The sequence below is a fragment of the Anabrus simplex genome, chromosome 1, assembly GCF_040414725.1.
Source record: "Anabrus simplex isolate iqAnaSimp1 chromosome 1, ASM4041472v1, whole genome shotgun sequence".
NCBI classification, from domain to species: Eukaryota; Metazoa; Arthropoda; class Insecta; order Orthoptera; family Tettigoniidae; genus Anabrus; species Anabrus simplex.
Genome location: NC_090265.1, coordinates 142312171 through 142434066, shown reverse-complemented (window position 1 = coordinate 142434066; position 121896 = coordinate 142312171). Strand labels below are relative to the sequence as shown.

Below are 121896 nucleotides of genomic sequence, written 5' to 3'. Positions count from 1 at the left end.
GCAGGCTTTCCACCAAGATTCCAGGAAGGCGAATGAATGTGGCTATAACAACCTGTATGGGTGAAGGGAACTTGCTGAAACTCCAGTCACCATCTGAAAGACCCTACACCCTTATCACCACTATTAACAGCGCAGTCTATAGGATTCAACGGCCTCCCCAAAGGAAACTGATGGTCGTCCACATAGATCAGCCTGCATCTGATCGTAAAGCTTCTTGGGATGAACAGCTTCATGGAGGGAAGCATTGTGACAACGAAAGGCAGGTGTGGGGAAGCCAGCAATAATGCCAACGAGAGACAATTGCACTGCAGCAGCAACAATGTAGATGGGGCCAATAGCGAGAAAGACAGATGCCAGGTATTTGAGACTTGCAATAAGAAAGCTCCTAGCAGAAGAAGAAGGTAGTAGTAGTATTGGCTTTATGACCCACAAACTAATTTTGCAGTTTTCACAGACACCAAGGTGCTGAAATTTTGTCCCGCAGTAGTTCTTTAACGCCGGCCCCACGGTGTAGGGGTAGTGTGCCTGCCTCTTACCCGGGTTCAATTCCCAGCCTGTCCAGGGATTTTTACCTGCATCTGAGGGCTGGTTCGAGGTCCACTCAGCCTACGTGATTAAAATTGAGTAGCTATCTGACGGTGAGATAGTGGCCCCGGTCTAGAAAGCCAAGAATAACGGCCGAGAGGATTCATCATGCTGACCAAACGACACCTTGTAATCTGTAGGCCTTCCGGCTGAGCAGCGGTCGCTTGGTAAGCCAAGATTCTTCGGGGCTATTGCGCCATGGGGTTTGGTTTTAGTAGTTCTTTAATGTGCCAGTAAATCTACCAACATGACATATTTGAGCACCTTCAAGTACCAACGGACTGAGCCAGGATCAAACCCGCCAACTTCAGCTCAGAAGGCCAGTGCTCTACGGCCCAAGCTCCTTGGTCTGGAAAAGCTCCTAGAAGAACCTGGAAGCTGATTAATAAGGAGCGGTTGTTGTTAAAATGTCATCTTTTTTCCCTATGCATTAGGACGTTGCTCAGTAATATAGATATCCATTTTACAATATAACAAACGATAATAACACTTTTTGCATTCTTTTGCATTTTTTTGCTGTTTGGGGATGTTTAGTCATTATTTCAACTTTGAAGAATATTTTAGGTCAATATATAGCACTGTGAAGAATTTTTAGGTCATTTAAAAATATTTCTAAAAAATTAATGCATGTATTCCTATTGCCAGACTGATAAAAGTCCACAAGTAACAACATAAACATTATACATTTTTCTTGCATATGGTTAAAATTGGTAAATACCTGTGAGGGTTGTGTTTAAGATATGAACAGGAACAAAATACAGAACTCTGATATTTAGGAGAAAGTATTTCCTAACATGTCTCAAGTACAACGAATGCAGCAGCCTTCAGCACCCATTCGTACAGCCAGTCATTCAACCCTGCGTACCTCAAGGCCAAGAGCAAATGGAAATGAGAAGGGATTGGAAACAACAGTTGCGTAATTTTTGGCTTCAATACAGAATTATCCTTTGCAAGAAAAATGCCAAAAGAGGAACTATCACAAAGTGTATTTTTAATTCAGCTAGTGAATGAATTTGGGAAAGAAGTGTTTACAACAAAAGTGCGTGTTTTATTTTGTAACTGTGCCGTGTTTAAGTGACCACAGAAAGGTTTGTTGTACAACAGCACATTCATCATTTTCATTTCCCCTTGTCTAGCTCCTACCAGGTCAGTGTGTTGATGATATACCATCTCATTTTTAGGCTATTGATACTCCCAAAGACATCAGCACATTAAAGGAGAAAAACATCTGAAAGCTGTAATGTGTGCTAAGAACAAGTGTTCCCAGGTTCTTTGAGGGGCAAATCATTATGTAATTATCTAAGTAACTAAGGATAGCAATAACAGATATATAACATTACTTAAATGTTTTTCATGAAAATAATCAGTGTAAATAATAAAACGTTTCACCATTTAACATGCTTTTTCCATTGAAAATTCAAATGATCCATTAATTTTGCCAGTCAGTATGTACATACACTGCCAAATAAATTAGGAAATAATTATTTCTGTGAAAACAAGAGCTATGCCGTGAATAGAACAGGGATACGTTACTTGTAAAATAATTCTTACAGAGTCACCAGAATTCAGTTTGGTCAAATATTTTATAAAAGTCATTTTTTACTTATTTTCTAGCATTTTTCATAAATTCAAGGGCATTTTATTGATCATTTTCAGTAACTTTTTAGGTCATCTTCGTACTGATTAGCAGTGGATCAGATACCCAGAATGAACTGGATGTGGGAACTACTAGAATGTTCTACATGCCTTTTATAAAGAATGCAACTGTTGCACGCCAATCAGTCTTGAATGCAAGTGAAAGCAAGTAGACAGTCGCAAGTCCATGAGAAGTTGTTCATCGGGAGTGAGTGCATCAGATGGCTACGCAGACTTCAACAGGCTTGCTTGTTGCAAACTGTTTTGGAATAACACAGCACTTATAGAAGCTGTGTGGGGAATGGAAGTTTTGACATGCCAGTGTGCAGTGTGATCACCTGAGAGTGCATGTATGCAAGAGTAAAGAAAAATTGTGTAAAGGCAAAAACTCAAATGTAAGTGAACTGGTAATTAACTGCAAATAGTAGGTCAAGTTTAGTAGATAGTAAAACACGTTACCTCTCTGTACAGTAATTTTACTTTTAAGAATCCTGTAAACCCAGCACAATAGTTTTGATTTACACATCGTATGATACCCTGATCGAGAGGCTTGTGCAATTTTGGTGAGGACGACACAACTTTCACGTTCTGAAGATATTGATGGTGTTAAATAATTGAAATAGAGAGCACACATTCAGACAAAATGTCTAGTTATTTTAATAAATGTTTATTTTCAATTATAACATCACAGTCCTATAAGCCCCCAAACCAATCTGGGAATTAGAACTGAAGACGATCCTGGTTGCAGGATCAAAACGCGTCAGCTGATAGTTAATATTACATGACCTAATATCCCCAATTAATTATTATTATTATGTAATTTAGTGGTTGTGAAAGTCTACATATTAAGATTATGGTAACAGAGTTTATTGAACGGTACAGTTCCTGGTCCGAAGTGGTGCGTAATTCTCCCTACTTCTCGATTACATATTGTTCATCTGAAACCAGGAGTGGCGCTGTGGCTGAAGACTCGTGAAACCAATCGTTGACAATAACCTCTCTTATTATCTGTTCTGACAAAAAAAGTAAAATAACTCTTTAGTTAGACCCTTTAACCCACCTTGAAATGACATGACAGCATGTAAAACAGACTGTTAATGACATGTCCCTTATTATCCTCCTATCGGAAATGTGCATATGACAAAAACAAGGTTTTAGAAATTAATTTTTATTAAGGCTGGTAGTTTTCCATTAAGGTTGGTCATTTATACTTTGTGGGAAGGTAAAATCACTGTTTCAACTTCCTATAAGCCCCCAGACCAATCTGGGAATTAGAAATAATATTGGCGATAATCTACCCAAAGACGGTGGATTCTAAATATAAAGTTTGTTAGAAATATATACAGCAGAGTAAAATGGCTCTTTAGTTAAACCCTTCAACCACCTTGAAATGACATGACAGCTTGTAAAATAGTCTGTTAATGATATCTCCCTTATTAATCCTTGTATTGAAATTATGCAAATGAGAAAAAAGTTCTAGAAATTAATTTCCATTAAGACAGGTAGATTTCCATTAAGTTTGGTTGTGAACATTTTGTGGGAGTGCAAATTCATGGTTTTGGTTTCATATAAACACTGTCCTTTCAGCAATTTAGAAACAATATTGGCCCCAAAACCTACCCAAGGACAGGTGGATTCTAAGTATGAAGTTTGGTAGAAAAATATCCAGTAGCTTTCAAGTCATAAGAACTCAAGACAGTCACCAAAGCTAAAAAATATGCAAATGGTCATTATTACACCTGAAATGGATAACTGAACGAAAATTTTACCAAAATAGTCAATGAACAGACACACGGTCGTTATGATTTTATTTACATAGCTAAGGAGTCTGCTCCATGTACAACGCCTTTTGGGCTATGTCGACTGGATTTAGTCTGTAAGAGCATCCATTAATGATATCTCCCTAATTAATAATCCTATCGAGAAAGTGCACGTGAGAAGAAAGTTTTCGAAATGGATTTCCGTCAAGGTTGGTCGATTCCCATTCACGTTAGTCTGGTATTTTTTGTGGGAGAATAAAATCACTGTTTCAGTTTCCTATAAACCCCCAGTCCACTCCAGGAATTTGAAATGCTTTGGACTTAAAACTTACCAATGGACAGGGCGATGCTAAATATGAAGTTTGCTTAAAATATTTCCGGTAGTTTTGCAGTTATAAGAAATATGCTTTACATGCACCCGCTTTTAGGCTAATTCCATTCAACGTTAGACTGAAAAACGGTCTGTTAATGATATCTCCCGTATTAATACTCGTATCGAAATGATGCATATGTAAAAAAGGTTGTAAAAATTTATTTCCATTAAGGCAGGTAGATTTCCATTAAGTTTGGTTGTAAATATTTTGTGAGAGTGCAAAGTCACGGTTTTGATTTCAAATAAACTCTCAGTTAATTTGGGGATTTAGAAACAATATTGGTCTTATAACACACCCAAGGACAGATGGATTCTAAATGTTTGGTAGAAATATATTTAAGTTAGTAGTTTTCAAGTTATAAGAAATCAGACACCAAAGCTAAAAAATATACAGTTAGCCATTATTACACCTGAAACGGATAACTGAATGAAAATTTGGCCAAAATATTCAATGTACAGACACACGGTCATTACGATTTTATTTATAGCGATAAGGAATCTGCTCCACGTACAACACCTTTTGAGCTATGTTCACTAAATTTAGCCTGTAAGAGCATACGTTAATGATATCTCCCTGGATTTCCGTCAAGGTTGGTCGATTCCCATCGACATTGGCCTTGTATATTTTGTGGGCAAGTAAAATCACTGTTTTGGTTTCCTATAAATCCACAGTCCACTCTGGGAATTTGAAATACTATGGACCTTAAAACCTACCTTTGGACCAGGGAATGCTAAATGTGAAGTTTGGTTAAAATATTTCCAGTAGTTTTGCAGTTATAAGAAATATGCTTTACACACACCTGTTTTAGGCTAAGTCCATTCGAAGTTAGACTGAAAAACGGTCCGTTAATGATATCTCCCTTATTAAATCATGCACATGAGAAAAGAGTTTTAGAAAATGATTTCCATTAAGACAGGTAGATTTCCATTAAGTTCAGTTGTGAATGTTTTGTGGGAGCGCAAAATCAAGGTTTCAGTTTCGTATAAACCCTCAGTCAGTTCATGGATTTAGAAACAATATTGGCCCTAAAACCTACCCAAGGACAGGTGGATTCTAAATATGAAGTTTGGCAGAAATATATCCATGAGTTTTCAAGTTTTAAGAACTCGGACAAACAAACAGACACCAAAGCTAAAATATATGCAGATGGTCATTATTACACCTGAAACAGATAACTGAATGAAAATTTCGCGAGATTAGTCTATGTACAAACGGTCATTATGATTTTATTTATATAGATTAGGCTTATTACAAATTTAATTAAAATTTTGCTGTGTTGTTAACTCTGTTCTTTCCCATTCTCAAAATAGCAGAATTAATTATGTATTAAACAGTTGTCGTGGGTTACAGCCTTTTTGCTCGTTACCAGTCCGTGTGACGTTCCTTTTCAAGTAAGCGTATTCCACAAGGTAACGGGTTACGACATTTTGCCAGTTACAAGTACGTGTGAGGTTACGACCTTTTGCCTGTTTCAAACCTGACCACTCATTGGATATGACTTAATTTTTTAACATTAATAAAAGATATTTCTGGTTACTTGTGGCATATTATATTTTACCAGTACATGCAGAAGACAGAAATCAACTGAAATAAGTGAAAAAAAAAAAATTCAGAAAAATGTGGGTTATAACCTTTTACCAGAACACCATCAAGAAATGATAACAAGATATTTCTGGTTACTTGTGGCATACGATCTTTGCCAGTACATGCAGAGGACAGAAATCAACTGAAATAAGTAAAAAAGCAAATTTTGAGAAAAATGTGGGTTACGACCTTTTGCCAGAACACCATCGAGAAATGATGGTAAGATGTGCCACACACTGGTCAACAAACTAAAGAATTTTCTGGTTTTTTTTTCTTCTTTTTTTTTTTTTTTTTCATCTGGGTATCCATGCATGTAAATACAGTAGATTCTCTGTAATTTGAGGTGGACGGGGCTAAGACTACCTCAAGCTAGAAAAACTCAGACTTAAGAAATTACACGCAAAGGCCTTTGTACACAAAAAAACTCACATTAATTTATTTAAATTTCTTTTTGCCAATGCAGATTGCCATAGGACAAAGAATACCACTTTTTTTTAAAAACTTATAATGCAGGTTATATGCTAAAATGTTTGCTAAATTATGTTTCTACCTCTACTCCTAGTTATTAATCATTAACAATATAAATGATTCCACAGAATTTGTACTGAACTTTTCAGTGTGAGAACTGCCACTTCTTGGCTTAATAGCTTAGAAATTGAAAATAACATGCAGAAATTTAGAAATGTCCTTGGAATATGCTGCTGTCGATTAATATATTTTTTCTCTCACGGTCAACTTTTTGTGGTTGTTCAGTCTGTTTCAAATTGTATGGTTGGATTGATATGGAACCTGGCCTGGTTTTCTTATACTTACTAAAACAAAAACATACAGGTTATCTTACACTAAAAGTGTCTTTCGGAAATAAAAAGCTACTTTAGTTACACGTTGTAGAGCCTATTTCAGTAGTGATGGAAACAAAACCACACATTTAAAAAAAAAAATTGTCAAGTGTCTTCTGTTTTTAAAAACTGCACCATTTCCAAGCAGCAATATCATGCCACCATCTAATCAGCCGGTTGTCCATTGGGGTCACCTCGGGCTGCTGTTTAACATTGCAGTGCGAGGCGTAGGGGAACTGCCAGACTGTGTTCACTTAATAAAGGTGAAAAAATGAGTGTATCCTCCTAATTCAATGCATCATATACACTGTGTTCAAGGTCAATCTTCCGTATGATGTTTTGTTCATTATTCACCTCGTATAAGGTACTAGCGATGATATAGATGTTGATTCCCATAGGGAACATGAAATATTTGCCCTGAATCTTTATATATTGTATCATTTTTCACATTTTTATGTCCCAAATTTTAATAACTGGCTAAACGTTTAGCTTCCACTTTTAATATTAGTCGTACTCTTGATGATTGTTTTTAGGCTGAAGATGCCCTTAATTGAGGGCGAAACATGTCCCATTTAACTGTGAGTCTATTTATATAACCACTATAAGTGAAAATAAAAGTATTGAATAGGTGGATTAAATTAAAACACCTTTATTGTTGTTGAACTGTAAATTTTCAACACGGACCAAAAATGAGATTTATAACATATAACATACCACTTAGTCGAGCAGCTCGTCTCCTTTCTCCCAAGTCTTCCCAGCCCAAACTTTGCGACATTTTTGTAACGCTACTGTTTTTTCGGAAATCACCCAGAACAAATCCAGCTGCCTTTCTCTGGATTTTTTCCAGTTCTTGAATCAAGTAATCCTGGTGAGGGTCCCATACACTGGAACCATACTCTAGTTAGGGTCTTACCAGAGACTTATATGCCCTCTCCTTTACTTCCTTACTACAACCCTTAAATATCCTCATAACCATGTGCAGAGATCTGTACCCTTTATTTACAATCATATTTATGTGATTAACACATAGGTACTTACAATGATCTCCAAAAGGAACTTTCACCCTATCAACGCAGTAATTAAAACTGACAGGACTTTTCCTATTTGTGAAACTCGCAAGCTGACTTTTAACCCCGTTTATCATCAAACCATTCCCTACTGTCCATCTCACAACATTATCGAGGTCATTTTACAGTTGCTCACAATCTTGTAACTTACCGCATTTATTACTCTGTACAGAATAACATCATCTGCAAAAAGCCTTATCTCTGATTACACTTCTTTATTCATATCACATATATATGTAAATCAGAAAACATAAAAGTCCAATAATGCTGTCTAGAGGAATTCCCCTCATAAGTATTACAGGGTCAGATAAAGATTTGCCTACTCTAATTGTCCGAGTTCTATTTTCTAGATATATAGCCAACCATTCAGTCACTCTTTTTTCTAGTCCAATTGCACTAATTCTTACCAGTCGTTTCCCATGATCTACCCTATCAAATGCCTTATACAGGTCAATCACGATACAGTCCATTTGACCTCCTGAATCCAAGACATCTGCTACACCTGCTGGAATCCTACAAGTTCAGCTTCAGTGGAATAACCTTTCCTAAATCCGAACTGCCTTCTATCGAATCAGTTATTAATTTCGCAAACATGTCTAATATAATTAGAATGAATGCTTTCCCAAAGCTTACATGCATGTCAAACTGACTGGCCTGTAATTTTCAGCTTTATGTCTATCACCCTTTCCTTTATACACAGGGGCTACTAAAGCAACTCTCCATTTGGTATATTTCCTTCATGCAAACATCAAGTGTATGATGAAAAGATAGCCCCGTTGTGTCCATATTGGAAACATTATTTGGACTGGTAATTCTCAAGAAGTTATTGCAGTGTAGTCTCTCTCCATATTTCTGTAGTCTGGATCTAAGCTAGCAGCCTCGCTTCACACATATTTATAGACTAGATTATACCTGTTCTTAAATTTCTATCCAAACATTGAAAGTCTGAGAGTCCCAGCTGCTGTGCTTAATGAATCACCTGGGCTCAAACCACGTGGGATATTAAATGCTCAGGCTTCTTTAATCTACTTTGTAGAAACTCACTCCAGCTTAGGAAACTGGCCCTCATGCATTAGTTTTCTTATGATGTACTCCTTCACAAGCACATTCAATTTCTTTCCTCTTGCTTAGCATAATGTTCAGTATGGATGGCGGAATGTTCAGTTTCTGTACACCCTATCCACACACTTCATGTGAGAATTGCAGTCCACTTATTGAGTGAGCATTAGCCTTTTATAATTGGTTGTTATAGTTTCTTTTTCTCCATAAATAAAAATACTTCATAAATTTTGTTACTAAGACAATGAATGAACTTTTCAACACAATGTCAGTCAACTGAAACTATTGCAACTGTACTCTATAGGTGTGTTAACAAGTGAGGGAGAGCAATAAAAAGATAAGGCATTACTTTCACTTATTGTTATTATTTATTTTCCACTAATTGTAGTTACAATTTAGGGATGGTGAATGGAGAAAGGGCATAGCCCCGCATAAACAAAAGTGCCTCCAAGTGCCTCAGTCAAGGTCAGAGTCTATATGCTTTTAAAATCTCTGGAAGAATTATACAATGTACAGCATGCGAGTAACTGAATTTTGAACTTAGACGTCTATAATGGGGAAAATAAAGTCTAGTCAAACAGCAATGTAAAAATGTTATGGTCTTAAACAGGAAGGGATGTTGAAGAATATTATCTTGTGATCTGTTTTATTCACAAAATATAATGTGGGGATCTACAGAAGGCAGCAGTTTGTAAAGATTGTTGGTTACAAGAATAATGTCCAGATAGAGAAGGTGACGAATACTAGCAAAGTACTGAAATTTACCTACCATAGCAAAAAACATTTACAATAAGATACAAAAGTTGAAAAGTAGAAAAGCAGCTGGAATTGATAAGATTTCTGGGAATATACTAAAGATGATAGATTGGTACATAATATCATATCTGAAGTACTTATCTGATTACTGTTTGAATGAAAGAGCTATACCAAATGAATGAACAGTTGCTATAGTTGACCCTGTGTATGAAGGAGAGGGTGATAAACTTATAGCCAGTCAGTTTGACATGTGTTGCATTTAAACTTTGGGAAACCATTCATTCTGATTATATTAGATATGTTTGCAAAATTAATAATTGGTTCGATAGAAGGCAGCTTGGGTTTAGAAAAGGTTATTTCACTGAAGCTGTACTTAGATTCAGGTCAAATAGACTATATCACGATTGACCTGTCTAAGGCAAAAATGAGTGCAATTGGACTAGACAAAAGAGTGACTGAATAGGTGGCTATATTTCTAGAAAATAGAACTCAGAGAATCAGAGTAGGTGAAGCATTATCTGATCGTGTATGAGAAGGAAGTAACCATGGCATTAAGATACAGCCCCAGCATTTGCCTGGGGTAAAAATGGGAAACCATGGAAAACATCTTCAGTGGGGTTCAAACAAGGGAAAATGTGTTAATGGGGGAATGTAAACATGTACTTAATACTATTAGGACTGTGACTGACAAAAATCATCGTGTTATACTAATGAATTTCACTACACAGGAAAAAATATGAAAAGAAATTCCAAGATTCTAATAAAATTCAATTGTAGGTCACAAATAATTTTATTTAATTTTAAACAAGATTTCTTTCCTGTAGCATGTTTCTTTATTAGGAATATAATACAACAGGGTGTAACAAAGATATGTCTAATACAGTTGAAGAATATTATCTTTTGATCTGTTTTATTCCCCAAATATAATACTTTGCTCTCTCAGAAGTCTGAATAAGGTGGTATGTGCAAGTTTCTCATTAATGTTACCTGTTTGAAATACTTTTAGGGTGCACACAAAGTGGCAGAAATTTTGTTTTAAGGTTTGTTTCTTCAGGTACATCTTTTTTTTAATGCTAAATTCAATCACTTACTTACATTTCACATGTGGGCATATTTTACCTCTTAGTGTTACAAGATTTACTCCTTACAGTACATATTTACAACAAAATAATCATGCCATGATAGTTGAATTTAAACAATATATAAAATAGAAGAAATTCTCATTTACCGGGAAGGATTTCTTGTTCATGTTGCTAAGCTGCTACTCTTTGCCACCACATTTAAAATCTCACTTCAATATTAATTGACAAACGACATAAGAAAAATGCAAGATATTAAAGCAACACATTTTAATTGTTGCTGCATAGCCAGATTTATGAAATTTGGTCTTTCATTTCTTTCTTCCAGTTCATAAAAATTATTGTATAAATATAATACTCTCAGCACCATTTAGTGAGACTAGTCACAAACTTACTCTACAAAAACAAAAACAAAATACTACTAATATGGAATGTATTTATATTTATCAAGTTATCTGTAAGTTGAGATTTCTTAAAAATAATAAAAATCTGCTCCTATTGTCATATTGTAAATGTACTGGTAAGTTGGGAAAACAAATTCAAAGAAAAATATCAAAATTAAAACGTACTCTTTCATGACCACAAAATGACAATATTTTAGGGATAGTAGTTTGTGTTTTAATTGTATGAGCTAATGTGTTTTTATTTTTTCAACCAAGATAGTCTTCCGAATTAAGAACAGACAAATAACAAACCTATAATTTAGAACTAAGCATGTTGGCCGTGCGATTAGGGGCGTGCAGCTGTCAGTTTGCATTCAGGAGATAGTGCGTTTGAACCCCACCGTGGCAACCCTGAAGGTGGTTGGTTTTCCGTGGGGTTTTTTTTCCATTTTCACACCAGGGAAATGCCGGAACTGTACTTTAGTTAAAACCACACCGAGCTCGATAGCTGCAGTCACTTAAGTGCGGCCAGTATCCAGTATTCAGGAGATAGTAGGTTCGAACTCCACTGTCGGCAGCCCTGAAGATGGTTTTCCATGGTTTCCCATTTTCACACCAGGCAAATGCTGGAGCTGTACCTTAAGTAACGCCACAGCTGCTTCCTTCCCACTCCTAGCCCTTCCCTGTCCCATTGTCACCATAAGACCTATCTGTTTCGGTGCGAAGTAAAGCAACTAGCAAAAAAAAAAAGTTAAAACCATGGTCACTTCCAACTACTAGCCCTTTCCTATCCCATCGTCGCCGCAAGACCTATTTGTATCTGTACGAAATAAAGCCAATTGTCTAATTTATACTCAAGATACAAAGACTCTTCTGACAGGGTAACAGGTTAGATTGTTTATTTGTATGTTCTTAGCTCACATGGTCAAAACACATGTCAACTCATACCGGTACAATTAAAAATGACCTAATATCCATCCACAATGTGTTATGTAAAAATCTTTAATAGTAAGATCAGGAGGAAGAAAATTTAATCTAACCATGCTAAGGTGACTCAACTGTATGGTAGTGGATAAAGCTCTGCTCACAGAGAATGTTGAACAAGACAAATAATGAGTCATGATCTCTCTGCTATTCTTTCTATAAAGCTCCTTCCTTTTAGTGATTTATAAGTTCTGCATAAGTGTGCTCCACTGAATTATTAAATAAAATATGTTATCATGATCTTGTAAATATCTCTTCATTTTATAAAAAATAATAAATATGAAAATACTACTCAAATAAAACATAGCTGCATGGAGTAGATATTTACCAAATATCATAACAGATGTACAGATCAATGCTTTACATTATTTATTTTTTTGTACAAGTTTGCAAGCATATCATGTTTCTAAACTTTATACAGTAATACTATCAACACACTTTTTAAGTACAATGGAATTGTGCAAGGTCTTTAGCAATAATGGAATGGTCACAAGTGTAAGGATCATATACTACCCGTAACTTTGAGGAAGATAATTATCACACAGTTAGGAGAAAACTTGCTACTTTGTTTCTTTGTTTGATTTATGTTTGTCTGGTAGTGGTAATTGGTCAGGTATTCACAGAGATACCAGTTGCATATTAAAGTTTGCTAGCCTCTTCATCAGGAATGTTGTTGAAGTCTTCAGAATCCCAATAATAAGTTGGAGGTCCCATACTAAAGCAGTATTTTTTCTTCAATGGTTGGTCATTCTTTACCCAGTACATGAGGTAGAAGTTACACATTTCATCTGCATTTGTAGGGCTGGAAATGAAAACAAATATATTAAATCAAAGGTAAACAACATTCCTTAAATTCAGCATAATAGATATTGGTAATATTTCATAAATCATAATAAAACTTGTTAAATGATCTACACTACCTGATCAAAAGTAACTGGACTCCCCTTTGTACACACAAATTAGAGCCTAGACTTCACTACAATCACCACTTCTGCTATAAAAGGCAGTTAAGTGCTTGATGGTGTTCAGGGCAATGAGATACCTCCAGAATAGGTAGAGCAAGGGAGTGGTTTTGAATATGGAATGGTTATTGGTTGCTACATCAATAGGCAATCAGTCAGGGCCATTTACACTCTTCTCAAGTTGCGTAAGTTGACTGTCAGAGTTGTGATTAGTATCAAAGGGAAGAGAAAGGTCCACCTATTCAATACCATTGGATTAATATTCATCATCGGCTGCTACTTTCTGAGAATACATTTTTCTTCTTTTGCAATTCTTAAAGTCTGTTAGCTCTGTGGAGATGTCGCTGATGAGGGCATTATATTAATATTATATCTTATATTATTGGTACTAGTTTCAACCGTGCTACATTAGGTAATCCCCCTGTGGGTGGGTGACGCACACGAAGAATACACCCACGGTATCCCCTGCCTGTCTTCAGAAGTGACTAAAAGGGGCAACCAAGGGATGATCAAATTAAAACCATGAGACTACTTGTGATTAGTACCACCATGCGGGGAAACACCATGGGTCGCATTTACTTGCACGGAGTACCAGTATGTTAGGTACCAAATAGGTTTGTGATTAGTAGCAATAGTGTGTGTTGCCGGCTTCTACAGTACCTGTGATTCATACCCACTATATGAGCAATACCATGGGATGAGCGACACCACGGATCTGCCTTGCCTATCACGGGATACTGCAGGTCCCTGTGGTTAGTCCACTTATGTGAGGAATACCATAGGTTTGCGTTGCCTGTAAAAAGCACCGCAGTGTGCGAAACACCATAGGTTGAAACTAGTATATATATGTATTTCCAATTTGATTATGGCTGAAGGTGACCTAATGTAGCAAGGTCGAAACTAGTACCAATAATATAAAATATTAATCCATTGGTACTGAATAAGTGGCCCTTTCTCTACCCTTTGATAGTGATCAATTGTCAATATGGACCATAATGAAATTCATAACTTATGAGTTATTAAGAGTTGTGATTGTCAAGAGAGGATGAGAAAAGACAACCAGAACAAAACCACAGCTGGGTAGGCTCTCTGTGTATTGACCAACAGGAAGTTAAGAGGAGTGAGGTTCAATGTTTAAGCACCCATAAACTGTACATTTTTCCAGTTCCCTGGTTTAGTGGTGGTTTGTGGATGACTGGAGTTGCATAACTTGAGCGATGAATCACGCTATACCATGTGGCAGTCAGGCGAGAGGTTTTGTGTGTGGTGAATGCCAAGCAAACGATATATAGCTGTCTGTGCAGTGCCCATAGCAAATACAGTAGAGACAATACGCGACACTCAGCGAGATATCGAGGGACAGTTATTAGAGCTCTCTCTAGCGGATTGACTTGAGAACGACTGATTCGGTCATAAGAGCACGTGTATTTGTGGGTGAAGTTTTTGATGTTATTTATGCGTTTTCAGTGAGTTGACATAATTAAATAGTAGCGTGTGTCATTCCTTGATATCTCCTCTCAACATGAGGGGAAAGGTATGTGCTGTGTTTGGCTGCAGTAACTATGAAGTAGAGAAGAAAACGCGGTCGTTCTTCAGGTTCCCTCGTGACAAGAAAATATAAGTAATATTGTGTTTGCATATATATTCTTCCAGTGACAGAGACGTTTATAGTACTTCATAATCTTCTGACCTGCTCGACCCATATTTTAACTGGCTTAAAATGTAATACGCATATTTTATTGTATAGTGCAGCAGTTAACCTTCAATACCGATGTGTTGTTGTAGGTGTGATCTGTGGGTTTTGAAATGTCACATAAGTGATTTGGATAAGGTGTACAAGAAAAGGGACGTTACGCTTATATAAGAATTATAAGATCTGTTCAGATCATTTCCAGGCCAGCGACTTTAAAAATCCTCGTCTATACAGCCAAGGGTATGTTACATTTTTACTCTAATTGTACGTAAATATTCCTCAAAGCATCACCATCGACAACATTTTCATACTTTTCTTTCTTTTATCCCTCTTCTCAGATTAAAGCCGGGATTTTATAGATTTTCTTTCTGTTAGTAGGCTTCATGTTAAGAGGAAAATTGTCCAGCTATTAAATGTTAATTCATTGCATCATATGTGTAAGGAATGTGCCGATATTTTTATTGACAAGTGTCTTAATGTGATGATACAATGTTAATATGAGAAGAAATACAAATTCAACCGTAAGAGTCCAGGCAGGAATGCTAAAGCTAAAAAAGTAATGCATAAATGAAAGATCAAGCCATTTCACAGCAGTCCATTTCACATCTTGTTTATATGTCTAATTTCAGTCTTTGAATAATAACCTTTTCATAATTCTTCATTCATTTATCCAGAATTGCTTTAGCAACTTCGAAGTTAATATCTCAATAACACTTTCTTTCTAGACGTAATTTATTTATCCATTTCCGTATATACATTTCCATTGATATTTGAATTTAGCGCGAATTTTCAGGTCAATCCACTAGGAGCGCCACTTGCGACTTGTCTCCCATTTCAACAAGGCTAAATCCAGAAGTGTCACGTATTGTCTCTACTGTATTTGTCCATAGTGAAATTTAGCAGAGGTTGGGTGACAGTGCGGAAACATTTTTCAAGGAAGGACTTGGTCCTCTCATGATACTGAAGAGCATGTTAAAGGTGGAAGGATATAAGAACATTTTGGCCAGCTGCATGTTTTCTATGGTAGGAACCATGACATTATCAGTGTGTTCAAGCACGCTAATGCTCCCTGCTATAAAGCAGTCTGTTTGCAAATGGTTTGTGGACAACTAGTTCTGAAAATGGACTGGCCAGCCCAGAGCCCTAATCTCAATCCTATCGTGTTCAAAATCGCTGGAATGAACTAGAACGGCAACTTCGCTTCAGACCTTAACAACCCACATAATTAACTACAATGGCTAGAATGCTTCAGGAAGAATAGTCTGCAATATTCTTCTTGAAGACATTCCATTTTCAAGTGCGTGTTCAGATATTTTTGATCAGATATATATATTTATTGAAGGAATCAATGACTTCCCGCAATTACGGGTTGCCGCAGTGGACAAAGTAAAGCACATCAGGATACAGAATGTTTTATCATATAGAAATATACCAGTTATATGTATTTTTTTCAATTATGGAGGTCCAAACAGATGAGATTTCAGGATGTGTACAGATCGACGTGTGGTGGTGGTAACTATTCTTTCAATGCTGTTCATAGGCAGGTCGAACTTCTTCCAGAATTCTATGAACAAGGCAGGTATCATGCCACGAGCACCAACCATTAGGCCGATAACCTCTACTTCATTCAGCTGGTATTTATTTTTGTAGAACGGGATGGTGGGTACATAAATATTCTGCTTTTCAAGGTGACCTTCAGTAGACTGGCCGACATGGTGCTCAAATTGGATGGTCGGTTCGATAATGAAGCCTTTCTTGTTGGTATCTTTAAAGGCAATTATGTTAATTCGTCTTGTACTCCCCTTCATACACAAACCGTGGACTTCTTCATATACACGGAAGATTTTGCTACGGAGTTCTTCTGTAATCAGTGACCTTATTTTGTGGTGACGTGAGTTTCTCAGTAATTCACCGTCGGAGCAAGAACCCAGAACATGAGTCAGTGTTTCTTTCTCTCTGACGCATTATTATATTGAATCGTATTATAAGTATGTATATATAGGTACATTTTCGTGAACTAAGCAAATACTTGATCATTAATCTACCCTTCAATCTCCGTCAGCGTATGAAACTACAGCACTTGACGTTGTAAACACCGCACCGATCTTCTGGAGCTTGCAATTTACTTCGGTTGAGCTGCTCGTCTTCGGCTTCTTCATGACTTTAGATCTTTTTATTTGGATTGTGTTGTGACTTTGTGCCTGATGGTGTATGCAGTCTGGCTCATTTAACTGTTCTCTGCTTTTCGTGAACATTGTGAGACAGTGCCAAACATTGCGTGTGCTGTGCTAATGCTCGGAAGATTACACATTACTTCTTTTAAGCGACTTACATTCCACTTTGTCTGAATTTTACAGTGCCGACCCCTGTCATTTTTATATCACCTCTTCAACTGATACTGTGTGGACTTGACCTTTAACTTCTTTCTTACTTACTTATGCATTGTTTTTCGAGTTATAATCGGCTGATGATGACCCAGACTGGGGTCGAAACCGGCACCATTTCCACTTTTAATTAAATAAGAATGTAATCTCTACATCTCTTATTTACTTGTATTGAATAGGTTGAACTACCATATTTATTATTTCAATTTAACTGTGATACTTTTCAATACAGAACAATGAAATTTTTATCTTTAAATCTGGCTGTGATCAAACGTACTGAGTTATTGTGTCTTACCCATCCTGTGGTCATCTGTTACAAGGCCTGATTACTTTATAGTCATGTATCATGCCGAACTATTACATTCGCCAGGCCTACCATAGCTCTATCTCCAATTCAGTTGCTCATCAGAGTATGTGAAACAGTAGGAGCACAAAAAGGAACACATAATAAGATAAATAAAAATACAGCTTGAGCAATGGAAGGAAGAAATATGAGTAAACATGAACGTACAAAAAGGAAAAGACAATTTTCACATCATCTAACACTGCCATCCTCAAACAGATTGGCTGTCTCCTTATCTATTCCCTTTCTTCTCAGCTCTGTATGTTTCTGGGTCCTCACTTCATCAGCAGAACAGGCATCAGCACTCACTGTGGGGTTTATCTTCATAGATCTTTGATTTTTATGTGGGAGGTGTAAGATAAGAGAAAAACTGGGGACAAAAAGGTTGAATAGAGGTACAGAAGTTAATTTCAAACTATTTTCTTTCAATTTAATTAGTTGAATCATAAAACTAGTAAGTGCTATGTAATTTAATTAACAAATTTTGCCATGTGCAGTATTTACCAAATCAGCGTATAAGTGTATGAAGATGAGGAGATTGTCCTTATCCTTTTGTATTTTCATGCTTGTCGCTATCTCTTCTTTATGTTGCTCTGTCTTCCTAGGCTGACCTGTCATTGTCTTTATTGTGTGTTCCTTCTCAAATTTCTATCATATTACCACCTGATTTGTTCCTTTCCATTCCTTATACAGCAGTCATTGAGGCATTGAAATTCAAATCTAAACATTTCCACTTTAAACACATTAACGGAATCTCTTCCTTTATATACATCAGTAACGAGTATACACAGACAATTACCGAGCTCGATAGCTGCAGTTGCTTAAGTGCGGCCAGTATCCAGTAATCGGGAGATAGTGCGTTCGAGCCCCACTGTCAGCCGCCCTGAAGATGGTTTTCCGTGGTTTCCCATTTTTACACCAGGCAAATGCCGGGGCTGTAGCTTAATTAAGGCCACGGCTGCTTCCTTCCACTTCCTAGGCCTTTCCTCTCCCATCATCGCCATAAGACATATCGGTGCCGGTGCGACGTAAAACAAAATAACAAATAAAAAAAAACACAGACAATTCTTTAGATTTGGGTGTTTAGATCACAGAAGTTAATTTCAAACCATTTTCTTTCAATTTAATTAGTTGAATCATGAAACTAGTATGTGCTATGTAATTTAATTAACAAATTTTGCCATGTGCAGTATGTACCAAATCAGTGTATAAGTGTGTTTATAGGGTCTTTCATCTACTGCTGTGAGCCTGATCTGGTTCAAAAGCAAATACTTACATTTCCAGAATTTAAATCCATTTATTTAGTAAGTGCTATATTCTTCTTGCTTAACAAGCATGAAATCACAAAATGTATTACACTGAAATAACATGAAAAGAACATAACTGACATAGGTAATGAATTTTTAGAAAGAACAGTTTTCTGTCTCCTGAAAAACTGCAGAAGTGTAAATGTCCAGGTTTGAATTTGAACACCTCAATGAAAAATATCAAAACACAAATGTGTATTCTGTAGGAAGGAGGAAGGAATATACTGTATATTTACTTGTACTTGATACATAGCAACCAATTTAGAAGTAACATCCTGCTGACGAGGCTATGTTTATTTACTGGTACCCTCCAGTTAATTAGATAATGCAGTAACCAAAGATAACCATTACAGTTCAATTAGTGAGTTGATGGTGAAGTAATTGTGATTGTCCTGAATGGGTATTTTTTATTATTCAATTCAGGAAAATATTAGGGTCAGACCTCAAGACCTTCTCATTTTAATTTTCTGCAGGGCATTACATTCAGAGAAAAGCATAGGCTAGTTTTCTTGTTTCCTTGACAGTACTCTTCTAATACTTTAATTTATACTCACCCAACTTCAGTCCACCTGTCTCTTGTACTCAGCATTGTGCAACGTGCAGCCTGAATAATAACAGAAATAAGAGCCTGTTAATATTCCAAATAAACTCAAAGTTCAATGTTTAAGATATATCAATGGGTTTCAGGCCTGAGTACTGGAGAAAGGAACGTACTGACAGCATCCCTTTCTTTCACTTCATTCTTTTCAGACAAATGAAACAATTGTACATATTTCATGCACCAGGGCAACTAAATCAGTACAGGTTATCAAATATCACCTACATAAACTAATACACTGGTACTGATGACCAAATATATTCAAAACCCCTAATATCTACATCTATTGGAATAAAATAATATTTTCAACTTTGGAATATATGGTAAATTTAAGAGATGCTCTTTCCAAAATCCACTCATATTTTAACTTGTCAACAGTAAAGGTCGACCAGTCATCTGTAAGCTATGGTTAAAGTTGCCAGAAATGGACCTAAAAGAATCAGATAGTGGTGCTTCAAGGAGAAGAAGGCCGACGTTGTTACAAAAATTACAGTGCCACCAATCACCACAGTTGAAGAGAGCTGGACTAAACTGAAAGACGTCATTCATGAAGCGCTCTATTCTTGGAATAACTAACCCAGGACGACAAAGGATTGACAAAGACATGTGGATTTGGAATGATGATGTTAAAGATGCAGTGCGGAAGTAGAAACAGCTGTACCGCGAGTTTCTTCCAGATAAAACACCATCTCGTTGGAATGCCTACAAAACAGCCCGTAGTGAGGCGAAGAAGGGCACTGCTGTAACAAAAGGAAGCCAATATGCCAATATGCAGACCTATGTGCAAAACTTGACACGCGCGAAGGTGAGTGGCACATTTACTGGCTACTCAAATCGAGACACCGCGAAACGGAAGACATCCAGCGGTTTTACGGCATCAATGACGAAACAGGTGACCTGCTGGTTGACTGGAAGAAAGCGCAAGAATGCTGGCGGAGCTATTTTGAGAAACTTTCAATCAAAGAATTTCCCCACCCACCAATTCCAACCACCTCTGCTATTGAAGGCCCAGTGAAGGAAATTCATGTCACCAAAGTCCAGGCTGTTCTGAAGGGGTTGAAACCTGGGAAAGCCACCAGCCCCGATGATCTTCCGGCAGAGTTCTGGTTATATAGATGGTGATTCCCATAGGGAACCTGAAATATTTGTCCTGAATGAGTGAATTTATAATACCAATATAAATGGTCCGTTATTGGACATTATAAATTTTCCAGCTGGTTCTCTCAACGGTGAGATGCAGTAATGTGACTAACACAGCTTTTTAACCAGATCATCAAAGAAGGTCAAATACCATCAGATTGGCGGCGTAGCATTACAATACCAATCTTCAAAAAGAAGGGAAGTCCTGCCGATTGTTCTAATTATTGCCTGATCAGACTTCTGAGCCACGCGATGAAGGTCTTCGAACGTATTCTCAACAAAAGGATTCATAAGATAGCCAAACTTACAACAAACCAAGCTGGATTTGTGAAAAATTGTGGCACAACAGATGCAATTCACTCTGCACGACTGTTAGTCGAGAAACACCATGAAAAGAATAAGCCACTTCATCTCGCTTTTCTGGATCTTTAGGCCATTGATCAGATACCACATGACCTAATCTGGTTAGCGCTATAAGAACATAGCATTCCAGAGCACCTTGTTAAGTGGGTACAGATGCTCTACACAGAACCAAGGAATTTTGTTCAAGCTGCTGCAGGAGCGTCTGATGATTTGCGCATCACTTTAGGAGTCCATCAAGGCTCTGCCTTACCACCACTCCTGTTCATTCTGTGATGAACACTGTTACATCAGACCTGCACAAGCCAATACCATGGACACTTCTCTATGCTAATGATGTCATGTTGGCTGCTGAGAATAAGCTTGATCTCCAGCGCCAAACAGAAGAGTGGAACAACCGACTAGCGCAATACAACCAGCGCCTCAACAAAAAGAAGACAGAATACATGACATTAGATACTCGAGAAATTGGAAACATCCACGCTGACGATGCCATTAGTAGTGAAATTTAAATATCTTGGCTCCATAATCTCTGACCATGCCCAAATTACTGACGAGGTCAACACAAGGATATACACAGCCTGGCTGAAGTGGCGAATAACAATGGGCGTCACCTGCGACCGTTGGATGAAGGACCATCTGAAATCTAAGATCTATTGGACTGTTATCCACCCTGTCGCTCTCTACGGCACCGAGTGTTGGCTAGCTACAAAGGAGGCAGAACATCGACTCAGCGTCATGGAGACGAAGATGCTTAGGTGGACAGCTGGCATCACTAGACTGGATCATATTTCAAACAACGATATTAGGAAACGTTTTGGCATTGCACCGATCCAGAAGAAAATGCAGGAAAACCGTCTGCACTGGTTTGAGCATGTGTTGCGTGCAGAAGACAATACATTGGAAGTCGCTGGAAAGAGGCCCAAGGGACGACCCAGACAACGATGGACCAATACAGTGCACAATGACCTGAAAACTGTAAAACTACACCCAGACGTGGCCCGAGACCGAATTAAATGGAGACAATGAATCCACACAGCGGACCCTGCCACTAGGTGGAACAAACGCTAAAGAAGAAGAGGAAGAAGTAAAGGTTGTTTCACACATTAACGGTGTTGTCAAGGATCGATTCATGTTCTTGTAGGTTCCTTCCTATAACTACCTAGTCAGGAAAGGTAACTGGGAACAGCACATAATACATGTTAAGGGAACAAGAATTATTAAAACCAGAGTGAACAAAAGTGATTATAAATAAATAATCATAGCAACAGAACCAGCCTATAGAGTATAAAGCCATGCTCACTCATGCATGCAGTATTTTGTCCACAGCGTGCCATTGGGCTCACCAATTGGACTGGCACACCTTTCTGAGACACTGCATCACAAGGGCAAACTGCCTTCGTTTTTTTGTTTTTTTATTTCATACCCTGATGGGGTATGGCGGGTCTTTTAGAGGTTGACGTCCTCTCTTAGGCTGAATGCTTTTGAATTTGAATACCTCAATTCTAAGTATCAAGCAAACTATTAGAGATGCTGCAGTTGTGTTAAGATGCAAGTAGACAAAACAAGACAGTTTGAAATTAAAACTAGACAGGCAGGGAAGTTTATTGCCAGCTTTACAATCTATAATGTGATTAATGATATCATGAGAACAACAAAATAGTAGGAGCAAGAATGACTACAAGGGTATTTGCTGATTATATTGTGGTTTGGAGAGAGGTTGAGATAAGAACACCTTGATGCAATAAATGACAAGACTGAAGAATAGGAAAAGCAAGATGACAAAAGAAAGAGAGAGAAGGAACAATTAAACAAACAGTGTAAATAATGCCAAAGTTGTGAAGAATCAAGTCCTTAAGAAGTGCAATGATGGAGAACTCAAAACTGAATACTGAAGTCAACAGGAGGATAAAACTTGGGAGTGTTTTCAACCACACGGCACAAAAATAGAAATGTAATTGTACATTCATGGAACATACAAGAAAGTGAGAAATAAAGACAAACAAGTGAGGTGGGAGATAATAAAATGAAAAATAGATGTTTGGAAATATTAAATGTGTGCAGAGAAAAGAATGTGAAAATAAGCTACACATTTGCAAATGAAAGGAAATAGGAAGACTCACATTACAATATTGACAAACATGGTTAAGACCAGCATAAGGCCGTAGTACAAAGACTGGAACCTTGTGATGGGTGAGAAGTGGTAGAGATATAGAGTGAAACAGGGAAGAACTAGTTTTCCCAGCCCAGTTGTACTGGCTAAGAGGATGTGGTGGTGGTAGTGATGTAACCGATCTCAACAGTTCAAACAACTTACCAGTCTATCGCCATATCTGATGGGATCCGAGTTAAGTACTGGGTAGAACATCTGCGGTGTAAGTGGGTCTCTTTTACCCAATAGAACCCAGTTATCTCTGCCGTCATCTCCTCTTCGAATTCGATAACCTGAAACCACCTTTCCTGAAAGATGGAAGGTCATTAAAAATAAATGCTTATTGCTTGGATAGAGCAAACATATTAATGTTTTATTTCACGATTCTGATATTACTGAGGATTCCTAATCACCTAAAACTTGAAGCTATTGACAAATTTCTTTGGAGTGTTATCCCTAAAAAAGGAATATTGAACACCTCTTGGGTTCATTACATGCATAAAATAAAATTACATTTCAAATTTTCATTTCATTCTGAATGGATTTATTGTTCACAGACAAATATCTTCCTTGAGATAAAAAGCTACGGCTTCCCACCTCAAACCTCCTGGGGTCTTTAAAGACAGATCATATTTAAAAAACCTAGTATCAACATTGAAAATAAACAATTCAGTCTTATCTTTACACCATTTTGAAAGTAAACTCAAAATATAGAATGTCAGCCTTCACCGAAAACCTATCATCAAAAATGAGTTTCTAACACCATTAGAATTAATGTCTCTAGTCATATATACTGTAGAGAGACAGGAATAAGAAAAGAAACACAATGGCAGGTAAGTGTTAAGTGTTTCATCCAGTGACCTGCCATTATGGTTGTTCTATAATGTGTTCCTTTTCTTGCGCCCATCTCTCTACAGCAAAATCTTGTTAATTTGAACTGTTCATTCAAAATAATGTCTAATTTAAGTCCCCAGGATGCAAGATAAGTTTCTACATTGAATTTTTATTGCTTAATTCAAAATACAGATAAATAATAATAAATAATAAATGTAATTTTATTTTATAAACTATTACTTTCTTACATAATAACCATCACAATAATGACCTCTCATCTTTTATTGTTGATGCAAATAGATTGTCTGCTACACAAGGGAGGGTTTCCTTTGTGTCAGTCAATACCATACTGTAATCAGCTGCTTCAGACAAGATTGTGTTTTTACTGAGCTCAAACTGTTTCCAAAGTGTGAGTAAAAGTAACCTATAAGTGAAGTTCTAGTACACCTGTTCTATACGGTACATTACAAAAATTAAAGCTGTGTGAAGCGAGTGCACACAGATTCATCGTTCTATTCAAACTTAAGAGGAAATAAACTTTTGAGTGAAGATGCTCGTAAGATTCATGTTCTGTGTTGGCTTATTTTTTAAATTTTTACTGTATAAATTTGTGTTAAAAATGCCAAAAGACAGACTTTTTCCAAGATACACAGTAAAAAAACTAAATATTGTAAGAGAAGTAGATAAGGAACAAAAGAGAAAAAAAGAATCGCAAAGGTTTGGCATGTAACTTAAAAGCTCTTCAGTCTGTCAAACACGCAGGTTAAATATACATATTATATTACAACATACCTGTAAAAAAAAACACATTATTAAACAAGGGATAAAAATGCACACTATTAAACAAAGAATGATATGTTTTGTTCTTAAAAGAACATCATCAAATTCTATCAAGTCATACTCATATATCTAGAAATAATATTTATGCTACTCTGATGGGAGCGCACTGGCCTCTCACCGCTGGGTTCCGTGGTTCAAATCCTGGTCACTCCATGTGAGATTTGTGCTGGACGAAGCAGAGGCGGGACAGGTTTTTCTCCAGGTACTCTGGTTTTCCCGGTCATATTTCATTCTAGCAACACTCTCCAATATCATTTCATTTCATCTCTCATCCATCAATCATTGCCCCAGGGGAGTGCGACAGGCTTCGGCAGCCAGCACAATTCTTATCCTTGCCGCTAGATGGAGGCTTCATTCATTCCATCCCTGACCCGGTCGAATGACTGGAAACAGGCTGTGGATTTTCAATATTTATGCTGCTCCTTTTTTAAATCTCCTTCCATCTTCCCTCTCAATGTCCATTTTATTATACTTTCCATTATTTTTGCAACTTGTGATACAAGTGCAATTCCTTGACAGTTATTGCATACTTCCTTGTCTCCCTTCTTAAACATCAGTATTCTTCTGGCACATATTTTTGTAACCGTATACATTTCACCAATCTACATAACCAACAGGTCCAGCTGCCAGTATCATCTACCCAGCCACTTTTCCCATTTTAATTCTTCTGACAGCTAGTTTCATCTCTAACATTGTAATGCTTCTTCTTCTTCTTCTTCTTCTTCTTCTTCTTATTCTTATTCTTCTTCTTCTTCTTCTTCTTCTTCTTCTTCTTGTTGTGTTAAAACTCTCCACCTCTCTCTTCCACCAGCTTGGTGTACACCGGTCATCTTTCTACCCCCATTAACATTCCCTTCCTTCTCTCATGTTAGTACCCTCTCCCAACTTTTCTTCGGCTACCTTTTTTTTTTTCATTTTGTTTTACCTTCCTGATATTTCCTTTTACTTTCTCGTGTTTTGCCTCTGTTCCACTATTGCCATGCTTTCTTCTTTTCTCCCTCTGCTTCCTTCACCTTCCACCATGGTGTCTCCTTTTCTTTCAAACTTACAAAAGCCCTTTTAAACTCGGACCATTCCTCTTCCACACTTCCTAATTTTGTTTCTGGAATGAAATATTTCAGGATCACCGAAAAATGCTCCTGTACTTTTTTATCTCTTAATTTTCTTAGTTTTATATTCTTCTTTCTTGTCTCATTTATCCTTCCCATTTTCCGCCACATTCATAACAGTTTAAAACAGTTTAAATTTCACTTTTTTAATCAAAAAACAATAAATTATGTTTTTGTCTTTCTCTCACCTTAACCATATCTTGCAATCTTTCTACTACAATATTTTACTTTCTAAATCACATATTGTCCACAATAAAACAATTTCTTTCACAAAAATTTAACAGTTTTTCTCCTTCATAATAACAATAGCTAGTGGTATTGAAACATGAACAGTCTATCAGTTAGATTTTTCTTTTAAATATTAACAAACAGTAGCTCATTGACACATCTACAGGCCATAGGTTACACTACACTATTAACTACCTAACAACTACACTAGTGGACATAATTCTGGACACTTTTTGTTAGAAGTTTGATTCAACATTCAACCATATTTCACTTACTGAGAGTATATAGCTGATTTTCTTCCACTGTTTATGACACCATACAACACTGTTAATTGTTTATGACAACTTAATAATGTGCATTGTTTGTTTTATTGCAATTTTACTCTCACTGTTACGTACCAATGTTGATGAGAAAAGAGTGGAAAAAACTTATTCATTTCTTGAGCTCAGGTTTCCTTCCCGTTCCCATTAATGTCATATGGTATACTGTAGCTGATGTCATTGTTAGTAACATTCACGAATTATTGAATGACTGGTGTGCGTTAGTGTGCTTCTTGTTGTGATCTGAAGAAGTCTTTCATTTTGGTGTGTGAGTGAACATTTCTTCAACTTGTTAGCAGTTCTTTCAGTGAAGAATGACTCCTACACCCAAGAAAGGGATTGATTGGTCACCATCTCAACGTAGTAGAGCTGTAACTTCGCGTGAGGAAGGGTATACGTTTGAAGAGATTGCAGCAAGACTGGGTGGTGGTGCTACTAAGTCAGGTGTAAGGAAGGTGTGGGAACGTTATAAGATAACCAACATTACTAAAACTGCTTCTAGAACTGGACAAAAACCTGTGCTTTCTCCTCAAGATGAAAGAAGAATTTGCCGCCTTGCGTTACAAGACCGTTGGCGTACTTCAAAACAGATTAAGGAAGTGCTGGAGTCACCATTACTGACAGAACTGTCCGAAGAAAATTGTATGCAAATGGTTTGCCAGTCAGGAGGCCAAGAAAAAAATCTTATCTTAATGCAAAAGAAAGGCAGAAACGCGTGAAGTGGGCTCTGGAACACAGAACATGGACTGATGTGGACTGGAGCAAGGTAATTTGGAGTGATGAGACATGTGTTTCAATATTTGGAAGTGATAGTATCAAATACGTGCGTTGTCGGCCTGGCAAAGATTTGTTACCAGAATGCTCAATCGCTCCTATGAAACATCCAGTAGTGTGATGACAAGTCATGTTGTTTGTCGACTACATGTGAAAGATGGTACACTACATGCCCAAAGATACCAGACTAAGATCTTGGAACAAAATATGTTACCTTCAATCAATGATTTGTTTCCTTATCATCAGAGACAGTGCTTCTTTCAAAAAGATGGTGCACCATGCCACACTGCAAAACTGAGCATGAAATGGCTGAAAGATCATCGCATTAATGTTTTGCCATGGTCAGGAAACAGTCTCGACCTAAACCCAATCGAAAACTTGTGGGCCAGACTGAAAGTACTCGTTTCATGCCAGAATCCAAGGAATAAAATGGAACTTGTTGAAACCATCATCCAGGCTTGGTCCAAGGACATAACTACAGACGATCTTCAAAGGTTGGTTGGCTCCATGCCTCGCAGAATCGAAGCAGTAATAAAAGGCAAGGGATTCCCCACAAAATATTAACTGTTACGTTGCAGAGACTGTTTTATACTGTGGAATTAGCTGTCCTCACATAATGCCCGTGATGTTGTGTATTTCAAATTTCAACCTTAAATACAATTACATGCCACAATATTACTTATGCATTACATTAATTTGCTTATAACCCCATCACCCATCAAGAAAATAGGTCATTAACATACAAATGCATTACATTATGAAAAGTGTCCAGAATTATATCCACTAGTGTAGACTACACACACATCAAGATTAAGAATGTCTTATGATAAAGTGGAGTCTACACTCCAGAGGAAGTCATAAAAGTGGCAAAATAGGCAAGATACAATCTGTATTGATACAAAATGGCAACCCAGACAGTGTATCTCTTCCTCTTTCTCCCTTTTAAGACCTGTAATAAAATCTGTGATGTGATTACAAAAACTGTACAATATTTAGCATGATCTCGGAGAAATAATTCAATTATTTAGACATTTCTTAAGAATTTTTTTGGTTCACCACATATATTTTCAACAATGCCATCCATCAAAGATGAAGCTCCTGCTCTGTATACTATTTGTCATTAATGAAAGCAGAAACAATTCATCTACAAGAATTAAAACAAATGATTCAAGATGAATCTCTTACATTTTATGAAAGATTGACGTGGATTCCAGGAATTAATTATAGTTATTTTGTCACAAAGCATGTTGTAAACAATCTCAAGGTATTTTAACCCTTATATTATGATTATATAGATTTACTTTCTCAGTGATCTTGTAGATTTTGATTTGACTTACCTCAAAGACACCATGATAATGCACTTTTTAATGAATTTCTTAAGTCATCTTTACAGTCTGGAATTTTAATTTCTCAACTTAGTAAGTAGACTACTGCCACATAATTTTGTAAACATTAGTACCTGCTGAGGTTAAGGCATCAATTTCACATTCTAATTATATCAAAATTTTGCTAAGAATATTACTTACCTAAACTGTGTGTATGTGTGCGATAAGCAAACGGGTGTATCACTTTCTTTTCTGTAATTGAACAAGACGATTCCATATGTTCTATTCTTCTGGGTGGTATACTTCCAGAAGTTCCAAGCAGTAAAACACCTGCTAATTTATTTAAGCTGAAAAGGGAAATTATATACTGTATATATAAAGGTTAAGAAATAATGTAGTGATCATGAGTTATAATACCACAGTTTCAAATATTTGGTTCTCTTAGTATAACATATTTTTAAATTCCTTGTTCTCATTACATACCAGTACCTATCTAATTACTTTAGATCATGTTCTTTGCAATTGCAAATGAATCTCCTTTTTTTTTTTTTTATTTACATTGTGACCCACTGTAGTTTAAAATACAGAAATCTGCCCTACTGAAACAACTATCACCACTTTCATCTTAATCTGCAGTATAACAATTACAAAATTACTTACGGGCGCTCTGTATAATGTAGGAATATACCAGAATTGTCCGTGCTGCCATCTGGAATGATAAAACAATATTGAGAATAAATAAAATACAATAAAATAAAAGAATATAAAAATGCAAACATGTATAATTTCCTTTATAATAAACCTTCCTATAAGGGAAGGAAGAAGCCCAATTATCCTGATCTAAACACATCACTGATGATGATTTATATAAGAACAATTGGACTTTAAGACCTCACTCAACAGAAAAAAAAATTTGAAATAATTTTATAATTAGCTAAAGGAATTTACCTCCAAAATATTTCTCACGGTAATACTGTACTATATCTGGTAACCAAAACAACACAATTCGTGTAAACATGTCAATAATTGGATATACCGTCAACCTTGGTTAATTCAAACTTCAATTCATCACATAGATTTTCAACAATACCATCCATCACAGATGAAGCTCCTGCTCTGTATACTATACTCTGTTATTAATTAAAACAAGAACAAAAATCAAGTTATTCAATGTTTCAAATTAGATCAGTTTTGAAAGTTCTTTTTTGAATTTTAATTAAAACTGGCATAAAGATTTTATCCTTATTTTTCAGTTGAGTAGAAAACACATTCTGAGGGACTCCGAAGTATCTTGTTATTTTACACATTCAAAAAACCTTTTTCCACCTCATGAATGGCTGCTGCCTTCTCCACAAAAGTTAATATTTTGTATTGCACTCTAGTAGGTTTGCACTGTCGACACAGCTCGGTAATAAACAAACTTTTTGCTAGTGGCTTTACGTCGCACCGACACAGATAGGTCTTATGGCGAAATAAACACTGATGCCCTCAATTTACTGTATACACTGTAATGCCCTACGGCATTGTATAAAAATGTACTCGTTCAAAAGAAAATCTGCTGTGGTAATTTTATCTTTGACTGTGGGACTGTAGTACAGTATACAATGAAAACAAATGCCCGGGGCAGGAAGAGGAATAAGAATCAATATCAATCAATCAATACTGATCTGCATTTAGGGCAGTCGCCCAGGTGGCAGATTCCCTATCTGTTGTTTTCCAGTTAATAGTTAATCGCATCCAATAGAGGAATGGGGTAGAACTATTTCCTGGAATTTATCAAACAAGCTTGACTAACCCATGTTCTATACTAAACCTTTCTAATCTCAGCACTCTAGCTCACAATGTACTGGTATTGTGGGCTGAATTTCATAATATTGCCATTCAGTTTAGTTGAATATTACTTCGAATTATCCAAAAAATCAAAGAAGATATTAACATTGCATTGTCTGAGAATGTCAACGTATCATGCAAAAAGCTTGAATTATTTACGATTTAGAATTAAAGACATTTGAACTGACTAAATTTAACTGCATCAAGTAGTTTTATAACTGCCATTTACCTGGACTAGATGTTTCTTAATGATCAGTATTCTGTCAGGCACACATTCTTGGAACTGTTAATAGTTTTAATGCACAGTATATGCAGTATATCCCTTGCATAACTAAGCCAATGTTTTTACAGTTATAGCCTTTAAATCGTTACCTTTGAACTTATCGATGTGTGCATAGTGTACTTGCAGCACAAGATACTGGATAGATGAGTTGCCACCTACCCTGAAGCCCACTCCTTCTGGAAGTTCCAGTTTTGGAGCATCTCTAGCCCATGCATATAAAATCTGGAAAGAATATAAAAGTATTCTTGAGTAAAAATCATCATGCTAGATAAAAATTGAAAGGAAGGTTAAAATACTATGGAAATAAAAATGAGAAAATAGCACACAGTAGTGAGGAAAGCAATGGCAAACTACCTCACTCCTTGTCTTGCCTAGTATGCCTCATTTGGGCTCTGCCATTGGTTTTTGTGGTTTCCTATAACTGCATAGCCTTTGGTGGTGCTATTTGAGGATCCAACCAGCCTCTGGCCTGATGACCTAACAGCACACAGTAGTAAGTCCCTTCATAAAAATCAAACACTACAGTTGTTTGAGAGTTGAAAGCAGCATCAGCTGTGCTTTTCAAACAACTGCAGCATTTGATTTTTATAAAGGGACCAACTTGAAAATCCTATCTTGCAGAAATAAGTGGTTGAGAATTGTATAAGGAATTCTGCTATTTTTACGTAAACAGGAAGGATCTAACCCAAAATTCCTTGTGTCCTATTTCTCAAAATTGTTCTGTGGCATTCAAGTCACACTGAAAGGCATAACAATCTATAATGATGAGGTATGTGTATGATGTAAGCTCCTCTCCTTACTCCCAAGCCTTCCCAACTAGTCCCAACATTTTTATAACACTACTATCCTGTCGTAAGGCATCCAGAATAAATTGTGCTGCTATCCTTTCAATCTTTCCCAGGTCTTGAATCAAGTAATCCATACTCTAATTTGAGTCTTACCAGTGACTTATATGCCCTCTCCTTTACATCCTTACTACAATCCCTAAATACCACAATCATATGAAAAGATCTATAACCTTAATTTACAACCTTGTTAATGTGATTACCCCAATGAAGAAGGTACTCACAGCAATCTCCATGAGGTACTTTCACTCTGACACAGTAATTAAAACTGATAGGACCTTTCCTCTTGGTGAAATTTACAACCTGATTTTTCTTTCCATTTCAATCAATCAATACTGATCTGCATTTAAGGCAGTCGCCCAGGTGGCAGATTCCCTATCTGTTGTTTTCCTAGCCTTTTCTTAAATGATTTCAAAGAAATTGGAAATTTATTGAACATCTCCCTTGGTAAGTTATTCTAATCCCTAACTCCCCTTCCTATAAATAAATATTTGCCCCAATTTGTCCTCTTGAATTCCAACTTTATCTTCATATTGTGATCTTTCCTACTTTTAAAGACACCACTCAAACTTATTTGTCTACTAATGTCATTCCACGCCATCTCTCCCATCATACCATTGTCTGCTGTCCATCCCACAATATTGTCAAGGTCTTTCTGCAGTCATTCACAATCCTGTAACTTATTTGCTGCTCCTCATTAAGACTAAACAGAATTCTTTATAAGACCTTCTTCATACCAATAACAACCTACTATATAGTCTTGAAAAGTGTATCGTTAACAGCAGAGATAATGGCAGACTCCAAGCTGCAGAAATAAAGTTTCTTCGGTCAATAATGCCCCAGAAAACAAGAAGAGATGAGATCCAAAATGAAGTGATCCATCAAGAGATTCAAGTGAAACAATTTATCTGTGAAAACATAGGCATATCAAGGTTGAAACCGTTTGGACACAAGATAGAGTTGTAAAAGAATGATTTGGAAGGCAAGAGAACTAGAGGCTGACCAAGAAAAAGCTGGATCTCCCAAATAAAGCAGGACCTGGAGAGAAGAGGCACGGAATGGTATGAAGTCCAAGGGGGAGAAATGTACCTGGATGGACAGAGATGGAGAGTGCTCTTAAACTGCACCCAGGCAATTGGAGACAGATGATGATGGTAATGATCCTTGTGGTTCAGATTCCATATAAAACTGGTGAGTCCATGGCTATGATCACAACATCAACCGTTGCACAAGACTTCACACTTCTTTTGCAGTATATATCCCACATATTCTCTGTTACTTCAGCAACTCACTTTGGTTCAAATGAGATAAATAAACTTACTTCTCCCAGTCATTGATCATTTTTGTGGCATTTATTTTATCTCTCTCATTTACTAGTTTTTGGTTAGTTACTTCAACACCTTTGTTATTTTATGGTCTATTTCTATCTAACAAATGTGTTTACGTGGTTTAATTTTATCACCTATTCAATTACTGCAATTGGAACTTTTATAACATGTTCACTGAACATTGCTTAACTTCAAGAAAGAAGGAAAGTAATGAAGAGCAAGAGAAACAGAACTCACCTGAGAGCCAGATTCACATGGATTAGAGGTTTCCAAATAATCATCATGTTTTGCCATTTCACCACAATTCCTGAAATGACCAATAAAGTTTATAATTAAAAAATTATGGAAAAAAATCAGATTCTACATAAATTGCATCAATGGTCAAACAGTCTCAGTATTAATAAATTTTGTTCTATAACAATTTTAATTCAGTGACTGTTTTAGTCAGTGTTTCAGTTGGTCATTAAACAACAACAACAACTACAACTACTAGTCTTTCTTTACATACTAAATAGAGATTGTGTTTGTTTATATTAATATCAGAGAGGAATATTCTTACCAACTTTTATTTGTTGAGGCAAATATATTAATGACTGTATAAATTGGATTAAGTAACTGGGAATGATCTTTAAAGACAACTAAAACATTCTACATTCACTGATCTCAAACTGTAGCTATGTCCCGATGACAAGATAATCTAAGAAATATATAGGTTAGTTTTTTTTTTTTTTTTTAGTTTTTAGTAGGTCTTATGGCAACGATGGGATAGGAAAGGCCTAGGAGTTGGAAGGAAGCTGCCATGGCCTTAATTGAGGTACAGCCCCAGCATTTGCCTGGTGTGAAAAGGGGAAACCACGGAAAACCATCTTCAGGGCTGCCGACAGTGGGATTCAAACCCACTATCTCCCAGATGGAAGCTCACAGCCATGCGCCCCTAACCGCACGGCCAACTCGTTTTTTTTTTTTTAAGTGGCAACTATTTGTTTTCTAGACACATAGTATACTTACAAGGTTTTAGATTTTACAGGCACCAGCATGTTCCCCATGATGCAAAAACCTTTGGGTACTGCTGGCATAGTCTGATCTCTAGATAGTGCTAAAAGAGCAATCAATTGCCTGCAGAACTATTCAGAAGCAAATTCAACGCAGTGGTTCCTTATCATTAGGGATCAAGTCAAAGTTGCGGGAACTTAAATCCAGAGGGTATGGGAGTGTTAGAGCACTTCTCAGCACCAGCGATTGAACACATCAGACAACGCTCCTGCTGCATGCGCCCTTGCATTGTCGTGCATAATGATGGGCAATTTGTGCATGAAGTGATTTAGTTTTTTTCTCAGCGCTGCTCGGAGATCGTTTTTAGGAACAAAGAGTAGTACTTTGCATTAACGGTCTGCCTTGGGCGAACAGTACGCTTTACGTTTTTTTTGACGTTCACTCTAGTGTTTGTCAGACAGTCTCCACCAATCAATCAATCAATCAATCAATCAATCAATCAATCAATCAATCAATCAATCAATCAATCAATCACCACTGATATGCATTTAGGGCAGTCGCCTAAGTGGCAGATTCCCTATCAGTTGTTTACCTCTTCTTTTTTAAATAATTTCAAAGAAGTTGAGAATTTCTCAAACATTTCTCTTGGTAAATTATTCCAATCCCTAACTCGTCTTCCTATAAACTAATATTTGCCCCACCAACCAAGTTGGCCAAGTGGTGAGCTTGCATTCAAGAGATGGTGGGTTCAAATCCCACCGTCAGCAGCCCTGAAGATGGTTTTTTCGTGGTTTCCCATTTTCACGCCAGGCAAATGTTGGAACTGTACCTTAATTAAGGCCATGGCCACTACCATCCCAACACTAGCCCACTGACCCTTTCCCATCCTTCCGTCGCCGAAAACCTTTATTGTGTTAATGCAATGTTAAACAAGTAGCAAAAGTAAAAAATTGCCCCAATATGTCCTCTTCAATTCCAACCGTCCTAATCATAGACACGAATCATCATAACTTTCACACTGGTGGGGTTCTGCCAAACTGTTGTTCTTTGCGGTACAGATGCACAACAAGCACCTTGTACATTAAATTTTTATCCATCTCCTTTGCTGCAGCTTTGAAAACATTGTATTCCTTGACTGTTTATTCACAACTGCTCTGTTCCTGTTAAATGCATGAGCACATGGATGGGTGAGGGCATGTTCATTTTCTTAGAGGGAGGGCAGGCATTTAACCTACCTGTGGAAACAACACCGGCTAACTCTGTTTCACGGTGGCACTACAGCATTGTTGCCACTCTTTAAAAAATCAACCTATGTTTTTAAGAAAATACATAAACTGGGCCAAAGGAGTTAATTGATAGTTCTCAACATTCAAATACAAGAATGGCAGTAGATACTAACACAACCAGTTTAGAAGAGAAAATGACAATCTCAAAACAAAATGTTGGCTAAATTCCCTGCATTTTAAGACAAAGGAGCAAGTCTTGATAGATTTCTATATACTTCACTGAATTTTCAGGAGATTTCACATTTATCTTCAATATAAATAAGTTGATCTCAATTATTTTTTTTTAATGATTATGTTATGTCACACCAACTTTGTTCTTTCCATTTACATTTTCATTTGCTTTCATATGTGCTAATTTATTAACAATTCCCCCTCCCCCCTCCTCTACACAAACACACATCTGTTTATTTTCTTTATAGGCCAAATACTATTCACAATACATTGCTTAATATTTTGATATGAACTTATGCCTACATTACAGACATCTAAGATGCTGACAGTGCTTGATTTTAAATTTGTGATAATTTAATCCTCTATTGCATGAATTACTTTTTGCTTGTGTTGGGAAGTGCATATGTCCAGCGTGCATTTTCTTCAGAACTCCAGTAACCAAACCTTACTGGATGGTGCTGCCATCTCTACAGATTTTGTGCCAACTCACACTTCTTTGAAAAGCAAGAGACTTTGTTTTAAACTTCAGTATCCTCATTCATATCCCATGGTCTTTAAACAGGTGAAGACTAGTTTGAGTTTCTGTTATTGTGTAGTATGTCATTGTGCATGTACTGGCTTCAGAACGGTACAGAGTAATCGTGTCTGTCAATCGAGTTTTCACATACAGTAGATTTATTTTGTTCAGGCAAGGCAATCATGAATTCAATACATTCAGTATTAAAAAATGATACCTTTGCACGCCAACAGCGCAGTTAGGCAAATGACAAACATTTTGCTTAATCTATATATTAAAAGACATCTAAGGAATCTGCCACCTGGGCGACTGCCCTAAATGCAGATCAGGACTGATTGATTGATTGATTGATTGATTGATTGATTGATTGATTGATTGATTGATTGATTGATTGATTGATTGATTGATTGATTGAGTTTACTAAAAACAGGGCTGATTTGCTTCATTTTTATTCTATTCTCTCCGGAATTACCTGCTGGTGAATCATGAGATATGGATAGGTCTCTCAGTTCAGCCAACTTTGAGTAATCATAAAATCAAGTCATTAAGTGATCATTCCAATGACTGCAGGTAAAGGCTTAACCTAACCCGAAATACATTCTGTACTTAGCGGGTTGCTAAACGACTAACACTTTCATTAACATTCTGATATATTTTATTTTCATCCTTAGTAATGTTATTGCATGCAGACATGTTTGATTACCACCTGTCAAGCCAGAGAGTATACACTTCCTCTGATCATGGATGAATACTATTCCCTGCTAGATACTCTTTGATTCTCTAACCTTTCCTAGCTTCCAAATATATTCAATTTACATGCTGCTAAGAGAAAAAAATTACGTACAGCTCAGACATTATCTTGGAAAACCTACTGAAGAATAACCTAGCTACACGAGAAAGTAAAGGTCACGTATATCTTTAAAAAGTTCTCTGCCTGGCAAAAGAAAAAAAACAAACGGTCCTTCGAGACTAACCCATGAGCTCACAAGACAACCTTTATATATAGAAGAACTGTGATTAAAAATACCATTGCTTTCTACGACACAATACCAAGCTTAACATCAAGAACTGCAGGATAAAAAAGCAAATATATGGATAGATTTTTACCAAAGAGATGGCATGACGACATCAGAATGGATGAATTCTGACTATGAACTGCAGCATACCATAACACGCTTCTTATTAAATGTTCCTAAAGCCATTGAAGAGTGCAGGAAAAGCAATAGGACTACGACAGGCATATCAAGACGAGTTATCTGACCTAACAAATGCTGCAGAGCAGCTAAATTTTGTGATGAGCCACCACGGCTTCCCAAATGGTTTACCTCACTGAAGTAGTTCTTTTCGATTTACATGGAGTGGACTTTTGTGGTCAATACAATCATTCATTTTTAATCCACTGTTTATGGAGCAAGTAAAAGTTTCCTTCAATCAGTTTTTGAACTCTGAAATTACCATTTTGTGAAATGTAAATAAGGTCTCCTACAGGTCATCTTTCTTTTTCACTATCGAAAGATAAACTTTCCATCATTCAACTGCAGCAGACAAGGTTTTCTTTTAACATGCAAACTAGATGTTGTATGGCACTGTCATTGTCCAGCTCCATGGTTGAACACTCAGCAATCTAGCTTTTGGTCCTCGGGACCCTGGGTTTGATTCGTGGCCAGGAAGAGAGATTACTATCTTGAACTTATTATTTTTAAGATTAAGACAGTTAATTCGCTTGGCTGAGGGACTGGGCATTTTTGCCATCTTTATTCCTATAACTCACACACTACACCTACACACAACACTACTCTCCACCTCACTAAAAGACAGTTTTCCATACATGCAGTCACCACCCACCTTCACTGGAGGGTCTGTCTTACAAGGGCTGCACCAGGCTAGAATCAGCCACATGAAATAATTATAAAAATATCAATAACATTGTGCTTTCCTAACTTTGAAGTGAAGTGGATTCCTTGAAAGTGGTAGGAATCCTTATTGTATTCAAATAATGATAATTTACCCTTGAATGATCTCTCATATCTAGTAGTAGCCTACTGGGTTACCAGTATACATGAAAACTATGAATCTTAAGGACTGATAAAAAATAATGAACCCAGCTAATATTGTCAATACTACACCAAAAGTGTCAAAAACTAAACCACTGAACTATTTAACTTGATAAGATTTCCTACAGGTATAGGTCTCACAATCCACTGAGATATACTTTTATAAACACTCTGACTTACCAAACTGCCTTCTGACTTCCTGGTGTAGTACACCCATACAGTAGCATGTGATGAGCTGTAGACATTGTGGCATTGGGTTCAAAACCAACTGAAATGAAAATGTGAATTCATGACAAGAAAGAGGTGCAATGCATTACTCAGTTTATGAAAAACGAAAATGTCTTTTAAGACAGAAAAAGTTTATTCACCTATATAATAGCCCTTGCTGGGATCAACTTTAATGGGTGTGCATAAGTAGAGCTCCGGCTGGAAAGAGAAAGAAGAAAAATATTAAATAAAAGAATAACTTTCAGCATACATACATTACATACATATAGTGACAACATTTGAAATAAGAACCAGCTACACCACGTTTTTCCTATCGGCGATACGACAGCCACCTCCCGAATTCAATGCACAGGAGGTTCGTGTGTTTCTCTCCTTGTTAGTGAATGAGCGAGCTATCGCCTAACGAAAGACGTGTTTGTAAGTTATGTGCTGTTCTGTCTTGGGTAGTATATCTCGAAGTGTATTATGAGTTATGACCCTATATACCTGTAATGGGTTTTTTTTTCTGTTGCACCAACACAGATATTTCTTATGGCAATGATAGAATAGGGAAAGGGCCAGGAGTGGGAAGGAAGCTGCGGCGGCCTTAACTGAGGTACAGTCCCAGCCCTAGCATTTCCCTGGTGTGAAAATGGGAAACCACCATGTTCGGGACTGCCAACAGTGGGGTTCGAACGCACTATCTCCCGAATGCAACCTCACATCTACGTGACACTAACTGCATGGCCACCTTGCTTGTAAGTATGCTGTACTACAAAACAACATGTGTTTATTTATGATTCATACATGCTAACTTAGTCAGTCTATCAAGTCCAAACAAGATGTCAAGAAAGATTCCTGGGTGTAAAAGTTCCAGCTCACACAACAATCCATGTTCATTACAATAAATTTCAGTCTTTGGGAATTGTTCAGCTTCAGAAACCAAATGAACAGCATAGTGTCTCCCTGAAGAATAAGCAGATGACATTATGACGCGTATACAAGTAAAATTCCCCACACCCTGGAAGAAATAGGGGGCGGTGATACGGATACAGGAAACTGGAAGTGAAGTAGGGATGAAATAAAAAAGTTAGTGCTCAACTGTAGAAGTATTGCAAAGAAAGGAATAGAATTGAGTAATTTAATAGATATACACTTACCAGATATTGTAATAGGAGTTGAATCTTGGCTGAGAAATGATATAATGGATGCAGAACTACACTGGAGTGTGTACTGTAGAGATAGGATAGGAATGGTAGGAGGGGGAGTATTCATTCTGGTAATAATAATAATAATTTTGTGTGGCTATTTCTAGCTGGGTGCAGCCCTTTCAAGGCAGACCCTCCGATGAGGGTGGGTGGCATCTGCCATGTGTAGGTAACTGCGAGTTATTATGATGGAGTATAGTGTTATGTGTGGTGTGTGAGTTGCAGGGATGTTGGGGACAGCACAAACACCCATCCCCCGAGCCATTGGAATTAACCAATGAAGGTTAAAATACCTGGCCTGACCGGGAATCGAACCCGGGACCCTCTGAACCGAAGACCACTATGCTGACCATTCAGCCAACGACTCGGACATTCATTCTGGTGAAAGAAGAATCTGTAAGCTACAAAAAAGTTAAAGATGACAAACACGAAATTCTACGGGTAAGGCTCATCTCTAAAATAATAGGCAACTTGATGTCTTTGGAGTGTACAGACCAGGAAAGGGTAGTGCTCACGCTGATTCGGAATTACTTTATAAGATAATCAGCTATGTGGGAAACGATATTGAAAGGAACGTGACAGTAGCAGGTGATCTTTTTTTTTTTTTTTTTTTTTTTGCTAGTTGCTTTACGTCGCATCGACACAGATAGGTCTTATGGCGACGATGGGACAGGGAAGGGCTAGGAGTGGGAAGGAAGCGGCCGTGGCCTTAATTAAGGTACAGCCCCAGCATTTGCCTGGTGTGAAAATGGGAAACCACGGAAAACCATTTTCAGGGCTGCCGACAGTTGGGTTCGAACCTACTATCTCCCGAATACTGGATACTGGCCGCACTTAAGCGACTGCAGCTATCAAGCTCGGTGCAGGTGATCTCAATTTACCAAATGTCAATTGGGAAGGTAATGCGAACAACAGGAAGCATGACCAAAAACTGGCAAATTAATATGGGAAGGGCAGCTGATTCAGAAAGTGATGGAACCAACTAGAGGGAAGATTATTCTGGATGTGGTGCTGGTAAAACCAGTTGAGCTCTATAGAGAAATTGAAGTAATAGATGGTATTTAGTGATCACAAAGCTGTTTTTGTCATAGTTAAAAATAAATGTGAATGAAAGGAATGTATTAAAATTAGGACTATTAGGCAGTACCATATGGCTGATAAAAACAGGCATGAGGGAGTTTGAAAAAAAAAAAAAAAAAAGAACTATGACCAGTGGAAAATGGTAAATAAAAATGTAAATAGACTATGGGATGGGTTTAAAGCAATAGATAAGGTATGTGAAAATAGGTTTGTACCTTTAAAGGTGTGGTAAAGGAATGGTATGGTAAAGGAATGGTAAAGATCCACCATATTATAACAGAGAAGTAAAGAGACTAAGAAGGAGGTGCAGACTGGAAAGAAAGAGAGAATTGGCTGTGGAAGTAAGGAGAAATTGAATGAATTTACTAGGAAATTGAATCTAGCAAAGAAGTCAGCTAAGGATAAGATGATTGCAAGCAGAATTGGCAGTCATACACATTTTAGTGGAAAATGGAAGAGTATGTATAGGTACTTTAAGGCAGAAACAGGTTTCAAGAAGGACATTCCAGGAATCATTAATGAACAAGGGGAGTGTGTATGCAAGGATCATCAAAAGGCAGAAGTATTGAGTCAGCAGTATGTAAAGATTGTTGGTTACAAGAATAATGTCCAGATAGAGGAGCTGACAAATACTAAAGAAGTATTAAAGTTTACCTGTGATAACAGTGACATGTACAGTAGAATACAAAAGTTGAAAACTAGAAAAGCAGCCGGAATTGATAAGGTTTCGGGGGATATACTAAAGACAATAGGTTGGGATATATAGTAGTACCATATCTGAAGTACCTTGATTATTGTTTACATGAAGGAGCTGTACCAAATGAAGGGAGAGTTGCTATAGTAGACCCTGTGTATAAAGGAAAGGGTGATAGACATAAAGCTGAAAATTACAGGCCAGTAAGGTTGACATGCACTGTATGTAAGCTATGGGAAAGCATTCTTTCTGATTATATTAGACATGTTTGCAAAATTAATAACTGGTTTGATAGAAGGCAGTTTGGGTTTAAGAAAGGTTATTCCATTGAAGCTCAACTTGTAGGATTCCAGCAAGATATAGCAGATACCTTGGATTCAGGAAGTCAAATGAACTGTATCGCAATTGACCTGTCTAAGGCATTTGATAGGGTAGATCAAGGGAGATTGCTGGCAAAAATGAGTGCAATTGGACTAGACAAAAGAGTGACTGAATGGGTGGCTATATTTCTAGAAAATAGATGATGATGATGCTTGTTGTTTTAAGGGGCCTAACATCGAAGGTCATCGGCCCCTAGAAAATAGAACTCAGTGAATTAGAGTAGGCAAAGCTTTATCTGATGCTGTAATTATTAATACAAGATGGCGTCAGCGAAGGATGTAAGTGAAGATAGCTCCCGGTTCTCTTGCGAAATAATCGGGAATAAATGTGGTGTAAACAAGAAGCGAGTGAAGAATGGTATCCAGTGTGAAAAGTGTTTAATTTGGTACCATTTTGAGTGTATATGTAGTGCTGGTTTTGCTGAAAATAAAGCTGTGGCGAGAGCAATTTGAATAGCGGTAACAAACCTAGGCCTACAACGGTCAACGAATCGCTGGCGTCTCATTACTTGGAGGATAGAGGTAATGATAATGTACTTGTAATTCTCTCTTTATTGCAACAGGATTTACAAGCATTAAAAGCGGAGAATGAGATTTTAAAGGAAAAGGTACGTTTACTGGAATCGAAAGTACCGGTTCCAGTAAACACTCAGAACACAGGTGGCTCCGAGAATTCTAGCGCGTGGTGTCAAGTTGCTTCAGATTCTAGGAGGAAAAGTGTACAGTTTAATAAGGACAACTTTGTAATTGACACAAAAAATAGATTTTCATCCCTGAGGGAAGTAAGCGATACGCAAGGTATCCGTATAGGAAGCAGTCAAACGTATAGCGCAAAATCCGTTACGAGAAGCGGCAAGGTTAGGCCTAAAATCCCACACAGTGCACCGGCGAAAGTATCGAACGTTCTTATATTTGGTGATAGCCAGGCGAGGGGAATTGCGGAGAAAATGGTCAATGAAGATATTGCAGCATCGGCAGTCATCTATCCTGGGGCCCAATTAAGAAGGTATTGGAAAACACGGAGCAGGCGGCAAGAAATCTCGGAAGTCGTGATGCAGTAGTGATCATCGGCGGGACGAACGACGTAGCTCACAACGACGCTAAGAATGTTATTTCGGAACTTAAATGTACACTAGGTAAGCTGACTCACGCTAACATTTTTGTAGTGAACGTGCCCCACAGGCATGATTTGATTAGAGACTCGTGTGTGAACACTGAAGTGGACAAAGTTAATACAGATATGGTTAAAATTTGTAAACATTTTCGTAATACACAGGTAATTGATAGCAGCAGTTTCGAGAGACACTGTTACACAAAGTATGGCCTTCATCTAAACAATTCAGGTAAACGAAAGATAGGAAATATTGTTCTAGATTTTATTAATCATAAGATATGTACTGTAAAAAAGGCAACTCCCTTGAGTTATAATACTGACCAGGAAAACTAGTAGAAAGAGCCAGCTGTACTTCAAGCTGGCTCAGCCAACTAGTAAATGAAACTCAGGAAAGTAAGGAATTTCAAGTTACCCAATTGCAACAGTCAATTTTTAGGGAGGAAGGGGGTCTGAGATTGCTCTTGGTAAACTGTCAGAGTGTAGTAAATAAACAATTAAAATTCAGTACATTGATGGAATCTTATGAGACTGATGTGGTGATAGGAGTGGAATCGTGGTTGAGAGAAGGGGTGGGTAATAGAGAAGTATTTCCAGAAGGGTACACAGTCTATCGTAGAGACCGAGGAGATAAAAAGGGAGGGGGGCTGTTTATTCTGGTGAAGGAAACATATTGTTCACACGAATGGTTTACCGATGAAAGGGATGAAATATTAGGGATAAAATTAATTTGTGATAATATGAAGGAGGTGGGAATTATAGGAACATACAGGCCAGGAAGAGAGGAAAGAGACATGGAAATATTTGAGAAAATAATAGATTATACTCATAAAAACAATAATAATGATGTGGTAATAATTGGGGGAGATCTAAACTTGCCTGAGGTTGAATGGAATGGAGCTGCAAGTGAAGCCCATGAACAGAAACTGGTAAATAAGTTAATTTGGGAGGGAGGATTTACACAAGTAGTACAAGAACCAACTCGTCTCAATAACTTACTAGATGTATTCTTGGTTAAACCACGGGAAATTGTTGATAAAACTGAGGTAATTGAAGGAATAGGTGACCATAAGGCTGTAATAATGGATGTAGGACTGGTACCAAAAAGGCTTAATAAGAGGGTCACACAAGACAAGAAATTGTACAGAAAAACTAAAGTTGATGAATTTGGGACTTACCTTAAATCACAAATCAGTTGTTGGATAAGTGAAGGGAGTAATGTGGATACACTTTGGGCTAAATTCAAAGGAATCGTTTGGGAAGGAGAGAACAGATTTGTACCTGTTAAGAAGGGTAAAATGACCTCAGACCCTGTTTATTATACAAGGGAAATAAGAAAATTAAAAAGAAAATGTAGAATAGTAAACAGGAAAATCAAAGAAGGTAGGGAGAGTAGAGAAAGTAGAAAACAGCTAATGAGGGAACTGAATAGAGTGAAAAAGGAAGCAAAAGAGAATTATATGAATGGCATTCTTCAAGAGCGTAATGACCACAAAGGGAAATGGAAAAAAGCTGTATTCATATATCAGGAATCAAAAAGGAAATGGAATCCAAATACCTATAATGGTGGGAGAAGGGGGTGAACACTATTTAACAGATACTGAGAAAGCAAACCTCTTTAGTAGGGAATTTAGAGATTCAGTAGATGATTGTCAGGAGTTGGATACCGAAACAGAAGTTACAGAGGGACAGACACAGAGGGAAACAAGAAGCTTCTCGTTCACAAATGTATTTTCAGAGAAATCCAACTGCTTCAGCAAGGAAAAGCAGCAGGAAGTGATCAAATTACTGGGGAGGTGATAAAGACAATGGGGTGGTACATAGTGCCTTATTTAAAATTTCTCTTTGACTATGTCATAAATAATAGTGTAATACCAAAGGAATGGAAAGAATCTATAATAATACCAATTTATAAAGGAAAGGGTGATAAAAGGAAACCAGAGAACTACAGACCAATCAGCCTGACCAGTATAGTTTGTAAAATACTGGAGAGTTTAATATCAAAGTACATCAGAGGGATATGTGGTGATAAAAATTGGTTCATGAGGAGCCAGTATGGATTTAGAAAGAAATATTCTTGTGAGGCATAACTGGTGGGATTTCAGCAGGACATATCAGATCAATTGGATTCAGGAGGCCAGTTAGATTGCATAGCCATAGATCTTTCCAAAGCCTTTGATAGAGTGGAACATGGAATATTATTAAAGAAATTGGAGGGAATAGGATTGGACGTAAGGGTTACACGTTGGGTAAAAACATTTCTAAATTCAAGGGTTCAGAAAGTCAAAGTAGGAATTAACGTATCGCAGGAAGAGAAATTTTGGAAGGGAATTGCACAGGGTAGTATAATCGGTCCGTTACTTTTCTTAATATACGTAAATGATTTAGGGAACAATATAACATCAAAAATAAGATTGTATGCAGATGACATAATTGTTTACAGGGAAATAAATACCATTGAGGATTGTTCAGAATTACAAAGGGACCTTGAGAGTATCCAACAATGGGTTAAAGAGAATAACATGAAAGTTAATGGAGGCAAATCAACTGTTACAACATTTACAAACAGGAGTTTTAAAACTGAATTTGAATATACTTTGGATGGGGTAGTTATCCCAAAAGGTGGCAAGTGCAAATACTTAGGTGTAAGATTTGAAAGTAATTTGCATTGGAGGGGTCATGTGGATGACATTGTTGGGAAAGCATACAGATTGTTACATGTCATAATGAGGCTACTTAAAGGATGCAACAAAGAATTAAAAGAGAAAAGTTACTTAAGTATGGTTCGTCCATTATTGGAATATGCAAACAGTGTTTGGGATCCTCATCAAGAATACCTAATAAAAGAAATAGATAGTGTGCAGAGGAAAGCAGCAAGATTTGTAACCGGGGATTTCAGGAGAAAGAGTAGTGTATCAGAAATGTTAAAGAAACTAGGGTGGGAAACTTTAAGTAAGAGAAGGGAGAAAACTAGACTTATAGGTTTATATAGAGCCTATACAGGAGAAGCAGCATGGGGAGATATCCGTGAGAGGCTTCAGTTGGAAAATAATTATATCGGCAGGACTGACCACAAATATAAAATTAGAAGGAATTTTAGCAGAAGCGATAGGGGTAAATTTTCATTCATTGGGAAGGGTGTGAAGGAGTGGAACAGTTTACCAGGGGTAGTGTTTGATCCTTTTCCAAAATCTGTACAGGTATTCAAAAAGAGAATAAACAGCAACAGAGAAAATAAATGAAGTGTTAGAGGGTATTCGACCAGTGCAGGTTATTGTAAATTAAAAATGTGTGTAAATAAATTAATTCCATCCCCTGGTCTAAGGAGTTTGGACAGCCAAAGTAGGGGACTGCCTGTAGGGGTGAAGTACAGTGGGGACTTCGAGGGCCCTGGGACCGCTACGGTAGCTGTGAAGGCCCTTCAAGAACTCTGAAAAGTGGTGGTAAAAGGGGCTCTGGTTAAGACGCAGCAGGTCGTTATGCTACATAGGTTCCAGAATGGGTAATGAAAAGAAAAAGTAAATAAATGCAATGTAAATTTTAATCTTATACCAGTTGTACAGTATCATTTGAAGTAATTCCACATACTGTATATGAGATGACTATATTTGTATGTAGTACAGGAGATATTATAAGTAGAATTTTGTAAACAATGTAAATTTATTAAGGATGAGCTATGTGTTTAATAGAAAAAATCGTTAGCGTAAATTATATAATATTGTATTATAGGAAATTTTTATTCTCTTGTTAATTTAATATTTAGTGCTTGACAATAATGTATATTAGTGTACCATTTGCCACCGAGGTAAACACCTCATTTGCAAATAAAGAGATTTTAATTTTTGATTTGAGAAATCCTTCAAGACAGTATTATTGGACCTTATGTTTCCTTATATATATCAATGATATGTGTAAAGAAGTGATATCAGAGATAAGGCTTTTTGCAGATGATGTTATTCTGTACAGGGTAAAAAATAAGTTACACGTTTGTAAGCAACTGCAAAATGACCTTGATAATGTTGTAAGATGGACAGTAGGCAATGGTTTGATGATAAACAGGCTTAATATTCAGGTTGTGAGTTTCACAAATAGGAAAAGTCCACTGAGTTTTACCTAATTACTGCTTTGATGGGGTGAAAGTTCCTTTTGGGGATGTTTAAAGAAGGAAAGATCTTCATGGGGATAATCACATAAATGGGACTGTAAATGAAGCAAACAGATCTCTGCACATGGTTATGAGGGTATTTAGGGGTTGTAGTAAGGATGTAAAGGAGAGGGCAGATAAGTCTCTGATAAGACCCCAACTAGAGTATGGTTCCAGTGTATGGGAGCATCACCAGGATTATTTGATGAAGAATTGGAAAAAATCCAAGGAAAAGCACCTCGATTTGTTCTGGGTGATTTCTGACAAAAGACTTGGGAGAAAGAAGACTAGCTGCTCGACTAAGTGGTATGTTACATGTAAAAACTCTCAAATGAATAGTCTACTGAATAGGAGGAAAGCAAATCAATATCTGTATTATTTTATAAGTGGTATGTTCCGACCTGTCAGTGGAGAGATGGCGTGGAATGACATCAGTAGATTTTTTTTTTTTGCTAGGGGCTTTACGTCGCACCGACACAGATAGGTCTTACGGCGACGATACATCAGTAGATGAATAAGTTTGAGTGGTGTCTTTAAAGTAGAAAAGATCACAATATGAAGAAAAAGCTGGAATTCATGAGAACAAATTGGGGCAAATATTCGTTTATAGGAAGGGTAGTTAGGGATTGGAATAACTTACGAACGGAGATATTCAATAAATTTCCAATTTCTTTGCAATCGTTTAAGAAAAGGCTAGGAAAACAACAGACAAGGAATCTGCCACCTGGGTGACTGCCCTAAATGCAAATCAGGATTGATTGATTGATTGAAAATATTCACCAGGAAGTTGATAACATTACGCTCCTAGCGAGTGATGTAGTTTCTTAAAGAGGTGTCAAAAATGTGCATACAATAAAGGTGGTCAGTCTCAGCATCTCCTTGCACAAAGTAGGTAAGAACAAACTTCTTACAACAGGTAGTTAAAAGATACTGTTGAATGGTTGCATCGCTGCACTGTGCCGACACACAGCATCGACTGTCTCGTTCGTCGATAGGAAAAATATTGTTTAGCTGGTTCTCAGTTCGAATGTTCTCACTGTACATTCATACCTACATTTCTGCATACTAGGTACAAATTTATATACCTTGCTTCAACATTTGTTGGCGAAAAGTGAAACCGTCTGACGAACAAAACTAAAATAGATAAAAATTCTTTGTGCGGTGATTATTTCTGGGTTTAACGGTATACAGCTGGCCTTCTGAGCCCAACTTGGCAGATTCGGTCCTGACTCAGTCCGGTGGTACCGTATATGAAATGCTCAGATAGCCTCATGTCGGTTAGATTTGCTGGTATGTGAAAGAACTCCTGCGGGACAAAATTCCGGCACATCGGCTTCTCCAAAAATCATATGAATGTAGTTAGTGGGACGTAAAATGAATAGCATTATTAGGATCCCAGTAGTGTTGCTGTAAATACATTTTGGCATAAATATCGGTATCTTATGGCTGAGGGTCATCTGAAAATTTGCGTTACGAAATTACCGTCACAAAATGTGTGACTGAAGTGTAACCTAGCAACCTGGATGGATGGCCAGACTTGGACCAGACAATGTTACCTAGCAACCGTGCAGGCTATGTCTTATGGCTGTAATTATATAGCAGCCGTTGATGGTTAATGACCGAGAGACATAATTTATGATCATTTGATTTTCGCAAAGGGTAAAGTTGTTTAATTTTTATTTTGAATCTTTAGCCTACCATGCTGTGTTTGTTAAGAAGAGAGTCGTATTTTCCTATGTCGACTTAGTTAACGTAACTACTATGACTTAAAAGAGGCTAAATATGTGCCAAAAAAAAAAGAAGAAGAGGAAGTGGCTACGATTTTTGTTTCGAAGAATGATAGAAAAAAAAGTTTGGTACTGGCCATTAAGACAGCTGCATTGGTAACTTACGATTACTGCCAGCGGGTGTAGAGCGGGGATCGTCTTTCGGTGAGTCAGTGTATTGTTTTTTAAAAATATGTATTATGTTGACATAAATAAAAATATCGTACGTTTATATTTTCAGCTAGAACAGTCGAGTTTGTCAGAACCGGTATGGCAATACAGGCCATTCCAAGTGGGCAGCCCCGGACTCTCAAAGCTGCAAGTGAGTGGGAAAAAGACTGACGGGAGTAAGGTGTATGAACACCTTCTAAGAGACAAAGAATTTAAGAATTACAAAATTCATCCTTTAATAAAGCTGTCCTTTTCTCTGTATTTAGGACGATACCTAACATTTCTTTGATTCCGTCAACTTCATGATGTAAGGGAAGATTGTTTGAGTAGAGTGAATGCATAACCAGTGCCGGATTAAACCCTATAGGCAGTTGAGCTTTTCGGGGCCCCCTCGACAAATATTTCATATGATTTATTATTTAATTCCATCACCAAATGTTAATGAAATAGCTAACAAAGCCAAACATTATTAAATAATTAAGTTTATGTTACATTCCAGTTACTTTTGAGGAAAACAGTATTACATAATATCAACATGGTTAAGCGATATAGCCTAATACAGTAGAACAGAAAAGAACACGTTAAATCTAAACAAACTAACATCACTTTAAACATTATTTTTCCTTACTTCTTTGGGGGATTTTTTGAGCTGTCATATTCAGTAGAAATAATGGCAAGAAAATTTAGTCGCTTTTGTACCAATGAATGTCGATGACAACCCCGAACTACCGGTAGTTTTAATTTTAAAATGTCCGTTCAGAAGAAGCATTTGCTATGATGAGACTCCTATAAATCCTCAATACTGCCATACCATTCAGAAATAATGATTACACTTTGTTTCAAAAAGTAAGGTTGTATGACACCGAAGGAAATTTGGACTGGTCGTTAGGGACATCCTTATGTGTCAAGTATGGTAATAAGTGTCGAGGTGCAAAATTCTTACCGGTACTCTTCATAACTATAGTTCATGAACTGTATCAAAGACAAGTGTTATTCGCACAACAATAATTTTAAAGGAATTGAGTTCGCCATTGTAATTCAAAAACTACTCGCAAATTTGTTCGTAAACTTATCCGAAGTTCACACAGCCACATAATTTACAATATAATAAAAAACAACCCCATGGTACTACAGCCCTGAAGGGCCTTCGCCCACCAAGTGACCGCTGCTCAGCCCGAAGGCCTGCAGAAATTTACAATATAGGGTCTAAAATTTGATCCGCTGTCTTTGGGACCCCTAGCAGCGCGAGGCCCACATGCGGCAAGCCTAATTTCACTCTGTGTATCACAAAACATCGAAACAGAACAAATTTACTTCCCCTAATTTGGTTATAAGGAATATCTGCGCCAAATGATATCCTTCTAGCATTGTGGGAAGTGTGGGATTTAGTGACATTGTGTTTAGAGTATTTACCCCTATTTCACCCCCCCCCCTCCTTTTTCACTAAGCATCGGAATAAAACATCTTTACTTTTTATAATCACCTTCGTGAGAAGTGTGAGAATTAGTGATAAGTCAGTCAGAACTTCGTCTTGTGGCCTTGTGGCCATGTAAGTTACGGCGTGAAGTCTATATGGTCTGATACAATGGTTAACCGGTTCAAATCCCGTTGGTTGAAAACTATTTTACCGTCAGAATGTTGGCTGCCAGATTAGAAGAGGTGGTGGTATACAATTTCTAACCACTAGAATGCATGCCAAAAGCGTGGATTAAATTCCAAACCTCTCCGCAGTGCTCATATGGGGTGAGGGCATGTTGATGGTGATTCGTCCGTCGGATGGAGACGTAACGACTTGAGCACACCCCTTGTTGCTATTCAACAGAAGTAGGCTATGTGGCGGTACCGGGTTTCATCCTCTCTCTTCCTACAATCATATATCGCGTCATTTACTTCATCTCATTAACTCCTTCGACGAGGATGGCGTCAGGAAGGGCATCCGGTTATAAAACTCACTACGATGATTCATCTCACTTCATACCCGACCTCGTAGAGAAACGGGACAAGGGTTGGGCATACATAGGAAGAGACTACAATGAAGTGAAGCTGTTGACCTAAGGAGGTCAGACTGTGAACTAGGGCAGATAACCTATCACAGGAAAAGACTAGAATGAAGTGAAAGTGCTGACCTAGGGATATCAGACTATGCAGTGGCGGCCGGTCAGTACGTGCTACCGGGCTCCAGCACGTAGCTTGGAACTGTAAGGAATATTATTTATGTACAGTACAATTATCCTGGTGCCTTTTCGTTGTTTTGAGTACGATATGAATTTGTGTTTCGTGAAAATCAGGACGAGATCTGTCGAACACCTAGCGCCGTTCTCCCGCGGAACAAGGCTCGTGCTCATGTGAAGTGAGCCCTTGCCTGTAGCCTGAAGGAAGCAATACGCAGGCGCAGCCAAGCTTGCAACACTCCCCCTAGCCGGCGGAGTATACCACAAACCGGGATCAACTTTCACTGATCCCGTTTATAGTTACTTCCTCTTCCGCAAGGGGGTGGAATTACTCGATGTCTCCTGCTACCCGGAGCGCAGCGAGGGATCCAGTCGGCCGTGCTTATGTTGAACGTGGTAAGCGAATCTGCCACTAGAGAGTAGCATCGTCTGGGTTCGAAAGTAAAGCGTAAGTGGAGGCAATCTATCTCACACATGCTTATTAAAATATCCATCTTCCTTTTGTGTCAAAAATAAGGAATTCGTAGGTGAGTCAAAGAATCTTTGACTGACCCTAAATGTTATCCCGCATTACAATGTAATTTACTCTGGTGAAATGAAATAGCGTATGGCTTTTAGTGCCGGAAGTATCCGAGGACATGTTCGACTCGCCAGATGCAGATCTTTTGATTTGACACCCGTAGGCGACCTGCGATGATGAGGATGAAATGATGATGACGACAACACGTACACCCAATGATGGTTAAAATTCCAGACCCTGCCGGGAATCGAACCCGGGATCCCTGTGACCAAAAAGGCCAGCGCGCTAACCATTTAGCCATGGAGCCGGACATTTACTCTGGTAACCTAATAGGGGATGTCTCAATGAATCAGTTGGCAGCTCTTTCAGTTGCTTTGTGCAGTTTTTAATCTCGCGGTTATATTACTGGTGCGTGTTTTTCCTGTCATTGTGTTAGTGCTAAAGTTTATACGAAGATTTATCAAATTATTTATCCACTGCAGTGTATATAAAGTGAAATTAAATTAGTGTTCTTAGTGGGGATCTATATTCCCACGATTCTATTTGCACTGATGTAAGTTGCGCCATTAGGTTAGTAAAAACAATATTTCTTCAATGAATTATTTATCTCGTAGACAGTTGTCGAAGAATTCATCTGCTTCCAAATTAATGTTGTTTTTGTTTGTTCTGAGTAATAAATTGCGAGAAAAGTTGTATTATTATTATTATTATTATTATTATTATTATTATTATTATTATTATTATTATTATTATTATTATTATTATTACTATATCTATTATGATTATTATTAGTAGTAGTATTATTACCAAGTTTGAAGTATGCGTTGTTCATCATGGCAATATGCAGATTTAAAACAGCGTATTTAGCTTGTTTTTTGTAGCACGTAGGACGATTTTTTCACGAGCCGCCACTGAGACTATGGACTAGGACAGACAACCTATCACTGGAAGGGATAAAATGAATTGCTGAAAAAAACATGGGCAGGCGTGGTTCTCTACAACACCAGTCTATTTCCTGTTTCCGTATTCCTTGGAACTAAACTAGATACGAGAGATGAGAACATAATATTAAGCCAGAGTGATCGCCGGGTAACGTGGACATCATGTATAGCCGGTCGTCTGTCCTTTCTGTTGTGCGTACGCTTCCTATATCCTTCTAGAAGGATTTTAAGATTGATAGGAGGGCTGATAAGTACTGTATGAAAAATTGCACACCGGCACTACAGTGGAGGAAATACGAAGCCAGGTTTGCAACTTAAGTAGAGAATCAGAGAGGTCAGTGTTCAAGAAAGAATATGCTGAGTGCGAACCCGGCCGGAAGTGATATACTCTTTGTTTAAAGTGCAGATGCAAATCTGACAACATCGTACTCTACATAGCAATATGTTACCAGTTTAGCTTCTCATTGCCATACTGTCATACTGCCTTGTTTAAAGTGCAGATGCAAATCTGACACAACATCGTACTCTACATAGCAATATGTTACCAGTTAGTTTTTCATTGCCACACTGCCATACTGTCTTATACTAGGGACAACAGACCATTCTGCCTCGTTGCCATTTGATTATTATTATTTATATCAATATGGCTTTTTTCCTTGCCTTGGTGTCAGATATGTTTATTTTACAGGAATTATTATATGTGTATGTTAGATTAAGCTGCCTAGGTTGGGCATTATTATTTTTCTCCTTAGTAGATCAATAAGGCTTCAATGCTGTAGATCGGAGGAAAATACAGTCATTTACTGGTTGGGATAAGTACTGTACATGTAATTCACCTCCGATGGGGAAGTGCCTGCAAAGAGCTGCGCCACCTTGTGTCGAGGATGCGAATTTACTTATATGAAAATATTGCAAACCTTGGACTGGGATGAGATGGGAATGAGGAGGTGAGCTGCTCGACTAAGCGATATGTTTCAAGCTGTTAGGAGAGAGATAGCGTGGAATGACATCAGTAGACGAATATGCCTGAAAGAAAGTAAGAACAATCATATTATGAAGATAAAGTGGGAATGCAAGAGGACAACTTGGGGCAAATATTCATCTACAAGAAGAGGAATTAGGGATTGGAATAATTTACCAAGGGAGAACTTTAAATTTCCAACTTCTTTGAAATCATTTAAGAAAAGAGTAGATATACAACTGATAGGCAGTGTGCCACCAGGATAAATGCAAATGTGTGGAAATTGATTAAATTATTGGTATTCATTTTAGAAAATGAAGATAAAGTTGGAATTCAAGAGGACAAATGGGACAAATACTCGTTATCAAGGGAGGTGTTTGATAAATTTCCAACTTGTTTGAAATCATTGAAGAAAATACTAAACAACTGATAGGGAACCTGACACGTGGGCGACAGCCCTAAATGTAGATCATGGTGACTGATACACAGAGAGATGCTGTATGGGTTGATCGTTTCTATACACTCCTTTCTAAAAATATTCTACTTTCATCTACAAATCGTCCCGGCTTCACGGCGTGCTGACATTTGGTCGAAAGGATCCCGGGATCGATTCCTGACCGGGTCGGGAATTTTAACCTTCATTGGTTAATTCCCATGGTTCGGGAGCTGGGTGTATGTGGCATCTTTAGCATTAGGGCCCCATTCTCACAGACGCGTAGTTCGCCGATAAGATGTCAACTTGAAAGAGCTGCAACAGGCCTCTCCGAAGGCCACACGTCATTATTATTATCTACAAATCAACAGAAACAAACGTGTTCCAACATTACTAAAAATACTCTTAGTTTCTACTGTTCGTCACGTTTATAATAAATGACCACAAAATTAATTTCCTCGTGTATCAAGCTACGGGCAAAAGCTAGTTATTATTAAAAGCAAGCCAAGTGTGTAGTTTTAGGTGACTGCAGAGATTATTATTATTATTATTATTATTATTATTATTATTATTATTATTATTATTATTATTATTATTATTATTATTATTATTATTATACCGGGAGGTACACCTCAACGCCGCGCATTCAAAATCAGCGCCTTAATAAACTCATCTATCGACCAAAAGTTGAAACTGATAACAACAATTTGCACGTGTCCCCCGGGTGGTGCTAAGCGAACAACAATAATCACGATGAGAACGAAATGTCTTAAACGACCTCTCGGTCAAAGATAAGGAGAAATAATACCCGAACAGGTCCTTCGCAGGGCCCTCAAGTTCGTAAGATTGGACCATCAATACAAATTTACCAACTCAACGTAGAGGGTATAATCAGAGCAAAATGTGAATATTTATCCAAAAGCTTGAAGAATCATCAAATTGACATCATCTCACTCCAAGAAACCCATGCTAAAGATGACTTACAGCTTTACAGCAGAGGAAGGATTCCAGGGTTTAAGCTTGTGGCTACGAACAATCATCCCAAATATGGATTAGCAACCTATATAAGAAATTACATCAGCAACTACGAAGTCCTGCCATCAACTTCAGATGACAATGTCTTTAGAGCAACAGTTAAGGTGGGTAACCTGACGATAATCAACTTATACAAATCACCAGGATTCATCTGGCCTTCTCCAACCCTACCCTCACTGCAACATCCAAGCATCATTGATGGTGACTTCAATAGCCATCATACTCTCTGGGGACACCAGGAGTGTGATGAAAATGGTCAAAAACTTGTTGACTGGATGGATACAGAAAACCTCAAACTCGTTTATGATGCTAAAGACAAGGCAACTTTTATCTCTGCACGATGGAATCATGGCTATACACCTGACCTGTGCTTCACTACACAGTCTCCAAACGTTCAAAATGAGGTACATCGCACAGTACTAGCCAGGTTCCCTCACAGCCAGCACCGGCCAGTAATTCTCCAGACAGGTCTGTTCATACCCATTATCCTGTCCTACCCGAGACCACGATGGAACTTCAACAAAGCAAATTGGACAGAATTTTCAAAGCAGACTGACTCCAATATAAGATGGATAAAACCCACTTTCAACAACTACAGCAGATTTATAGGTATGCTAAAAGGTGCAGCAAGACGATGCATACCAAGAGGTTACCGCAAAGAGTACATCCCTGGCTGGAATGAAAACAGTGAAAAGCTTCTCAAGGAATATGAAGACAATGGTGACCCTGCAACTGCCTCTGTCCTTGTACAATCACTAAATGAAAACAAACTAAATAAATGGAAACAAACTGTAGAATCCTTGGACTATACTCACTCCAGGAGAAAGGCCTGGTCCTTAATCCGGAAACTAGATACAGCAAAAAATACTATCAGGCAAAAATGTAACATAAACTTAGATGATATGGCCAAACACATGATCACTACCTCCAAGTCATGAACGGAAAAACATATCATAAGACAAGTCGGACATCAATTGAATATAAGGAAAAGGTCAGCTCCACAATCATCTGAGTTCTCCGCCCCACTTAAACTAGAAGATACTACAGAAGCTATGAAGTGCATGATTTCTGGAAAGGCAGCAGGTGTTGATGGCATTTACGCCGAATTTCTGTTACACTGTGGTTCAGCTACTGTCAGATGGTTGAACACCTTTTCCAACATTGTAGAAACAGGTCATCTGCCTCCACTATTCAAGAAAACCAAGATCATTGCTATACCAAAGCCAAACAAAGACCCTTCAAAAGTTGAAAACTACCACCCTATTGCACTCCTTAGTGTCACATTCAAGCTGCTAGAGAGACTGAGCCACAATAGAATCTCCTCAGCCACCAATAAGGTTGTTCCCATAGAACAAGCTGGATTTAGACCAGGAAGAGGATGTGAGGAACAGGTGATAGCAGTAGCAATGCATATCGAAAATGGCTTTGAGAAGAAGCTGATAAGCACGGGTGTCTTCTTAGATCTAACTGCTGCTTATGATACCGTTTGGCATGACAAACTGCTGCTCAAATGCATTAGTGTCATTCCTTGTCGAAAACTAACCACTCTAATAGGCAATATGCTGAGCAATAGGTATTTCCAAGTGTTTTCAGAAAACTCTACAAGTAGGGTGCACAAAATAAATGAGGGGCTCCCACAGGGCTCTGTGCTGGCTCCACTCCTTTTTAATTTGTACACATACAATCTTCCAAATACCAAGTCCAAGAAATTGATTTACGCTGATGATATTGCTTTGGTAGCCCAGGACCAAAGCTTCCCCGAAGCTGAAGCAACATTAACAGCAGATCTGAAAATATTGGATGAATACTTCAAACATAATTCTCTTCGACCGAATCCTCAAAAGACAGTTGTATCAACTTTCCATCTGCGGAACAAACATGCAAATTACAATCCTACAGTCAGTTTCAGAGATGTGATTCTCCAATACTGCAGTAACCCTAAATACCTAGGGGTGACCCTGGACAGATCACTGACATACAAAATGCATCTCAAGAATGTAGCAGCTAAAACTAAAACCCGGAATAACATATTACAGAAGTTAACAGGGACCACCTGGAGTGCCAATGCATCAGTCCTTAGATCCACAGCTCTGGCTCTTTCGTACTCAGTTGCAGAATACTGCTGTTCTACATAGTTAAACAGTGCTCACACCAAAATAATTGACACGCAGCTCACTCAAGCAATGCGCCTCATCACAGGATGTATTCAATCTACTAACACGCATTGGCTATCGGTTCTAAGTAACATTCCACCCCCACCCCTTAGAAGATCTCAGTCATTGCTGAACACATGGAAGAAAATTGAAAACAACCCACTGCTACCAATATATTCAGATTGTCCAGTATCATTACCATAGCGATTAAAGTCCAGACAACCATCGTGGCGAACAGCAATCGACCTGCAAGACAATAACTTCAAAATAATAGATGCATGGAACAATCAGTGGCAGAGCCAAAACTCCCTGACACATCATTACTTAATTAATCTTCCTTAGGAGCAGCCTGCAGGTTTTCATTCACCTCGACGACAGTGGTGTGTACTAAATAGGATAAGGACTAGCCGAGGAAGATGCGGAGCAATACTGCACAAGTGGGGATGGGAGTCCTCTCCTCACTGCGACTGCGGTGAAGAACAGCAAACCATGGATCACACAGTGCTTGAATGTCCCCTCAGAGCGTTTAGAGGCTCAATGAAGGATCTCTACAACCTAACACAAGAAGCCGTCGAGTGGATTAACCATCTGGACATAGTATTGTGAATAATTTTATGAACTTGAGAGTGTGTGTATATGTGTGTATTTTTGTACATATTTTGTAAATAGCTGATATTCCTCCTTTCATCATACGATAAATAAATAAACCACTGAAATATTAAGTAATTTGGTTATTGTGAAGTTTCCTGAGCTGACTGAATTTCTCCTTGTTTTGTTTGCTATACATCAAGAAGTTTGAACATTTTTCCACAGATGTCACTACCAAACAAACTCGGATCATGCACTCTGGGGCAAGGTGGAAGAACTGATAACTTAAAGAAGTCTCGTATTCCTAGGTTTTCCATAACTGAATCTATGCTCATTTATTTCTGGGTTGGCAACACTTCCTTTGCTTTTCACCGGTTGTGAATCTAGCTAATCAGGAAATTTGTAATTAATTTTCAACCAATCCCGCATTTCTTGTTCACTTTGTGTTAACCAATAAAACTGAGAGGGTGTGGTCGGTTTAGTCTTGAATTCTCTCGAACCTTCCCTGAGGGTATATAAGTTGCGGCTTTTCGGGTTTCCTTGTCAACTGATCACCGTCTTTATAAGTGTGTGTGTGTGTGTGTGTTTTAAAGGCAGGATGGGAGGCGCCTCTTTCTTCGGTCGGCAGAACATCTACATGATAATGGCCACGTAAATTCTATCTTTCTTGCTGTCTCCGCAACTTTATCTGAGGGGAAGGTCCGAATCTTAACTATGGTTACTTTTCTAAAATGTAAGTTTTCTTTCGGCTAATGTAAAAACTAATAAAATCTTTAACTGTAAATCGGGGATAGAGAGTGAGTTACCCTCTCGAGCTCCCCTTCATCTTGGTTTGAGGTGACTACGTTTTTGCAACCTTTCATTACTGTAATATGTTAAAGTTATTTCCATACGAGCCACCTCAGTAGTTTGGGACTAGCCCCAGTTTCATCGGCCGAGAGCCTTGTAGGTTTTAATATTTCATTATCTGGAGCGCAGTATACGCCTCCGTTCAGTTTGTGTTCGGGCCATTTATTGAACCTTTTTCTTTTCCCCAAAGGCCCAGTAGGTTGCGTACTAGATACCCCTGTGTAAAAAATATTTCAATTGGTAAATAGTGCCTTGAGAAACCAGAGATTATTAGATTTTCATGTAATGTTGCCTTGAGTAAGCTGGAAGAAACTGAGAGCCGTTAGCTCTTTTCAGAATTTTGTAGTAGTGAAGGGTGCCTCTGGAAAGCTTGACATTGTAGTGTAGGGAGAAAGTGCTCTTGAATTAGGGGATTACTGCCCTTGTCTAAATTGTTCCTCACTTTGAATTAAAGTTGTGTAAACTGGACCCGGTATCTCTGAAATTGTAAAACTAGGGGCTTGAAGCCCAAAATTATTAAAGTTCTGAATCTTGGATTTTTCCAAATCGGATTTCAAGATTGGCATTGTGCCTGACTAGCGGAAATTATTAAAATTGTTAAATTTTTAATTCGATTCTTGATATTGTAGTTAGACCCATTCAAGCCCGCACCTTCTTTCACCATCTCTGCGTTCCACACATACCCCGAAACAATTATTATTATTATTATTATTATTATTATTATTATTATTATTATTATTATTATTATTATTATTATTATTATTATTATTATTATTATTCAGTGGCGGCTCGTTTGGGAGGCGCTAAGGCGCGCGCCCCCCACGGGGTTCCATTAAATTCGGGAATTTTAATCTTAAATGTTAACAAGGTAAATATTTTATATTTTACTATAAGATTCTAATCAAGGGCGCGAGCTGTACTGTACTGCGGCCCGATACGCTGCTGGCCCTGCGCAGGAGGGCGCACTCTCATAGCGGACCAAATACTCCGAGTCTCGCTTGACTGGCCTTGAGGGAGCCAATCAGAGCCAGAGTGGAGATGTGCTGTTCCAGCGGAGATTCCGGCGCGTTTCTGCCGCGGCCTATCGTTGTAGCCAACCTACCCGAAACATTGGTGATTTTATTTCTATTTAACAGGGCTCAGTTTGTGCCATTTCTCTCCTAAAAATAGGAAAACTATATAACAAGAACCCGCGGATATGTGGAAGTGATATCTCAGAAACCTTTTACTGCTTTCCTTGCCTGCTATTCCCCGTTCTAGGAAAGGAGATAAATGGATCACCACAGGGGTGATATCAATAGTACCATGGACTTTGAAATGCTTGGTAAAGTCAATGTCGTGTCTTGTTTAAGTGAACACTACAGTGAAACTATTCGTAAACATTATTCGATAGTGGACAAGAACAGGCAGATAATAATAATTGTACCGGGCGGTACACCTCCACGCCGCTAATTTAAACTTTGCGCCAGTTGAAACTCCTCTGCTGGAGGAAGTCTGAACTTTATCTACTGTGTTAATTTTCAAGTTTCTCAGAAGATGTCTCTACTTGGAAATTTCGGAGTTTCTGAACTGGGTCGTTTTCGATGTATTTTTGTTTTACCTGTAGTAAAAAGTGTGAACTTTCTCTTCTAGAGGACACTACTGAAGAACTACAATGGTGCACCCTAGTGCGAAGTGAAAGAACTGGGTTTTTTTTGGAGAAATTTTTATTTCAAAAGTTTGTTCTTTGTTAAATTTCCTTCTGTCATTGTTTAAGTTGGCAATATCAACCCTTTCTTTCCCCTCGTTTTGAAATTAGCCAATCCCGAATTTCTTAAATTAATTTTCGGCCAATCGGGGCCTTCTTCCCCAAACTGCTCTGTAACTGGGTTCTGTAACCAATAAAATTCCTGCGGGAGGGTGTTCTCATTTCCTGAAACGTCTCGAACTTTCCGCGAGGGTATTTAAACTGCTGATTTTCGGGTCTCTGCGCCACTTCAGTACCAACTTTCAAAGTATAAAGTACGTAGCAGGGGGCGGGAAGCGCCTCTTTCTTCGGGCAGCAGTTCAACAACAAGGTAATGGCCGTTTAATAACTTCTTTTCTTGCTAGCTCAGCAGTTTAACTCTCGGGGCGGGTCCGAAGCGTTTCCACCATGTAACTTTTCCCTAAAATGTAAAGACTCTTAGCATCTATTTTCTTTTAAAGCTACATATTGGGATAGAGAGTGCTTAACCCTCTCGAGCTCCCACTCATATTGTTTTGGGGTGAACTTATTTTTCATAACCGATTCTTCATTAACGTAATGTAAATTGTTTCCTTCTAAAGTCACCTCTTTAGTATGGGATTAGCCCTTGCATTAGCGGCCTAGAGCCAGATTAGGTTTTAAACAAAAGGTATTAGGAGTGCAGATCGCCTCCTCTCAAATTGTTATTTTGGAGGTCATGTAATTAATCTTTTCTCACTTAATAGACCTCAGTAGGTTGGGTATTTTACCCCTGTGTATATGTCCTTAGAGGACAGCTTGAAGGTGGAATTTGGTGTGGCCTTTGACAGGCTTAAATTTTGAGAGCAAGTTGCTCTTTCTTGAAAATTTTGTTTTCTGCGCGCCTCAAGGAGGCCTTACTGTGTAATTTGGAGCAAGTGCTCCTGGGCATGAATGGGGTTTCTGCCCCTCTGTTGAAACTTGTTTTGGGGTAAAGTTGGGCTAATTGCCCAAGAATTGTGAGTTCGGGGCTCGAAGCCCAAATCTTGTGAATAATGTAATTGTAATTTGTTACCTTGCTACTCTGTACCTGCCATTATTGTTATTTCTTGATTTTGCTAAAAAAAATATATAACCTTGTTAAATTTTATCTTAACTTTAATTTCGTATTTTGAGGCCCGTTCACCCCCACACCTTCTTTCACCTCTACCTACCACAAAAACTCGGTAATAATAATAATAATAATAATAATAATAATAATAATAATAATAATAATAATAATAATCAACATCATAATCAAAACAATTGCATATGCATTGCGCCGTATAGTGTTCGAAGTGTGTATCTTGATAACATGGTTTGAAGAACTTGAGATATTTGCGGAATTATGCAAGTAAGGTGCGCCCCCCACTGCTGATATCCACGAGCCGCCACTGTTATTATTATTATTATTATTATTATTATTATTATTATTATTATTATTATTATTATTATTATTATTATTATTATTATTATTGCTGACATAACTTGCATAACTAGTTGTGGTCATGCATGGCGTATTTTACGGTGGAGTAAGTGATGTGAAGTGATGTCAGTAAATCACATCTTAAGGTTCGTCCGTGACCCAGTCTCTTTTTAACACTTCTCCGTCTGCGACACAAAGCATTCCCTCGACCGTTACACACTCTGACATCCCGTTACGGTTAAATGAGTACACAGTGACTCGACACACCAAACCCCATCCTTTCCAGACTGGGTAGCTACTGCTATCTGATATACGAGAATTCGTGCTAGATTATGTACGCACAGCCACGGACTGGATGCAATATACAGGCGAGGCAGTACGATGGGTTCAGAAGGTCTAAAATCAATCGACCAACAGCTCTTGTCAGAATTGTTGCTGTCACTGTTGCTTCGTAGTAGAATATAATTAGTCCCATCCCCTAGTTTCGGATCGTCTGGAATTGGGGAGAGAGCATTCATGTATTGCAACCCAAATTAGTTTTGATACATGCATGATTTTCTTGTTACAATTAATTTATCTGTTACTATATCAAACATTACAATTATGCCCAATCACTATTTACAATCAATCTCTAAATTGTAGTTTTTATTTAAAAAGTTTGTTTATTTTTGTCCTAGAAGTTAACAGTGTTATATAATCTAGGACAGCTGGGCTGAGTGGCTCAGACGGTTGAGGCGCTGGTGATTTGACCCCAACTAGGCAGGTTCGATCCTGGCTCAGTCCGGTGATATTTGAAGGTGCTCAAATACGTCAGCCTCCTGTCGGTAGATTTACTGGCACGAAAAATAACTCCTGCGGGACTAAATTCCGGCACATCAGCGTCTCCAAAACCCGTAAAAGTAGTTAGTGGGACGTAAAGCCAATAACATTATTTATTATTAATCTAGGACAACATATAATTAGCCCTTATTAATTTGTATTAGTGCAAGTATTTATGTCATGAGTCTGAAGAGCTATCCTTAGCTTACACTGGACATGAATTAACTGAATGACTGGTGAGTGAATTAATTGCATGATTGAATTGGATTCATACATACATGAATGAATCAACGCTCCTTTCTCTCAGTCACGGATAGCCACCAACCGGGGAGAGAGCATTCATTAGTGAATGAGTGACTGCATGACTGAATGAATTGAATGATCTCAGCCATCTATGGAACTCCAGCAGATAAGGTGAGAACATTCCTATGTGAATGAACGCAGCTTCGTAGCAGCTAGGAACACCACGTATTATTTAAAACTCTTTCTCTTGTCGGTTGTTTAATTTTTTTACAAGTTGTTTTACGTCGTACCAACACAGATGGGTCTTATGGCGACGATGGGACAGGCAAGGGCTAGAAGTGGAAAGGAAGCGGCCGTGGCCTTATTTAAGTTACAGCCCCAGCTTCTGCCTTGTGTGAAAATGGGAAACCACGGAAAACCATCTTCAGGGCTGCCGACAGTGGGGCTCGAACCCACTGTCTTCTGAATACTGGATACTGGCCGCACTTAGTTTAATATTAAGGCCTTGGCCTCAGCTTCCGTGCTTACTCCATTCACTGACTCCTAAAACTAAGCGAACAAGCCCTACATTCCCCCCTTGTGAGTGGGGGCGGTAGAATACATCCACGCAGTGGCGGCTGCTGGCATCAGACTGGAAGGGCTCGTAACAGAGAACAGTGCTGAAACTAAATACGGTATATCGACTGTTGTTTCTTATTTCCTATATGTACTGTATATATTAGTATGGGAAGATCAATGTGGGTCTTCGGAGCTGCAGAATTTTAAACATCTGCCATGAGTCCTCTCTACCCCATTTGAACTGGCAGCCACTGCATCCACGGTATTCCTTGTCCGTCGTAAGATGAGACCGAAGGTAGGAACGTGAATTGACGACCTCGAGGGACTAGCTGAGTCTGACATTTCTTCCTCTTGTATCAGTCTCCTCACTCATATCAGACTCCCCTAGCTCAACTCTTGTTCCCTTCCGACCCCGACAGCAATTAGGTTTGCAAGACCTCTGTCTCGTTTTCATGTATTTCCTCTTTCTTTTGCCGATATCTTCATACTTCGAAGTATCGGAACTCTTATTCTTCTTCTTTTTCCAACAGATCAATCTCAAGAGATTATTGTTGCCCTGTAGTGTTTCCTCTTGAAGTCACCACCAAACCCTGAATGTCTCAAGACGAGTCCAAAAAATATTTTGTTTCATTTGGTGAAGTTGTCCAAATAATGTATTACGTTTTCACCAATTCAATTTACCTCTTCATTTAAGATCCAATCTGCCCTTTATATCATCAAATTCTTCTGTAACACTTTATTTCAAAGGCTTTTATCCTTCTCCTTTCTGTATAAGTCCATAACCCATGTGACATTCTACACATTATCTAAACGACTTCAGGAACGGCATTCGAACTTGTACATGTTGTAGATATTGGTGGCAAAAGACTTTGTCCTTCATAGTCCGTATGGGTATCTTCTTTATTTCTATCGCTACTGTTTTCTTCTACTTGGCGAGAAGTAACATGCAGATACTTGGTTCTTTCTTTCTCATTTTCTTCTTGTTGCTTACCCCGGCTGACTTCATTCGACTATAGTGCATACCAGGGCTTGATTTGAGGTGGAACAAGCCGAAACGGCGTTCCGGTATTAAGTTTTGTAGTTTTGAACTACTGTACGGTCCTCTCAGGTTCGACCGTGACTGCGTCGTTACTGGCTAAGTAGAGTAAGTTTTAACAATGTTTTATTCTCAAGACGAAAAGACCTGGTGGTCTTACAGCTAAGACTGAACCTAGGTTGTGAACTCCGACAGATATGCGGGGCTCGCTTTTATACTAACAGATAACACTCAATTATCGTTAAGGAATGAATAACAAGTATGAGAAAACATATTTTGAACCACATGAGCAGGATGTTAATTTAGGTCCCTAAGCGCCGGCTCCAGTATGACTTACATACCATAACATACACATAGTCAATACAAGGACGTAACTGTTGCCTCAAGCAAATTCCATAAACACATTTGTTGGCGGCAGCCTCCTTATGACTTGAAAACATGATAACATTAAATAACTATTTACAGTCTTAAAACTGATATTTGGGGCCGATGACCTTCGATGTTAGGCCCCTTAAAACAACAAGCATCATCAGCATCATCATCAGAACTGATATCTGGTTTCCTCGAGCGGTTTTGGGTGAAGAGAATGTACCGTCTCGGAAAATGTGGGTAAGGAATATAACTCCGGTACCTCTCCTTAGAAAAAATTCCGATAGTTAAAACATTTATTTAATCACATTTTACTCTGTTGTTAGTGAGTGGGCCTGGCCTATTACTTGTTACACTTCACGTAAAAGAACCATTCGTAGGTCACAACCCTAGTAACGATCGATTATGATGTGAGGCTAGATAGTTTGTTGTGCGTTACTATTGAGTACTGCGAACTGAGACTACTTCACTGTAGCGGGTGGGAATGCTTCACCTACAGTATGTAATTACACCATGATCTGACTCATTCTCAAGTCTCCTACTACCGGTACCTTCCCTTCCCCTAACTTCCTGGTTCCTTCAATTGTTGTGTTGAGGTTAGTTGCGTTTGGGTAGTGTCAAGTGAGTGTGAATATGATCGATTTTGAAGCGAAATGAACAAAAAACTAAACGATTTTTTCTCACTCTCGTGTGGTAGTAAAATAATCAAGCACAGCATTAGTTGTGACGATACCAGTGATGACAAAGTGGTTAATGACGATGACGGAAAAATGAAAAACCATCGCAACCGTCCTCTAACACTACAAGTGAAACGATGGCTTCTGAACAGATAACGACTCTTGACTGTAGAACACCCTAAAGAAAAAGATACACCTGTTAAGTGCGACAATGTCTTGCCAGATTGTTGGACTAACTCGAAAGAAAAAAGTTTCGCCAATAATAAGACTGGTTATTTGTCAAAAATCGAACGTTAAGATGCAGTGCTTGTAAAAAGGTTGAGTTTTTATCTGTCCAGAAAAAAATCCAATATGACAATTTCAAAAGAGTGGGTAAGTGGTGAGATAAGTAGCTACGGTCACGCTAAAGTAATCGATATAAGTCACACGGAGTGTTTGGCAACTTTGAAGTCCCAGTATTCGGGAGACATCACGCAAAGGATAGGACGCGTACTCGTTAATTTACTCACAGCTTCTCGTGGTTACTTCCTGAGATTAACAATGGTGAGCTTTCACGTAGTGGATAATGGAACCGCAATAAACATGAGATGGTCACAAAGGGTTAGGTAATTTCGATTCCCTTATTTGAATACATATTATGAATTAACTGGCCTTCAAAATAATTGGAACTCGAACACGAAATGCAATTTTTTACCGGGAGAAAAGTTTTTTTACGTCGCGCGGACATAGATAGCTCCTATGGTGACGATGGGACAGAAAGGGCTAGGAGTGGGAAGGAAACGCCAGTGGCCTTAATTAAACCACAGTCTGCAGCATTTGTCTGTTGTGAAAATGGGAAACCACAGAAAACAATCTTCAGCGCTGACGACAGTGGGGTTCGAACCCACTATCTCTCGAATACAAGCTGATAGCTATGTGAGTCAAGCCGCGCAGCCACTCGCTCGGTTTTTCTAAGTTTCAAGGTGATATAATGTTTTGTCCCACTTAGAGATAATAGCCACTTAGTGTGTCTAAGCAAATGACAGAAAATGAGGAAACATATTTTTCGTTGCAAACTTTGGTTACAGCCCCATCTGAAAGAAATATTGGTGGCTACCTAAAGATTAGCGATATCTGAAGAAAAAAAAAAATGTAATTTTACTGATTACTTGTTGAAAACGTAATTTGTCATCCTAATTGAGTAAAATATTTCCCGGGTAACTGCGATTCAGTCTGATCACTCATTTTGTATTCTTCCCATCACTGTTTTCTTTTTTTCCAACAACGTCTTCAAATTATCGGTAGAATCGTACAAAATCTAATATAATTGCCAAATTGCCTTCCCTTTGCTTACAATATATTTGATTTTCTACATACTTTTATTTACTGCTCATGCAGTAGTCTATATGTCCACATATGAAAAATGAGAAATAAGCCGAAAACCTGCCTCGTCCTTTCATATTCCTGAACTACAATTTGTTAATCACTCAAGAGTTAGCAAAGCCCGAGAACGAGCAAATTGTCCGTGCTCAGGCTTGCAGAAAATATTGCTATATTAGCCAATAATGGCAGAAGAATGTAGCGGTACCACCTGTTTTAAGTATTGATCGTATTTCCCCAACCCTTCAGTAAACAGGTCTTTTATCTGCAAGTCACAGCTGTTACTATCGGCCTTACATTTATTGGACAAGGTTATTAAACATAGCACTACCTCGTACAAACACAAACATCTGGCGATGTTCCACCTGGAAATTACTAATATCGATCGATCAGTATCTAACGCAGAATACGTCTATAGTTTCAAAATCCTACCTGAGCCAATGAGTAGGAGTAGGGTTGTCAGATATACGGTTTTACCCGAAACAATAAGGGTTTTTTCTAATTTTGTTCCAGGTATGGTACATTCTTCATACCGTACGCTGAATGTTCCGTTTTCCTGAAAACAAATGCTCTATTTTAAAATCTCGCGCTTAAGACCATAGTACTGTTGTTAAAAGTGCGCGATTTTGACCAAAAACTTCAAAATATTTTGAAGTTAATGTTAATGAAGCCTTAGAGGAAAGTCTAGTATTGGATTTAATTAAGGGTATTCAGAAGTTGTTGAAATAGTGAACTTAGTGGTGAAAGACTAAAAAAGAATAAAACAATACCAGAGGGTTTCATTGGCCCATAAAAACACGACATTTTAATAATACTTAAGTTTCTGCTAAGTGTATTTCCATGTAATGCTCATACGGAAATACTATTTTCAGTATATAACAATAAAATGGAGGATGAAAAAGAAAATAGAAGTTGTGTAGAATTAATAAAAGATGAATTGTTTGTGTACTTTCAACTACGACGAGAATTCTACTGAATATCACAAAAAGGAGTTGTGTTGAAGTTGAATAAGAAATTGTTATAATGCTTATACTAATTCACTAATTATTAGTTTATAATGAAATGAAATGGCGTAGTGCCGGGATGTGTCCGAGGACTTCGGCTCGCCAGGTGCAGGTCTTGATTTGACTCCCGTAGGCGACCTGCGCGTCGTGATGAGGATGAAATGATTATGAAGACGACACATACACCCAGTCCCCGTGCCAGGGGAATTAACCAATTATGGTTAAAATTCCCGAGCCTGTCGGGAATCGAACCCGGGACCTCTGTAACCAAAGGCCAGCACGCTAACCATTTAGCCATGGAGCCGGACATTAGTTTATAATAAATATTTTACACTGGCAATTTATAACTTATTAGTTGATAAATATCTTCGATCTCTTCATTCATTAAATGGCTGCGCTGTTTCGTTTCCGAGCTGTAAGGCACAGAAATCAAAGTGGCAACCCAATCGGTGAACGTTACAAAAGTATGAAAGTTTTAAAATTGAAAGAATTTCTAGATAAGTGCGATGACTAATTCATAATCTCACATTCATAATTTGCTTTATCATTTTAAAGGGGAAGGACCAATGTACCTAATAACAACAGTCCGACCATAGCCATCTTCATATAGAAGCCTGCTACCAAGAACAGTGGTGTCACAAGGGTGGTGCTATGTCCACTGCCTCAGCTACGACTCGCCGCATGTAATTCCTATACTACTATTTTTTTAATCATAATATGACAATAAAATAAAATAATAGGGTTTTAGATACATCCATCAAAATGTCTTGCATACAAATAATATGTGCACAAACTGTTCGAAATAAAGCTACTCACCTAGATTTTATGATCACTAGGCGAATTACTATATCTTAAGTGCCATTATTTCAAGCTTGTTTGAGCATATGGAGATGTACATGATTTCTGAATAATTATTACCAAAAATATTTCCCAAACTATGACGTATCTTACGAGACAACAATCATTAACTACTCACACACACACACACATACACAACAAAAACTGCTAGTTGTTTTAATTTTAAAAGATTTTTAAAACAAGCCCTATGATTACCGCTCCTTAAAAAGCACCTTCAAAATCGGAATATATATATATATTTTTTTGTAAGTTGCTTTTCGTCGCATCGACACAGATAGGTCTCATGGCGACGATAGGACAGGAAAGGGCTAGAAGTGGGAAGGAAGCGGCCGTGGCCTTAATACAAGTACAGTCTCAGCATTTGCCTGGTGTGAAAATGGGTAACCACGGAAAACAATCTTCAAACCTACCGAATGTGGGGCTCGAACCCACTATCTCCCGAATACTGGATCCTGGCAGCACTTAAGCGACAGCAGCTATCGAGCTAGGTGAAATCAGATATCAACGTAAGTAAATAAATACATAAATAAGTAAGGTAAATAAATAAGTAAGCAACTAAGGCTGAAGTAGTGCCAAAATACTTGAAATTATCAATCAAATGTATGCACCAGAAAATAAAAAATCTGAAGGTATGACTATAGAAATATACCGTCGTTGCGCCTCGAAATACCGTTATGAGACAATGTTGAGGGTAGAATTATTGGCCACCGAGCGACTTGGCCGTGGGGTTAGGGGCGCGCAACTGTAAGCTTGCATTCGGAAGACAGTGGGTTCGAACCCTACTGTCGGCAGCCTTGAAGATGGTTTTCCATGCTTTCCCCATTTTCAATCCAGTCAAATGCTGGGGTTGTACCTTAATTAAGGCCACGGCCGCTTCCTTTCCCACTCCTAGCCCTTTCCTATCCCATAGTCGCCATAAGACCTATCTGTGTCGGTGCGACGTAAACAACTTGAAAAATGAAAATCCACAGCCTGTTTCCAGTCATCTGACCAGGTCAGGAATGGAATTAATGAAGCACCCATCTAGCGACGAGGATAGGAAATGTGCCGGCTGCCGAAACCTGTCGCACTCCTCTGGGCAATGATAAATGACTGACAGATGAAATGAAATTTTAACAGTGTTGCTGGAATGAAAGATGACAGGGAAAACCGGAGTACCCGGAGAAAATCCTGCCCTGCCTCCGCTTTGTCCAGCACAAATCTCACATGGAGTGACCGAGATTTGACCCGCGGTATCCAGCGGTGAGAGGCCGACGCGCTGCCACCTAAGCCACGGAGGCTTCCAAAACAACTTGCAAAAATAATTTTAAAAAATACTGACCCGCAGAACATGCATCACTTAGAACGAAAATTCGTCGATAAAGTTCGTACAATAATGAACATTAGATGGCAGAACCTTTCTGGTCAGAGTTCTAAGCTGAAATATTATCACATGGTGTTTTTTCGAGGCGAACGACGATATTATATGTCTTCTGAACACATACTGAGCTGAAGCTGTTCTTTTAAGAACTTCAGTTTTTAATGAATAGCAGTACATGATCACAAACAGGGTCAGTAACTAATACAAAAATTTACAGTTAAGCATATACAGTATACCTTGCTAACTGTATCTAGTGCAGCAGAAGGTTCCTGAAAGCATTCAAATACCTTACAAAGGGTACTAGGAAAGTTGTGCAATGTGAGTGAACGCTTTAGACTTTTTCAAAATAATTTCCACTACACTCAATACATTTCTCCATACGTCGAAACCAAGCACTGAACCAACTCTGCCACTTTTCTTTGGTTACATTTTCATACTCTTGATCCCATGCTGCCAGAAGCTCCTCGTCGGATGCAAGACGCCGCCCTTTCAGCTTCATCTTCACTTCTGAGAAGAGTGCGAAGTCACATGGGGCAAGATCAGGACTGTATGGAGGGTGATCAAGCACAGTCAACCCTGATCTGGCAAGCAAATCCATTGTTACATTAGCACGATGTGCTGGAGCATTGTCGTGATGCAAGAGCCAAGTGTTGAACCGTGACCTTGGACGAAGCTGCTTGAGAGCCTAGATGACCTGAGGCAGACAAGTCTCACTGTACCACTTCGCAGTAACCGTCCTCCGTGTTTCTAGCACAACCCGAGTCATGATGCCCCGTTTAGTGAAGAATACTGCAATCATCCTTTTCTTCACTGACCTTGACTTTCGCACAGTCATAGGAGTACCCTCATCTTAAAACAGCCACGCCTTGTTCTAGAATTTTGTTGGGACATCGTAATAATAAAGCCAAGTTTCGTCACCTGTAACGATGCTATTGACGTTACGCGAAGTCCCATCTTCAAACTGTTTTAGCATTTTTCGGCACCATTTCACTCGATGTGCTCTTTGTTCCTCTGAAAGTGAATGGGGCACCCTAAGGGAACAAACCCTTCTAACATGGAGATGGTCGTGTAGAATTGGATGAATAGCTGGTGCAGGGATGTGGAGGGTCTCTTCTACCTGCCGATATGTCAACCGCCTCTCTTGCTGCAACATTTTCCTCACGGCTTCAAGTTTTCCTCAGTCACTAATTGAGACGGTCGCCCAGAACGAGGATCGTCTTCAACCCCAAAATTTCCCCTCTGGAACTCTTTGTACCAGCGAAAAATTGTTATCCGATGTGGACAGTCTTTCCCTAGCACAGGAGTCATTTCCTCCAGGCACTGGTTAACAGTTAATCCACGAGCAAAATTGTAGCAGATAATTGCGCGATATTAACCTTTAGACCACAATGACATTTTAACTTGCTTTCAATCCCACTGCTTGGTAACAACTGGTGTGAAGGTCGCACCTTGCTGTCTTCTATACCGGTTTTCATCCCTCTTTTCATCCCTCACCATAACAGGGGTGTCCAGCCAACCGTTTTTTCGTATTGCAAAACTTTCCTAGTGCCCTTTGTACAAAACACTCAAGTGCTGAATACGTACGCAGCTAATGATCTCCTAAAATCAAGCTAACTTGTAACCATTAATGTACACTCGACACTTAAATCTTCGAAAACTTACGGACACGTTGACAATAATACTGGTACTGTATGTATTTGGTTTGAAATATGTAGAAAAATCAACAACGTAAAAACATCCATTTTCCATGAAAATTCAAGTGTTTATATCTAGACAGATGCTTCCACGGCCCGTAATAAGTTTTTGGTCTTTCGCCATGTCAGAAAACATATGGACAAAAAAGGCTTCAAAATGATAGAAAATATATTCGAGAGAATAGAACAACTTGTCTTAATTCAAAAAAAGTCTCGAGAATCCAAAAACTTATTGAGAGCGTCTCGAAGTTAAGAAGACCAAGCGTCTGGAGGCGAGGCCCTAGAGTATCGCATGGTAGGCCTACGTACTTTTCGTCAAAACATACCGGACAAGTTGGCCGTGCGGTTAGGGATGCGCAGCTGTGAGCTTGCATCCGGGAGACAGTGGGTTCGAACCCCACTGTCGGCAGCCCTGAAGATGGTTTTCCATGGTTTCGCATTTTCACGCCAGGCAAATGCGGAAACTGTGCCTTAATTAAGGCCATGGCCGCTTCCTTCCCACTACTAGGCCTTTCCTATCCCACCGTCGCCATAAGACCTATCTGTGTCGGCGTGACGTAAAACACATTGTAAAAAGGAAGGAAAAAAAAGTCAGAACTTGCGGCTGTGAACCGGACATTGTCCGGTTCGATTTTTTATGGCATCTCCACTCTTCCTTTATTTTTATTTTCTCAGGGTATTTTTCGTTTCTTTCAGGCCTGTTCATTTGCTTGTTTCATTAGTAACGTCTGTTGTGTGTAAACACAAGTGTATTCTGTCTGTGTGATGACGCGGTGATAGATGACCAGCTCGATTTTTAGCAAATGATACTACGTAATCATACTTACGGAACAATATTTTACCATTTTGCTAAGAAATTGCGTTACCTGATGTAACTCAACCATTTGGTGGTGTCAACTTCGAAATTACTTTATCCTATCTCCTTTCTTCTGGCGATTTTCGTTGGCAGTGATCGGTTGTGACATGTATGAGGACCCAGAAAATATTGTTGGTAGGACATCATCAGTTAATTTTGTTTTGTCGTGCCAAGGCTAAAGGATATAAGTTGAAAGTAGCTATTGGCTTTACGTCGCACCGACACAGATAGGTCTTATGGCGACGATGGGATAGGAAAGGCCTAGGAGTTAGAAGGAAGCGGCCGTGGCCTTAATTAAGGTACAACCCCAGTATTTGCCAGGTGTGAAAATTGGAAACCACGGAAAACCATCTTCAGGGCTGCCGACAGTGGGATTCGAACCCATTATCTCCCAGATGCAAGCTCACAGCCACGCGCCTCTAACCGCACGACCAACTCGCCCGGTAGTTAAAAGTAGCTGTATTTCAGGACATAAGTATGAAGTTTTAAAAACAGAGATAGTATTGACAGATGCTATCTGTTTTGAAAACAATCATCCATTAATAAACGTCTGCTGTGTGTTAAGACAAGTGTGTTTTGTCTGTGTGATGACGTGATGAGAAATGATAAGCACGATTTCATGCAGAATATAAAATGTAATCGTAAAGACTTATGGGAACTATATTTTACCACATTGTTAAGTATTGCTTAACTCAACTATGTGGTGATGTCAATTTCGAAATGACTTATAAGTTCCAGTCGATCATGTTGCACCATGTTACACCTAGGTAAAACTTAAAATACATGACAATTAATTCCATTTCTATTGAAGTAGCCTATGTGGCGATTTTTAAGTACTGTATGTTAAATTCATGAAGCCGCAGTTAATTTCAGGCAGTAGTACATTTATTTTCAATTAAGTTACAAACTGTAAATAGGTTGAGATTGTTATATATCTTTGGTGTCAGGGCATTTCAGGACATAAGCTTGGAAGTTTTTAAAACAGAGACAGTATTAATCGTAGAGGGTTTGAAATGAATAGGCCTATATCAACATATTTCAGAAATTCAGATATTTTATGTCAAAACGTAAATTCCATAAACTTTACCGCCTCCGTTTAAGGATCTTGAATCTGTATTGGCTGATTTGAAGGAAGATGCTAGAAGCGTTCCCTGTAAGATAAATTACTTTAAAATTTGAAAGAAAAAAGTGGAGAAAAGCTCTAAAGAATTTCGCAACTCTTTCCATAGCCTATTAGGAAAACGCACCACTTGCACATTTTCAGTTTTCAGCTTTTTCTTTTTTTGTTGGTAAAAACGTTTTACCTAGAAAGTCTCAAGAAGGGGATCAGTGGTCAAAATGGTGGTGATGATGAAAGTAGTTTTAAGGGACAAAACAGCGAGTTTATCAACTCCAGGACAATGATCAAAGAACCATATAATTCAGAGAGGTATCCGATATACGCACTGTGTGCGCACTGTAGTATATTATGCAGCTCTTAACTCATGTTACTACTTTCCGTGCACAATAATCTATCTAAGAAAGAACCAAGGCTTCTACAGATTGTCTTCTGAAATTTTGAAAACTGGCGAAGAGATAATATCTTCTGACAGACGAAAACCATATGAGGCGATCATGAACGTGATAAAGGGTCGTTCCTATGCTGCTATGTGGGATTCTTTGATAAACAATTGGGGACTACGGTATCTTTACGGTGTATAACGGGGGGCTGGATGCTTGAGTACCAAGCTTTCCAGCTCACCATACTACAAGTTCAGAACACTACATAATGCAAATCCCTTACAAGATAGTCGCATGTCACAACTACATAAATCTTAGGAACGCCTTTATAGGACAGCTTTTCTCAAAGTGGCCGCATTCCTACCCCCTCAATTTGCTCCATAGATAGCCATTTCAAGATCAATGAGCCCGTCGAGATTTTGTCGGTTTTCGACCGTCCTTATGTTAGTTATGATACTTGCATGGAAAGAAACAGCATTCCGTTTGGAATCTCGAGAACATTCACATTTTCAATTCTTTCATCTTAAATTAGCATAATCATTTTCCTTGCAATTGATTTTAAGATTATGTTTTCGAAAATTGTACCTATTTTCTCTGACAATCCTTAGAAAAATGTCTAAAAGGCGACCTCTGATGCGAAGTTCTACCAAAATTTACAGACTTCGCAGACGACAGATTTCTCTGGTGAGATAGAGTTTACAGTGAACTGTCTTTCCTGATATAAGCTAAAATAAGATTGTTACTTTCATCGATCTATTTGCTTTGACGATATGAACGTGGAAGAGGTATTAGTGGTTCTAGTAACGCAATTCCTCATGCAGTCAGTCTTTGTAATTAATAAGAAATTACGACATACAGTATAAAGTTATTATAACTGGTGCCTGCATTTTAGCAGGCTTGGTAGACTGCTTTGAATAATACCTTATGATTAGTGATGGAAACCGGTTCCATGGCTAGATGGTTAGCGTGCTGGCCTTTGGTCACAGGGGTCCCGGGTTCGATTTCCGGCAGGGTCGGGAATTTTAACCATAATTCGTTAATTTTGGTGGCACGGGGGCTGGGTGTATGTGTCGTCTTCATCATCATTTCATCCTCATCACGACGTGCAGGTCGCCTACGGGAGTCAAATCAAAAGACCTGCACCTGGCGAGCCGAACATGTCCTCGGACACTCCCTGCACTGAAAAGCCATACGCCATTTAATTTCAGTGATGGAAAACAACGATTCCCTCCTCAGCCATCCTCGAAGCGGTTTTCCGTGGTTTCCCACTTCTCCTCCATGCAAATTCCGGGATGGTACTTAACTTCTTTCCCCGTTCCTTGTCCATCCCTTCCAATCTTCACCTCACTCCGCATTTTCCTAGCACGTCCCTTCATATGATGGAACTGTTGGAAATCCAACCAACAAACGATAACTATCTTATAAGGGATTTATTGCAAACTAGAGGGAAAAACATCATTCCAGATCTTCATCACAGCAGGAAAATATGGTAGTATACTGTAAAACAATAGGATTGAAAACAAAATGAAGCTGAACATGAAGTACACTATTACTTTGTAAAACATTATCTTAATTATCATTTTAAAATTTAAATTTCAAAGCTTCATAGTATGGAAGATTTTGGTGCTCATGGCTGGAACAATTAAAGTAAGAGAATTGGATTTATTTAATCTGTTTACCTTCCAGAGTTCATCCCCCCCCCCCGGAATCAGCGAGGGATCCTACCTCTACCGCCTCAAGGACAATATCCTGGAGCATGAGACATTTGGTCGGGGATACAACTGGGGAGGAGGACCAGTGCCTCGCCCAGGCGGCCTCACCTGCTTTGCTGAACAGAGGCCTTGTGGGGGATGGAAGATTGGAAGGGATGGGCAAGGAACGGGGAAAGAAGTTAGGTACCATCCCGGAATTTACATGGAGGAGAAGTGGGAAACCACGGAAAACCGCTTCGAGGATGGGTGAGGAAGGAATCGAACCTCCCACTATTCAGTTGACCTCCCGAGGCCGAGTGGACTCCGTTCCAGCACTCTTACCGCCTTTCAAATTTCGCGGCAAAGCCGGGAATCGAACCCGGGCTTCCTGGGGTGGCAGCTAATCACACTAATCACTACACCACAGAGATGGACACGTGAATTTAAAGAGCAAAACATTATTTGTTCGGAAGATTAGTTTGAATTTGGAGAGCTTGCTATTTGAAGGAAATGATTTGATGTCTGTGACAGAAATGTTGGGAGCGTGTCAGTAAAATCACAGTGCATTCATCACTTCTAACACGAATGCATTCAGTCGTGGCCACGATTCATTACTTTGTCATGGTATGTGTGACGTCAGGTTTCTCGGTAAATAGCAGTGGTAAATAATGATGAAATAAGAAGTGAACTGTGTCTTTAGAAACATGTTGTGTTTTTGGATAAAGACCTGTACACAGTGCAATAAAAACAATTACGAGCACAGGGTTGATTACTGAACGCAACAGTTATTACCAAATACAGTAAAGACAATACGCGACACCCAGCGAGATATCGAGGGACAGCTATTAGAGCTCTCTCTAGCGGGTAGACCTGAGAACTACTGATTCTGTTATAAGAGCACGTGTGGACGTGTGTGAAGTTTTTTGTGTTATTTATGCGTTTTCAGTGAGTTGACATAATTAAATAGTAGCGTGTGTCATTGCTTGATATCTCCTGTCAACATGAGGGGAAAGGTACAGGTATGTGCTGTGTTTGGCTGTAGTAACTATGAAGTAGAGAAGACTGCGCGGTCTTTCTTTCGCTACCCTCGTGACACGAAAATGTAAGTAATATTGTGTTTGCATATATATTCTTGCTGTGACAAGGAGATTTTTATAGTACTTCATAATCTTCTGACTTGCTCGATCCATATTTTAACTGGCTTAAAATATAATACGCATATTTTATTTATAGTGCAGCAGTTAACCTTCAATACCGATGTGTTGTTGTAGGTGTGATCTGTGGGTTTTGAAATGTCACAGAAGTGATTTGGATAAGGTATACAAGAAAGAAGGGACGTTACGCTTGTATAAGAATTATAAGATCTGTTCAGATAATTTCCAGCGACTTTAAAAATCCTCGACTATACAGCCAAGGGTATGTTATATTTTTACTCTAATTGTACGTAAATATTCCTCAAAGCATCACTATCGACAACATTTTCATACTTTTCTTTCTTTTATCCCTCTTCTGAGATTAAAGCCGGGATTTTATAGATTTTCTTTCTGTTAGTAGGCTCCATGTTAAGAGGAAATTTGTCCAGCTTTTAAATGTTAATTCATTGCATCATGTGTATAAGGAATGTGCCGATATTTTTATTGACAAGTGTCTTAATGTGATGATACAATGTTTTTTAAACGAGAAAAAAGACAAATCTAACCATAAAAGTTCAGACAGGAATGCTAAAGCAAAAAAAGTCATGCATAAATGATAGATAAACCCATTTCACAGCAGTCCATTTCACATCTTTTTTATATGTCTAATTTCAGTCTTTAAATAATAACCTTTTAAATAATTCTTCATTTATCTAGAACTGCTTTAGCAACTTCGAAGTTAATATCTCAATAATACTTTCTTTCTAGACGTTATTTATACACTTTCGTATATAAATTCCCATTGATATTTTAATTTAGCATGACTTTTCAGGTCAAGTCACTAGGAGCGCCACCGTCGAATTGTCTCCCATTTTAACAAGGCTAAATCCGTAAGTGTCGGGTATTGTCTCTACTGTATTTGTTATTACTTATTACAAGGTAACTTGCACATAGGAAGAACAATAACAATACAAGAAGTATGAGAAAATGAGACGTGGAAAGTATAGTCTACTTAAAGGCCAAATGCCGGAAAGAAGAATGCTATTTGCTTTACGTCTCACCGATACAGAAAGGTCTTATGGCGACGATGGGATAGGAAAGGCCTAGGAATGGGAAGGAAGCGGCCGTGGCCTTAATTACGGTACAGCCCCAGCATGTTCCTGGTGTGAAAATGGGAAACCACGGAGAACCATCTGCAGGAATGCCGACAGTGGGGTTCGAACCCATTATCTCCCGGATGCAAGCTTAGAGCTGCGCGCCCCTAACCGCACGACTAATTCGCCCGGTGAAAGAAGAATGCAACCAGAACCTACAAAATATCGTTTTAATACTTCCAAAGACTGAAATAACAATAAACTGTGTTACCCTATATACTGCCGATTTAATTAACAACGATCGTATAACTAAACGAATGATTATACAATAATCGGGTTACGTAACAAGATAAAAGGACAAGAAAACAGAAACAAGATATCCATATGTGAACTTCAGTCCAACATTCCTATCCTCCCACATGCTGTCTGGCCGAAATGACGGAACTTGGCGAAGATACATCTTCGTGGCAGTGACCTCTTTATTATCAATATCAGCAGCTGTCTTTTTCCCCCTTTCACTACTCCAGATTCAAGGGGTCACGTATTCATTTCGAGCATGACAAGTCAAGGAAAGCTACTGGAATAAATTAGTGATATTAGAGACAATCTGAGTCTATATTTAGAACCCATTAAAATACAAAGCAATCGGACTTACAAAATTGTATTATTGTTGTGACATGAAGAGGGCCTCTCCCCGGAGTTAGGTAACACTTTAAACATCTGGCTCTCTCTTGAACTAATACAAGTATAGTTGTGTTGAACTGTCAAACTTTGTCGTAAGGAAGTAAATAGGATTTTAAAAATACATATTTAACATCTGCTATAACTAATAACAGTTTTAACAGACACCGTAATGTCGGAAGTTTATCCCTGAGGCGTTCTTAACACACTGGAAGCCAATGTCAGGGACTTTCTGCATCTACACTCACTGAAATTCCGCCGATTTCAGCCAAGATTTTAAACAGAAGATCGAATTACTGACAGATCGAGATTTTTTTTTTTTTTTTTGCTGGTTTAGCCATGGTACAATAGAATAAAACATTTCAAATAGTGAATTCCGAAGTTTTCTCTGGTACGCTACCAACATGCACGTACGGAGAAGTCGGTCAATACCCAAGATAAGGTACTCGACTGAACTTCGAGCGAACCAGCCTGCTCGGTGCTTTTAGTAGGAGAGAAGGAACTCTGTGAGGAGCGGAAGAAGGAGGGGCAGGAAGAAAAGTGAGGAACGGAAATGAAGTTCGTGACGCCATGTGTAGCGTAGCCACACCGAAACTCAGTGGCAATTCTCACTTCACACCACGGTTCACATAATATTTCATTCATTATTGAAGATAGTTCAGCACAAATAATAATAATAATAATAATAATAATAATAATAATAATAATAATAATAATAATAATAATCCCCATGGCACTACAGCCCTTGGCCTACCAAGCGACCGCTGCTCAGCCTGAAGGCCTGCATATTACGAGGTGTCGTGTGGTCAGCACGACGAATCCTCTCGGCCGTTATTCTTGGCTTTCTAGACCGAGGCCGCTATCTCACCGTCAGATAGCTCCTCAATTCTAATCACGTAGACTGAGTGGACTTCGAACCAGCGCTCAGGTCCAGGTAAAAATCCCTGAACTAGCCGGGAATAGAACCCGGGGCCTCCAGGTAAGAGGCAGGCATGCTACTCCTACACCACGGGGCCGGCAATAATAATAATAATAATAATAATAATAATAATAATAATAATAATAATAATGAAAATCCACAGCCTGTTTCCAGTCATTCGACCGGGTCATGAATGGAATGAAAGAAACCCCATCTAGCGGCGAGGATAGCAATTGTGCCGGCTGCCGAAGCCTGTCGCACTCTTCTCGGGAATGATTAATGAATGACAGATGAAATGAAATGATATTGGAGAGTGTTGCTGGAATGAAATATGACAGGGAAAACCGGAGTACCCGAATAAAAACCTGCCCCGCCTCCGCTTTGTCCAGCACAAATCTCTCATGGAGTGACAGGGTTTTAAACCACGGAACCCAGCGGTAAGAGGCCGGCGCGCTGCCGCCTGAGCCACGGAGGCTAATAATAATAATAATAATAATAATAATAATAATAATAATAATAATAATAATAATAATAATAATATGCACTGCGGAATTCGTATGGTAGCATTTTCTCCTCTGCAACGCATGGAGCCTGTCTGCTGCTCCATCTCCAGCCGTCGCATACGGAGCAAGTGTGTCTGCTCCTACATTCTAGATCACGAGAAGTGATTTCTTTTACGTTATGTTTCCCGTAGCACCAACGTTGACGATGGGATAGGAAAAAGCTAGGCCTAGGAAGGAAGCGAGTGTGGCTTAAATTATTGTAACAAACCCAGTAATTTTATGGCGAGAAAATTGGAACATACATTATAGACTGTTACGCTTGTCAGCGTTCAGTCTGCAAACCTCTGTGAATTTACCAAACGTCGCCACAAACCTCTATTTGCAACCAGTGCTGTGGTCTCATTTAGTTCTATACCTCTTATCTTTAAATCGTTAGAAACTGAGTCCAACCATCGTCGTTTTGGTCTCCCTCTACTTTTCTTACCCTCCATAACAGAGCCCATTATTCTCCTAGGTAACCCATCCTCCTCCACTAGTCTCACATGACCCCACCATCGAAGACTGTTTATGCGTACAGCTTCATCCATCGAGTTCATTCCTAACTTAGCATTTATCTTCTCATTCCGAGTACCCTCCTACCATTGTTCCCACCTGTTTGTACCAGCAATCATTCTCGCTACTTTCATGACTGTTGCTTCTAACTTATGAATAAGATATCCTGAGTCCACTCAGCTTTCGCTCCCGTAAAGCAAAGTTGGTCTGAAAACAGACCGATGTAAAGATAGTTTCGTCCGGGAACTGACTTCCTTCTTACAGAATACTGTTGATCGCGACTGCGAGCTCACTGCATTAGCTTTACTCCACCTTGATTCAATCTCACTTACTACGGTATATTACCATCCTGGGAGAACACACAACCTAACTACTTAAAATTATCTACCTGTTCCAGCTTTGTATCACTAATCTGACATTCAATTCTGTTGAATTTCTTACCTACTGACATTAATTTAGTCTTCGAGAGGCTAATTTTCGTACCATACTCATTGCACCTATTTTCATGTTCCAAGATATTAAAATTATCTACCTGTTCCAGCTTTGTATCACTAATCTGACATTCAATTCTGTTGAATTTCTTACCTACTGACATTAATTTAGCCTTCGAAAGGTTAATTTTCGTACCATACTCATTGCACCTATTTTCATGTTCCAAGATATTAGACTGCAAGCTTTCGGCACAATTTGCCATTAAGACCAAGTCGTCAGCATAGGCCAGACTGCTTACTACATTTCCTCCAAAATGAATCCCTCCCTGCCACTTTATACCTTTCAGCAGATAATCCATGTATACTACGAACAGCAAAGGTGAAAGAGTACAGGCTCGTCTAACCCCTGTTAGTATCCTGAACCAAGAACTCACTCTACCATCAATTCCCACTACATCCCAATTGTCAACATAAATGCCTTTGATTGATTTTAATAATCTGCCCTTAATTCCATAGTCCCCCAGTGTCGCGAACATCTTTTCCGTCGGTACCCTGTCATATGCTTTCTCTAGATCTACGAAAAATACAACTGCCTATACTTCTCGTAACATTTTTCAATTACCTTGTGCATACTGAACATCTGATCCTGACAGCCCCTCTATGGTCTGAAACCATGGAAAAATCATATACATGGCTGCTGACTGTGGGGTTCAAACCCACTATCCCCCGAATCCAAGCTGACAGGTACGTGATCAAACCGCGTAGCCAACTCACTCGGTCACGAGAAGTAAGCGTATGCCAGTTTTGACATAGTATGCTCCAAGCAGTCTTGTTAAATACGAATTTCTCTCACCGATAATGCGATGGAATGAAATGGCGTATGGCTTTTAGTGCCGGGAGTGTCCGAGGACAAGTTCGGCTCGCCAGGTGCAGGTCTTTTGACTTGACTCCCGTAGGCGACCTGCGCGTCGTGATGAGGATGAAATGATGATGAAGACGACACATAAATCCAGCCCCCGTGACAGCGAAAACAACCAATGATTGTTAAATTCTCGACCCTGTCGGGAATCGAACCCGGGACCCCTGTGACCACAGGCCAGCACGCTAACCATTTAGCCATGGAGTCGGACGAGAATGCGAGAATTTTTCGAGATAGGAATGTGACTCATGATTGCCACAACTCAGCAAAACAATATCCAAGGAGAGACATTTTTAAATTCTTGAAATGCTGAGGAAGAGTAGACCCTAGTAAATAAGGGCTGTCTCCAGAATGCCTGAATCATATATTTCCTCTAAGAACAAAACGAGTATACATTATTTTTTGTAACAAAGACGTGGATTTTGAGGTTACACTTCTGTAAGTTTTAATTTACCGGTTATGAGTACTGTGCGGTACTGCGGAAAGACATCAACACCGTGGGGATTACGTACCGACTCAATTCGGTGGTATTTGAAAACGCTTAGTATCAATTTATCAGTATATGGAAGTCCGGCTCCATGGTTAAATGGTCAGAGTGCTGGCTTTTGGTCACAGGGATCTCGGGTTCGATTCCCGGCAGGGTCGGGGATTTTAACCTTCATTGGTTAATTCGAATGGCTCGGGGGCCGGGTATTTGTGCTGTCCCCAACATCCCTGCAACTCACACACCACACATAACACTATCCTCCACCTCAACACCACGCAGTTACCTACACATGGCAGATGCTGTCCACCCTCATCGGAGGGTCTGCCTTACAAGGGCTGAACCCGGCTAGAAATAGTCGCACGAAATTAAAAAAAAAAAAAACTACCTCAGTGGTGCAATCGGTCAATCGTCCATTCAAGGCAGCGGTTTCGATCCATGGGTTCCACGAGAGGGGAGAGGGGGTGAACTTGCACCCCTCTACTTCATGAAAAAAGGTGGCTGAAGAGGAAAATTCCGCAAGATAAATAGTTTGTGCAATGCAAAATATAGTGTAAGCCTATTCAATAGAATATAAATTAAATAAAAAATGCAATACTAATGAATCTATACAGTAGAACTTTGCATCAAGTTTTATTCCACAGAACAGCAGTCACGTGTCACTCGCTCAACGTCTCGAATATCATTAATTTTACACAACGAGCAAGCATGTGACAATAATGGGCGATTAACCCTTGTTATTGACTTCCTAGTAGTGGCGTACACATATTCGTAAATACACTAAATAAAATACGAACCCTAATTGCAACGATACGTTCGTTTAATGATGACGTTCATTTAAATTTATCTTTTACATCCATTATTAACATAAAAACTATATTTAACCATAAACCAAGAAAACCGGTCGCTTTTACTTTAGATTAACATCTATAATTATAAAAGGAAGTGTCTGTCTGTCTATCTGTCTGTCTGTCTGTCTGTCTGTCTGTGTTCATGTGTGCGATGCCCAGCCAAATCCACGGCAAACAAAGATCTAAAATGTTTGTCATAGGTGGGCACAGGTTTTCACCTAAGACGAATGGCTGTGTCTGAGAGCAATTTTTGCACCAAGACATGAAGCTGTCAACGTCATCAACAAGCAACACTCACAAGAATTATCCGGTTTCCTATAAATTGAAAAGTCTATCGACACGGCATGTCATACACATGAGGCTGTCAACTACACGACAGAGATTTTGAACAATTTGGAGTCACCTGGAGTACCCTCAAACATCTTGGGGTGGACGATTGTGGCACCGATTATCCTTCTCAGGAATATTAATCCTTCCCTCTGCAATGAACAAGGCTCTGAAACTGATGAATATTATTGAAGCCGCCATTATGACTGAGCATGCCGCGGGCGAAGTAGTATTCCTCGGACTGTAATTTTTCTATCCATTGAGTAGGAAGCCATTTTCGGCCCGCGACACGAGGAGCCATCAGCCCGTAATATTCGGAAGTGTTTGTGTGTATGTATGCGAAGCCCAGTCAAATCTATGACACACAGAGATCTGAAATTTTGACATAGGACAATCGCTTAAAGTTGTAGGACTCCTTCTTCGAAAACGGTGCTTTTGTCATTGTCAACTGTACGTGGATTGTTCAAGAGTTCGAAAGGCAAACACTATACACAATACAGTATTCATCTTACCTCCAAATGGAAGGACATTATTATAGTTTATTCCGAAGCTCTAAGGAAGTAATATATTTGGTATGGTTTTAATATTATTTGTACCATCCATCAATCCGGTATCTTAAGCATTGAATGTAACAATATAATAAAAATAAAATAATGTATTTCATGGAGTGTACGTCAAAAAGATGTGAGTTAATAAATATAATACCGAGCTCGATAGCTGCAGTCGCTTAAGTGCGGGCAGTATCCAGTATTCGGGAGATAGTAGGTTCGAACCCCACTGTCGGCAGCCCTGAAAATGGTTTTCTGTGGTTTCCAATTTTCACACCAGGCAAATGCTGGGGCTGTACCTTAATTAAGGCCACAGCCGCTTCCTTCCCACTCCTAGCCCTTTCCTGTCCCATCGTCGCCATAAGACCTATCTGTGTCGGTGCGACGTAAAGCAAGTAGCAAAAAAAAAAAAATATATATATATATATATATATATATATATATATAATGCTTTAATGTGGTTTTAAATACAGAGTTTAGAAACATCTAACGGTTGAATTACTAAACGCGGGCAAAGCCGCGGGCACATGCTAGTAAATAAATAAATAAATAAATAAATAAATAAATAAATAAATAAATACAATTGCAGGATGACTCAATCACGGTAACTGAAGGAAAGTGAACTCATGTCCTCATACCGAGGTGGCGCAGCTCTTTTCATCCACAGCTCTCAATGGAGGTAAGCTGCGTGTACAATTCTAACCACTTACGGGCCCTCCTGCCATTTTTAAATCTCTGGCAGTACCGGGAATCAAACCTGGGCCTCCAAGGGGGCAGCTAATAGTGCTAAGCGTTAGGCTACGGACGCGGGCAATTAATTAAAGTAAAAAAGGACATATTTTTGTGGGAAAATGCTGTAAAGCACGTCATTCTGATTTCAAAATTTAAAAAGTCCCCATTCAGCGCTCCCCCAAGAGCTCCTAGTACTACACCCCCGTGCCGGCGCCCATGTTTCGGTCCAAGCTAAGGTTGGTGTCATTCGACGGTGGTTAAATATGACATCACCGCATCGTCGGATTTCCACCATGTCAACAAAAATCTATCTCCGCATCTACCATGTCAGATTCACCATCTGAGCCACTCAGCTGGGCAAGTACAGAAGCCTACGAGCGGTCTATCCAGTTAGCATGAAGGAATAATGTTCGTTAGTGTTCATTCATTTCTTGTAATGCAATCTAAATCCATTCCATTTCGTTATGACAGTAACGCATCATTATAACGTGCCTTTATATGTATAGCAGGCAGGTTTATTGGCTTTATCTGTCTCCGAAAATGACGCCTAGCGTTAATAGGGCAGGGAGTCTTGCTAAATCAATCAATCATCAATAAGGTAAGGAAAGTCTATAGGGCCTTGCATAAAAACTACTAACCAACACAGCGAAGCTCAGAGTGACGGAAAACTTCAACTTCTTACACTATTATCTATAATGGAGCCTCCCAAACTACAGCCCGGGGGCAACTTCCGGCCTTACAAATTTTTTCTGTGGCCCTCCTGAACTAAACTTATTTTACTATAGGCCCTAATACATTTTTGAGTTTTGTTTCTAGTGGTTATACTAAACATTTTCAAGTTCAACTGAAATGGTTTTAATCACCCTGCGTGCATCATTGATAAATTTATATTTGCCTTGTAATACAAAATATGGCGCAACAACCTTGGCCTACCAAGCGACCGCTGCTCAGCCCGAAGGCCTGCATATTACAAGGTGACGCGTGGTCAGTTCAACAAATCCTCTCGGCCGTTATCCTTGACTTTCTAAACCGGGACCGCAATCTCACCGTCAGATAGCTCCTCAAGCGGAATCACGTAGGCTGAGTGGACCTCGAACCAGCTCTCATATCCAGGTAAAAATCCCTGGCCTGTCCAGGAGTCGAATCCAGGGCCTCCGGGTAAGGGGCACACACGTTGCCCTTTGTAATACCAGGTTCAAGTTGTTCAAATAACTGGTCATGTCACTAGAACTTCTGGGACCGGGCGAGTTGGCCGTGCGCGTAGAGGCGTGCGGCTGTGAGCTTGCATCCGGGAGATAGTAGGTTCGAATCCCACTATCGGCAGCCCTGAAGATGGTTTTCCGTGGTTTCCCATTTTCACACCAGGCAAATGCTGGGGCTGTACCTTAATTAAGGCCACGGCCGCTTCCTTCCAACTCCTAGGCCTTTCCTATCCCATCGTCGCTATAAGACCTATCTGTGTCGGTGCGACGTAAAGCCGCTAGCAAAAAAAAGAACTGGGAAGGACAACTAGGTGTATCCTAATAATAATCACAAACCATCTCTACCGGATAGGAGTCCTAAACTCTCCTCACTGTTCCTGTGACCGTCAAGCAATCGCTGACCTCAACCACATCTTCTCATGCCATCTTTATAATATGCAGAGGAAAAAATTAATAACAACTTTACTTTCAATCAACTTCCAACTATCACTCAGCATACAGTGCATTTTATCATTCAGCAACCAGAGGTGTATAATGCAATCGCCATATTCTTAAAAGACACCGATTTAAGACTATAAAGTTTGCCGTCCTACAACATCGGAAAAAATATGTTAACATACTACAGTTGCAGTGTTTACATTTCTTCTTTCTTCTCTCTCTCTCTCTCTCTCTCTCTCTCTCTCTCTCTCTCTCTCTCTCTCTCTCTCTGTGTGTGTGTGTGTGTGTGTGTGTGTGTGTGTGTGTGTGTGTGTGTGTGTGTGCGTATTCTGTAAGGACTCTGAACTTTTTTTTTTCAATTTACTTTACGTCGCACCGACACAGATAGGTATTATGGCGACGATGGGACAGGAAAGGGCTAGAGTGGGAAGGAAGCGTCCGTGGCATTAATTAAGGTTCATCCCCAGCATTGTTTGGTGTGAAAATGGGAAACCACGGAAAACCATCTTCAGGTCTGCCGACAGTGGGGTTCGAACCCACTATCACCCGAATATTGGATACTGGCCGCACTTAAGCGACTGCAGCTATCGAGCTCGGTGAACTATTAAAACTACGAAATCAAAGTACAATATTACGGAAGATCCATATGTGTAGTGTACATGTATTCTAAGTGTATATTTACTGTTTATATTTTGTATTCCAATGTATTTATAGCTGGCTGTTTGGTCCGGTACCTAAAGCAATAAAGGAAAGAAAATAATTATCACGCGTGATCTTCCTCCTCTAGAAAGTCGCGGATTTTTTCTTAAGAGAAAAAAATCTCGCAAAGATTTGACCACGACTTAGCGATCCTACCTCCGCATAGTAATTACGTCACCAGACATCAGCAACTTAAGTTCAAGCCACCAGTAAGTTGCGTGAGGTTTTACACCAACAGTATCAAGCTTTACAAAACTGGTTAATACACTATACAAATTAGTTTAAAAGCTTTAGCTAAAACCCCCCTCTCTTGCGATTTTGACATACCATAAAATATTACATTTCGCCCGCGACCAATCGGAGCAAGGTGATACTGGCCCTACGTGTAAAACAGTTTGGACACTGATTCGGCTAAGGGACCCGTGGTGGCAAACCCACGCTCCCAAGATGAAAGTCCCTCGGTCCCCTTTAAGACGCCTTTCACGACAGGCAGGGGATATCGTGAATGTACTCTACCCACCTCCATTTACATGTGGGTAAGCCGGATGGTAGGTGGTAGTGGTGGTGGTGGTGATTGTTGTTTTAAGAGGAAGTACAACTGGGCAAGGGCCGATTATCAGCCCACATATGAAACTTTTGGAGTAGGCGATTACGTCCACACAACGCGCAGAGTCGTTCACAGTGAGACCGACGATCTCTTTATTTAGGCCTACTTCAAGACCTTCCTTTCTCAACTCAGCAGCTACCCGGGACCTAACCGAATGATGATACGTAGTAGTAGTAGTAGTAGTAGTAGTAGTAGTAGTAGTAGTAGTAGTAGTAGTAAGCAATACAGGTATTCATGGCGAACCTCCGTTTGAAATAAAACGAAATCAGTTAAGACTATACATTCCGAATCATACTAACAAAAACCATCCATTCTTTCAGGCTGCACAAGAGAGAAAATCTCACATTAAGCAGCATGCAGATGGCGCTGGGCACATGGCAAAAGGTGAAGAAAATAATTTGCTGAAAAAACCCTAGTGACTCAGATTTCCGCGAGTTCGGCAACAACTAGCGATTTCAATGCAGGTCTTTGCAGGACATTGATTCCATGGGATACGAAGCAAAATCAGATACCCCTATTCAATAAATTTCCGGAAAAGTAATGCCAAAAATCCAACCTTAGTTCGAACTCAGGAAAAAAATGTGGATTTTGAGTATCAGAAAACACTTGCTGCTGCTAAGGAGGACATGGAAATTCCTTCATTTGGATAGGTGTCGTCAAGACAACAGATCTTGCAAAATATATGATAATCCGATAGCAACCACAGTCAATGGCTAGCCCGTTGCCTTCATTATGAACATAAGTTTAGTTATTTCCTTAGAAGTTAAGCCCCTTAAAACAACAAGCATCATCATCAGTTATTTCCTGGTGGTGTTAGAGAGAGTTATGTGGTTCTTCTGTGCACAGACGCAGCCTCCTGTATGATCTCAACCTCTTCTCTTCTCTTCTGAAAACACTCGTTTTCTACCCTGCGCTGAAACATATTACCTGTTTAGCCTTTGCTTTTCGCCGGATCTCAGAGAGCACAAGGAATATATTTTCGCAAGTCAGTTCCCTGATCACCGATATGAAGAAAACTTTCTGCAACTCTCATTGCATACGTCAAGGAAAATCTTCCGTGAACGACTCTTCCTCCTGAATCTATTCTAATCCACTGAGGCATCTGGATAGAGGCAGCGCTATATTATGCAGAGCAATGGAGATGATTTTGCTGCTATGATAAAAGAGCTCCCTGCTGAGTGAGAGTACCGAGGTAACTTAAGTGAAAGTACAGCTTGTGTCTTATCTTCGAAGAAAACTGTTGATAAATCAAACAATAAAACGAGATTGTGTGTACATTAAGGCTTTTGTCTTTCATTCTTGTCCTTAACACTAGTGAATCTGGAATGCAAAGGAAAACCTTTGTCGGAGCAGGTGTTAGTGGTGCAAGAAATCGAAGTGAAAAATTAATGCTCCTAAGGGAGAAATCCGGGACAACATAAATAAAATAAAATAAATAAATAAATAAATAAATAAATAAATAAATAAATAAATAAATAAATAAATAAATAAATGGAATAAGCAAGTGCTATAAATTATCAAAGGAAATATTCGATACATTTCCAAGTTCTTTGAAAACATTTAAGAAAAAGTTAGGTAAATAACAGACAGGAAATCTGCCACCAGGACGACAGCCCTAAATGCAGACGATTGATTGATTGATTGATTGATTGATTGATTGATTGATTGATTGATTGAAAGTGCAAGTGGGAGAGAGAAATTTGAAAAATCGCAGGCTGTAATGGGTCGTGTGGTAAATGTTTTGATGGAGGAAAGTTTCTTATAGTTACATTCATAAATAATTTCCCTTATAATTAACAGTGTCTAATTTAATCATTTTTGCGACATATTTAAGGTGCCGTCCGCCTCTGTGGTGTAGTGGTTAGCGTGATTAGCTGCCACCCCCGGAGGTCCGGGTTCGATTCCCGGCTCTGCCACGAAATTTGAAAAGTGGTACGAGGGCTGGAACGGGGTCCACTCAGCCTCGGGAGGTCAACTGAGTAGAGGTGGGTTCGATTCCCACCTCAGCCATCCTGGAAGTGGTTTTCCGTGGTTTCTCACTTCTCCAGGCAAATGCCGGAATGGTACTAGTTTAAGGCCACGGCCGCTTCCTTCCCACTTCCTTGTCTATCCCTTCCTAAGTTCCCATCCCCCCACAAGGCCCCTGTTCAGCATAGCAGGTGAGGCCGCCTGGGCGAGGTACTGGTCATCCTCCCCAGTTGTAACCTCAGACCAAGAGTCTGAAGCTCCAGGACACTGCCCTTGAGGCGGTAGAGGTGGGATCCCTCGCTGAGTCCGAGGGAAAAACCGAACCTGGAGGGTAAACAGATTACGATACGACGATTTAAGGTGCCGAAAAGTATCTTTTTAATGTCTACAATTAAAAACTAGTGCCTAATTTAATTATTCTGTGAGCTATTTTAGGTGCCTCAAACTACACTTTTTCATGCCTCATATTCAGAGGTCTAGTAACAGCACACCTCTGGCTCAATGAGGAAAACAACAGGAAACTGTATTATTCCTCATTTTTCTAGAACGCTTCTTCAGTAATGCCGTAGCTATCTGTAACAGCTTATGGTGGAGCTGTTCGGGTTCTAATCAGCCCTCGGGCTGAACACTTGAAAAATACACGAACTTTTTTTACAACTTGCTTTATGTCGCACCGACACAGATAGGTCTTATGGCGACGATGTGATGGGGAAGGCCTAGGAATGAGAAGGAATCGGTCGTGGCTTTAAGGTACAGCCCCAGCATTTGCCTGATGTGAAAATGGGAAACCACGGAAAACCATTTTCAGGGCTGCTGACAGTGGGGCTCGAACCCACTAACTCCCGGACGCAAGCTCACAGCTGCGCGCTCCTAACCGCACAGCCAACTCGCACGGTACATACATTCTCTGTCTCACGTGACTTAATGAAAAGTGGTGGTAAATTATGAATGATAACTAAGATGGTAGACTAGAGGTCGTTAAAGTTTCACGATCTAATAAATAGCACAATCCTCGGAGAAATCAGTCTCGCAACACGAATTTGGAACAAAGCTTTGTATTATTAAATGGCATGGGTTGATGTTTCGACGCACAGTTTAAGGACGGAGCTGTTTTGAACAAATAACCTGATAGCCATTCAAGATGGGAACACGCTGGAACACATCATTTGGGCACGTATTTTCTGTAGAAAAATATACAAACTTTCAAGAGAAAAATGACTGGTCAGTTCGAAAGATGCTACAATGGTCCTCTTCACGCTCTGCTTACTGAAGCACTCCGCCTGCTAAGCCTGACGGACGACACTGCAGAGAAAAGCAATGAATATTGTTTAACCATTAACTCTTGGCTCATGCCAACTTACTATATCCTTACTACTTTAGCAACCAAGACCATACAACTTACATTAGATTGCTATATTTTAAGAGAAGCCTAGTTTGTCATGAAAGATATTTTCGTCTACTAACGAACATAGGGAGGGAAAATAATTCGTATTCAAACCCAGAGAGAACGACTTCATTTTTAATTCTTTAGTTTTATATTGACCTAGAATTGTCACTATTGCTCAACGCGTCACCAGATGTTTCTGAGACGTCATTATCTCTATCAGTAAGGAATTAGATCTTTTTTCTTTCTCGAGATTACGAGAATCTCATTTACTAGCATGTATTATTATTTTTATTATTATTATTATTATTATTATTATTATTATTATTATTATTATTATTATTATTATTATTATTATTATTATTTACCAACGTTCTGACGCAACTTAAGGATCGAAGATTAAACATGGCCTTTCTATGAACAAGATTTTATAAAAGCAACGAGAACATTCGAGAAATTACCTTCGGATAACAAGGTCCATAAATGCATCAGTACCGGGCAAGTAGGCCGTGCGGTTAGAGTCGCACAGCTGTGAGCTTGCATCCGGGAGATAGTGGATTCGAATTCCACTGTCGGCAACCCTGAAGATGGTTTTTCGTGGTTTCCCCATTTTCACATCAGGCAAATGCTGGGGCTGTACCTTAATTACAGTAAGGCCACGGCCGCTTCCTTCCCACTCCTAGGTCTTCCCTATCCCATCGTCACCATAAGACATGTGGTGAGACGTAAAGCAAATAGACAAAAAAAAAAAATATGCACAGTGTTACACGCGTGAACGTAAAATTAATTTGATTAAGTAAATTCTTAATTTACAGAATTTAATACAGTACATAGTCACGGTATTACATCTCCGATAAAAATTATAACAAAGGACTTTGATGATTAGAGGCCGATAAAGATCAAGGATGTCTTACGGAATTAGATGCAGGTGAAGAAAAGGAATGATTCATACACACTGCTGAAGAGAATGAGGATACGAACGCTACACACAGCCAAGCTGGTATTGCCGTCGGTACACTTTTGTCTTTCAAGGACGATCGTGATGATTTTTTATAAACAGATATTTCCATGAGAAATTCGCGACATAAAATCAGAAACAGTTTTTAAAAGTCCCGGTCCTTGGCTGGATGGTCAGCGTAGTGGCCTTCGGTTCGGAAGACCCCCGGCTCCATTCCCAGTCGGGTCGGGGATTTTAACTTCGTCTGGTTAATTTCTCTGGTTCGGGGGCTGAGTGTTTGTGTGCGTCTTAAATGTATAAGTTCAACTGATAATCAATACGCTCTGCATAATAGATATTGTCGAAATAAAGTATCTAGTCGGTACAGGTTTGAAATTTTATTGCTAACATTTTATTTCTCAATTACCGGGCGAGTTGGCCGTGCGGCTAAGGCCGCTCGGCTGTGAGCTTGCATCCGGGAGATAGTGGGTTCGAACCGCACTGTCGGCAGCCCTGAAGATGGTTTTCCGTGGTTTCCCATTTTCACACCAGGCAAATGATGGGGTTGTACCTTAATTAAGGCCCGGGGCCGCTTTCTTCCCACTCCTTGGCCTTTCTTATCTCACCGTCGCCATAAGAAACAGTTTTTAAAAGTCCCGGTCCTTGGCTGGATGGTCAGCGTAGTGGCCTTCGGTTCGGAAGACCCCCGGCTCCATTCCCAGTCGGGTCGCGGATTTTAACTTCGTCTTTGTTGGCCTTTCGACGCTTGATATTGGTGATTTTGGACTTCTGACAAGTCGCTCTATTCTCTTGAATAAATGAAAATCCTCAGCCTGTTTCCAGTCATTCGACCGGATCAGGAATGGGATGAATGAGGCCCCCATCTAGCGGCGAGAATAGGAATTATCCTGGCTGCCGAAGTCTGTCACACTCCTCTGACTGACAGGTAAAATGATAAAAGAGAGTGTCGCTGCAATGAAAGATGACTGGGAAAACCGGAGTACCCAGAGAAAACCCTACCCCGCCTCCGCTTTGTCCAGTACAAATCTCACATGGAGTGACCGGGATTTGAAGCACGGAATCCAGCGGTGTGATGCCGGCGCGCTGCCGCTTTAGTCGCGGAGGCTCTTTCTTAAATACATTTTGATAATTTTGAAGCCGTTTAATGCCCATATGTTGCGACATTTTACGAAAGAAAATTTTCGCACCATATTTTCTTCAAATGATCACGATTTGATTTTGTTTTTATCCCATACGTTTGGGGCCCGCTGAGACGAATCAATTGACACTTCATATGACATGCTATCACGCCGGAGTCCAGAGCTACACTAAGTGTTAACTGCGCGGCACGGCGATTTAAGTACCTTAATATGACAGTATTATTGATATTGCTTTATGTCGCACCGACAAAGAAAGGTCCTATGGCGACGATGAGATAGGGCTAGAATTAGGAAGGAAGCCACCATGGCCTTTATTAAGGTACAGCCACAGCATTTATCTGGTACAATAATGGGAAACCACCAAATACCTTCTTCAGGGCTGTCAACCGTGGGGTTCGAGCTGAATGTAAGCTAACAGTTACGTGATTCAAACCGCGTAGGCAACTCACTAGGTAAGGCAGCAGCAGGCAGCAGTACTGCATCACCAAATGACGTCATACTGAGGAGAGAGACTCGACCTAGGTACATTGATACTGCTTCTTTACAACAACATATTGAACACCGTCGCCACACATGATTTCTAGAAAATATTTCGATTTTAAAAATTCTATTTATTTTTTTGTAACGTTCACAGGTTAAGTACGGTTCAGAAAGTATTCTACATCATAAACGCAAATAATGATGACAGATGGGGCTTTTTTTCTTAAGCCCCAAGTGATCATAGCACAGTGCTATATTATAACCTGTGTTTTTTCTTTCTAATTACATACTATTGGAGATCCACACTTCACAATAAATAATAATAATAATAATAATAATAATAATAATAATAATAATAATAATAATAATCGAGCTCGATATTTCCACTATTTACCCATGGGTTTAGATAATTGTTTCCAAGTTATACTAGTCCATTACACTTGCATCAAAGTATGTGCATTAATTACCGCGAATCAGCGGGAGTGTACTTTATCTGGAGATAACCTGCATTTGTTTTCGTCCAACCGTTATTTCTTCTTTACTGTCTGCCCAAAAATTGAAAACGGATGCACCTCATTTGCGGTGAAACTGAGAAAGTTGACTGCTCGTATCATCTTTGATTGATACAAGATGGATCATTAGAAAGCGTATGCGTTTTTTGTTATTCCGTTTCCACTCCTTATGTCGACAGATAAAAAACAGAAAGAAAGCTTGCGTAGTTAACAGAGATTAAGACATTTCAAGGTGTAATAACCGCAATGGTTATATTATTGGTTTTACATCTCGTCCTGATGGCAAGATGTCATCTTTGTTTTAATGTAATTTCGTGTGATTAATGATAGCCTGCTACAGCTCTTGTAAGGCAGGCCCTCGAACGAGGATGGGCGGCATCTAGCGTGTACTGTATGGGAAACTGCGTGTTATTGTAGTGTGAGAGTTTCAGGGATGTTGGAGACAGCACAAACATTCAGTCCCCGAGCCAAGGGCATGAACCATTTAAGATTAAAATCACCCCGCCCGGCTGGGAATTGAACCCGGCGCCCTCTGAATTAACTGAACATTCAGCCAAGGAGCCGGACTAAATTCGCGTCCTCGCTCAAGATGGAGCAGCTTTGTTTTGGCACACCCCCAACTGAAGAGACTTGCGTGTACCTTACATTTGTGGCAGGACCGGGAAACAAGCCCGAACCTCCGAGGAAGGCAGCTAATACATCTTCCTTTGCAAATGGTACCCTATTGTTTATATTTGCCGCACTGATGCTGGGCTACGGAAGTTGCTGGTGACAGCAAATTCAACGTCTCCCGGTCAGATGGAAGAACGCTCGTGTGGCAAAAAAAGAGAGAGAGTGTACTTCAACTGGGGTTTTTAGTAAATAGTAGGCATCACAGTATGAGCCTCAACCCCCCTTTAGAAATAATAATATTATCATCTTTCTTTCTTAATCTGTTTATCCTCCAAACTAAACAACAAACAAACCCCATGGCACTACAGCCCTTGAAGGGCCTTGGCTTACCAAGCGACCGCTGCTCAGCCCGAAGGCCTGCAGATTACTAGGTGTCGTGTGATCAGCACGACGAATCCTCTCGGCCGCTATTCTTGGCTGTTTATCCTCCAGGGTTGATTTTTCCCTCGGACTCAGCTAGGAATCCCACCTCTACGGCCTCAAGGGCAGTGTACTGGAGCGTGATACTTTGGGTCGGGGATACAACTGGGGAGAATGACCAGTACCTCGCTCAGGCGGCCTCACCTGCTATGCCGAACAGGGGCGTAGTGAAGGGATGGGAAGATTGGATGGGACAGGTAAGGAAGAGGAAAGGAAGAGGCCGTGGCTTTAAGTTAGGTACCATCCCGGCATTTGCCTGAAGGAGAAGTGGGAAACCACGGAAAACCACTTCCAGGATGGTTGAGGTGGGAATCGAACCCACCTCTATTCAGTTGACCTCCCGAGGCTGAGTGGACCCCATTCCAGCCCTCGTACTACTTTTTCAAATTTCGTGGCAGAGCCGGGAACGAACCCGGACATCCGAGGGTGGCAGCTAATCACGCTAACCACTACACCACAGAGGCGTACATCTACTCTAATTCTCTGAGTTCTATTTTCTAGAAATATAGCCACCCATTCACTCACTCTTTTTTCTAGTCAAATTGCACTCATTTTTGCCAGTAGTCTTCCATGATCTACCCTATCAAATGCCTTAGATAGGTCAATCGCAATACAGTACATTTGGCCTCCTGAATCCAGGATATCTGCTATATCTTGCTGAAATCCTACAAGCTGAGTTTCAGTGGAATAACCAGGACTCATCTTAGGAACCCTTTGTCGCCAACCTACACTCCCAAGTTGAGAGACCCTGGGGTCCCTTTTAGTAGCGCCTTACGACAGGCAGGGGATACCGTGGATTTTATTCTACTGCCCCACCCACAGGAGTTCGGTGCTGTTGTGCCAGATGACTTTTATACTTACCGAGCGAGTTAGCCGTGCGTAACTGTGAGCTTGCATTCGGAAGATGGTGGGTTCGAATCCCACCGTCGGCAGCAAATATTTTTTATAGGAAGGGGAGTTAGGGATTGGAATAACTTACCAAGGGAGATGTTCAATAAATTTCCAATTTCTTTGCAATCATTTAAGAAAAGGCTAGGAAAACAACAGATAGGGAATCTGCCACCTGGGTGACTGCCCTAAATGCAGATCAGTAGTGATTGAAAAACATCTTTCCTAAACCCAAACTGCCTTCTGTCAAACCAGTTATGTATTTTAAGTCCAATATCAGCCCCCAGCAGCATGGAGGTGAGAAGGAGTGAAAAAGAAAATGTCCAAAATGACAGATTATGGATGTATGTATGTGTGTATGTTCCAGCATAGCTTTCAACTAAACATGGTACACGCATGACTTACTATTTGAGAAACAGCTGTTGAGTAAGACACGCCTACGGGCGGATGTGGAAAGCCAGTGCCCTAGCCATGGAAATTCATTACACGCAGTTAAAATTTCAGAGAGGGCCGGGAATCGAAGCCTCTACACTGACCATTCAGCCAAGGAGCCTGTCTTTCACTGTCAAAATAATTATTAATGTTAAATAGAAAATAAATAACTTCTCGTTTTTCGAAAAGCTAAGAATCATGAGCATGTCTTTCAATAAATGAAACTCAAATATTGATAACGAACGATTTATTTGCATCATTTCATAGAGATGTGTACAGAATTTTTTAATATAAATCTACAGCCCGTGCACCTCTCAAGGTCACTGTTGGCAGGCAAAGAATTTTTGACGTCATTTCCGTTACACGTGTTGTCGCCTCGCGTCACGTGACGCACATTTTCGGATGACCCCCAACCCTAAGACATATTCATATCAAAATAAAATTTCTTAACATTAAAATAAATCCAGTACTTATAATCCGAAGACGAATGGACTTCTACCCGCTCTTCAAAACTGGCTATCTTGGGATCAGGAAGCCGACTCACTACCACTTATCCACGGAGGGGGCTAGCCATTATTACAAAACACATTGTTAAAGACTAATCCCTTACCGTTAATGCTCGGTGCTACAACTACAGAATCTAGAAAGAAATGTCAATAACGTTTACCTGTCAGAAAGCATCTTTTTTGAAAACAATGTACGGTACCTTTATGAAATACAAGTCGATGTACTCCTGGTATAATTTTCAACTTACAGCTGAAACGAGTCCTGAAAATTCGGAGTGTGCACTCTACAAGTTAACCTTATCCCGCTGACCTTGAAACGCGTCAAGTGTGATAACTATGATAATGTATAATCGACCTCGGACAACAGCAGGACCCTACAACATATTTTGGACTACCGTAACAGATAAGAATGATTTATATGCCTCACAGGATTGTAAAACGCTTTGTCACCAGTATTAGTCCATAGTCCCAACATTTCTACTGTAAAGGAACATATCTGGCACAAATGTTGTGCCTTCAAGCATAAGGACGAGACTGAAATTGAACTTAAACCCCCCTCCCCCCCCCTCCCAATCTCTCAGTCGTATTGCTTGCTGTCACGATTATTTCTGTTCATCCTCACCGTTGTTTTCACTACCCAAATAATTTATTATATTAATAATTTAGTTTCTTGTATAAAAACCGCAATATTCAATTCCCACACTACAAACAGATAAAATAAATATTTTTTTCCCCTCGAAATACTCTATGTGTAAAGGTAACAGGTTTCATAAGTCAAACGCCTGTGGGTTATACATCAAAACAAATGTCTCCATCTCAGGATTACGAGAAACATCAATATTATTTCACCGGGCGAGTTGGCCGTGCGCGTAGAGGCGCGCGGCTGTGAGGTTGCATCCGGGAGATAGTAGGTTCGAATCCCGCTATCGGCAGCCCTGAAAATGGCTTTCCGTGGTTTCCCATTTTCACACCAGGCAAATGCTGGAGCTGTACCTTAATTAAGGCCACGCCCGCTTCCTTCCAACTCCTAGACCTTTCCTATCCCATCGTCGCCATAAGACCTATCTGTGTCGGTGCGACGTAAAGCACCTAGCAAAAAAAAAAAAAAAAAAATTATTTCAGTAGTATAGATCCCTTTTGCGGCGCTCACAAGTAACTTAATTAAGGTACAGCCCCAGCATTTGTCTGGTCTGAAAATGGGAAACCACAGAAAACCATCTTCAGGGCTGCCGACAGTGGGATTCGAACCCACTATCTCCCGGATGCAATCACAAGTATCCGATCGTGACAAATAGGCATTCAGAAAAAAGAAAATAGACATTAGCAGTGACGAATTGCACTCACATTTCATAAATATCGATAATTTCTTTACAATAGTTTTAAAAAATTATATGAATTGTGCGATTTGCAAATAGTGATGCTGCAGGAAAATACGCGCCATCATTGTTGTCCACTTCACGTTTTGGCCGCTGGGACGCCTTTATTATGCCTTTATAATATGCTGTAATTATCAGTTAAGAAAAGAATAATAGTAAAACCAAAAATTACTTCCGAAACATTCGTCAGTGTAATAATGCACTTGATGTGCTTCCGTTCAAGTGGATACCATAAATGTTTAAAAAAATCAAAGATTACATGAAGTGTAAGACTGATATGTGTATTCCTTAGTTCACCAGGGGGCTACTTCACCACATATTTTATGAGAATGCGAGATTTCTCGCACGGTTCCCCTAGTATTATTTATTGCATTGAGGCCTTTATATCCGCAAAATAGTCATTTATTCGAGTACAGTAATGCGATGCTCAGGTCGATGCAGTTAACTGTATTCGTCCGTAGATGACTATGAAAGTTGTCTCGGCTGGTCTTTCTATACCAGTCCAAGCTGTGAAAACTCTTCTCTGTAGATTTTTCTATGTCAGTCCTATAGATCAGTGGTTCTCAAGGTGGGGGACGCGCCCTCCTAGGAGGGCGTAGAGAGTGATAAAGGGGGGCGCCGGCTCTGATTGAAATATTTATATTTCATATTCTGTAACAAATATTGCTATCCTCAGATTCTCGCATCCATGAACCTAGGCAGGAAGATCTTCCACCGCCATTCAAGACTCAAACTCGTACTTTTGCTGGCTTATTTAAGAAAAACTGACCAGTAGATCCTGCCAGCACGTATTCTAAGAAAAGGTGTATAGTAACATTTCCCACACAACACCCTTACACCCGCCACCCGCAGCGGTATCACCTTACCAAACACTTAATTACCACTAATAACAATAAGTCGCTTGACAATGTGACCGCCATTTCCTTACAAGAATACATTCTTCTATTTCTGCCATTGTCACCTCGATTTCAGCCAGGCCTTTGCAGTCAGTTCAAAGACAGTGAGTGAACAGGTGAATTCTAGTGCGTTTTTAGTGGAAGTGGTTGGCCCGATTGACAAACTAATACAGCACAAGTAAATATTCAGTCGCAATAAAGAACAAGATTCGAATTTAATCAAAGTACATTGTTCTTTCACTTCTACTTCCGCTCCCACCAGCAACGTTAATTCTACACTTAAAAGCAAAATGCGTAAATATCAAGACGATTATCTGACATTAGGCTTTACCAGCATTCTTTTGAATAATATTCAGAAGCAAATACTGTAGATCTTGTGATCCGTATTTGTGCGAAACAGCTTATGGAATGCTAAGAAAGGAAAGGAGAAAAGAGTTAGATATTTCGTGTTTCAAGAAGAGGGGGTGCGACCGAAAATTTTTGAGAAACCCTGCTATAGATGGCTTGGTGAAATAAAGTCAGAATATATATATTAGAAGCTCCAGGAGGCTGCGGGAAAACATTTGTTTATTCAAGTTTATAAACAGTATACATGATTACAAGCATAGGTGAGATCGCAATCGTTGCTGCATGGACAGGGATTGCAGCTTTGTTACTACCAGATGATACGACAATTTACAAAACTTTTGGTTTGCCTGTTCCAGTAACAGATGATGATGATGATGATGATGATGATGATGATGCTTGTTGTTTTAAGGGGCCTAACATCGAGGTCATCGGCCCCTGATGGTACGAAATGAGACGAAATGCAATGACAAAATAAAAATACAAAATCCTCCACTGACCAGAATTCAAAGCGTGAGGACGAAAAATGACCGGTTGGATATGAAGTTAAAACAATCAGTGGAGCCGGGTCCGCAATGCCTCAGTCTCAGAAACTGACGGAAAACAATAGTAATACTGACCAAGGGACTGCTTCTATAGCCCAATATTGAATCGAGGATGCTTGCAAGCTAAAGGGGTCCACAATATAGGTCATCTGGCTCTCATAATGGTAGGCCTACTTATCAACTGGACAGTAAAACCATGGCATTTGACATGGTGCGGTACTAATCAAAAGTTTCGTAGACTAGCGGTATTCCACACATTATGGTACTACTCACAGGTAGTGAAATTCGCATATGTAATACAGACCTAGGGTATTTCAGACATAGCGGCGCCATTTACAGGCAACGCAAACCTATGGTTTTCATCACCTAAGTGTACTAACCACAAGGACTCGTACTATCCCGTGGTGTTCCTTATATAGTGGGTACTAATCATTGGCAAGTCAGAACCCTGGTGTCGCTCATATAGTGCTACTAACCACAGGTACCGTAAAAGCCTGACCGCACGGAGCTCCTGATTGCTACTAATCACAAACCTATTTGGTACCGAACATAATGGTACTACGTGCAAGTAACAGCGACCCATGGTGTTCCCCGCGAGGTGGTACTAATCACAAGTAGTTTCATGGTTCTAATCCAATCATCCCTTGGTCGCCCCTTTTAGTCGCCTCTTACGACAGGCAGGGGATACCATGGGTGTATTCTTCGTCTGCATCCCCCACCCACAGGGGGTAGTGTGTTTGGTCCGCGAGAGGTATTTTATTTCCCTCAAGTCCGCCTGCAAGCCGGTTAGGACCCCCCTATCCGCCACCTGGGACGCGCCACGTGGGAGTATCACCTCTCCCCCTGCCAGCGTAGGAGGTTCGTAGTCCAGTAACAGAAAGTTCAGTTTCGTGTATTAAATGTAAAATTATGGTAGTGTAATTGCCAAGATTCAAAAATACCATTTTATACATAGTCATAACGGAAATGTAAGTTTAAGGCAAATAAATGGTCTTCCGGAGTTCAGTATATTTTCCGTTACTTTTTTCACGCTTCCTTTATCATCAGTTTCATTTTAGTCTTTGTTCACAACTATTACTTCGAGATTTCTCTACGAGCTGACAAGAGAAACATTCCTAATAGAAGACCTCCGACTGATCAGACACCCCCGATGAGATGGAACTCCTCAGACAGAGACTGAAAGTCAGAAATTATTTGAGTTTTATTCTACTGAAGCAGTGACGTAACTGGTCCGAACCGAGCAACATATGGAGTGTCGAGTGAACATAACCTATACATACCTGCCAACTTAACAAAATCAAAAATCAAGAGATGTTGACATGAAAATCAGGAAAAATCAGGAGATACAATTGTTCAAAACTGCTTATTCTACATGTCTTGCGCAATACAGGAGTAATATGGTATATATTACAACACTTCTTGTCTCAAAACCCGACTGTTGTTGTACGAGGCTACAAGGCCAAAAATTGTACATCTCTATTCCCTCATACGAAGTATGTGAGTGAGATGATCGGTCTCTGATAAGCCTTCCAAAAATAGTATGAACTTATGCTCTACACGTGTGAATAAGTCATGCATTTAGATGCCATCACCTAGCAAATGCATGGATTAATATATTGCATCACGCTGCCGCGCGATTATGCGAAGCGCAATGCTATTTTTATCAAGTAATAAATTAAAATTCGCCATAATTGTCTCCAAATGGCTCCTAAAACCTCTAGAAAAGTTATTAGCCGCTATCTTTTAACTTCTGTCACTAAATTACTAAAACAGACTCCAAATCTAGCGACTAGTCTCTAGAATCAACTAGACTAATGTAAACAAGAACATACCGCTCGAGAACGAGAGACTGACCATCGATATACTTGTCGCGATATACAGGTTTCAATAAACATCGCATATTCACGCGTATTTCTCGTATTAGTAAACGTCGATATTCCATTTGAAAGCGGCCAATGAGCGAAGGACTTCCAGCTACTGACGAACAAAGCTGAAATTTGAAAACAAATGTTTGAAGTTCACAAAAAAAAAAAAAAATCGTAAGAGATAATAGAATAATCGGGAGGCGGAAAAAACTGTTGAAAACCGGGAGTCTCCCGCCTAAGTCGGGAAAGTTGGCAGGTATGCTACGTAATTATGAATTCTATGAGAAGGTTGCACATATTGCGTACAAGAGCGTGTTGTAAAGACGTACACATATTTGCCGGCCATCTTAATTTAACCGCTTTAATCCTTGCTCATAAAACCGCACAAAGAACGGGCACTTTAGCTAGTACTGTTAATAAAAATAGGATTGCGTTTGTTTGTTTCGGATAGGATCGAAGACTTCTGGACCGACTGAGCTGAAATTTGGTGTGGATAGTTTGAAATCTCGAGTCACGCAAGGGATATTTTTGATTTTGATATACACAGCTAAAAAAAAAAAATTTAAAAAAATAGGGGAACATGTTTTTGAACGTATGCCAAGCTCCAAAAAACAATACCTCACACCCAAATATATTACCAACTAAACCTTTATAGAACATGTATTTGGGCTGAACGCCTGTTATGTTCAATAATAAAAACTAACTAAACCTTTATCCTTTACCGTTGAAGTATACAAAAGGACATCAATGGATCCACGTTCATTTTCAGAACACAAACGGAAATGTCCAAATAGGGGCGAAAACAAAGTGATAACAGTCATCCAGGATGGATTTTTATCACAGTTGAAGAGCTTCAGTATAGTGTATGTCCTCCACGACCATTTATCACAGCTTGGCACGTACGTAGCATGCTCCGTATAAGTCGACGCAGGTCACGTTGCGGTATCAGGTCCCATTCTTCAATGAGAGACTGTTCGAGGTCTTGGAGAGTCTGTGGTGGAACAGGACGTCCACGAACACTTCTGTCAAGCCTATCCCACACATGATCGATGGGATTAAGGTCGTGACTCACTGCTGGCCATTCCATCTCTTGAATGGCCAGTTCTCGCAAGACAGCTCTGGTGATGCGCGCTACATGAGCCCTGGCATTGTCGTGCATGAGTACGAATTCAGGGCCAACACCGTATGCAGCAACCAACACATGCTGTAGCAGTATCTGCTCGATGTACCCCGCAGCGGTAAGATTACCACAGACGACGACAAGATCCGTACGGTCATCAATACAGATGCCACCCCACACCATCACAGAACCTTGTCCGAATCGGTCGCCTTCCTGGACAACATCTGGCATGTACTGCTCACCACGGCGTCTCCATACACGTTGACGTCCATCACCCTGTGTCAGCGGAAATCTGGACTTGTATGTGAACAACACAGGTCTCCATTGGCGAAGATGCCAATTAACATGGGTACGGGCGAACAGGAGGAGAGCTTCGGGATGTTGCTGCGTTAAACGGGGCACTCAAGCAGGACGTCTGGATCGTAAGGACACTTCTCTTAACCTGTTCCTTACAGTCTGGTCAGATACCGTGACTCCAGTGACCCTCCCGAGGGAGTTGCTAAGGTATCAAGGTATGCTGTACGACCATTGGAACCCTATCCACCAAATTAATGTTCACATACCAGACGTTACAAAACATGTTCCGCTAATTTTTTAAACTGTGTATTTCACCATTTAGAACTCCGGAGCGGCCCTCAGTGGAAATGAAATCTCCGAGAGTAAAGCTACACGCCACCGTACGAGGAAGAGTAGCTTTGATTATAGTGTTTTTTACGGTGATTGTAATCTAAATAGCACCGTGGAAGGAAAGATTAAATTTAGCACTGTGTAACCGAATGAGTTGTACGGGCCTTATGGATGTAGCTTGTATTCTGGAGATCGTAGGTTCGAAACGCTCCATCGGCAGCCTTGGAGATTGTTTTATGTAGTTTCCCCATTTTTACACCAGGCAAATACTGGGGCTGTTATTACGGTCACGGCTCTTCCTTAGCAGTTTTGCCTTTTCCTATCTCATAGTTATCGAAATCTTTTCTGAATTAGCGCGACGAGTGTCCGCAAAAAACCCACACACACAACCTACATCGTAGTGTCACTATTATATGTGCTTACTTGGCAGTAAATATAATAAAATCCCTCCCGGTTCATGCATGTGACTGACCTCTGACGACCGAGACAAGCTATTTTGATATGGATGTAGTCGATGTGACCTATTATTCCACGGAAATTACGCCAAGAAAAACAAAATACACTCGTGTACATAAAAAACAGAACACCTTGAAAGACTAGAGATAGGAAGTTCATATTTACAGGACATTTTCATTAGTATGTTTTGTAGGAACGATTAGCATTTCAGTCACCTAGGTTCAGCATGTGTCCTGTCGCCTAGTAGGCACTGGGTTCTTCATGGACACCGATAACTTGTTCTATGCGTGATGGTATCGACGCGGATAAGGCGCGAATGTCGCCCTGGGGTATAGCCATCCATGCTGCATTCACCTGGTTCCACAGTTCATATTTGGAGCTTGGCATTGGGTCACAGCACCACACCCGGCGTTTCACCATATCCCACACATTCTCGATTGGCGACAAGTCCGTTGATCGGGCGGGCCAGGGCAACAGTCAGACATTGTGTGAGAACAAGAAGGCGCGTGTTCGCGCAGCAACTTGTGGTCGTGCACTGTCCTGCTGAAATATGGTGTCTGGGGTGTCGTGCAAAAGGGTACGGCTACGGGTCGCAGGATGTCATTCATGTAAGTCAAACTGGTCACAGTGCCCTGGACACGCACCAACTGTGATTTGTAGTTGTACCCAATAGCAGCCCACACCATAAGGCCTTGAGTTGGCGCTTTACGTCTTGTGCGAATGCAGCCAATGTGATGCCTGTCCCCCTGTCTGCGGCGAACCAAAATGCAGCCATCGTTTTCAATCAAACAGAACCTGGATTCGTCCGAAAACACTATCTGCTGCCATTCTTGTGCCCAGTGACATCGTTCCATACACCACTGCAGTCTAGCATGTTCATGTACATTAGTCAAAGGTCGGCGGAGAAGTGGATGACGCGCCGGTAACCCAGAACGTAATAAACGGCGACGGACTCCTGATAGTGTACGATGTGTAACACTGTTCCACAGTTGCGCCAGAGCCGGGGAAGATGCAGGTCTGTCCTGCAATGCCATTCGGATGAGGCGTCGATCATTTTTTTTGGGGGGAGGGGGTCGGGTGGTGCGACCAGATCCATCTCGTCGTGTTCTGCGGCCTTCTGTGACCCATCCTGTACACACCCGTTGCACTGCCGACACACTTTGTCCCACATGAGCAACAATTCCCCGGATGGATGCATCACGTTCTCTCATGCAAATAACGCGCCGTCTTTCAAACTCACTCATTTGACGGCACGGTTCTCGCATACGTCTGCGAGGCATCCTGCACGTCTGTTTAAGTCTCACTGATCCATTACCTTCGATTTATAGCGACAATAGGAGCCGCAGACACATTTTACCAGTCGGTAGTGGTGCGCCGAGATATCGATGTGGACCTTGAACCTGAGGGCCGACATGGTTCAAATGGTAATCATTTCTTCAGAACATACTAATGCACATGTCCTGTGAGTATGAACTTCCTATCTCTAGTCTTTCAAGGAGTTCTGGTTTTTAGGGACATGAGTGTATAGGGCCTATACAAATAAGTTGTTTTGGGGACAAAGATTGTTTCAGGCAGATCAAATATGTCTACCTGCGAACAGAAATAAAGCAGCATATTTTGAATTGGTCGACGCACCCACTCGCTACGAAGGTCCGACTGAGTGTGCATAATCGAGCGCTCAAAGAATGAGGCCTCCGCTGGGGAGAGGTTGCATCATTGCGCTAAAATTATGACATTTAGCTGAAGTTTTTAATTACTTACCGATATCGAAAGTATCACTTATAGTTTGTCAGAAACAGCTTGAGAAGAACACGCTGATTTCTGTAATGCCATATTTCCGTGCATACAGGCCTGCGGAGTGAGATGTCACGTCAAAAATATCGCTGACGTAGAACTGTCTTCGAAACATTTTTTTTCTTTTTTTAACGATTGGCTTTAGCCTATGTCGCACAGACACAGATAGGTCTTACTGCGACGACAGGGTAGAAAAGGGCTTGGAGTTGCAGGGAAGCGGTTGTGGCCTTAATTAAGATGGCTTTAGCCTATGTCGCACAGGCACAGATAGGTCTTACTGCGACGACAGGATAGAAAAGGGCTTGGAGTTGGAGGGAAGCGGTTGTGGACTTAATTAAGATACAGCTCCAGTATTTGCCTGGTGTGAAAATGGGAAACCACGGAAAATCATTTTTCAGGATTGCCGACTGTGGGGTTCGAAGCCACTGTCTTCCGAATGCAAGCTCACAGCTGCGCGCCCCTAACTGGCTAACTCGCTTGGTGGAAACAATTCTCGGAGAACAACAAGGACCCATAAGTGTTCACAAATTTGAAAACTTTGATTACCAAAAAAAGAATTGAATTATTCTCTTGTATTGGTTTCGTCCCACTAACTACTATTACGATTTTCGGAGACACGACATGCTGGAATTTCATCCCGCAGGAGTTCTTTTACGTGTCAGTAAATCCACCTAATGTAATTTGTAATTGGTTCATGACAGTGTGAAAGATGATTTACTTACTTTCTCTTTGCCTAAGGAAGACTCTTCCAACATGACCTGCGATGGTGAATAAACAAAAGATAAATACTATATCGTGTTTGCGACATTTTCACTGACTACTTTTGGAAGTTTTTGTTTTTTGTTTTGTTTTGTTACAATTTCCTTCACGTCGCCCCAGACACAGATAGGTCTTATGGCGACGATGGGATAGGAGTAGGAAGGAAGCAGCCTTTGTCTTAATTACGGTACAGTCCTAGCATGGGAAACCATGGAAAACCATCTTCAGGATTGCCGACAATGGCGTTCGAACCCGCTATCTCCCGGATGCAAGCTCACAGCTGCGCGCCCCTAACCGCACGGCCAACCCGCTGGGTATTTGGGGAAGTTGTTTTCTTCGCTCGCCTTCTCATGAATATGCCAATAGGAAATATACTGTATATGAGTGGAGCACTGTTAAAGGAACACAGATATTTGAGGTATGGATTCTAGAACTTATCACATATATCCTGAGGTTTGCTCTCTAATATCCTTCCATAAATATGCTCGAATACTAACTTCTCCCAAAACAAAACACCGAAGGTGTACTTCTGTGCTTCAGTCTAAAATTTCAAAGTGGTTTGAAGAAAACTGATTTAACAAACCCTTCCGCATTGTGTGTGATAACTGCATTCCCTTCGTTCCATTCTCCTGATGTTGAGCCAAGTTGCTGCCGACAGCTTGAAATCTTAATTTCAATCTTAATCCACGGATAAAAAAAAAATACTTTAAACAATCTATCACGTCTACACCAAGTCACAGGTGTGAAGCAATGAAAGAAAGTAGTTATGTTTTATCGGGCTAGAGACGTCACAATTCAACGCTGTTGAACATATCAGTGCTGCCTGATAACCTGTGTTGTACGTGAACTGTCTTTGTGAACGAGTTAGTAATTCCTTAGAACTGGACGGGGAATATATATATATAAAACTAACCCCATGACACTACAGCCCTGAAGGGCCTTTGCCTACCAAGCGACCGCTGCTCAGCCCGAAGGCCTGTAGATTACGAGGTGTCGTGTGGTCAGCACGACCAATCCCCTCAGCCGTTATTCTTGGCTTTCTAGACCGGGGCTCTATCTCACTGTCAAATAGCTCCTCAATTGTAATCACGTAGGCTGAGTGGACCTCGAACCAGCCTTCAGATCCAGGTAAAAATTCCTGACCTGGTCGGGAATCGAACCCGGCGCCTTCGGGTAGGGGCAGGCACGCTACCCACATACCACGGGGTCGGCGGAATACATGTATCCCTAATAATAATAATAATAATAATAATAATAATAATAATAATAATAATAATAATAATAATAATGCATGGCCTCGGCAGTCGAACTGCAATGTTTTCAGTTGACGCATAAATGGACTGAATTGCGCGAACTATATTCAGCGCTCCCAGTAGCGAGAAGCAGAACTCAAACATATAATAATGCTGTTGTTAGTTCGACGGTCGGATGACTTTCCTGACGCCAACCCTATGTGGAGTGATGTATTTATTATTGCGTGTTTCTGGGGTGGTTGGTAATGTGTTGTGTAAATGAAGAGAAGTACATTAAGACGAACACAAACATCCAGTCCATGAGCCAGAGAAATTAACCATATGCAGTTAAAATCCTCGATCCCACCGGGAGTCGAACCTAGCCGAAGGCTAGCATGCTGACCATTCAAGTATGAAGCCGGATCAGTGTTGTCTCTTAGTATACACTCAGGATGAACTGAATTAGAGACGCCGGGCTGTAGTGTTTAGCACCCTCTTTCGCCTTGATGACGGTGGCGATTCAGCGTGGTATGAACTCCACGAGACACCGGGAGCGTTGGGAAGCTACACTGCACAGCCTCCCATAATCAACGAAGGTTGGTCAAAGCACGGTCCATGGTACGCACATTCCTCTCGACAGCAACTCGGATGTGCTTAATGGGACTGAGACCGGGGCTTCTCGGGGTCCAGGCAAGCCTTTTCACATACAGTACATGGAGTGCTCATCGAACCAGTCAACCACAATGGGGGATCGATGGTCTGGGACATTGTCTTGCTGCAGGTACAGGTCACCTGCAGGGTGCTGGAGACAAACAAAAAGGTGAACATGATCTGCCAGCAGGTTCCTGTAGCGTTCACCGGTGAGGGATATTGTCAGATGTACCGGGGTCCCATTGCGTCCTACGTGAACAGTCCCCATACGAGGATACCACCACCACCGGTCTGAACTGCACTATGCTGGCAAGAGAGATCCATTACTTCATGTGGCTGACGACGCATTCGTTGATTATAATAATGATAATGATGAAAATCCTCAGCCTGTTTCCAGTCATTCGACCGGGTCAGGAATGGAATGAATGAAGCACCCCCCCCCCCATCCTGTAGCGAGGACAGGAATTGTGCCGGCTGCCGAAGCCTATCGCACTCCTCTGGGGCAACGATTAATGAATGACAGATGAAATGAAATGATACTGGAGATTTTGCTGGAATGAAATATGACAGGGAAAACCGGAGTACTCGGAGAAAAACCTGTCCCGCCACCGCTTTGTCCAGCACAAATCTCACATGGAGTGACCGGGATTTGAACCACGGAACCCAGTGGTGAGAGGCAGGCACGCCTGAGCCACGGAGGCTCATGATAATGATGCTTGTTGTTTAAAGGGGCCTAATGTTTAAGTCCTCGACCCCTAATGGTACGAGATAAAAGGAAATGTAATGACAAAATTCCAAGAATCATCCAATGACCAGAATTCAAAACATGACAATGAAGAATGAGTGAATGAATATGAATTTAAAGTAATCAGTGGTTCCACCTCACAATACTGAAAGTTAAAATAATTCCGAAAACCATCCACTTACCAGGGGGAAAAAAAAAAGACGACGATGAACAAAGATTATGAACTTAAAAGTCCGACTCGTTGGCTGAACGGTCAGCGTACTGGCCTTCGGTTCAGAGGGCCCCGGGTTCGATTTCCGGCCGGGTCGGGGATTTTAATCTTAATTGGTTGATTCCTACGGCACGGGGGCTGGGTGTATGTGTTGTCTTCATCATCATTTCATCCTCATCACGACGCGCAGGTCGCCTACGGGTGTCAATTAGAAAGACCTGCACCTGGCGAGCCGAACCCGTCCTGGGATATCCCGGCACTAAAAGCCATACGACATTTCACATTTCATGAACTTAAAACAGGGGATCTGACCATAAAATAACTTAAAACAATCGTATAAATGGAACAAGGGACTGCTTCCAAAGCAACATCCTAAATCGATGATGCATGTTGTCTAAACGGGTCAAAAATCCAGGTCACGGGCCCCTCATAATGGTACTAATCGCTGGTAAAATAGAACCATGTTATTCCCCGTGTAGCAGTACTAATCACAAGTACGTAGGCTCACGGTGTTCCTCACATAATGGTACTAGTCACAGGTAACGTAAACCCATGGTTTCGGCATATAGTGGTACTAATCATGGGTACTGTAAACCAATAATGATCCACCGATGATTATACTAATCACAGACCCATGGTGTTCCTCACATAGTGGTATTAATCGCAAGTGAAGTCGACCCATGTTGTTCCTCCCGTGATTGTACTAATCACAGGCAATCTCATGGTTCATGATCCACCACCATCCCTTGGTCGCCCCTTTTAGTCGCCTCTTACGACAGGCAGGGGATACCAGGGGTGTATTCTTCGTCTGCGTCCCCCACACACAGGGAGTGACGCATTCGTTCCTAGCCACCGTAGTGCAGAAACTAATGCCTCGAATCATCTGTCCAGGCGACCTATTTCCATGGTTAGAGCGTCCAACGACGAGGTTCTTTTGCCCACGTAAGCCGTCGTTGCCTTGTGACAGATGTTCAGCAGAGGTACCCTCGTGGGACGCTTGCTTTCGTATACGTGCCAGAAGCGACCGTGCCGGATGCGACCCGGCCATCATCGTGCCAATAGCGACCGAGCGGATAAGCATCCTGCCGCATGCGACCCATCAATCACTTACAATTAATCTGCATTTAAGGCTGTCACCAAGTGGCACATTGCTTATCAGTTACTAACTTAGTCTTTTCTAAAATAAAGGTATGATGCCGTGGTTAGCCGTTTCGAATATCGTTGGACTAAAAAATAATTATAATAACGTTGCTAGCTTTACGTTCCAGTAACTATGTTTCTGGTTTAACGAGACGCCGAGGTGCCGGAATTTAGTCCCGCAGCAGTTATTTTACGTGCCAGTGAAACCACCGACACGAAGCTGACGTATTTGAGCACCTTCAAACATCAACCGGACTGAGCCAGGATCGAACCTGCCAAGTTGGAGTCGGAAGACCAGCACCTCAACCGTCTGAACCACTTAGCCTGGATGAAAACAAATTTTCGCCGTCAGAATGTAGGCCGGCAGGGTAGGAAAGTTGGTGGTATTTGTAATCCCTAGATTGCATGCCAAAAGCCTGGATTCAAATCCAAACTTCTTCGCATTGTTGAAATCGAGTGAGGGAATATGATGCTGATTCGTCCGTCCGATGACCACGTAACATTTTGAACAGGCCCCTTGGTGTTATTCGAGAGGAGTAGGCTACGTGCCGACACCGGGTTTCGCCCTCTTCCTACCTCATTATCACAATCTCACATCCAGAAGCGCAAGCCGCCCGTGGGAATCAGGTAGAAAGACCTGCACCAGGCGAGCCGAAGACGTCCTCGGAATAGAACAAAGACAATTTCATTCCCTACCCCGTAAGCAGTGTTCTCAATTTTTGGCCATTTTTCTGGTTCTCATTTAGCTCTGGGGTGATGACGAAGATTATCAAATGACAATTTGTTTGTCAACGCCGGTCGCATCCGGCACGGTTACATATTATGTGGTCGCTAGAGGCACGGGTTGCATGCGGCACGGTCGCATCTGGCACGCCACCTTCCTTCCGTCCCCATAGCGAGGAGGTGATAGTGAATCGTATGGCTGCTCACTCGTCAATGTTGTCCAGCACTGAATTGACGAGCGATCAGCTGCACTGTGGCCCCTCTATCCGCTCTTACGATCTTGAAATCATTATTTAAGAAAATAGGTAAACAACTGATAGATGTGACGGCCCTAAATACAGGTCGATGACTGATTGATCCGAGCTACGGCAACTTCTGTCATAAACGTGTCGTACACCACGGTAGTCTACCTTGGAGGCGGTGGTTTTCTCCAAATCCACGTATCACGGCACACTCTTGATAAGGCGATCCTTGGAAAGCTCTGTGCCTGCACGACTTCATAGATGGAGTGGCCCATACGCCTGACGCCGACAATATGGCCGTGATCAAATGCGCTGAGGTCTCGTGTCTTACCATTAGCCATACTGTAGTCATCTGTTACTCATAGAGCCCGTACGAGGTTTGACGTCCTCCCTGATACATTCCCCGGGCCAAACACAGCGGCACTACGGCAGCTATCTCTAATTCAATTGCTCATGAGTGTATACTTATAATCCCTGACAGCGCTGTAAAGATTCTCGTGTAAAACCACCGTTGGGACTAGGCCAAAACTGTTACCAAGCAGCCACTATTGTTAAGGCATCAAGTCTTTAAGGTCATTCAATCAATCACTGATCTGCATTTAGGGCAGTCGCCCAGGTAGCAGATTCCCTATCTGTTTGTTTTCCTAGCCTTTTCTTAAATGATTGCAAAGAAATTGGAAATGTATTGAACATCTCCATGGGTAAGTTATTCCAATCCTTAACTCCCCTTCCTATAAACAAATAATTGCCCCAACTTGTCCTCTTCAATTCCAAATTTATCTTCATATTGTCATTGTTGAAATTGAGTTCACTTTTACCAAGCGAGTTGGCCGTGCGAGCTTATGAGGTTGTTGTCGGGAGACTGAGTTAGAATCCTACTGTCGGCAGCCCCGAATAAGGTTTTCGTGGTTTCCCATTTTCACACCTGGCAAATGCCGGGACTGTCTTAATTAAGGCAGAAAAATTAATCAGAAGCGATTAAAATCCGCGAACTGGCCGGGAATCGAGCCCGGGACCCTCTGAACCGAACGCATCAATGATGACCATTTAGCCAAGCAGTCGGATTTATGAAGTCCTATGAAAGTTAGAGGTAATTCAATAAGGTATTTCCTATATAATTTCCCAATAATCAATTCAGTGTTTCAACAATTTTCATGATATCAATTAAATTTCAATGGACACATAATTAACAATCTGAAGACATTTTAACTATATTTTTAGTCTTTGAACACACGAAAATTGACAGTATAAATGAAAGGATTGTGAAAGTATCTGCATTACATATTAGGCATATATGTTTGTAACACCACTCTTTCGAGATAAACTCATCCTCTACCGACGTTGTTTAATAGTCCAAATTAGATCTAAAGAATTCAACGAACATCCCTGGGTCCAAATAAACATATCCATAATAAAATAGCTAAAAGGTTCAGACAAAAATCGGCTACAAGAAAAATGTTTGTGTGTTTGGGAGCGGGAAAAAGGAAACTGCGAGAGTTAAGTACACGTGCTAACTACTAAAGCATTTTGCATTTTTTCACACTTTCAATTTACAAGAGGAATTCGTTCACCAACCATAACTCCGCTCCGTGGCAAACTATTTAACATGCTGGCTTCCTTTTGTCCAAGGGGTCCCAGCTTCGATTCCCGGCTGGGTCGAGGGTTGTAACCCTCGTTAGTTAAGGGGATGGGTGTGTATGTCGTCTTCAACATTAGAATTCATCCTAGGTAGACTCCATTATCACGGATCCACAGGTTACTCATGGGTGTCAACTCAAAAATCTGCGCCAGTCTTCTCCAGAGGCGACACGTCATTATTAACTACTGAAAAGTCATCGTCGTCCTGGACTGAACCAAAAAATACGTTTAGATGTACTACTACTACTACTACTACTATTACTACTACTACTAATAATAATAATACCGGGCGAGTTTGCCACGCGGTTAGGAAGCGCGCAGCTGTGAGCTCGCATCCGGGAGATAGTGGGTTCGAACCCCACTGGCGGCAGCCCTGAAGATGGTTTTCCGTAGTTACCCATTTTCACACCAGGCAAATGCTGGGGCTTTACCTTAATTAAGGCCACGGCCGCTTCCTTCCCATTCCTAGGCCTATCCTCTCCCATCGTCGCCTACCTGTGTCGGTGCGACGTAAAGCAAAATAGCAATAAATACTACTAATAGTTGTTTAAGCTCTACTCTTAACTGCTTTAACACATGTCAGGTGTTCTTTTATTTATCGTATGGCTTTTAGTGCGGGGGACGGGGTGTCCGAGGATATGCTCGGCTCGCTTGGTGCAAGTCTCTATTTGACGTCCATGGGCAACCTGTGCGTCTGGTTGTGGATGATAATTATGATAATGAGGCAGGGAGAGGGTGAAACTTCGGTGACTGCACATAGCCTACTTCTGTCGAACAACACTAAGGAATTTGCTAAAGCTTAACGCCCCCATCCGACGGACGAATCGCCATCAGCAGCGTCATATGCCGTCATTCCATATCAACACTGCGGGGAGGTTTGGTATTGAATCCGGGCTTTTCGTACATGATCTAGTTATTAGAAATGGTATACCACCACCTCTTCTGCCCTGGATGGTGATTACTTTTTCTACAAACCAACGGGATTCGAACCGGATAACCACGCTGTCAGACCATAGAGACCTAACGCCTTAACGATCATGGCCACGAGGCCAAATGCTGTCCCACGGAGTTTTTACACATACCAACGATCTCAGCCAGAATCAGAACTGCTGTCTTGGGTATAGAAGACCACTGACTAAGCCATGCAGATAAAAAGTAACATATGTGCACATGTGCAAGTAACATATGTTTACATAGAACAGGCAGTAAAGGAAATCAAAGAAGAATTAGGAAAGGGAATCACAATCCAAGGAGAGGAAATCAAAACCTTGAGATTTGCCGATGATATTGTTATTTTATCTGAGACTGCAGAAGATCTCGAGAAGATGCTGAATGGTATGGACGAAGTCTTGGGTAAGGAGTACAAGATGAAAATAAATAAGTCCAAAACAAAGGTAATGGAGTGCAGTCGAACGAAGGCAGGTGATGCAGGAAATATTAAATTAGGAAATGAAGTCTTAAAGGAAGTAGATGAATATTGTTACTTGGGTAGTAAAATAACTAACGATGGCAGAAGTACGGAGGACATAAAATGCAGATTAGCACAAGCAAGGAAGAAAAGAAATTTGCTCACTTCAAACATTGATACAGGAATTAGAAAGATGTTTCTGAAGACTTTCGTGTGGAGCGTGGCACTGTATGGAAGTGAAACATGGACGGTAACTAGCTCAGAAAGAAAGAGAATAGAAACTTTTGAAATGTGGTGTTACAGAAGAATGTTGAAGGTGAGATGGATAGATCGAATCACAAATGAAGAGATACTGAATCGAATTGGTGGGAGGAGATTGATTTGGCTAAATTTGACGAGAAGAAGAAATAGAATGATAGGACACATCTTAAGACACCCAGGACTTGTTCAGTTGGTTTTTGAAGGAAGTGTAGGTGGTAAGAACGATAGGGGTAGACAAGGTATGAATATGACAAGCAGATTACAGCAGATATAGGATGCAGTAGTTACGTAGAAATGAAAAGGTTAGCACAGGATAGGGTGGCATGGAGGGCTGCATCAAACCAGTCTATGGACTGATGACTCAAACAACAACAGCAACAACAACATGTGCACTATCGCTAATACTATATTTTCACTTCACAAATAATGTCCAAAGATAATAATGATGATACTAAAAAACATAAGTCCGCTAGAAAAATAGCTCTTGAACATCTGTAGCTTTTCTTCCTTTCATTGAAAGATTGACTGTGGAGTAGTTCGTTTCCTTTCCTCTAAACTCTTCTTGTTATCCTCCTTTTCTTGTAGTCGACTTCTTATGAAAAGCCCAATTCCGAATGCCTATTTTTGTATTATTATTTTGTTGAATACGCGAAAACTCCCCAGCACCCGCAAAATATTATTCATGGTATTCAAAGTATGTACTATATCAGAAAAATAAGTACATAACTTAATGACTGATTGTGATATGTTCTTCAGGAATTCTGTACACGGTCTAAAACATATTGAAGTAATATTAGAGATCGGCATTCGAACTTTGGGTGCACATGAACCGCCAATCACTATGGTTACCACCCGCGTGACGTAGAGCGCACAATGAGTGGGAGGCTTCGAATCGATTTCTAGTTCCATCCTCCAGGAGTGAGCTTGCGCAGCGATTTTTCAGTGTAGATGAAAAGTGAACTTCATTCATCATTTTTAGCGTAGGCGGTTTGTAGTATTTTCGACACCACGAAGACACCTCCAACCCGAATTATGAACCGTAAGTCCCCAATAATAAGGCCCTTCTACTTATGTGAATGGCTGCGAGATGTAAGACTCCAATAATAAGGACCTTCTGCTTATATTAATTGCTGTGACAAGTAACATATGGAACCTAGCTGACCTTGCAAGATCAGGTGATACAAAGGGAAGTGAGGTGTGCAGGTTTTACTGCACGCAACAGAGTGGTAAACATCAAAGGGAATATTTTCGCAGGTTCACTGGTGTGAAGATGTCTCTCAATCACAGAAAACGTACGGTAAAACACTTTTCACACAGAACCGAGATGAGTGGTTCAATCAAGAACCACGGCAATGTTCATAGATATTTGGAGAATGGAATTAGGCTTTTCTGATCTCTTCCATCTCACTTATCTCGTAAAATTTTTCGTATACACAAATAAACGTGGCTAATGACCAAAGATGTGCACAGCCATAAAATTCAAACAATCATCGATAAATAATGGAAACTTCTGCAGCTATAGAGTTCCAGTGAATTTCTCTTCTAAAAATAAATGTAAAAGTATACTTTACCGAAAGGCAGCCTCTGCATGAGAGGAAGTATTTCATAAAATAAAATAATTATTACGAAAAAACTTTTGACGTTTTGTGAAGTATTAGGTACTGGCGGTGATACTAAGAGACTAAATTGGGGTCTGAATGTCTGTCTTTCCGTCTGTCGTCTCCTTTGAAAGTGTAACCCTCTTTAGTTATATTCAGAATCCATAAATACAGTACTTATAACCAGTATCACAAAATCTGAATTTGATTTCATTATCATTTCACTATTTTTTTCAGAAAGAACTTCACGGCACTTTTTAGGTAGAGCTACAGAACATTGTATTTCAAAATGTTCTAACAATATTTAATAATTGCTTAAGTTATTATGATATAATTTTCAAGTTTCATTGCACAGGTTTTACAACACTGAAATCATGTTATCAGGTACTTCGAAAATTTGTTTCGTAGTTAATATGACTAATACCAGGTAATTTTTCGATTTTGGTACAATTCAAGGTTTGACCGGGATCCTCTGTGTTAAATATTTTTAGATCTGCCACTGGAGAACTAGACTTTTACGAGAGCTTTGTACGATACAACGTTCCTCAAAATTATTTATTTTTCTTTAAAATGTTCGGTAAAACTGAATATTAAAAACAAGAACTTTACTACAGCAAAATTAGAATATCGTCATCTTTCATCCCTGGAAGATGAAGAAATAATTAGAACATAAGTCTTACAAAGTACGGTATTGTACCATTCTGGCGACTGACCGTTATTTTTACTTCTGTTCATAACTACAAGACACAGAAATGAGTGGATATACGTGTTCCAGTTAAGCAATACATGAGTAAGGTCATGGATAACAATGTAAACAATAAAATATGTATACCATATGTTAAAGAAAATCTTTGTTAAAAAGCCTCAGAGACCAGACACTTGTCATTTACAATCGAGGTTTCATGGCAACAATTGTGATATTTCGCTGTTTAAGCAGGAATGTAACGTGTTTGTGTTCTCGTGCGAGCATTGACATTACCTGCGAATAGTGTCATTTCGAGTATCATTCACATAACAGAGTGCAATGGAGTACTTACCGTGTTAGGTCTGACATTCGGCATGAGAAGAGAATATTTCTCCACTTTGTAGGCTTCACAGGTTAGTTGAGACACGAATATTGAAAGGAGCACTACTCCAGCTAGCAGCTGGTAGCCGTCCATGTTGGAATGGACTAGCCTCGCTCGCGGAATATGTCCGACTGACAGAATGACGGCGCGGCTCCTTGCTCGGTGAAAGGACCTGCAGCAAGTGGTTGGTCGCAGCAATGCTGGTTAAGCGTTAACGCGCGTGTTAATGACTAAAATCTATCGACCCGCATTCGCGTCTGCGCACTGACCAAATATTGTGAAGGTTCATACACAAACAAAAGGAGGAAAAACGAGTTCCAGCTGCATAGTTCATTCAATCATCTGTTTCTTTACCAGATACATTATTGTGACAACGTTCATTCGTCTGAATATCACTTTCAAGGGCAGGTACAAGGTCGATCTGGAGTTCGCCTGATTCCCCCCATCAAAACGTACCAACCTGTTGTAATGTAAAGTAATATCTTAAACTGTCAGGCGCCATGGCTAAATGATTAGCGTGCTGGCCTGTGGTCACAGGGGTCCCGGGTTCGATTCCCGGGTCGGGAATCTTAACCAAAATAGGTTAATTTCGCTGACACGGGGACTGGGTGTATGTATCGTCTTTATCATCATTTCATCCTCATCCCGACACGCAGGTCGTCTACGTGCCGTCTTCATCATTTCATCCTCATCGCGGGCGTCAAATAAAAAAGACCTGCACCTGGCGAGCCGAACTTGTCCTCGGACACTCCCGGCATTAAAAGCTATACGCCATTTCATTTTCATATCTTAGACTCACGTAGTTTTTAAATAGAGCGGCGCTAAGAAAGTGATACTGCTGGTGAGGGCTGTGAGGGTGCTCCACAAATAATGGAATTACCTTTCTAAGGACAAAATAAAAAAACCAAGGGAATATTAGCCCTTCTTAACGTACATAGTGAAAGAAAGAATAAAATACGATCCCTCGAAGAATAACGGTAAAATGACAGGAAACGGTGTATAGCTTTTAGAACCGGGAGTGTCCGAGGACAAGTTCGGCTCGCCAGATCCAGGTCTTTTAGATTTGACGCCCGTAGGTGGCGTGCGCGTCGTGATGGGGATGAAATAATAACGAGGACGGCACATACACCCAGCCCCCGTGTCAGTGGAATTAACCAATGATGGTTAAAATTCCCGACCCTGTCGGAAATCGAACCCGGGACCCCTGTGACCAAAGACCATCACGCTAACTACTTAGCTATGGAGCCGGACGAAGAACAACGGTATCAGCTGAAGAAAGGGAAGAGCAACGGAAGGTGGGGAAAATGTAAACATAAATTTAATACCGTCGGGTTAAAAAAAAAAAAAAGAACATTTGATCAACGAATAGAAAAGATAAAAGAGCCTGGCACATGTGGAAGTTATACTAGACTCAGTTGGAGCCTCGTGGTCACTAGGAAATATTGCGTATGTCTATCCCTTGGTCCCGTTTCCTAGTACGGGGTCGGGGATGACGTGAGATGAAAGTATATGACATGTTTTACGGCCAGATGCCCTTCCTGACGACAACCTCAGTTAAGGAGCTAATGAATGATGCCGAATGGGTAAAGAGGTGGTCGAAGGAATCAGTAGTGACCTATGAATAGGAACTGCACCGGCATTTGCCTGGAAGTGAAAATGAGAAATCACAGAAAACCATTTCCAGGACAGCCGACGGTGGGGCTCGAACCTCCCCTCCAAAACCTGGTTGAGGCGCTGGCCTTCTGACCCCAACTTGGCAGGTTCGATCCGGGTTCAGCCGGTGGTATTTGAAGGTGCTCAAATACGTCAGCTTCATGTCGGTAGATTTACTGGCACATAAAAGAACTCCTTCGGGGCAAATCCCCCTATGAGTGGGGGCGGTAGAATAACACCCACGGTATCCCCTGCCTGTCGTAAGAGGCAACTAAAAGGGGTCCCCAGGGGGCTCTGAACTTTGGAGCGTCTGTTGGCGACCACGGGGCCCTTAGCTGAGTCCTGTCATTGCTTCCACTTGTGCCAGGTTCCTCACTTTCATCTATCCTATTCGACCTCTCTTGGTCAACTCTTGTTCTTTTCCGACCCCGACGCTATTAGGTTTGCGAGGGTTAGGGTCTCTTTCATTTTCACGCCCTTCGTGGCCCTTGTCTTTCTTTGACCGATATCTTCATTTTTCGAAGTGTCGGATCCCTTCCATTTTTCACTCTGATTAGTGTTATATAGAGGATGGTTGCCTAGTTGTACTTCCTCTTATAACAATAATCACCACCACCACCACCTTCGGGGAAAAATTCCGGCACCTCGGTGTCTCCGAAACCGTTAAAAGTAGTTAGTGGGACGTAAAAACATTATTATTATTATTATTAGTATTCCATAACCGTAGTGCGTTAACACGCGCAGCCACTCCTCTCAACTTATATTGTATTATCATATTCGAAATATATTTCTTCTTCTTCTTCTTCTTCCGTTGTTGCTTTTCCTACATTCTGGCGGGGTAGCGGGTAAGAACTGTGACATGTATGTTACTTGGACAAGTTTGAACCTTTCTGACTACAATCCTATATTCACTATTGCGTGTTTCTGTGGTAGTTGGTAGTGTGGTGTGAATGGAGACAAAACATAAACAACCAATCCGCGAACTAAACTAGACAAGGCTAAATTTTCCGACTGACCAGGAATCGAACCCAGGATCTCTGACCATTCAGCCAAGGAGTGAATGTTCATGTAAAGTCCATTCTTAAATGTTTATGGTTGGTCTTATATGCTAACCATACAGAATGAACTGTAAATGCGAGGTGTTCGTTAGTTTGGCACATTCACTTAACCTTTCTCTAGAGTCTAGATAGTTGCTTTCACTAGTTTGCCAGAGTGGGGACGAGACGTCAAGTTAGGTCCGCAAATTATCCTTGTCAAATTAATTATAGAAATGACCCAACATCAGCAGTTTATTATTATCTAGTAACATCTCCAAGGCCACTTCAAACATTTTTAATGTAGCAAGGATCTGACCTACAGAAAATGTTGTATTTCTCAGGAATCCCGAGTATGTGATTACGCCTGTATATCGAACAGCATTGCAATGTCTAATTTCAGAGTTCTCGCTGGTATCCAATGTACCTGCCTGGAAATCATGTCCAAAGATGTCCATTCCAACTGTGAGAAGCACTTTCTTTTACTCTTCGCTGGAATAGTACATAATCCACCTTGTCGACTGTATATATGCAACGGTGTAACGGTTTTCTACTTGAGGCTATGAGGAAAGGAAATATATAATTAAAGCTTTAACATCTTCTTTGAGAGCCTCCGTGGCTCAGACGGCAGCGCGTAGGCCTCTCACTGCTGGATACCGTGGTTCAAATCCCGGATACTCCATGTGAGATTTGTGCTGGACAAAGCGGAGGCGGGACAGGATTTTCTCCGGGTACTCCGGTTTTCCCTGTCATCTTTCATTCCAGCAACACTCTCCATTCTCATTTCATAGCATCTATCACTCATTAATAAAATCACCCTGGGAGTGGCGACCCCATCGTACTAATAGCCTATATATGATTCATTCATCTCATTCCTGACCCGGTCAATGACTGGAAAACAGGTTGTAGGTTTTCATTTTCAACATCTTCATTACGTATGTTTACAATTTTACTTCGCATGTAATTTATCTTCGCCCTAATTCGACATTACTGACCTAGTCAATCTTATTTTCTACTATTGTCATTACTTATCTTAAGTTGGCCTACGTCGTAATACATTTCTCTATGAAATATACAGTGGAATAAAAGGTAACAGCCGCCTCTGTGGTGTAGTGGTTAGCGTGATTAGCTGCCACCCCCGGAGGTCCGGGTTCGATTCCCGGCTCTGCAACGAAATTTGAAAAGTGGTACGAGGGCTGGAACGGGGTCCACTTAGCCTCGGGAGGTCAAATTCTCGAAGTGCTTTTCCGTGGTTTCCCACTTTTTCTCGAGGCAAATGATGGGATGGTACCTAACTTAGCCCACGGCCGCTTCCTTCCATCTTCCTTGTCTATCCCTTCCAGCCTTCCTATGCCCCCTCCACAAGACCCCTGTTTAGCATAGCTAGTGAAGCCGCCTGGATGAGGTACTGGTCCTCCTTCCCAATTTTATCCCCCGATCCAAAGTCTCACGCGGAAAACCACTTCGAGGAGGTATATTGCATAATGTTTAGTTGCACTTTCTGTAATCCGTCACTGGGCATCAGTCCACAGGAGACAGTGAATAACCTGTTAAGTATTTTGAAGAATTTTAATCCTTAACTGCTGATGTTTGGTCCCGGGGACCAGTCTGCTGCACTTGACTGGATTCCAAACTTAGACATAGTTTTGTAGACCCAGAAAATTT

The 121896-nt window shown here is 40.0% G+C and overlaps 1 protein-coding gene across 1 annotated transcript; it reads right to left on the bottom strand.

Moving 5' to 3' along the window:
- Window positions 1–10430: 10430 nt before the first annotated feature.
- Window positions 10431–117802, bottom strand: Phm (Peptidylglycine-alpha-hydroxylating monooxygenase). Its single transcript, XM_067157450.2, has 10 exons — window positions 117515–117802; window positions 38150–38207; window positions 37962–38049; window positions 32998–33067; window positions 30677–30809; window positions 29135–29183; window positions 28676–28821; window positions 23210–23352; window positions 19349–19398; window positions 10431–12907 (listed from the first exon to the last, which is right to left on the bottom strand). The coding sequence occupies exons 1-10, from the start codon at window positions 117635–117637 to the stop codon at window positions 12745–12747; spliced, it is 1023 nt and encodes a 340-aa protein (XP_067013551.2). The 5' UTR covers window positions 117638–117802; the 3' UTR covers window positions 10431–12744.
- Window positions 117803–121896: the final 4094 nt, after the last annotated feature.

What these genes read in the sequence shown, in the direction of transcription:
- Phm (XM_067157450.2), bottom strand. Translation starts at nt 117,637, where the DNA reads ATGGACGGCTACCAGCTGCTAGCTGGAGTAGTGCTCCTTTCAATATTC. An exon ending in CATGTGAATCTGGCTCTCAG is followed by an intron (nt 30,810 to 32,997) that starts GTGAGTTCTGTT and finishes TATTCTTTCCAG; the next exon opens with ATTTTATATGCATGGGCTAG. An exon ending in CTACATTATACAGAGCGCCC is followed by an intron (nt 28,822 to 29,134) that starts GTAAGTAATTTT and finishes TTCCCTTTTCAG; the next exon opens with CTTAAATAAATTAGCAGGTG.